This window comes from Paroedura picta, chromosome 10 (genome assembly GCF_049243985.1).
Source record: "Paroedura picta isolate Pp20150507F chromosome 10, Ppicta_v3.0, whole genome shotgun sequence".
NCBI classification, from domain to species: Eukaryota; Metazoa; Chordata; class Lepidosauria; order Squamata; family Gekkonidae; genus Paroedura; species Paroedura picta.
The window spans coordinates 51415612-51537507 of record NC_135378.1 but is presented as its reverse complement, the minus strand read 5'-3'; the positions used below and the strand labels follow the sequence as shown (position 1 = coordinate 51537507).

Genomic DNA, 121896 nt, shown 5'->3' with positions numbered 1-121896 from the left:
TGTGGAGCTCCACAGGAACATGATTCTCTCCCCAAGGTTGTTTAACATCTTTATACATCCTCTAGCCTAGCTAGTTTGGGGAAATGGACTTGGGTGTCATCCATATGCAGATGACACCCAGTTCCAAAGCTGCCTGAAGTTGAACCCTTTGAAGATGGAGGTCTCCTGGCTGGGAAAGAAAGAGCTGAGAAAGGCAGGGTTCACATTTGAGCTCAGGTCCTCTCAGTCTCAGTCCAGCACAGGAACAACAGCAGCTAGTGCAGACTGTTGTGAGGTAAACTTAAAGCAGAGAAGATGGAGATTTTTTTTTTAAAAAACAACCCTGCAAATAGTTCGCACAGTTACAGTATAACAGAGTCTGAGTCCATTGGCAACGTTAAGACCAATAAAGTCGTCACAGGACTCCAACTCTGTTCCGCTGCTTCAGACCAACGCGGCTACACACCTGAATCTAACCACAATTACAGTATCGCACTAGTCATGAGAGAATACTGCGCTAAGCGGCCGAATCGTGTTCAGAAACGGGCCGTAGCCCTGGGAACCACAGCCAGACTCTCCCTTGAGCTCATTGACGACGACCCGAGTCTCTTTAGGACCCAGCAACAGCCAGTGGTTGACCGAGTCACACACCGCATAACTATCAGTACACCCTGGTCGGGTTGCAGCAGCCGCCGCAGCAGGGCGCTCCTCCGGTTGGCTTTTCGGGAGGAAGCCTGATCCCTGCCCTCCTTTTCGGTTTTGTCTTTTTTAAACATCGCGGGAGCCTCCCCAGCCCTCTGAGAAGCCTTCGACCGCGGCGCTTTTAACAGTCTATTAACACAGGAAGGTCTGCACAGCTGCGGCCGCCGGTTGGAGCGTGTTTGCGCCTGCGCAGCCGGCCGCCTTGGCGAGATTTGGAGAGGTTGGGTTTCGCCTAGAGAATATGAGGCGGCTGGGAGAGAGCGGGCGGTGAATGCAGAAAGCGCACCAGGCGTGTCCTCCTCGGTGGGCGTGCAGTCTTAAGTCAATGGGGATTCTAGCTCGCCTCGGAAGGCTCTAGCGGTGGGTGGGGGCGCGCCGACGCGCCTTCTCCCCTCCCTGGCCTCGGCGGCTGTGGGCACAGAATGGAAGCGGCGCGGGGAAGGCTGTCCGCAGCATCCTCTGCGCACGGAGCGCGCGCCTAAGGTTGCATGGCCGCAGCCCGGAGGCTCCCTCAGCGGCGGCGGCGACGACCTTGGGTGGTGTGCCTCTAGCCGCAAGATGCTGAGCTAGGGCTCCGGCGGTTTACGTGTTCGTGACTCGAAGCGGGCCTCCTGATGGACCAGCAGCCGCCCCGGGCATAGGCAGTGGAGGCACGGGCTTGGAGGTCCCGAACCGCGGCGGGCCTGCAGTCCCCCGCCCTGCCTTTGGCGGGATGCTCGGCTAGCTTGCCGCTCCGGGGCGTCTGGTGGGTTGGTTGGGCGGTGCGGGGAGGCGGTTGGCAAGGAGGGGAGGCGACCCAGCGGCTCAATGGCCAGCCCGCGGAGGAGTATCGAGTTGGAGCATTTCGAAGAGCGGGACAAAAGGCAGCCGCGCTCGAGCGCCCGCCGGGGAGGGGGCAGTTCCACTTGCAGCAGCAGCTCCGGGCCCAAAGGCAACGGGCTCATCCCCAGCCCCGCGCACAGCGCCCACTGCAGCTTCTACCGCACGCGCACCCTGCAGGCCCTCAGCTCGGAGAAGAAGGCGAAGAAGGCGCGCTTCTACCGCAACGGGGACAAGTACTTCAAGGGCTTGGTCTACCCCATCTCCAGCGACCGCTTCCGATCCTTCGACGCCCTCCTCATCGAGCTCACCCGCTCCCTCTCGGACAATGTCAACCTGCCCCAGGGAGTCCGCGCCATCTACACCGTCGACGGCAGCCGGAGGCTCACCACCCTGGAGGAACTGGTGGATGGTAAGGGAGTCACCGGGGCCTGCTCGGGCCACCTTGGGGTGGGGATGGCTCTGGGGGCCTTTCCACAAGGGACTGCAACCTGCCCAGCCCACCCTCCCTGGGTGATGTCATCCACTCTAGCGGATTTCCCTGTTCCTCCCTGGGACTTCGCCTCCTTTAAATGCCTCCACATTTCACTCTGGTTAGTCCACTCTAGGTTAATGTTCCTCCTGTTTTCACAGTAATACTGCTCAGTGGGAGGCCTAATGGTGCACTCCGTAGAGGTGCTCACATTCATTAATTTGCATACTGATGGTAGAGGCATAGCTACAAGTCCACCATTCTATAGAACTCCTGCATGGTTTAAAAGTAGGATCACTGCACATTTGAACAGAATTTATAGATATGAGCATGGTTTAAAAAAAAAGTTTTGAGAATGAAATAAACCAACATTGTGACACATTTTAAGTCAGAAGTCAGAATCATGTTCAGCAGTCAGATTTCAGGGGTGTGACATGCACTTTATTGCAATGTTCATTTCCTCTTCATAATTTACCTTTTCTTTTTTAAAATGGTGCAACTGACCTTTAAAGGATTACAAACTACTCATGAAAGGTTGTTGAATGGCATGTTGCAAAGCTGAATATAAAAGGTTCTTAGGAGAATGAAAAATGGTGAAGTCACATATAACCAAGATTATATTGATAGAGCCATTCTCACTATGCTATATGTAGGCATTCATATTAATGTATGCACATGGCATCTTGACAATAGTTGGTGCAAGTATATGATTTGGAAAGTTGGTGTCCACTTGCATATTATTAGAATAATATTGATCTTGGTAACACACTTATGGAGGTTACCATTACAGCAGCATGAGCATTGACCATTACTGGGCAGAACGTTCAGGTATGCAAACTGTTGGGCCTCCTAAGATACTTTGTTTAACAGATGTGTTCAAGATGTACATAACATCTAGGGCAGGGGTAGTCAAACTGTGGCCCTCCAGAACACTGGCAGGGGCTCATGGGAATTGTAGTCCAGGGAGTTCTGGAGGGCTGCAGTTTGACTACCCCTGATCCAGTGCTTTGTATACCACCTTGTCATATAGATTTGCCATATAGATTTGTATACCACCTTGTCATAAGAAACTCGGTTATATTTCTTATCTTTTGCCTCTAATTCTCTGGGACCACTATTTATTTATTCATATTTGGCAATAACAGCATCTATAACTAAGCTTCATGGAACTGTTGTCTGTTATTGCGGATATTCCAGCTCCCTAGTGCTGTCATTTCAAATTTTACTTCATAGTAATTCGGGTTTACATTTTCAAGACTGCTAACTTTTACTAAACTAGTGTTCCCCACTCACAAGGTCACCAGGTAACATGAATCAAACACAATGATATAAGAGCATTGTCTGAAGTTCCTTTGCTCATCTTAAGTGCTTTAAAGCAGTGGTCAACCTTTTTATCATGGACGAGTGGTCAATGCTTGACAATTTTACTGAGGCCCGGGGGGGGGGGGTAGTCTTTTGCCGAAGGACATTGCTGCCGCCTGAGCCCCTGCTCCATTTGCTTTCCCACCAGCCTCCCTGACTTCCCACCACCCACTGGGGGGGGGTGCTGCCAGCAGCAGCTGCGCAGTGCCATGCCGAGGGGTAGCCCCAGCTATGGCGGCCGCCGGAAAGCACCAAAGGTGAGCTGGCAGCAGAGTGGCAGCACGGCCCCTGAGGCAGCAGACGAGGAGCCGCGGCCCAGTACCAACTGATCCATGGACTGGTCCTGTTCCTCAGACCGGCGGTTGAGGACCACTGCTTTAAAGGCATGGCTAGCCAGTCAACAGCCAGATTTCAGTAGCACAACGGAGACCATTTTCAAAGTAATTAATACTTTGATAGATGACTGCCAAGGAATTTCAGAGTTGACATTCAGAAGCATGCAACAGCAAACCACCTCTGAACATCTGTCTTAAAAATCCTAGAGAGTCACCATAGGTTGATGGCACTTTTCACCACCATCAAGTTTTCAAGAGTCAAAGCTTCCTTTGTCAGACAAACTAGTCTGAAACTAAACACAATCAGTTTTGTTTGGTTGTGCTGCTTCATACCAACACAGCTACCCACTTGAATCTAGTCTGAAACTGTTCTGCATTACCAAAGAAAATCAAAACCCAAGTTATTTTATTCACAGCATCATACTAAGTGAAGTTACATCATTCAGAGCCCATTTACTTCAAATAAATGTATTGTAAAGTACATTTATACTTCTTATTTTCCTAGAGCAGGGGTAGTCAAACTGCGGCCCTCCAGATGTCCCTCCAAACACTGGCAGGGGCTCATGGGAATTGTAGTCCATGGACATCTGGACGGCCGCAGTTTGAGTACCCCTGTCCTAGACCATAATCTTCCATGGTTTTTGGGATTTCCTGAAGCTGTTAGCTGGTAAGCAAATGCCAGGCATAACTGTTGAAGACAATTTTTGATGTCTTTTTCAGTACAAGACTTCAGTACAGTACAAGTGATAATCACATTAGGGTCATTTGAGCTAGGTGGTTTTCTTGTAGTACTCTCCATGACAGTGACAGCAGCTCTGACCACTGTCAGATTATTAAGAACTCTCTTTAGTACTTGTTTAATGAGCCTCTTGTGGCGCAGAGTGGTAAGGCAGCCTGAAAGCTTTGCCCATGAGGTTGGGAGTTCAATCCCAGCAGCCGGCTCAAGGTTGACTCAGCCTTCCATCCTTCTGAGGTCGGTAAAATGAGTACCCAGCTTGCTGGGGGGTAAACGGTAATGACTGGGGAAGGCACTGGCAAACCACCCCGTATTGAGTCTGCCATGAAAACGCTAGAGGGCGTCACCCCAAGGGTCAGACATGACTCGGTGCTTGCACAGGGGATACCTTTACCTTTACCTTAGTACTTGTTTAAGGCAGTTCTGATTCTTATAAGCCTTTTTGATGTTCATGGCTTTGTAGTAAAGTTGTCATATATATCTGAGTTAAGAAAAATAAGGGTTGATCATCCACAGCTCACAGTTTTATTTCTGATATATATGTCTTTGTGAACTACAAATGGGTTCAAGGGGTCTGATTGGCTGGTTTGGCAGGGAATTATCATGTGTGGATGCTGTGACACAGTTTACTAATGTAACAGGATTAACTTTTGCTTAGATATTCCTACTGTTATGATGGTCAGTTCTGAGGCTGACAAAGCTTGCACTCGAAAGCTCATGCCTTGAATAAATCTTTGTTAGTCTTAAAGGTGATACTGGACTCTGATTTTATTGTGCTACTTCAGACCAACATGGCTGCTCATTTGAATCTACTCTTAAGAAATGTTAATAGGTCTGGGTAGACACAATTGAAGGGTCTAGTCCCCCACTGTTTTCAAGCCGGGAACAGAGATTTAGAGGACTATAGACTAAAAGGCTCTAGCAGTAATCTCCAGGAAGAATATCCAGGAAAAGCTTTCTGACATGACCTGACCTAGCCAGTGGGACGGAAAAAAGAGAGGTGATAAAATTCGGGGGAGAAAGAAGGAAGGTCTCATTTGTGCTGAGTCTATCAGAGCAGACAGAAGTCTTTATTGATACCTGGAAGTGGCAGCCTTCAACCATAGCCTGAAGGAAGTTGCAAAATAATGGAAGTCCCGTAATGGATGTCCCAACATTTTTTTTATATGAAGAAGTTGGTTATTGTTATCAGTAAGATTATTGGTAATTCTCCTCCCCCACAGTTGATGGCATGGAAGGAAAAGGTTAAATGTTTACTCCCTTGTACCCCAACTTCGCCGGCTCAAGGTTGACTCAGCCTTCCATCCTTCCGAGGTCGGTAAAATGAGTACCCAGCTTGCTGGGGGGTAAACGGTCATGACTGGGGAAGGCACTGGCAAACCACCCCGTATTGAGTCTGCCATGAAAACGCTAGAGGGCGTCACCCCAAGGGTCAGACATGACTCGGTGCTTGCACAGGGGATACCGTTACCGTTACCGTTACCCCAACTTCAAGTAAAATCCAAAAGTATCTCCATGGCAAATACATGGGAAATCTGGCTCCAGTACTCCAATGTAATAGCTAATTCAGCTGCTGATGCTGTGTAGTGAGGGAGGTGTCCTATAGGGAGGTGGTGCAAATATAAATACCAAGGTCAAGATAACCCTGCTGTCATTTGTATTTCTCTTTTAATGGCTGCAATGGTGTGACAGTTGGAGTTACTAATTTCTACTTGTTGCAACTGGAGATATATGTTGTAATAGACTTACTAAAATAATTTTTCCTCTGTACCAGATACAATTGCTACTCTTTGTTTGGAGCTCCATTGACTCTACAACCTTTCTTTCTTGTGTTCCTTTTGAGGATAATTTCTGGAACAAGTAGTATATTGAATATTCTGAGTGAAAATGCTACTATCCTGCCTTTCCAAATAACCAGATATCTTTAGTACTTTAAAATTATGCTGCATGGGTTTCATGTATCAGCTTTTTATTCACCAGTAGTGTGAGACTTGCAGATACACTTGGCATCAAGCACATGGAACTAATGCTATTTAAACAGTCATATTGGGAAGCCATATGGAACATTTTCCTTTTGAAGAGAGGTAGCTGTATTATGAAGTATTTTCATCTATTGTGGAAAAAAGGGTTTCACTGATGCATATTAGTGAAGCTGAGGGAGGAACCAATTACATACTTAATTCCAAGACTGAAGAATCTGACCTATTATTGCTCATAGACTATTTATGCAGCATTAATTCATATTTAGATCAATGTACAGTAGTACTCTGCAGGTCACAAACATATGTTCCATTGCTGAAACAGTCAGATTGTCATGAGTACATCTTTACTTTTTACTGGAGAAAATACTTAACAATTCCCTTAAAAAGGTCAGGAGTTGGATTGTCTCCAAAACTTCAAAGAATGTGTACAGTTGTGACAGTAGCAACTATTATACATTGTAAACATGGATATAGTTTAAGGTTTCAAGTAGGACATTGTTTTGGAGTAACCAGAATAGGAAAACATATGACAACATTTCTGTAATGAGGTCTTGAGATGTCATTTAAATCTGGTGTTTTCCTTCTTGAGATACCAAAGATACCTGAAAGCATCTAGTGACAGAGGTAAATTTTTAAAAATCACAGTTGACTACAAATGTATTTCAAATGAAAATTGATTGCCAGACACAATAATTTGATCACCAGAGTTGCTTTTTCAAGTATACCAACTTTACATGTTAAATGTTTCAAATTTTCCAGTGATATTTTTCAGATACTGTGTAACTGGGTGCTCTGGAATATTTCCAGTCCAAGTTAATTATTCCTACACTGCAATCCTAAAAGCATTGTTTGAGAGTAAGCTCAACTAAACAGTAGGATTTTGAATAAACTTGATAATAAAGTGATTTATGACTACTTTAATAAAATGTTATTATTGGATTTTTATACTGCCTCTCTCCCATAATGATCTTGATGGTTTACAACAGTGGTCCCCAACCTTTCTGAGGCTGGGGACCGACAGGGCATCGGGCCATGCCCACGCATTGGGCCGCGCATTGCGCATGCGTGAATGCGCCATGCGTGGGCGCGGCCCGGCCCTGATTCCCTCTTCCCGCCCTCCCGCAGTAAGAAGCTTCCCGGGCCGCAAGCTTGTGGCCTGGGAAGTTTTTACTGCGGGGAGAGGGAGCCGCGGCCCGGCGCCATGGCCTTCGCGGCCCGCCACCGGGCAGCGGCCCGCAGGTTGGGGACCAGTGGTTTACAACATAGTTAAAAATACATAAACAGTTTAATTTATTTAAATTTAAAATTTAAAAAATTAACTGATTCACTAAATAATACTAAACTCTCTAACTTTCGCCATATCCCAGCCACCATTTGTCATTATATGTCTGTTGACTATGGCAGGTTACCTTTTTCAGTGGCACAGAAGGAAGAGGGGGGGATCTGAGAGGGATGATAGGTGTCTCATATTTATTAAATCTCTCTGGCTTCAATCATAGGCCTAGTAGAAAAGCATCATCTTATGGGCCTTGCATACCTGTGACAGTTCCATCATGGCCCTGGTTTCAGCTGGCTGCTCTATCCACCAATGCATTAAAAGGCCATGGTTCTGGTTGAGAACAGGAAGGGTATCTTTGGATCCAGGGACAGATTTGTTCCAGGTCAGGGGTAGTCAAACTGCGGCCGTCCAGATGTCCATAGACTACAATTCCCATGAGCCCCTGACAGTGTTTGCTGGCAGGAACTCATGGGAATTGTAGTCCATGGACATCTGGAGGGCCACAGTTTGACTATCCCTGTTCCAGATGAATGACCTGATCTTGGGGGGGGGCATATTAGGAGGAAGAAGAAGAGTTGGTTCTTATATGCCACTTTTCTCTACCCGAAGGAGTCTCAAAGCGGCTTACAGTCACCTTCCCTTTCCTTTCCCTGCAACAGACATCCTGTGAGGTCGGTGAGGCTGAGAGAGCCCTGATATTCCTGCTCAGTCAGAATAGCTTTGTCAGCGCTGTGGCGAGCCCAAGGTCACCCAGCTGGCAGCATGTGGGGGAACATATTAGTAAGTCAGAGGTATTTGACCTAGATGCATTCTAAATTGGTGAGCTTATATGCCATACAAAGTGAGTTGTATGTATAGAACCCAAGTTTAAACAAGATGCTGAGAGTATATAGTGTTGCATGACCAAGAACTTCTTGCCCACTGGTGTCATGATTAAATCAAGCAACACATTATCTTATGGCAGTGATTTAAAAGCTATTGATGACCCCTACATAAAGCACAGGGGGCTTGGGCTGACAAGATACCTGTGTTATTGCTTTGTATACTTGTTTCTGCTTGTTCTGCTGCATATTATAACCTAGTGGTAAACCTAATTGATAAGTGTGGTGTGGTGGTTAATCTGGCAAGATGAGCTTGGTTCCCCACTTCTCAGCAAGCTTAGTGACCGTAGGCTAGCCATAGTCCTGTTAGAAGCTTTTCTCACTGAGCAGTTTCTGTCAGTCTCACATATCACACAGAGTGTCTGTTATGGGGAGAGGAAGGGAAGACGATTGTAAGCTGCTTTGAGACTCCTTCTAAGCGATCAACATTCCTGACTAAATTTCTTCACTCTGTATGATTCTAGGCACTTGGGGATAAGAGAACAAAGCAAATAAAGATGGCATAATATTTAAGATTGATCTGTTTGTCAGCAAGAATATCTCTGTACAGAAAGATTATATTAACCAATAACTACTAGTTCAATTTTAAATATTTGGTACATATGGCTGCCATTTGGTACATATTAGGTTGCCAGCTTTTTCCATATTTCTGCCAACATGCTTTAGTAGCCTGGCAAAAATTCATGTGGAGTACACTGGATGTTTACACATGCCAGTAAGTAATATAATTTTGTGACTTTCATACCTTTTTTCCTCATAAGCTTTCAGTGATTTAATCTTTTATCACTAGTCAGTGTTCATGCTTATCCTTAAAGCCACATGATAGGGAAAGTTGGGAATTGATGGATTGATAATAGCAAGCATCCAACCATCCATAGATCTTGTTAATTAACATATTTATTAATGATCTAGATGAGGGGGTGGAGGGACTACTCATCAACTTTGCAGATGACACCAAATTGGGAGGACTGGCAAATACTCCAGAAGATAGAGACAGAGTTCAATGAGATCTGAACACAATGGAAAAATGGGCAAATGAGAACAAGATGCAATTTAATAAAGATAAGTGTAAAGTTCTGCATCTGGGTCAGAAAAATGAAAAGCATGCCTTCTGGATGGGGGATACGCTTCTAGGTAACACTGTGTGTGAACGAGACCTTGGGGTACTTGTGGATTGTAAACTAAACATGAGCAGGCAGTGTGATGCAGCGGTAAAAAAGGCAAATGCCATTTTGGGTTGTATCAACAGGGGCATCACATCAAAATCACAAGATGTCATAGTCCCATTGTATACGGCACTGGTCAGACCACACCTGGAGTACTGTGTGCAGTTCTGGAGGCCTCACTTCAAGAAGGACGTAGATAAAATTGAAAGGGTACAGAGGAGAGCGACGAAGATGATCTGGGGCCAAGGGACCAGGCCCTATGAAGATAGCTTGAGGGACTTGGGAATGTTCAGCCTGGAGAAAAGGAGGTTGAGAGGGGACATGATAGCCCTCTTTAAGTATCTGAAAGGTTGTCACTTGGAGGAGGGCAGGATGCTGTTTCCGTTGGCTGCAGAGGAAAGGACACGCAGTAATGGGTTTAAACTTCAAGTACAACGATATAGGCTAGATATCAGGAAAAAAATTTTTACAGTCAGAGTAGTTCAGCAGTGGAATAGGCTGCCTAAGGAGGTGGTGAGCTCACCCTCACTGGCAGTCTTCAAGCAAAGGTTGGATACACACTTTTCTTGGATGCTTTAGGATGCTTAGGGCTGATCCTGCATTGAGCACGGGGTTGGACTTGATGGCCTGTATGGCCCCTTCCAACTCTATGATTCTATGATTGTTGAATGGGACTTTTCATTTTCTCTCTCCTGCTATAAGTTCATTGATTCTCCACCACCAATTTTGTTCCTCAGGTACAGCACAAGGGTCAAAATGGTAAACTGTGGGGGGTGTGGCTGATAGAAATCAGCACTTTGTTCTGAAAATGGAAATGCTGTTATGTACATGCCTGTGTGTATCAATTGGTGGATTTTATTTTGACAGGAAATGCTATGTACTTTCCAAAAGGAAATTTTACATATGAAAATGTGGGCTGCTATTTGCTAACCTACTGTAAATTGATAATAGTGTTCCTAATCTAAAATTTTCTTAAGAATTTTTTTTGAAATAAAACGGCATGGTGAGCAAAACTGTGCTTATTCCAGAACAGTTTGCATATGTATGGAGAGAGTTTATTGGGGGTGCTGGATTTATATTAGGGTCCTTTAATCTCCTGATAGTCTGCAGCCTTTAAATATAAGCAGCTAAATTGTATGTCCTAGAGTTTGCCCTGCAAGCCATATTTCATAGCATCACTGAATTAAAAAAAATTCAATAGCAATAGCATGAATATTAACTATAACCCAAGAGATAAATTACTTCTGCAAATTGATGTTAGCTTTCTGAGGGGAATTAATAAGAGAAACATCAGATACTTTTGTTGAGTAAATGAAGATCCTTTGAGATTAAAATCATGTGTTTAAGAAACCACAGCATGTTTATTCAGACTACAGCAAACATTTTTATGTCTATTTCATATTAAACCATTGTGATTTCACTTTTTTCTATTTGTGCTGACATTGTTTTGTATTTTGTAACTGAACATCTTAGATGAAGGACTAAATTTACTTGTAGTAGAGTTACTTGTGAAAATACAAGTCTCCATCCCACCCCCCCCCACCTCTGAAAAGAGATACAGATCCTATCTCATGTTTGCTTGCATTTTGTTTCTTTTGCCTTGCCCTATGTAAATCTGATTTGCTAACTAGCTTAGTAAAGCAAATATGTAGTGAATGTTGTTCTGGAGCTGGAGTGACTACTTGTTCAAAGTTACCTCATTAGACTATACGAATCTGAGACTATTTAAAGCATCTATGAAATTTAAACAAATGCATGCATACATGTTTGAACAGATCCTATCAGAGTTTTCTATTTAATACTATTTGTTCTGTTGCTTTTATACACTATTTTAAGGCTTTAAGGCAGGGGTAGTCAACCTGTGGTCCTCCAGATGTTCAATGCTGGCAGGGGCACATGGGGATTGTAGTCCATGAACATCTAGAGGACCACAGGTTGACTACCCCTGCTTTAAGGTATATCAAGGTGGTTTCATATCAATAACTGGTTCATTGTACTATTGTAAAATCCAAACATTCTGGTTTATTTCATGAATAGTTGTTAAGAGATCTGTTACAATTAATTGCCACTTAAGTTCCTTAGCCAAAGAATTAGCTTCACATAAAAGATGCAACTTTCAGATGCTAGATTAAAGTAGGACCAACCTTATTTGTTGCTAAGAACTTGACACTTGTTAGTATGAGCATCTGTGTGGTCCCAGGTCCATCCAGGTTCATCCCAAGTTTGTCTTTTGTGTGTGCGTGCGTGCATGTGAGTGCTTGTGCATGTAAGGCTTGACATAAGCAATCAAAAAATAAACAGTATGACAAACTGGAAACATGTCAAGATGCTGGAGACTGGCTCTTATAGCAAATACCATCAACATTCAAGATACCAGTTTATAACAGCCTCCCACATTATATTTGAGGAGGTCAGGAGGGAATGGTACCCATTAGGGCCTTCAGTTGAGAAGATGATCTGGCCAGTCCCACAAAGGGGCATTTATAAAAAAACTAAGTCCTTCCATTTTCAAGATAAATGGTTGATTTTATAGCTCACCTCTCTCACTGGGAATCAAGGCAGATTACAGAATGTAAACCAATGCAGTCAGACACCATAAGACATTCAATGAACAGTGCAAAAGGAGTAGGATCACTGAATTCTATAACAATGCGAAACAAACTGTCTAAAGCAAAGTATACAATAGCAATGCAGAAAATGGAGTTGCAGATATAGATGCAGTAAAAAAAAAAGGATAAGCATTGAGGTAGAATAAACAAATTTCACTATAAAGGTTTCTTCCTGAACTATTCCACTCTACTATATTTGCATATAATAAAACATGTACTGTACTGGCTAATGACTCACCTCTTAAAACAGGCAGTTGGCACTGACTGGGGGAATATTCCACCAATAGAAAAAAGGCAGTCTGAGAGATTTGCCTAGCAACCGTTCATGAATGCAAATTGCCCTTTTCCTATTGGTAGAATATGTCTCACTCAGAGAGCAACTGCTTTCGCCTCACCTGGAATTCCTCCATCACCACAGCTGAGCGGGATGAGGAGATATGGCCAACACTGTTCCTGGCAAGGGTTTCTGGGTGGGGATACCCTGCCTGCTAGCGGCTGTTCAGACATGAGGGAGCCTTAGCGCCTTCATGCCTGTCTGACATATCTTCAGGAGTCACCAGTCCCAGAATGTGGCTTTGTTTTGATGGATCACCCTAGTCTTTCTGCCTTCCCATGTCCAGTCCACCTTGGCATCATATATACTTGCAAGTTGGAGGGGGGGGCTGGAGGCATGGCCAGCTGCCCCAATGGCTCCAAGAGCTGCTCATCTGTGCCCCCTTGCCAGGCAGACAGGCCTGGACATGGGTGGTGTGTCTGCATCATGAAGCCAAGCCAGGACTCCAGAGATACAGACTTCCCCTTGACCAAGCCTTGGCCAACGTGGGGGCACCCCCAGGACCAGGTGCCTCTGTATGTCTGTCTACTCCCATCCCTTCCGCCTACCAGCATCTCCATGGGGGTTACCCCAGCTTTCTAGAACCCATTATATTTCTCCCCAAAATGGACATTAGTAGTAGTAGTTCTATAAAAATCACCTCCTGAACATTTCGGCTTTGCAAGTTTCATAAAATGATAGAAATGTGGGGCCTTTGTGATCACAAGTTGGGAGCTACCACACATAATGCATATGAATAGGAAGTTTCTCATCATACCAGTTTGCAAGGTGGCACCTTCAGAAAGTGTTGTTTGGATGAGTAAAGCTGTGGTGGCAGAGCTTAGTAGTACGTGCACACAGTTATGTACATAGGGCCTTTGTAAGTGAAATTAACTTGGTAACAAGTGGACAGCAGAATCAATGTGAAAAGTTGATAGTAACCTGGCTATGGCATTGTAAACCAACAGAAGTTTCCAAGTTGACTTTAAGGGCAGTACAGACATTGCCCTTATGATGCCCAGCTTTGCTTTGCTTTTAGGCAGATTTGTCCTTTAGAATCTTGTTGTACTTTGGGACTGGATCTAGAAGGGCTGCTTAAAATTGTTATTTATAAAATTATGATTCAAAGACTGCTTTCTGTAAACGTCCAGGATGTTTGCAAAATCAATGAGTAATTCTGCACATTAGATCACATTCTCAGGCCAAACTTTCACTCACATTCTAACCTTTTTTTGTTCAAAGGGGTAGCCATGTCTGTCTGAAGTAGCACAACAAAATTTGAGTCCAAAGGCACCTTTAAGACCAACGAAGATTTATTCAAGGCTTGAGCTTTCGTGTGCATGCATGCTTTCTCATACACAATGGAATAAGGATCATGAGAGCACAGATATAAGGAGAGAGTAGATGTAAGTGACAACTGAACACAAAGGAAAGATTTTGTTATTTTAGCAAGGAACATCAATCTTCATCATCTTGCTGCATATTTGTTGTGACTCTGTTTACTAATTTCTTACTAATTTCTTTCCTTATATGTGTACTCTTATGATTTTTGTTACATTGTCTGAGGAAGTGTGCATGCACATGAAAGCTCACACCTTGAATAAATCTTTGTTGATCTTTTTGCATTGTGTTCCTAGAATCGACAAATAGATCTTGCCACTTAGCCTTTTTTTTTTGCAATATCAAAACAAAATATAAAGGCCAAAACAAAATATATAGGCCAAAACTAACTTGCCAACAAAGAAACTGGCTTTACAGTAATGAGTTTCTACTGTGGAAACTTAAAGTCAGAATTTATTAAAAGGAACACAAGATATTCTGCTTACATTATATGATGAGCCTCCGGGGAGGGCGGTATAAAAGTATGATAAAAGTATGATAAAAGTATGAAAAGTATGATAAATAAATGCTAAAAGCTACTGATTAGAGTACTATACTAAAGTAACAAAGCATCTACAAAGAGGAAGCTATTGTTCATGAATAGTAATCTATACAATGTATGCATGTTGCAGGTCCTATTAGTAGGATGTATGTGCAGATGATAACAAAGACCTCACAGCCTGAAATCAGATACCTACTTATTTATCATGAGAAAATTCCCTTTAAACATCACATTTTTGATAAGAATAATGGGCCTTACTCTAAATCTACTGGCAGATGCAGATATTTCTTTCCTTTCTTCCAGCACGTTTGAGAGACAAAAGGGCTTAATAGGCCATAATGAGAAGGGAAATTTGATACCACTCTGTAATAATTTTGAAAAAAAATTATTTCACAACTTAAATCTTTAGAAAAATCAGGAAGGAGTATGACTAACTGAGAACTTATTAATATATTTAACCAGTGATATCATTAAGACAGACTTAGATATGATAGAAAGTATATAAATGTATGGGGGAAAAACACTTGTGTAGCTTATGCATATTAATATCTGGTGCACACTGCAATTTGGTAGACTGTAGAATTGGTACCTCTTTCACTGACTGCTCCTGTATCTTGAATACCAAAGTGGTAGACATTATGTACTCCTAGGACCATTGGAATGTGAGTTGTTATTCCTGTTAGTAAGAAACCTTTTAACCTTCCTTAAGAAGATAAAAAGGATCCTAATGGATCAGACCAATATCCCATTTATTCCAGCATCCTGTCTCATTGTGACCGGTCAGTTCAAGAGCCAACAACAGGAAATAGACTGAGGCATTCCCCTGATGTTGCTTCCTGGCTCTGGGATTCAGCTTTGCTTTGTGCCTTTGAGTTCTAGTATGGTGGGTGAGGGAGAAGAATTTCTCAACTTTCTCTCCACCCCTTGTATAATTTTATAAACCTCTGTTATGCCCCCTCCCCAGTCATCTCTTCCTTAAACTGACTCTTGAGCCTTTTTTCATAAGTAAGGTGTTCTAATCGACTAATCATCTTGATTGCTGTCTTTTGTACTTTTTCTAGCTCTACAATGTCCTTTTGAAGATACAGTGATCAGAACTATGCACAGTATTATAAATGACACTGCCATAGATCTACATAGGAGCATTACAGTATTAGACATATTCTACTCAATCCCTTTCTTAATATTCCAAACATAAAGCTTGCCCTTTTCACCACTGCAGCACATTACTTGGACACTTTCCTTGAGCTATCCTCTATGACGCCAAGATCTTCCCCGTCTCAACAAGTTCTGATCCTATTAGCCTGTACTTGAAGTTGGGATTATTTTTTTTTTTGCCCCAATGTGCATCATTTTACATTTACCAACATTGAACTTCATTTGCCATTGTTGCCCATTCACCCAGTTTGTGAAGGTACTCTTGGAGCTCTTAAGTCAGCCTTGGATTTTACCATCCTGAATAATTTTGGATGCAAACTTGCCCGCTACACTACTCACCGCCTGTTCCAGATCATAATGAATAAATTGTACCAATACCTCAACAATTCTTGTGGAACCCCACAGCTTGTCCAAAGTCTAAATATGTTATGTCCATCTGGTCACCATTGTCTATGTACTTGTTTGCTCTCAAGGAAGAAAAAAAATTGTTTGTCTTGATGCTTTCACAATAGGCAAGGATATCACTGTGCAGTCAGAACCCCTGTTAGACCTTTTATGCACTGGAGGTTTCATGCCAGGCTGCAGGCTGGAGGTTTAGTCATGGCAGGTTGCCCCACCTCTTCTTGTCCCCACATGAGGGAGCATTTGGCCCAGTGCGCCTCATCTGCCCCCGATTTGTGCTCCTGCATGGGAGCTGGGGCAGTGAAGTTCCTAGTGCGTAAACGGTCTTACAGAATTCACACTATATTCCAAATGATCAAATCTACTACTGCAAGAAGCCCATTTTCCCTCAGCCCCTCACGGGTATCCATTGTATGAGAGGATATTGGTCTACCACATATCTAGTTATGAATTTATGTCAGGGTGCATTCAGAATTATGTAGCTTGTTTGAAGAGACAAAAGCTTGCTTGGTGTACTGACATTTTGTCCAAAGGACAGTGTGAATAAAGAAAATGGATAGAATTGGGAAATTAGGTCCTTCTGCTGATCCATAATAAATTCTATTCTGCCCCTTTCACAAGTAGTAGACTTGGATCCAAGTGAGGCACAAGAGAAAACATAAATGGATTAAGTGCACTTCTGTCTGTACAATATCTTGTGCCACACCAAGTACTGTGTATTATAGTGCCCACACCTGTGTATTATAGTGCCCAGAAATTGGTTGCACAACATTTTTTACAGGTGGGATACAGTAGGTTTTATATAGTGCAAGTGGTTACCATGTTTTTCCCCTTGTTTGTGAGAAGATAATGTAAAAGATTTTAAGCTAAGTATAGTCTTATATCTTGTCTTAAATAAAAACGACTGCCTTGTAAGAGGCTGCGTAGATGCTGAGCCAATATAAGGTTGCCTTTCCCTATTCTGGTCCCAGTGGCTATGGGGAGCCAAGTGCTCAGCAACTTTGGTCACGCCAATGGAGTCTGGGCTTCCTCACGGTCCACTGATTGTGAGGCGGCATGGGTTTCTCCCTGGGCTGCACCAACACTTCTTCTGGGGTATTAATCAAGCTGTGGCCATTTCTATGCCAATAAAGAGCTTGTTTGTGTGCATCTTCTTTGCTGGCCCATAACTGCCCAAATTGGGCCCATAACTGCCCAAAAACCCAAATTTTATTTTTGGAACTCAAGAAACTGGAAAATGTATTCTGTATACATAAAACAAAATGCAGTACTTGTTTCCAGAAACATTAATCTATCAAGGCTTATCCAGAAATGTAATGTCTGTTTTTTCATCTTTCTCCAGGTGAAAGTTATGTGTGTGCATCCAATGAACCATTTCGGAAAGTTGATTACACTAAGAATGTTAATCCAAACTGGTCAGTCAACATAAAATCTGGGTCATCTCGATCTCTCACATCTTTGACATCTTCAAGAAGTGAAGTAAAGGAGAGTAAAGACTTCATTAAGCCTAAATTAGTAACAGTTATACGGAGTGGAGTGAAGCCACGGAAAGCTGTGAGAATTTTACTGAATAAAAAGACTGCTCATTCCTTTGACCAAGTGTTGACTGATATAACAGAAGCTATTAAGTTAGATTCAGGAATTGTCAAGAGAATTTGCACACTGGATGGTAAACAGGTAAGAGAAATTAATTTTAATAATGGTTTATTCTGTGCTTTTGAATTTAGAAGAAAAAGAAGAGTTGGTTCTTATATGCTGCTTTTTTCTACTCAATGGAGTCTCAAAGTGGCTTACAGTAGCCTTCCCTTTCCTCTCCCCACAACAGACACCCTTGAAGTGGGTGAGGCTGAGAGAGCCCTGATATCACTGCTCAGTTAGAACAGCTTTATCAGCGTCCGGGGGGGGGGGCAAGGTCAGCTGGCTGCATATGGAGGAGTGCAGAATTGAACCCGGCTTGCCAGATTAGAAGTCCGCACTCCTAACCACTACACCAAATTGGCTCTTTACGTGAATAATGTGCAAAAACAATGTAACTATCCCTGCAAAGTGCACCCAGAACGCTGCTTTCATTTCTAGTGTAGATCAGGAGGGAAACAGGATCACTGTATCAGTATGTGGGCCAGTCTGACAGTTGGTAGTATCAAGTGTTCTTTAAATAACAGACTTTGGTGCATCTAGCAAGTTAATCGTGTGGCCAAAGACTGTGATTGCATCTGAAAAACCAGAGTGTGCAAAATTTTGTTACTATAAAAATTATAGTTATACGGCAACTAACATCTCTTTCTTTTTGCTGCAACGGATTAACACAGTTATTCTTGTCTTATTACAGTTTCTAGAGCAGTAACATCTACAAACTTTTACATGAACACCAGGGGTTTCTACCAGAGTAACTTAGAACTAACCCTTCCCACATTAGAGGTGTACCTCAAACTCATGTAGGCTTTTACTGTATTCAGCAATGCAATAGGTATCTTTTACTTTCTTTACTGCCTTTTTGAAGTAATATCCAGGCAAAAGCTCAGATAGTTGAGCTTATTTTCTTGTTCCCATTTGGTCTCCAATTACCAACGGATGGAAATTTTTTTCTGCCTTATTTTCCTAATGGGCTAAATTGTTCATGCCTCCTAATTTGCTTAAGAGGGCGATTTTGCTTGTGTCCCTGTGCTGTTGGCAGGGATTGAAATAATTGTGATAGGGAAAGCATTTTCTAAATGCTTTTTCTTTTAAAAAATCTAGATTTTACAGTTGGGAGAAAATCCTATATTGTTATGTCCTCTTTGTCCTTTAAACACATAATGCACAATTTAAAAAAAACTACACATTATCATGTTTTGTTGCAGTAATAATCATGCTGTTTCGAATGGCTTCTGATAATGAAACTTTTTTTTACTTTAAATAAAAATCTGTAGGAAAATCTTATAAATATTATATATATATATATGAAGTATCGTAGGCATATTTCAATGAAATGATTCTCCCAATATATATAAAAGGCTTATGCCTTTTTGTACATTGACAAATTCAAGTGTTTAGGACAGGATTATATATTTTTTAAATTTGATTTTTAGATACCACTCCATGGCATAGTATTATTGTTTGGTCTTTTGACACTTTTGGGGTGTGTGTGTAAAGGTTTTGTATGATGGTTAGCACAAATAGGTTTTAAAAGTTGTGATTTAATTAGTTAAGTCCTGCTTCCTAATGGTGCATATTTAATGAAATCAGCATACTACCTTGAGAAAGGAGGACTGAAATGATGGGCAGGCAGCCAACCGTTTTCTTTACTAATGTCATGCTATAAGATGGCTTGCTTAGCTTGTTTGTTTCAATGTCTTCCTTAATGGCATTTCCAACAATCTTTTTGTAACAGACGTTTTAGGTAATGATTTCACAGAATTGGAATAAACAGCAAATGAAAAGCCTTACCATCTGCCATTCCAGGATCAAATCACAGAACTTGGAATTTAAATCCTGCATAGATGTTGTATCCCACTGTGGTGGATAATTTACAGATAATTATTCTGGAAAAAGCTATTGAATATTTTCTTGCAGCTGTACTATGTCTGCTTAAGATTTGCATAACAAGTTTCTATTGGTTTGGTTCATTTCCTGCAGAATACTCTATAAATTGGTTAATATTGTCTCCTTAAGTTTAGACAGTGGGTCTAAGATTACAATGAACAGCTGCAGCTTTGTGGAGTGCTCCAAAGAAAACTCACTGCATAAATAAGTTATTGCTGGTGTTAATTTAAGATTTCAGAACAAGAATTAGAAAATATACTGCAGTGGTGCTTGACTTTTCAAAACTAGTTATTCCATCACTAGTTATTCCACTCCAAAATGTACTCATCTTTTTAAAAGTATGCTTCAGGGTGTCTTGATAGGGAATCTGTGACAACACCATTAGAGGACAAGCAAACATTTACTTGAACCTGCAAATTTCTCCATTTGCTATTTCAAGGTTCATCACTAAGCTTTTGCTGAGAACTTTTGTCTTAATAAAACCTGCCCCCTGTAATGTTTACGTTCTGTGGTATCTGATTTTCTACTTGGCATAGAATTTCCCCCCATAAAGATACGATCTTCCAGTCCATGTGAGGTTGGTAGTATGTTTTTATTTTATTTTAGAAAAGCTTTTATAATGAACATGATTTTTTCCATGTTGCATTTACCATTTTTCAGTAAAAAGTAACAAATAAAACATGCATTATTAAAATGAAATTAATACCTTAATACTTCAAATCAGTTGTTTTATTACAGTCCAAGATCAGCATACCAACACACCCAAAAGACAGCTGTCATTCACACAACAAATGATATAATCATATAAATCTATATAAACCACAATAAGCTTACTGGAAGTTAGTCAGTTTCTTCTGTCTTTTTAAGCAAGCCACTTACAAAGGGTCTAAATCTCCTGCCAGGCTTTATTTATGCTACAAAATGCTAATTGCTAGAGGAACAAGATTCTGCTAATTATTGATATTTAAGATACTTTGGCCTCTTTTTCTAATTATTAAGGCCTGCATGTATATGCACATGGACTTATCCTGTATTTCTGCCAAGGCAGTCTTAGTGATTCTGGGGCCCTAGGTAAAACTCAATGATGGGCTCCCAGAATCAGGCTATGTGGTGGCGAGAGAGATCAGCTGTAGAGCAGTGGAGACTCTCAGTCCTTACTGTTGAGAGACAGGTTTTGTTGGTCCATGCTCCTGTGTCTCCTTGTTCAGCTTCACAAAGCTGGTTTGGGAAGGGACACCTTAATCCTCCTACTGCTTCAGCCTTCTTCTTAGTTGGGTCAGGAACAAAGATCAGGCATGTCCTCATAAACCTGCTTCCTTCTTATTATAAAACTGTGAAGACTGCCTTGACTCCTTCTATGGGGCGGACCTCCCTCTTAGGTGTGGCTCAGCCCCCAGAGCCCTATTCCTGTTTGCTTCAAGGTTCTATCTTTCCATTATACTGCCTCAGACAGTAACTCCTGGAGATTTTGGGGTTGAGCCTGGAGAGGCCATAGAGGCCACTCCCCAAAGCATCCATTTTCTCCAAGGGAACTGATCTCTTTAGTCTAGAGATGAACTGTAAATCTGTAATAAAGAATGGGGGACAATCCTGGGCGCAACGGGCTTTGCCTCTAGTCCTTATCCATGGTTCCTATATATAATTGGGAAACTGCCCTGGGGGTGGAGCATATCCTGCAACAGGACAGTGTCAGGACTTGAATCCGGGCCAATCAGGGTGCCATGGATAAGGGCTAGAGGCAAAAGCTATTCCACTAAGGAATACAATAGGCACTAGCACATACACCTGTACTGTGACCTTCCTGAGTTCTGGACCTCTGCCCTCCCACACTCCCTGTTTGATCTTGAGATCCAGTGTGGTAAAGTGGTTAAAGAGTAGCAGACTCTAATCTAAAAAGCTGGGGATTCCTGACTTCCTGACTGGGAAGATGAAAGAGAGACAGCCAGGATGAGAGACAGAAATAAAGAGTGGCGAGGGAAAGAAGGCATCAGTTCTCCTAGAGAATACTGCTGCTTTGGAGGGGCACTGACCCTCATATCCTCACCCCATACAACTAGGTCTACACAGGTCACCACCTTCCTATCAAACCCCACATCTTGTCAGCTCACCTGAGCTAATGAAGCAATGCCAGCTATGTGCTGGAAGAGAGCACCAGTATAAAAGGCACCACACCACATTAGTAAGACAAGATGCTGACTGCAGAAGACTGAGTCTTCACAGAGTGAGGACTGAGAGGCTGCTAAAAGCCTATATTGACTTGAGGCTGGGAGGCTTTCTTCCAGCAGAGAGATGAAACCTCTCTCCAGTAGAGATGCCAACACAGACGGTGGAGGGTGGGAAGAGGCTGAGGATGGAGCAACTTACCAGTAGCAGAGCTTTACAGAGAAGGCAGCACCACTTCCATGCGGCAAACAGCAGGAAGAGGAAGAAGAGGCCAGATAAGCTCCATGATTGGCCTTCATTGAAAGAGTGCTCTCTCCCTATAGGCAGCACATCCCCAGGGAGATCCAATCAGGTTGGCAGATTGCAATTTGAAGTAATTGGCCTTCATTGGAAGAATGCAATTTTAACTGATTAGCTCTCATTGGAAGAGTGCACTTTGAACTGATTGGCCCTCATTGGTGGAGTGCTCTCTCCCTATTGGCAGCACATTCTTAGGGAGTGAGCTGTTTGCATGCAATTTGAACAGATTGGACCTCATTGGCAGAATAGAAGTTAAGCCGATTGGCCCTCATTGGGAAAGTGCAGTTTGATCTGATTGGCTCTCTTTGGCAGAGTACTGTCTTCCTATTTATGGCACAGCCCCAAGGAGGACCAGTCAGGTAGGGAGTAAGTTGGTTGCACTTCACCAGTTTTATAATGTAACTAGTAATATAGCCCGCTGTATGAGGAATACAGCGGGCGCTAGGAACTAACCTTTGTGCGTGTCCCCCGGCGGCGGTCCTCTGGGTCGGCTCTCTGGGGTGGTGGCTCTTTGAGGGGGCGGCCTGACAGTGGCGGCTCTATGAGGGGGCAGGGAGCCCCCGGCAGCTGCGCTTTGCGCGACTGCCGGGGGCTCCCTGGGGCCGCGGCCTGATGCGGCGAGAGGCGCGAAGCCGGGAGCAACTGCGCGCGGCTCGCAGTTGCTGGGGCTGGGAATCAGAGGGACTCCGATTGTCTGTCCAGAGGAAGGGTCCAATCCGGACCCTTCCTCATCACGGACACATCCCGCCCCAGAACCCCTTAGCGAATTATTTAGTCCGCGGCGCCACAGGCAGTGTTTAGATAAGCCTTGTTTATTTTTATTTATTTAAATAGTCTTAGATTAAGGCAAGAATAAAACACAAATATAGAATAATGAGCCTTGCAATACTTGTTCACAGATAGCCTCATTTTCCTCAAGACAATATATTGGAGTGACATTTCCAAACGTTCTTGGCATGTTGTGAAGGATTTTAGAGTTAAATGAAACACTTCTGTAACTTATTTTTTTAATGCTTCTTTCAGTTGTCAAAAATAATTTGAATAATTAGCATATTTCCCGTGTGGATAATATATAACTTCTGTTTTACAGGTAACTGATAATATCTTAAAGCTTTACTTATACATTTTAAAAAGTCAGGGGCACTAACTCTTCTGTTTTGTATGTGATAGTCTCTGCTGTGTGTGTGTCATAGTCCTCTGAATAAGCATAGTCAAACCATTTTTCACTGAAGCAAAGTGAAGGTTCAGTTTTGTTTAATTTGTTACTCATTTTAAATTCCTATAGAACATCAGGGTGATCTCCACCCTTCCCTATTGCTGTCTTTTATCATATTAGGTTCATTTTCAAATTGTACTTTACTAGGACATGATTTTTACTAGGACATGCATACTGGATGAGGGATTAAAGCCTGATATAAATAAATAAAACAAATGCTTGAGTATTTTATGTGTGTAAGATGGTAAAGAATCTGTCAACTCATACCTGGATTTGTGAACCTCAAAGTATCCAAGGAATAGCTGATTTATAGAACTAGCGTTAGAGTCTTTTTTTACAATTTAATGTTACACCCTGAGAAAATTGTGATGAAGTCTCATTTTTGCCTTACTTGTTTGGGGGCATTGTATTATTATAATATCTCTACCAAGTTGAAACTTGGAATAACTTATTTTCATTTGGAGCCTCTTCTGGATGATATTTTGGATTATAAGACTTGATTTTAAAGCCCATATACTTGGTAGTTCGAAATAAAGTGATTACAAATTCTTAAATGTATGGTACTCTTCATTTGCACAAAGCATTGAAATTAATCTGCTTATTGCATTTTAAAGTATTGTATTAACCTCCTAGCTTATAATCTGTTCCACTATATCATCTGTTCCACGGGTAAGGGCTTGTAGGAGGAGCGTATCTCTTGGCTTAAGTGCCACGCTTAACACCCGCTCAGGGCGGCTGTCCCGCCCCAAAGTGCCTTCTCCTCCTTCCCTCTGTGGCTTGGAGGCTGCAGATTCCTGCCATGTGAGAGCTGTTCCTGCGGGTGAATTCCCTGACAGCCGCCTGCAGCCTTTCCAGGTCCTGAGGGGAGGGGGAGGCCATCCATAGAGTTCTTCCACTCTGATGACGTGTGGCTGTGGGGATCAGCTCCACTGCCATATGGGTGCCGATCCAACCTTTTCCTGAATGCAATGAGCTTTGCCCCTAGTTTGTTAATATTTCAAAACACCCTGCTAACTCTGAAGTTTGACAACAAAGTGGGCTCACTTGTGGCAGAAGGGACTGGCAGTAGAGATTATATTTCTGAAATTCAATTCTCTAGACAAAGACAATGTTAGCTATTTTAAGCAAACACTTTCAGCTTCTTTATTGCTCAGTTTCATCTATAGAGCTTGTAGTGTCTCTTTTGACAAACATTAATAAAATGCACACTACCATTTCCTTCCTTGTCCAGGTTCTTTTTGTAAAGTTCACATTATTTGGGGAATAAGCAAAGTTGCTGTCTGAGCAAGCAGAGTCATTCAGCAGAGAAGGATATACATTTCCTTTTCACCCCCATCCTAGAGGATTTAGAGTTTTTAAAGGCATTTTAAAGTTCATGCCTGTGTTCATTGGTAGCCAATATAAAATGGGAAATGAGCTGCTGACCTATTTCTGCATTAGCACTATCTTTGCATTTTGCAGCTCTGAACTACAAACATGATGGTTGCATATGGGTCAGATGGAACTATACATGAATTTTAATAGGCATGTTGACATCATGATGTGTGTCTTCTTCAGAACACGGAGGATGGAGATCAGGAATACAACACATTTTGGATAAATAGACAATGGTTTTTGCATCTGCTTCAAAATAACTAAATATCAGTGAAAGAAAGAATGACTTCTACAGCAGAGCAACTACCACATGTTCTGCTCAGAGTGAAGCTGTCTTGTCCTGGAGGAAGGTTTGACACTTATCATATTGGAGTCAATAGATGGCTTTGTGTCTAAATCTAGCATGCTGTCCCCAGCAGGTTACTGATGATCTGTTTCAGTAGTGCATGCAGAGTGAACACTGCTTCACTCTGAGTGTTTCTGCTTGAACTGCTTGTCATTATCACTCAGCAGATCACATAAAGGCGAACACATTTCCAATTATTATCGAGTGTGCTGTACACCCAAATTTCCTCTCTTTTGTCCATTACAGTAAGCATTTCCTTTTTCAAAAAGCTAAGCTGTATCCTGTTTTCTTGAAGTTCATACTCATAAGGCCAGGCATTGCATGAGATCTTGTTATGGAGGAGAGTTTTGCTGTCTTCCCTGACATGGCGTTTGACTGTAGCTGAGGTCAGAAACTTCTCTTGTTTTCCTTGAAGCTTTCTTCCCCTTTTCAAGTGGAAATGCTATCCAGTATTTGTCGTCTAACAGCACAACTATATTTCTGTTTGCGGTAGAAGGAGCCAAATTCATGAATCTATTGCTCTGTGACTATACCTTGGAAGAAATGTAAGGTCATTTGGTTAAAGCAGGGGTAGTCAACCTGTGGTCCTCCAGATGCCCATGGACTACAATTCCCATGATCCAGGGGCTCATGGGAATTGTAGTCAATGAACATCTGGAGGACCACAGGTTGGCTACCCCTGGGTTAAAGTATTTAGAAGCAGCATGATTTGCAGATATAAAAATCTGGAGGGTTGTCTGCACATGGTTTGAGAGAGGCTTTCTACGAATCAGTTGACCTGTTTGGTACAGTGGTCCCCAACCTTTTTATCACCGGGGACCACTCAATGCCTTTTACTGAGGCCCGGTGGGGGGGGTAGTTTACTCCTCTACTCTCAACCACTGCCCTAACACTCTCTGATCGCTGTGTGGTAATGTTTAAACATCCCTTCAAAATAAGATTCAGACACACCACAACAATGAAGTGTGTTGTAAAGCAGCGGTCCCCAACCTTCATCTGGTCGGGGACCGCCTCCGGGGGTGGGGGAGAGCCAGCGGCCCGGCTGCTGCAGTTGCTCAAAAACGTGCATGCGCGGAATTGCCGTGCATGCGCGTTTTGGCCACCAGGGGGCGCAAACGCGCATGCGCAGCAGTTCCGCGCGTGTGCGTTAGCGCCGGCTTCTTTCCCCCCCTCTCGCAGGCATGAGGGGGAGGCAGGCGTGGCCGCTGGCGGCCCAGTACGATGGCCTTTGCGACCCCTGTTGTAAAGGGCTGGGGGGGATGAAGTAAAGGGCCGGGGGGGGAGAAGGCGTCCTTCGGGGCCCACCACCAATTAGTCGAAGGATCACATGTGGTCCGCAGCCCACAGGTTGGGGATCGCTAGTTTGGTACACTGTGATATGAGGGAGTCATGCATAAGGAAATCATGAATTGCAGTTGTTCCTATTCAGACACCAGTAATAATATTTATGTTCATATATCACTGTCAAACTTCCAGTCTTCGTATTGAAATTCTGCAATGGTTGTTCACTGAAGGCATTAAAATAATTTAGCCACACTGTTTTATGTGACTAGTAGTTGTATTGCAGGCTAAGTTTTAATGCTTGAATGCTAATCGTTTCACATCACAGTGAAGGGCAAGGCGTACTGCAGCTGAATGGAAAGCTAAAGTGGGTGGCATGAAATTATTAAAACTGATGATGAATGAACAGCTGAATGATGCAGATTCACTATGATGCACTATTCCAGGAGGTAATCTGGGTAGTGGTGGTAGTAGTAGAAGCAGAAAAGGAGGGACAGATGTAGGAAAACAGGAAAGATAATCCAGTATTCTCATATCTCAAGTTTTGTTAATTTCATGGAAAACTACTGTAGATAGATTTCATTTTGATTCATTGTAGTCTCCATAGTAATTATAGTAACATTTTAAACTGCAGTGTATTTGAACACTGTTTTAAACGCAGTATATAGACTACTACATTGGAGAAAATGTTCATTTGTAGCATTTTAAGTTTTAGGCAATGCTCATAAGTAACTATGGAAAATAATTTCTCCTCATTAGGTCCCCATATGCCTTGTATAATCAGTATTTTTAAAAGAAACAGATTTTAAAGTGATCATGTTGATTTATGCATGCTGCTTGAAAGATAAGAGTTTTTGAAAAAGAGGAAAATGAGAAAAGCTTTGACCAAAAAACCTTTGGTGGCTCAGGTTCAATAGTAGAACATCTGCTGGGCATGTAGAAGGTCCTGTATTTAGTCTGCAGTGTTTGGATATAATCCAGGCCAAAACTAAATCACACTGTAGTTGCTTTGGATTGACTCAGGGATCTCTAAAGTAACCCCAATAAAATTCTGGGAATAATGAAAATTTTCTGGGAGATGCAGGAATGAGGTGGGAGAAAAAGGAAGCAGTCTCAGCAAACAGCTGATAGTTTCCATATATATCCCTTTAAATATTAAAGGGACTGGAAGCAGCACCTAACAGCAGGAGAGGCCAAGTCTACTCATAGCAAATAATGGAGCCTTCCTGGTGCCCATATGTGAATGAAATGTCAGGCTGTGTTAAAAAAGCAGTGAATTATAAAGAAAATAATAATTTCTACTTTAGTATCAAGGAAGTGACTGTTTAAACAAGATATACTGACTTAAATCAAGGTGACCCTTTCCTACTGCAGTCACTGTGTCACATAGAATCATAGAGTTGGAAGGGGCCATACAGGCCATCTAATCCAACCCCCTGGTCAATGCAGGATCAGCCCTAAGCATCCTAAAGCATCCAAGAAAAGTGTGTATCCAACCTTTGCTTGAAGACAGTCAGTGAGGGGGAGCTCACCACCTCCTTAGGCAGCCTATTCCACTGCTGAACTACTCTGACTGTGAAAAATTACATTTTATGGTATTCTGTAGTATTTCTGAATCAAAAGACATGGTTTTACAAATCAGCAGGAGCTGTAAGAAGGGAGAAATGGGAAAACTCAGTTCATCAGTAAAGCCTGTTGTCTGTTGTGTATGCAGACAGTCTCCTTGAGAGCTGCAGTATACAAATAAAGGGTTCTAATGTGACCAATGAGTGATTTGTATTAGGATTATGTTACAGACCAATCAGAAGGCTCAGCCAATCAGGTTCCAGGCCAGCTCAAATGTATATAAGTTCCATGAGTTCCTATGTTTGGTGTTTGGTGTTGCTGTTGAGTAAAGAGCTGTTGGGAGTTGTCTTGCCAAACCCACAGACTTAATATGGCCCTTAACCTATCCTTACATACTTTTAGTTTCCGGTGTGTATTGCCTAATAGACCCAGTTTGGTGTAATGGTTCAGAAAAGTGGCCTCTAATCTGGAGAATCAGGGTTGATGACACAAAATGACAGAAGTTGCAGCATAAGGAATTGAACAATTGGTGGAAATGCCACTTCCCCCATGCCCATGGGAAATGCCTTTTTCTTCTTTGCTTCTGCAAGGCCTTTGAATTCAGTCCAAAGAATTCTTAACTAGTTGCTTTTTAAAAAATTCAACATGCAAGTTATATTCTTCAGGGAAAAATCAAAATAGGTAAAACAGAATTAAGACATACACACAAAATCAGAATGCATAAGAAATATTAAAACTTTACAGTTTCCTGCCCCTTTAAAATATTGTCACTTGAAAAAGCATTGTGTTTTATCAGCATTCTATTTTAAATGGTGTTGGTAGCATATCTAAATTAATTCATTTGGGGTGGGGGTTGTGCCTGCTCAAGTATTAAATGCAAACAATGTGTTTTTAGTCTCTTGCCCTTCTGTTTAGAAATTATTTGGAATAGTAGGGGATGAAATTTTCCAGCACTCTGAAATAACTGTATTTTTACTATGGCATCAACCAGAAATCTAATGGTCCCTAAAAACTAGTACAGTTTATTCCAGCACAAGCCTTTGTGAGCTCTGTTGCATAAAACATGCTGGAATAAGTAATACTTGCTTTTAGAGTGCTATTGAACTTTAGTTTTATTTTGGCAGAACACACTTCCCCTTTGGAATTATAAGTTCATGTAAACATCATTTTATGTTCCAAAGCTTATCATCAAGATCTTTTCATCAAGTAATATTTTTGTATTTTTTCTTAATTTGAAAAAATAATCACATCAATCTCCATTAAAAAAAACTATTCACATGTCAGCATAATTTATTTTTTATTGCCTTTCTGCTGTTGTCTTAAAATTCAGAATAATTGCCTGCACACAAATATAGAAAATGGGACAATAATCAGGGACAAACCTCCAAAAAATTCTGGAAAACAAGATAATTATATAGGCCTAACATAAATCTGTTAAACATGGATGGACATACAAAACAATAGTTTTCCTTCATAGGTAGATTGTTTCCTCTTATTGTGCTTTGTTGTGTTCTGTAGCTTTCCTTGTTTATTTTAAATTAAGCTATGTAACTTCTAAACTTGGATTTATGTGTCTTGTTCTGTGCTAAACAAAGGGGCCCACAATTTGTGTTCAATAAAAGAGCAGGCATTCAAAGAAGTTATGGTGCTTTAGAACTTTGTGTGTAAGGTTTTCCTTGGTGGTGTTTCAGTGTATGTTCTTTTTCTGGGTGCTATAAACAAAGAAAATGTTGAAAGCTCACTGCTGGTAACTTTATTTCTGTTTTCTGAAAAGTCAATCCCCGAAGAAGTTGTATGAATTTTGTAGAGTAGGTAGAATGGAGAGGATTTTACATAAGAGGTAATATATTCCTGTATGGAGAGGAGGTTTCCTGCTGATGGTGGGGGGAGGTCTAGAAAAGATTATAAATACGTGTTTTGTCATACTGTAGCTTAGTTGGAATTAATTTTGTCCTGAGAAGTAGTCTATGTAGACATTTATCATGAGCTCAGGCTAGCCGGATGCGGAGTGTTGAGAATGTTGTGTCATTGAGCTTGACAATAGAATCAAACAAATGCTCAATAATACATGTTACAGCCTACAAGACAGACTTACTGTAAGTTTAGCCTGCTTTTATCTCTGGTTTAGCTGCCATGACAACAGCACTGCTTTCAAATGCCTTGTACAAATGATCGCTAAGAGTGCTGAAAGTCATTGCTATTCTGAGTGTTTTTCTACTGCAGGCAGCAACAAGCTTATATTCAATCCAATGTTTACTACTGTCATGAACATAATTAATGCAAACTGTATTGTTGGACAGCTGTACTGATTCCTTATGAAGTCTTCCTGTCATCATAATGTATTTTACTTTTTCTTTCTTATCATGCCTTTCACTCTACTGCAATAAAAATGTATGAAATGTTTTTGTTTTTATTTATTGTACTGGGGGAAAATAAAATAGTTAAAATATTTGAAATTAAAATAATATTTTTAATTCTTATTTTTAGTAATAAATGGGTTTTGCTTTTTTTGTTCCAAATAATGCGCTTGCTCCCCTTCAATTGGCCATCTGCTGTTTGACATTAAGCTGTGCAAAGAGGGCCTATTGTGTAATCATGCAGTGAGATAAATTGTCACTTACAAATCTGTGCATTTGTGAAGGAGCTTCAGATTCAATCATGATAACAGCAAATTAAAATTAAAAAATCTCCCCTGGTATCACTTGCTGTGCAAGTGCCATTGCCTGGGCACAGCTAAGAGTTGATGCAGAAGTAATGGCCATTGGGTTTGGTGATCTTTTAACTGTGGTTGAGAATTGGCTGAATCATATCATTCTATTTCCTCTCTTCTCTCTCCTTTGATGTTAACCTTGACTGGCTTCCCCACTTAACTAACGTTTTAAATCATCTGGTTGTGGAAACCTGTTAGTCTTAAGCATGATTAAGATTGGTGCTGGTGTAGAAGTAAACAGCAGTTGGTAGATGAAGGGTGATGATGGAAATAACAAGGCAAGCACAGAGATGAAGAACTTTTTTTTACACAGCAAGTGATTAAAATGTGGGATTTGCTTCGACAGGAATTGCTTTAAAAGGGCTTTAGATTGATGGAGGAATCAGTGGCTACTAGCCTCATTGACTGTGGGGAACCTCCCCATTCAGAAGCACTAAACCTTTGAATCCCAGAATCAAGAGGAAACATGAGGGGCAGGTCTTGGCCACTATTCCCCATTGTTAGCCCTCCAGATAAAATGATTGACCACTGCATGAGGCAGGATGCTGGACTAGATGGACAGCTGGTCCGATCCAGCAGGACTCTTCTTATTTTCTTGAGGGATAGTGGGGTTCAGGACCTGCTATGTGGGAATGAGACATTAAAGCAAAATCCTGCTTTGGATGCTTGATAATCATGGCAACTGAAAAAAATGTTGGAGAAGAAGCTAAGCATATGCCCCTCCCTGATGTGGCAGGTAACGTAAAGCCATAGCTTGGCCAGTGGCATTACCTTTTTGTCCCTCAACACTTTAGCTTGCAAACTGTGACCCTGTGTGAGCTGTGTCGGTATAACCTACATTAGGTTCTTGAGCATCATTGTGTTCTTAAGTGAGCATTGGGAAGTGATTGGGATGTAATTTTTTTCTTTAAGTTTGTATAGTTTATTTGTATTTTATTTATGCTACTTTTGGTCCCTGGAGTGGTAGAAACAAGGATGAAAGTGTTAGAAATAAGCAATATAACTGCTGAACCTCAAGAGACCAAATCGTAGATATTTGCTATGAACTGAAGAGATGTATGGGAGATGTATTCAGTCATTTGAAGCATTCAGTACTCCTCCTTTGTTACCTTGTAAAGTGTATGATATCCTTCCATTTGCAGTTAGTGGAATAGATATATCTGTATCTGGAATGATGAAGCAGTTAAGAGACCTGTGAGGTTTTTTAGAAGATATATTTTAACAATAATTGTTATGCTAAGCTGTTTGTGCAAAATGTTTATAGTGCCAAGTATCCTTTTGCCACAGTGTATGTGTGTCAAGTGCTTTAAGATCACTTCCAATTTATTTAAGCAGTCGGTGCAAACTTAATTTAAGCAGTCGGTGCAAACTTAAATGGACTTTGGACTTTGAGGAATGGTAGAGGAAAGGAAGGCCTGGAGGATCATTGTCCATGGGGTTGCGATGGGTCGGACACGACTTCACAACAACCACCACAACAACAAATGCATTAAAGTCCTCCAAAACATCCTATCACTAACAGCCTTGCTCTTCACTTCTTTGATTGTGTCAGTCCATAATGTTGGGTCATCCTCTTTTCCTGATGCCTTCAACTTTTCCCAACATTACTGTCTTTTCTAGCTATTGTAGTGCGACAGCCTACGTTTAGCCATTTTAGCTTCTAGGGCAGTGGTTCTCAACCCTGGGGTCGCGACCCCATTTGGGGTCACCTGACCCCTTCTCTGGGGTCCCCAGGTTGGTTGCCGTGGTGGTGGCGGCCAGCGGTGGCCACAAACAGTGGGCGGTGGTAGGCAACAGCAGCAGGCGGCAGGCAGTGATGGCGGGTGGTGGCGGCGGCCGGAGAGGAGGAGCCATGACAGTGGCTGCTTCCACACCGTCCTGACTGTTATGCACCACGCACGCAGGTGCACAACAGTTGGGACGGTGTAGAGGCGGCCATTGCCTTGGCTCCCCCTCTGTTGGCCACTGCCTGCTGCCCGCTACTGCCTGCTACTGTCGGCTGCCGCCAACCACTGCTGCTTCCGGCCACCATCACCTCGGCATGGTGCGCCCCTAGTGAGCAGTTCATAGGTGCCAGGGCCCAGACAGGAGCTCATGCAGCCTAAGGGTACAGTTGTACAGGCTGGGCCCATCCCTCCCTTCTCCGCTCCTCCTTGGCTCCCAAATCGGATCCCGAATGTGCTTTCCAGCTTCCCCAAGGAGCGGGGTGATTTTGGGGGGAAGAGGCTTCTCCAGGAGGTCTCTCGGCCCCCAAAGCCCTGTGATTTCAGTCAGTTGGATCCCGACTGTTGTGCGTCTGTGCGTGCATTCACACACTGCATGTGCGCGTGCCAACCCCGCCGCCGCAGTTGGGGTCGCCAAGTTAGAGCGGTTGAGAACTGCTGTTCTAGGGAGGGTTCAGGTTGGACACAATACCTATAACAAAAGTCCCTACCTATATGCTTCGTGTTTTCACTACAGGAATTCAGAGTGATATAGCTGCATGTCATATACCTTGTCATCTTAGTAAAGTGACTGATTGCAGTTAGTTGAGCTTCTGGGTTTTGTCTTGACTGTAGAGACAGGTGAGGAGGAAACAGGGGCAGACATTTTGGGTTTTCTGTCAAATTAAATGGGAATTATAAAACTTTGTTGCAGGAGAAACTTTTCACGGTCACGCAGTAGGACCATGGTCTGATGATGATGATGATGATTGATTGATTGATTGATTTGAATGACCGCTGCTCTCAGAAATCGGCTTTTGTCAGTTCACAATATTTCAATACAAATACAGTACATTAAAACCCATTAAAATTCCTCATTAAAACCCCATTAAAACAATGACTCAGTCACGATGATGGCGATTAAGAAAAAAACTATTCCCATACAGGCCTACTGGATGAGCAGAAGGGAGCGGATGGATAATTGGGCATAGGGTGGAACATTCTGGAGAACCAGGCCAGTCTAATACTAGCCTCCCCCTCCTGGTGGTGCAGCTAAAGTATAGGATTATTTTTCTCAGTATGAAATATAGGTTTGAAATATAAATAGATGTGCTAAATATAAATACATTTGCTAATGCAAATGTGCTCATTATTTTACTTACCGGGTTTTTGGAATGCCTTAACGGTAAAATATTAAGCACAATAATTGTACTTGCAGCTTCATCTTTGGGCATCTCAGTTGTTTTTAAAAAATTGAGATAGCTGCACATATATATTTTATATCTGTTTTGCAGCCTTCAGTAATTTAAAATTAATGGTTCTAAAAGGTGATGCTTCTTTACTGGTCATCTGAAGGAAGCTTTTTAGAGACTTTCCAATGAAGTTGCTTAAGAAATGTTTCCCTTTTGCATGCATTTGTAAACTTTGAAGCCAATGAAGCAAACAATACCCTGTACAGGGATTTGTATAGTGTGATTCCACCCCACCCCTGAAAAACTAATATGCTTTGGAATCTTCTTCTTTTAGGTTACCTGTTTGCAAGATTTTTTTGGTGATGATGATGTATTCATTGCTTGTGGCCCTGAAAAATATCGTTATGCTCAAGATGATTTTGTTCTGGATCATAGTGGTAAGCATGTGCTTGTTATGTATTCTAAGATTCTGTTAGATTCATGTGTTACTGATACTGACTGAGCAACAGCGGTGCTGCTCTGGGTCTCTCGTGGTGCTGGCATGCTGCTTCGCCACTTCCTGTTTCCCCACAGGGCATCTATTTCTATGGTGCATACCGTCTGTCCCGGATTACTGCATCCCCACAATGCAGCTGGGATGGAAAGGTTACACCATGCGGGGAACCTTTATACAAATTAAAAAATACTCCATTCAGACCCAATGGTGCCGTGAAACGCCATGGAGCCGACTGGGGTATATTTTTTGTCTCCTGGGATGCCATAGGAGGGGAGTAGACTGCACCTGGATAGGCCCTGTGGCCCTGGTAGCAGACTGGGCAACACAGAAACATCTGTGTTCCCTTCCCGTGCAGCAACAGAGGGTCTAAAGTGGTGGTCCCCAACCACAGGGCCGTGAAGGCCCGGGAACCGGGCCGTGGCTCCCTCTCCCCGCCCTCCCCCCCGCAGTAAGAAACTTCCCAGGTCGCAAGCTTGCGGCCCAGCAAGCTTCTTTCTGTGGGAGGGGGGGAGAGGGAAGCAGAGCCACGCATGCACGGCAGAAGTGCCGCGCATGCACATTTTCGCCCGTGCATGCGCGGCCGGGCAATCGCCCTCCCTGCTGCCACCGGTCCACAGCCTGTAAAAGGTTGCAGACCACTGGTCTAAAGCATACCAGATACAAGACAGGGCCAGGATGGCACTGATGTCATGTGGCTGCGGGGATCAGCCCTGCTGCCATACAGGTGCCAATCCGACCTTTTCCACCCATGTGGAATCACAAATGTAATAAATAAATAAAATAAAGTAGCTTGCAAAGGCCTTGCAGCTGATAGTCAATTGGGTATTAGGACAGTAAGGGGTTGAATTACCCCCAAACAATTGTGCTGGGTGTGAGCTTGTGGATGCAATGGAAACTGCCTAGTAATCTTTCATAGCATTCATAGGCATTTCTAAGTGTCCTATATTCTTGAGACTTCGTTATGTCTTTCTACAAACTTGCTCTAGCTGTCTCAATTCCCATTTCTTTTTGCGTACCTCCCTCGTGTGGACAGGGATGGAGAGGGCATCAGGGAGCAGTCTTGTCAATGGCAGTTGATATTTGCCATTCATCAACCAAGTCATCCATTGAGTTGCTGGGAGACATCGGGTTCCTCAGAGCATTAAGGAAACCAATAGAATCAATGAGTCTCCATGGGTGGGCATAAATGTATCCTCTGCCTGTGCAGAGCCAGGTATTCAAGGCAAAGTGATCTGACCATGGTACAGAATTTGCTGCTATCAGATCAATGTCTAGCCCCGCAGGGTGGCCTACTTGATGAGTGGGACCAGTAACGAACTGCAAGAAGCCTTGTGTCACCATTGACAACACTTCCCCGAGACATCGCAGTGAGTGGTGGTATATAAAACGAAGAATAAATAAATAAAATAAATAAGTCTTGATTGGAGGCAGGGTAATCTGTGGGCATTGAAGTTCCCCAGGATAATAGTCCTGGAGTACTGCAACACCCAAGTCACCTTCAGCTGGCTCACAGAGTATTATACAACACTGGAGATCCCCGCCCACTTGAGACTCCCACTCCTGATTGTACCTCCAAAGTCACTAGGTTTTTCCCAACCCAGAGCTGGCAACCCTATTCTATCTACATGAAATTGGGGTGAAAGATCCATTGAACAAGCGATGCAGTCCGAGAAAATTTCATCCCAATTTGGTCAGACAATGGAAATACATTTCCCCTTTAAATCAATGGAAACCACTTTGCCATGCTACTGTCAGTCTTAATCCTGTTACTACACACGTATAGAACTAATGCATAACGTTTCAGGTAGCCATAGCTCCTAGTGAAAATAGAATACTTCCTGGGTTGTTGGACAGACTTGTTTGTTGATTTGAAGTATGTGTATCAAAATATGGAGCATTCTTTTTTCAATTTCCAGTTATTATAGCCTTGTTTCTCCCTGAAGGGACCCATTAAGACAAACAAATGTGCTAAATAATGTTGCTTCTAACTGCACAGTGAAACTCAGTCTGTGGCAGTGTTGAGTTGAATATTTCAGTGGGTCTTTCATTGCATATGCTAATTGTTTGGTATAAGGGAATATATACTATCTGAAGTCACCCCTCTCAACTTATGCCTAGCATCTGGCACACATGGGAATGCACTCTAGATATAGAGCTAGACAAAAGCTGAGAGGGGTGGCCTCAGATAGTATATATTTTAGAAGGTGAGCTCCAAATCAGCTACTTTTGAAAGGTGGAGCAACATGTAATAGATTTTTCTTTACCTTTAGATTTTGATCTTCTACAACAGTGCATTCCACACAATAATTTGACCACTGAGGAAGACCCCTTGAGGTCATAACGCATTTGGTCTACTCTGTCATGTACAGTTAGACATGTGTTTGTTTTTACTATGTTTTAAATATATTGAATCAGTGCACTTTGTTTAATACATATTTGTAAAGATTATTTTAATATTGTTGCAGCTCAACCTTTGGGTTCCTGAAAGCATTCAATATGCCAGCACATTTTACCATTTGTACCATAGCAACTTACTCTGCCAGTGAAGCTGAAGCATACAGAAAATGGTTTTCTTTCACTTTCATTTTACAGGTTAAGACTCTACATCTAGTTTTAAAAACCTTGTAAAATATTCTGTGTAGTTCAGCATTTGGCCGGCTTCTCATGAAATCAGTTATAAATCTGTGGTTCATTTGAACAAAGCTGTGTAAGCAATGACAATATTTGAGTGATAAATATATGCTATTGTAGGTGGTATTATTTGGAAGCAACGGTGCAGTGGTCATATTTCTTCTGCTGTGCCATCTGTTTGTTTACAGAATGTCGTGTTATGAAATCATCTTACTCCCGCTCATCAGGCACTCCAAGGTATTCTGGATTTAAAAGCCCTGGTCCTTCGCGCAGAAGCAAGTCACCTGCTTCAGGTACAACTTTTAAGAAAAGTTTGAAAATGAAATGTTATGGCTTGCAGTCTCAGTGTTGCCTGTTCTCAACTGATTTGCCCTTCTTTGAGCCCCTCCTTGTAAAAAATAGCAGCAGCAGTGGTTTATAGAAGTTCATAAGCAAAATGTTTAGGCCTTTGTCCCCAACAACTGTACAATCTAAAACTGTTAATGTGAAGTCAAATGAGAAGAGCAAAGATAGCAAGGCATAGTGTGAGCAAGTACAGGCCACAGTTGTAAGGACACATTCTTGAGAGTAAGACCTCTATAGTGTACTTGAATAGGGTTCTAATAGAAGGAGGGGAGACAGAAGACTCCCATAAATTAAAGGTTCCCTGGAAAGAACCCTGTAACACCTGCCACTGTTCAGGGTTTTGCCCTGAGAACATTTAGACTGACCCACTAAGAAGATTTCTTTCTTGCACAGCACTGGAGCAATAAAGAAAATAACTTTGGAGAATACTTTGTGTGTGTGTGTGTGTGTGTGTTTGTGTATGTGTGTATATATATGTAATCTGTACAGTCTTGCATACATGGAAGAAAATAAAAGAACAGAAGTAAAACCAGTTTTTATAAAAAGAAAATGTATTATAAAAAAGGAAGGAAGGTGGTTGGGATTTAACTGGGTCGAAAAAGGCAACAAAAAATTACAGGGAAGATATATAAAATAGTGCAGCACAGCAATAGGGTTTTCAAATAAAAGCTATTAATTCAGTCTCCTGGGAACCGGCTCATGGCAGGTTACAATATCAGTCCATAACAATAAAAATGCCAATAAAACACCATTAAAAACGTTAGCTACAAAGGACATAAAATAAAATATAACAGGGCCCACAGCTCTTCCAGGAGCTCATTCCACCAGGTGGGGGCCAGGACCAAAAAAGCTCTGCAGGAGGCATAGGGGGCATAGGGCGACAGGCAGTCCCTCAAGTATGTGGGTCCCAGACTGCGAAGGACCTTAAAGGTCAAAACCAAAATCTTGAACTGTATCCAGGCTGCAACTGGCAACCAATGTAGCTGCCTCAGCACAGGCTGGTAGCATATTCCTTAAAGCAGTGGTCCCCAACCTTTTTATCACCGGGGACCGGTCAACGCTTGACAATTTTACTGAGGCCGGGGGGGGGCTAGTCTTTTGCCAAGGGACGTAGCTGCCGCCTGAGCCCCTGCTCCACTTGCTTTCCTGCCGGCACCCCTGACTACCCGTTGTCCACTGGGGGGAGCTGCCAGCAGCAGCTGCGCAGTGCCATACTGAGGGGGAGCCCCAGCCATGGTGGCTGCTGGAGAGCACCAAAAGTGAGCCAGCGGCAGAGTGGCAGGGCAGCCCCCAAGGCAGCAGCTGGGGAGGAGGACAGGAAGGAGCCATGGCCTGGTACCGACTGATCGACGGACCGGGACCGGTCCCTGGACCGGGGATTTGGGACCACTGCCTTAAAGCTTATGTACTAACAAGATATTGAAGGAGGTCTTAACTTCTGCCTAACCTGCAGTTTCCACTGGAGAATGGTCAAAGGAAAATCCCAAATGTGCAGACATTTATGAGCAATATAATTTGACCGAAGCCAAATTCTTAAGACTGACTGGCTAATTTACACAATCCCATGCACCCATCTCTGGTGTCAGAAGTCAACATGAACAATTAAAAAATACTAAAATGATAGTCCCTCTTGCCACATAACTGTTAATGACTCTGAATTACCATGATATACAGCTGGTCCAATCTCAAACTGGTTCTTCTTTTCTCAAAACAAAAAAAAAAAAAAGGATTAACTTGACAAGGTAACCCAATGTGCAATGGTCATGGATGGGTTATTCTAATGTGAATCCCAAGGGTCCAAGATCCTTGATGCTCTAAATGAAAATCTTGAGCCAGACCGAAGGCTAATGAGAAGACCTGCTTAGTGTTGCTCCCAGGTTGTTCATACTAAAGCATAGCTAATTTATTGGGTATTCTTCTCTGATGCGACTACTTCCATACTACCATTTCTTTTCTTCTCTTTCCTTTTTATTCCCCTGTCCTTACCCTGGATATTCTTTTCCAGAATTTCTTGTGATACCCAGCTTGAGGCTGAATACTGCATCTGTTTGATAAAGTAGTCAAACTTTCCTTTAGTATTAAAAATGTTATTTTACAGCAAGCAGTTTCTTGGCAGCTACTGAAATCCTGGAAAGCACTGGCAATTTATTGATTGCTGGGTAACTTTTTGCGTCAGCAACATATCACCCACTCTACCTCTCACCTTACCATTTCTTCTAAAGATCCAGTTTTATCCTGGTTACAATATGGCACAATTTAAGAATAAGTTTTTATTCTTACAAAAAAGTAAATATTGGTTCATTCTACAGTTTGCTGGAAATCAAATTATGGTTGATTTTTCTTTCCCGTTTAGTTTGTGTTTGTTTATCTTTCTTCTTTTTATGTCTATGAATAACCTCTCCTATCTTTTTCCTTTGTGTCAATTGAATGAATACAGTAAAGAGGGGTGGCTACTACTCCAGTACTTACTCTTCAGCAAAATCCCCAGGTGAGCCATTGCTGCTATGGCTTTGTATCACCACCTTATTTCCTACTTTTTAATTTTATCCCTTCTAGTTCTGTGTATATATTACTTTGCATTGTGTATTTTATGATTTGCAGAACTAAGGCAAGATGTTATTGCCTTGTCTCTATATTCAGTATTAATATCAGAAAGTAATAGCAAATAGGATTGTTACTGTTAAATCAGCCCTCAGGAGCCGTTATAGTAAACTGTAATTTGACCAGCAAATAAGCAACATTGGGTTTATACATGTGTAAGGAGAAGGATTTGTTGATACATACTTGGTGAGAAAGAGAGTTTCTGAAACCTTATATGTAAATTCAGATTTTGAGGCAAAACCGTACAGGTCAATGTTGGAACTTAGCTAAGTGCTGGTGGACACAAGTGGCTATCAGTTCATTATGCTGCAACAACCATGTGGGAGACACAGTGGAGAATTACCAGCACAATAGAAATAAAACTATGTCTAAACCAGGACAATTTCAGATGCAATAAACAGACTTGCTTGCTACCTTTTCCTTAATTTTGTTTTGCTTGTAGTGACACACAAAATGATCATTTCTGCCAAATAGGTTTCATCAGTTATGGTCACAATATAGAAAACTTAATATGAATCAATAAGTACTAAAGAGTATTCAAGGCTGTAGTGTGTTCCAATTAAAGATTGTATCAGCAACCAAGCCTAGGAGAAGCATGGAGGAAATTATGGAGGTAGAACTTTGTAAGCGCAAAATGTGTTTACGAGTTCTACGATGGACCTTGCGCTGTTAGGACAGTTGTTGCTGGGTGCCGTACTTTGCTAGTATATCTCAGTCAGTCCATGGCTCTTAACCTCTACATTCACTTTGCTAGTATATCTCAGTCAGTCCATAGCTCTTAACCTCTACATTCAGCTGAACATGTAGGATGCTTTTACACCACTAAATAATGTACTTTCAATGACCTTTGCAACTGGATTTTACTGTGCGAAATGGCAAAATCAATTTTCAAATGATCGCTGAAATAGATTGAAACTGCACTATGTAGCATATATGAAAGTGTCTCAATAGTAGTCAGGATTCAGGGTAGTTGGCTAGAGATTCTTTCAGATGCTGGTGTCTGGAATGGTGTACAGTGAACTAGGAAAAGTGTCATTTTATATTCCTGGGGGCGGGGGAGGAACCTGTTCTTAAATTTCATCTGGTGTTACTTGTTGAAAGCTGCATTCTGAAAGCTGGTTGGCATTTCATATTTATTGTCTTACAATAGAGCCAATGAGGATGAACTTTGGGTTAGAGATTTGAACATAGTGACATGAATTAATAATTTAAAATGGAAAAATAAAAGCATTTTTTCCTGTATGTTGCTTTTAAAGCTTAGTTTTCAGCTTCCATTTCATTGTTCGGATACATAACTCCGAATTTTTCCTTTTGCCAGTAAATGCTATTTTCCAACAGGACAGTTTATAGTCAATTGGTTAAATCTTTGGGAAGTGATAGTGACTTCTTTGCAGTCATATTATCCGCTTGGGTCCCAACTGTAATAGAATTAGAAATAATAGAGTTGCTCATTGGAAAGACTTGGTTAGCCAGACAGGTTCAGCACTGCAGGCATTCACACAGCAAAAACAATGGTGCTTGTTAAGTGAATGTTCTGTTGCCTATTATAGATATTCTTTACAGAGCTGAAAACTTGTAGGTGGTAACTAACATTTCCATGGAAACCAAATGTCTTGCTGGCAGGCTCCTTTTTTCTTAAAGGAACAGCGCTTTATCAAAAAGTAGTTGAAAACAATCTTGCTCTTTGAAAAAACATTTTCCCTCATCTCACTAGGTATACAGGGACCCTTTTTTGTGAAGATGTGAGCAATCTATTTATCAGACAGCCTGGCAAATAAGCAAATGTGTTTTTCTTGGTAGCTTATTTTCTGGAAAATAAGAGCTCTGACTGAGCTCTGGATGCGGTGGACCGTAACAGCAATAAACTGAACTATAGGATACAGATAATGGATTGCATGCATTGCTGAATACATTGTTAGCTGAGGAAGAGGGAACACTGGCATGCATGCAGAATGGCATGTCAGATTATTTTGTTCAGTGTGGCAGCTCTAATCTGCCTCTAATGCAAGAGTGCAGTTGAGCAAAGATTAACTGGGATCACAAGTGGTAGACTGGAAGCCAGAAAGTTCCTGAAGAGGGTTTCCTTTCTATAGAACAGCAATTGATAAAAATTACAATTCATAGTATGAAAGTGCTGAAGAGAAAATGTTTAAGTGTTACTTTCTGTCTGGTGCCTTCCTTATCCTAGTATGTGCTTACAATGCCTAAAGCATTCTTGTTCTAGTCCTGTACCTCCTATACAATAAATATATAGTGTGTCTGGCCAGGTACAACCTTCCCCCTACCTTTGTCTGTCAGTTCACCAATATCTTCACAAAGACATTGCATGGAGGGGGGGGCACAATTGTAACTCTTCATAGGTAAGATGTTTTATTCATTCATTCATTTGTTTGTTTGTTTCTTATATTTATATACCATCCTCCCCTTGTGGCTCAGCACAATTTCACTAAGAACATTTTAAAATATTTCATGCTATTTCAGAGAAAGAATTATGTATGAAAGAAGAAATTTTACTTATGTGGAAAGTCAAGTTCAATTCCATCATCTAAACCTATTGTAGCAATTCATAAAATGAAGACATTAGCATCCACTGGCTGTGTTATGAGAAGTCTTTGAATCTTCATAACACTCTATCTTCTGAGAGAATGTTCCTGATATGATAAAATGTCATAGCTGTGGGAAATGAAAAGTCATTTGAGCTAACTCATGTGAAGTGTCTGCATAATTTGATTATTTTTTCCAGTATCAGATCATAGATAGAATATACACACATGCATGCTGACATTCTTCATTGTTTTAACAGAATGCATGGAAGATGACAACTGTAGATACAATTCTGCTTCCTACCTGGCATGCATTCACTGAGAAATTGTCTTCTGAAAATGACTATAGTGTGTTTAGAGGGCTGAACAATAGAGAAGAGAAAAGTTGATTGGAGAAGAGAAAGTGGGACTGAGCCAAAGGAAAGAACCGCAATTCTTGTACCTGCTTGTTTGTTGTGTTTAGGATAATTCTGTAGGGATGTGTGCCTCAGCTCGGCTGCCTTGGAGATCAATGGATCAGCAGAGATCTCAAAGGGGGCCAGCGCCATGGTGCAGCAATCAGGAGCAATACTAGTACTGGCAGAGCACCCAGTACTGTTGCCTGCTTTTGCCTCTGCCCCTGCTCGCCACACCATGGCACTGGCCCCCTCTGTGTGGCCTCGGAGATCTCTGTGGCTCCATTGATCTCCAAGACAGCTGAGGTGAGGCACACATCCCTAATTCCAAATTCATTGACATTGTCTCAATAATAAATATTGTACACATTCCTTTTATATGCACTGTTGATATCTAACAAGTTGAGTGAGTTATACATAATAGTACATTATCTTCTAACACAGTTTCTAGTTTTTTTTTCTATTTATAATAACACTTGCTTCTTTTCTTTGCCTTGGGTACTCCTGCTAGTCAATGGAACCCCCAGCAGCCAACTTTCTACTCCTAAATCTACAAAGTCTTCTAGCTCTTCACCAACAAGTCCTGGGAGTTTCCGAGGACTCAAGGTATGTGGTGGATAACTTGGTCTGTTGCCAGCAACATAATCACTTCTCCTTAGAGAAGTATTTCCACATATATTGTGTACCTCGTTATAATTTTGTTTTATTCACCATCTGGTGTTCAGAAATCAGGAATATAAATTGAAAGCCTATAGGGAGGTAAGCAATTTAAAATTTCCCAGCAGTACAGTATCGTAACATTACTGAACTCTGACCATAATTAAGTTACTTTTTGTTCATTTGTTCACGATCCTAAGCAATCTAATGGTATCTTGCATCTGCCATAATCATTGAGTAGAAGTCTTGAAATGTATTCCTCACTTCAAATTTCCTTCCATGTTCCAAAGTACTGTGAACTCTTTGAGGTTCTGAGTTCCTTGGGTGATGGTGCAATTAATTAGAACCAGAGAATCCTCTGATCTCATCCTTCACTGGGACTTTTAAAGCTTTAGTGGTGTCAGAGTATGTGAAAGCTTTTAGGATGCCAGAATGACAGGAATCAAAGTCAGGGTGTACGTGCCTTGCATTTTCTTCTCTTCCAGGATTCTACAAGCTATTACGAATTTCAAATGGCCAATTTATCCTCCCCATTCTGTGTTTCCTTCTTTTTCTTCTTCAACTATAGCTCAACTGCCCTTGATATTCCATAGTTTATGGATTGCTCATTGATCATTGGTTCTTAGTTAACACATTGATATTTTACTAAGTATCTAGAGTTAGGTACTCAGCTTTGAACAAGTTGGCCGAGAAGGGACTGACTACAGAGCAGCAACAATTAGTGCAGTGAGCGCTGGTGCTGAGTAACTTTTCTCATATAGTCCTGAATGTCAGCGGTCTTTGCTCAGTTCAAGGACAGGTGCAAAGGAAGCTTCTTATATGAATCTGAACCTTTTATAGTATGATGCATGGGGTGGCATGTTTTTCTTCTTCCTCTTTGTCCTTTATGGCCTTCTTTGAAGGATTTTCACCTCATTGTCATGCCTAGGCCATAATTTCACTCAAGTCCAACCTGTTCTAAGTTCTGTTCTCTTAAATGCATAGTCCTAAGTGAAGATGTAATTGATTAGACAAGGGGTAGCTTTTTTTCTTCAATTGTCTTTACCCCTAGACTCTTAGCTTAATAGTGGTTAGATCCCGTGAAATGTATAGCACCATGGACTGACTGATGTTGAAAATTATCATGGAAAGCTTCATGGTTTCTGGAATGTATTTTTGGCTCCTCATTCCCCTTTATGGATTCTGGCCAACTTCCTGCCCATGTTTTGTTTCATTGCTTCCTTTTAACTGATGCAATACACCTTGGCTCCTCATAGGCAATAATCCCCAGGAAGTCATTGGGGAAGGGAAATTAATGCACTATATTCCAGTGAAGATTCCTGAGATTACAGAAACCCCTATTCTGAGATTGTGAGTGGCAATGTTTTACTTTCCTAAACAGATGCAATAAATAATATATTGTGTTATTTTTATGTTATTTACTTCATTTGTACCCCATGTCTTCCCAGCGGGACTCAAGGTGGCTTACAATGTTCTTCCCTTCATTTTAACCTGCCATCTAGAGAACAGTTGTAATTCTTGGTGATCTCCAGATATTACCTGGAATTTGTCAATAGTAGTTCTTGTGGAGAAAATGGCTCATTTGGAGGGTGGAGTCTCTGGCACCCTCTCCATGCTCCAAACCTCAAATCTCTAGGCATTAATATGTAGTTGGTAGTTCCTTCACACCCAACACACAACAGCCAACTTTCCTTTATCTGCCCCTCTGTCTTCACCTTTCCAGCTCTGTTCTCCTCCCTTGCAGCCTATACCTAGGAAAATAGTCATTTCCCTCAGTGGGGACCAAAGAAGCTTATAGTATTCTCTATTCCTTTTTATCTGCAGAACAACCCTGTGGGATAGTTTAGGTGTGAAAATATTTGGCTGATCTAAAATCATCCAATCAGCTTCCACAGCAAGATGGGGTAGAGGCTGAGCTTGGGTCTCCCCAGACCATATTCTGTTGTGACACCACATTGTTTTTCATATAGGGTGACTGCTGCTGAGCAGTTGCAAGTACTCAGACCTAGTTGCACTTACCTATAACCATTGTTCATCAAGTGTCTTCTGTGCAGGCACACATTTCCTCCCTCCCACTTGCTTCACAGGTGTTCTTTGAGTTGTTTTTCTTCTAGTGCTCAAGGTGGCCCAGGTGGAATTGAGGTGAATAGGCTTCTCCTTAGACCGACAGTCTTTGGGCAGGAAAAGAGTGACTCACAATAGTGGGAGGGAGGAGGAGCACCCTATTGAGGACTTTGAAATAGACCTTTCCATGGCAGATTTGCTTGAAGGCAGTCCCAGTGTGTGCCGGCACAAAAGACACTCAATGAACAAAGGTTACAGGAAATAACAACCCCGTTTAACACTTGAAATATCTGATGAAGTTGGTAACAACTTTTCATTTCCGTGGGCTGATATAAGAATTAGTGTGTGCTGAAAATTGTGAACAAATAATAGTATGTGGCCATTTAGGTATGTATTCAAACTATATTTTGTTAATTTGGGCTCTGAGTAACACTTGCATATGTTTTGAATTAGAATAGATATTATTTCAGTACCTGAAATGTATTCCCAGCACTCTTGTTTTTGGGAAACTGTCCAACAAGCATTCATGTAATGTGCAAATTTAGCTTCCATAACTAGACCTATGACTGAACTCTCAGTTTATGTTGTATTCATGTTGATTTGTCACTGTGGAAGAAATAAACTTAGTTTTTCTAAGAGCCAAATAGCATTGGGATGAAGTAATAGTAGACTGGGAATGTTAACAAATTTTCTGGATTCCAAGCACAGTTTTTAAAACAGCGTAAGGTCTTTGTATTTTCTGTGCAGGGAGTGGTAGTACATTAGGCAAAAGACTTAGGTTTTGTCTGTCTTATCATATGCAGTTTGGTACAAACAAGCATGTGGGGGGGAATTGCATTTTACGGCTACAGTGCAGAAATTAGTTTTATCTACAACATCCATTGTAGCAGTGTTGACATATGTGTGAGTCTCTGTCTTACTAGCAATTTGTATTCCGTTCCTAGCAAAACATGACAGGGAGATCTGCCTTACTGTTCTTGCTCTCGATATACATCTTGCTTTACATACTAATATAAATTATTTTAATAAAGATATACATGAAGCTACCTTATACTGAATCTGCCATTGTTCTATCAGGGCCAGTATTGTATTTTCTGACTGACAGCAGCTCTCCAGAGTCTTGGTGTTTCACAACACCTGTTCCCTGTTCTTTTTAACTGAAGATGCCAGGGATTAAATCTGGGACCTTCTGTACACAAAGCAGATGCTCTGTTCCTGAATTGTGGTCTTTCTCCAGTAAATCTGGGTATTTTCCTTTAGCTTGTTGCATAACATAGATTGGCATAAACCTTACATGTTATACTTTTAAAGAAATTTCTTCTAAAATTTCAGCGCAAACATACTATATTTGTCTTTTTCAGAGCAGTATTGCTCATTGGGAAAGTATCACATCCCCACAATACATCTCTTCTTCCACTTCCCTTGATACTTAACTGGAATGCCTCCCAGGTTAAGGATTCTCTCACTATAATTTGTGGGGCTTCATTTTTGCTACTCAGCACAAATTGTCAGTAGCTGATTCATTCAGAAACCTGGCATTTACTCAACCATAATTGCAGCCAGAACAATGGAAAAGGACAATGTTCTTTTGACAGTTCTGAAAGCAGAAGATAGACAATTTAGAAACACTGCAAGATTTAAATAGATCCTGATTGACCCATATCTGAAATGCTTTATCCTTCCATCTATTGTTCTGTTTGGCTGGAATTAAAATCACAAGCAGCCCCTATAAACAGGACCATTATGGTGAGTGAGCTATCACATACTGCATTTTTCCAGAGTTTGCATTTCCCTAAAATTAGCATCTGCAGCCTAAAAATGATTATTTCTTTTCATCTCAATTTTTACTGTTCAATATAATCTGATATTGGACTCCATCTTCTTCTGAATTACAATGTTGATTTATTGTGCATCAAATATGTAAGTTTAGCCATTGTTCCGTACTCCATCAGCTTATTTAACCAGTCCATAATGTCTGGTGAGAATTCTTTTTTTCAACTTGATGCAGCTGTTACCATATATTTATCAATCTTATTATATATTTCAATATTATTTGGTACCATATTTCTTGGCTGTGGATGTCTTATAAGGATGAGCATGAACTGGGAAAAAGTGGTTTATGTCAGTTCATGGCTGAACCATGAATCAAACTACAAACCAGGAGATTTGCTTATGAAGGCAGTCCAAAAAACAGCTGAGTGGTGAGGAGACTCAGAACGGCTGCCCAAACTCCTCAAATCTACGGATCGCTACCCATTTGTGATGGTCCATGGGGGAACGAATGACATGTCCCTGAATACCATCGCTCCTAAAAAAAAGACTATCAAGATCTGGGGAGGAAGCTCAAGCAAATGGGGGCACAAGTGGTATTCTCTTCAATCTTGCCTGTCAAGGGAAGAGGAATGCGTCGGGAGAGGAAGATAATGGAGGTGAATCACTGGCTGCGTAGTTGGTGCCGGCAGGAGAGATTTAGTTTCTGGGACCATGGGATAGACTTTCTTGAGGAAGGCCTACTAGCACCTGATGAACTGCACTTATCGAAACTGGGTAAGAATGTGTTTGGCAGGAACCTGGGGAGATTCATCAGGAGAGCTTTAAACTAAAGCCACAAGGGGAAGGAGATGATCAACATAGGGAGTGTAAGGAAGGAGAACGATCAGGGGCAGCCCAACCGGCAAGGCCAGCTCATAGGGAACCAAAAGTAAAAGGATTCAGATGTCTTTATACTAACGCCCACAGCATGGGCAATAAAAAGGAAGGGCTGGAACTTCTCATGCTGATGGAAAGGTATGATCTAGTAGGCATCACAGAAACTTGGTGGAATGATTCTCATGACTGGAATGTATTGGTGGATGGATATGAACTGTTCAGAAAAAACAGAATAGATCGAAGAGGTGGAGGAGTGGCACTGTATGTGAGGAAAGGACTTACCTGTCAGGAAATTCTAGTGAAGGAGAGCATATCTACAGTGGAAAGCATCTGGGTGAAAATAAGCGAGGGGAAAACAAACAGTGTGGTGGTTGGAGTCTGCTACCGACCGCCTGACCAACAAGAGGATGTGGATGCTGCACTTTGTGAGCAGCTTGAGAAAATATCCAAGCGGCAGGACCTTGTTCATCATGGGTGACTTCAATTTCCCAGATGTGTGCTGGGAAACAAACTCTGCAAAGCATCCTCAGTCATGCAACTTTCTGACCTGTCTGGCTGACAATTTCATTTATCAAATGGTAGATGAACCCACAAGAGGTTCAGCCATACTGGACTTAATACTGACCAACAGGCAAGAGTTGGTGGATGAGGTGAAGGGGCTTACTTTAAGTATATATGTATAGACTTAAGCTGTCCACTTGTAATTAAATATTACTATAGGGTCTAGCAGGAATTGAGTATTTCAGCCATGCTTTGTTGTTAGGGGCGAAGTCGTGTCCAACCCATTGCGACCATGATCCTCCATGCTAGTAAAATCATATTTAGTTTTAACTGTTGACGTTGTAAAATATTAAGAAGGCCACTAAATAGATCTTGTTTGTATGCCAGTGTGATAGTTCAGTGATATATTCAATTACTACAGAATTAACTCATTATATCTCCTCAGATTCCACCACATTGTGAGTCTTCTAATGTTAATGGTATGCCTGAACTATCTCCTTGCCTGAGTCCTGAAGGTAGGATCCAATAAAATGTGTAAATATTTTCACATTGCTTTGTCAGTGTCCATGCTGGAGATATTGTAGTTTTAAAATGTTGAGTAACCTTATTCAGGCTGGCTTCTAGTCCTATGTATTTTCACAGTTCCAAATGCACAAAAACAAGGAGTGACTTTATTAGTGCAGAAGCAAAACAATTCTGTTTTGGACCGTAAGTGAAACTTCCAGTTCTTAAGCTACACTGCACGCACCCCTACATTTGAAGAAGTAAACAGTGACTCTTACCCTGCCACAAATTTTGCTAGGCTTTAAGATCCTATTGTACTCTTATTCTTTTCTGCACCTACATTTGTGTTACCCTGTATATGTTCTATGAAGCAAAAATATGAGAGGGTGGTACCACCTGTATATCAGTGCCATAGTGCAGGGTGTAGTCTGCACAGGGTTTTTTACCCAGTCCCAGATCGACTGCAGGCTACAATGAATTCGATTTTCATTTTGATTTTGAGCGCTTTAAATTTTCCCTCTGCAACAAACATAATTAATTCATGGTGACCCTACCTTCCACCCATAATATCCTCAAGTGGATATAAGCCTCAATATTTCAAAAACCGCCAAGAGTAAATGTGCATATCTGTGATATTTGCGAAATAACTCTGCCTCGTGCCTCAAATGCTGTAGTAAGGAAGTGTTCCCTGATTGGACAGGGCATCAGCTCAAAGTCTTCCCAGTTGCAAAGTTTCCCTTAAAGTGACTGCGCTCCAGAAGTACTAACTTCTCTCAGCAAAGATTTGTCTCTTGATTTTTCCCCCTCCTCTGCTGTCCCCAATCCTCTGTCCCCACTCCCATTCAAGAAAAGAAACAAGCTCCTGCTGCACTTTTCTCCCCCCCCCCCCCCCCCGTTCTTAGCTTCCACAATCGAGTTCAGAATACTTTCTGTTTCCATGGGGAGGGGGGGGATAGAGAAAGACCCGAGTTCAAATTTATCTGAATTCAGCAGGATCCACACCGGAATAAATAAAGTAAATGCAGAATCAGCCCAGGATTGTTGTTAGCTGGAGTGATTGTTTGAACCCTCTGAACTTAGATACTATATCAATATTGATATATATATATCAATGTAGAAGAAAAATATAGAAAATTATTTTTGTTCTTCAAAGTATCTGCAAATAGGAGTTCTCCTGCCAGGCATTTGGTTGAGGCCAGGCACAAGCAACAACATCTGCGGGGCCTGCCCCCTCCCCACCTCCCCAGAAATCCATCAAGTCATTCTGCTCCTGGACCTGTTTGCATTATTACTATTTAATGTTGTTCTGTTACCCTGTTATCAGCTAGTAATATTTATGTTATAGTTACTTATATGTATGGTTCTTTATATAGTTCTCAGTTCCATGTTAACCGCCCTGAGCCTTCGGGGAGGGCAGTATATAAATGTGAAAAATAAATAAATAAAACACAACTCATTTTTGTTCAGTGGTCATATGCACCATATATTAGCCTCTATTTACATAAATGCAGCTTTATAACTTGACACCTACAGTAAGAATTCCTTCCATGAGATTTAGATTATTCTAGAAACAGGTTGTATAATAGAGGTGGGTCTTAGATGGTTATAATTAAATTTGCCCTAACATGAGACTGTAGAAAAAGACACGAAAGCCTTGAACAAGATGATGCAGGCAAAGACTTATGGAGATAAGGAAAATCCCATTCTTTCCCCCACTTCTGTATCCTGCTCCATCTTTGTTTACCCACCCCTCCTGCCTCTATTTGCTCTCCATTTCCTCTCCCCATGCTCTATTATTCTCCTCCCTGCTTCCTCCCATTTGCACTCTTGTTCTATCCCCAACATACCTTTCTCTGTCTCTCTTTTTGCTTCAGTAGTTGGGCACCAAAGTGCCACTCCATCTTTTGAAGGATTGATCATTTTTTCTGTTCCCCCACAAGTAACCCCTCCCCCTACAACCTTTTATATATTTCTGCAAACTTGGAGTTTTCCCAATAGGAAATGTTTTCTTATCTCCTGGTACCACCTTATCCCTACTGTGTTGATTTTTGTATTCGCACAGGAAATGGGGCATATGTGATTATCAGAAGGTGTATAGATTAATTGCCAACTCTCAGCAGGTGCAGGTGGCCAGAGAGCATAATATCATGTAGATTGCAAGATGGTTACTGTTGCTGTTATTTGATAATGGTATAGCTGGCCTTCAGTCTTCCACTCCATCACTTAGGTCTTTCTGGTTCACGATTAGTATGCTTTTGGGCAGACCACGCTGGCTTACCATCAACAGTTTTTCTGAAATGCTGAAATGTATTCTAGTATGATCAAACCATATATAAATTTAAAACATTAACACTCACTGTTGAGCCTTGACCAGACAAAGTGCCTCAGCCTAAATTATATCACAGTTGATGAGATGAAAAAGATCCTTCCAGGTGTGCATGGTGGAATAAAAAATAAATTAGAAGATTATGGCACTTCAAATTTAGGTAAGCATGCCCTATTAATAATATTCCCACATATGTTTTAAAGTGCCACATACCTGGAATTTTAATATATTAGAAGGCTATATCCCTTAGTTCAATCTATTACAACAACCAAATGCCAATGGAATGAGGAAAAAAACATTTAGCATTATCAGACAAGGAAGGGCCACCAGACAAAGGAAAATACACACAATCAACCCAGCAACTCCACAGCATCAAACTTAACACAGGTGATGAACCATAAAGATGTTGTTAAACTGAGAGGTAAGGGCCAAGCACAAGCTTTAAGTTACCTGCAAAAATGGGAGGGGCAGATGGATTCCTGCTAGCCATCTCAGGAGCTAGACTAGCATGGGATCATAAACAACACCAGACACCACTGAGAAATCCAAAAGAATCACACACTCCTGTTTCTCTCCCAATGAAGATCATTCATCACAGGGACAAATACAGTTAAATCTAAGGACAAATGTAGTTAAATCCTAAAAAGAATTATTCAATTCTAAATCAGTGGGATTAGAAAGGTGTAACCCTGCTTTGGATTGTACTGTAAATTATGTACAATGATCATTAAATGGAATTTCTGCTGACTTGGGAATGTTAAACTCAGTATGAAAGCTGTTTTGATGTCTATCCTTTGTCATAGTGCTGCAAGGTTATGCAGCTTGATTTAAGCTTTGCTTTTTTTGTTTCTCCTGTTCTTAAGCATGAATTTGAAATGACACATTGTACTTAAACAAATGAGCTATTTTTAAATCCCTACATTATAGCTAAGAATATATTCATATAATGAGGGACAGTCTAGATTACTTAACTCACTGTTCATCTTCCTCTATGTCCTTTCCTTTCTGCAGGTGTGAATGGAAACAAATGCTCAGGGACATCAACCATTCTTGAGAAATACAAAGTGGGAAAGGTGATTGGTGATGGCAATTTTGCTGTGGTTAAGGAATGCATAGAAAGGTGAGGAAGGAAACCACATAGTTATTCATTTTTTAAAGCAACTACAAGCAACTACAACTGTACATTGAACGTACAGAAGAAAATTATTATGATTTCAAAGACATGCCATATTTTTATCTTCCTTTTTGTCATTTATTGGGGGGAGTATTTGCAGTTTTAATGACTGAGAAGGCTTAATTTCATATTTTAATGTTTTTAATAGGTAAATATTAAAATAATCAGTTGTCATTAGAGAATGATCAGGCCAGCATGATGTAGTGGTTAAGAGTGATGGCTTATGATGTGGAGAACTGGATTTGATCCCCCTCTCTTCCACATGCAGTGAACTGGGTGACCTTGAGACAATTATCAGAGCACTCTCAGCCCCAAATACCTGTTGCAAGGAGAGGAAGGCAAGGTGATTGTAAGCCACTTTGAGACTCCTTTGGGTAGTGAAAAGTAGGGTATAAAAACCAACTCTTCCTATTCATTCTTCATTATGAAAAACAATAGCATGTTTCCAAGAATCTTGTAAAATAACTTCCCCCTAGGCAAAATGTCCAGGTTATTATTAACTGGGATAATAATTGTACACAGTATGCAAGTCAATGGAGTACTCACCATTCCTTGTCTGCTTTATCCTCCTAACTATTGCACTAATATACATTCAAAACTTGGAAGAACTGCTGTACCATGAAGCACACTGCTTTATACAGCTTTCTTTTAGACACCTGAGAAGAATTCTCTTGAGGTGGAAGAAGGGGGGAGAGCCAAAACTATGCTGTGAGGGGATGAAGGGCTACTGCCTCCCCACAAGCTGTGAGAGGGGGAAGATTTTCCCAGTTTTGCTGATCCATGTGCGAATGATATAAAGGAGCAATGCTGCACTGCTCAGTAGCTACAAGGTGATAATAGGATTGTAATATTAATGCATATCCTAGGCTTCCAGTCTGATATTAAAATTAAGGGATAAATGCTAGAAGCTTCAGTTAAATTTTTCTCAACACAGTGTCAGTAAAGTGAACTGATTAACTGCAGTGCTTTAAGTTTAACATAATACTGCAGTATTTATTTTTTCCTACGTTAGAACATCTAACTACCGTATGAGCACTGTGGAAAGTTAGCATAGAAATATTGCTGAGAAATGAAAGTAATAGTTGTGCACTGATCCTCCTACAGCCATATTTTGTGCTATTGAAATTTGCAGGAATCCACCTTCAAAATCCTTTCAAAATGATTGACATTTTATGTAATCTCAAAACTGGTGTGTGCTGTGAATTAACAATAATCGGTACGGTCCAAAACATGTTCAGATCTTGGGGTGTGAGGGATTCCAGTGGGAAGGTGAAGCTGTAGCTGTTTCTAACTGTGAGGTTTTTAGTATGTTTTATACATTACTTGTAGTATTGTGTTCAAGTTATTTCTGACAGTGATAGCAGCTGAAAAATGCTGAAGGTGATTTGATTCTTTTAGCTCAGGTATATTAATTCAGCTGTTCAATAATTTAATATATAACATGGCACATCTGAGAAGCGTTCAGATTTTAAGCATGGTAGCTTTAAAAGTATAGTGCTTGGTTCTCAAATGACATCGAGGTGCTATTTTTTCTTCTGTTCACAGTTCAGTTTAACTGTAACTATGACAACCTAGCAGACACAGCTGTGCTTTCACACCAGTGATGTTATTCTGCCTCACCATGCTATTCCATAATAGGCATGGTTAATGCATGCTATTCTGGCACTACACTTGTACAGCATGAATTGATTAGCAATAACAGATTCAAAATAGATATACAATTATCACTGTTTTCACTGTTTATACCAAAGTGGGCACTGTTCAATCATTTGCAGTGGGCGGGGACTACTGCTAAACACTGTCCTTCAAATTCAAGCAGTGTTGACAAGCCCCATAGAAATGAACAAAGGATGTATAACTACATATTCATGACCATTCCAACATAATGCATAGTAAAAAACTAAATTTGTGACCAAGTAGTGGCAAAATCTGAAACTCTTTTCTCTTTTTCTTTCTTCCAAAAGCTATAAAACAGTTTTGAAAGTGCAATGTAGTATATTTGGGGAATGTAGCATTTAAAACAAAGGAAGTGACAGGGCTATGGGTTTTGCTGTCACTGCCCGGTAAATTCATGCAATTGGAAGGGGGTGGTTAAGGACTCTTAAGGAAGACGGTGGGTTATGTAGGGGAAGATCTGACTGGGGGGTTGGTCTGTTGGTCTGTATAGTGCAAACCCCCAATACATTTACCGATTCCTCATGGAGGCACAAAACTCACACTGCCTCCTGCTTGCAAACACGCAGTTGTAAGCCACACATTTGCAAACTTCCTGACAGGAGACCCCTCCCATGTTTTCTTACTGCTTCATTGTGGATTTTTGCCTCCCAGTGAGGTGGCAAGGGAAGATAAGTCGAACTTCTCCCCCGCCTCTGCTCCTTGGTTTGTCAATCACAGGAAGCCACCAATCACATCACAGTGGTTGTCTCAGGGACTCAAACTTCCACCCCCCAACACTCAAAATTATTGTGTTTTTTTAAGTGCACTTCTGCATTAGTATGTGGTAACGTGACAACGTTAAAGCATTTTAAATAAAAAATTAACACTTCCATGTTGCTATGGAGAAATGCTACAATGATAAAGCATCCCCCCCTTTAGGGGGGGATTTGTGTTTTGGTCTCTTTTTATGTTCTGGTATATTTCTGAGAGTCTGGACATGGTAACTGGACCCCAAAGAATGATTGTGTGTTAACAGTAAGGCTTAAAACAAAGAGCATGGAAGCCTAGCTGATTGAAAGAGGGCTGCTTCATCACGAGCGCTCCCCCTTTCCTCATTCATTCCCCATAGCCAGAAAACACAAACGGGACTGTGTTTTGCCTGCCCAATCCCAAAAAGACTGTGGACACTTAAGGGAACATTTTATTTTAACATAGGCAAAGTAGCTTTGCAGTCCTGCAGAACACGGATCGTGACATTTTTATAAAGCTTAAGCAGGAAATGGAGAAGAGAGGGTGGGAGCAAGGGCGGGTAAAACACTGCAGGGAATGTTGCATGTTTCTCACTCCACACAGGCTTGCCCCTGGTTGCTGCCTGATGCGAAGCATCCAGTTTTGCCAATTTCCCTCATCTCGAGAAGGCTTATTTATTTAGTAAGAGTATTTCTATCCCACCCTTCCTCCATGTTCCGCTCTCCATAATGTTGTCCTTGCAACAACCTTGTGAGGTACCTTAGGCTAAGAGCAAGAGAGTGGGTGTCCTAAGGTCATGCAGTAAATTTCACAGTGAATGGAAACTGGAACCCAGATCTCCTACATTCTAGTCCCTTTAGCTTGCTATTTCACATTGTCTTACAGTGTGTATTTTGAAGGCTGTTTATTCACATGAATAAAAATCAGTTTTTTAGTTGTGGGTAGTGGACCTGTGTCATCTAGCAGTTATCAGAGTATCAGATCAGGATCTGGGATGCCAGGGTTAAATCCCCACTCTGCCATACACTTTTTCTTGGGGGTGATGGACCGTCATACCACAAGATTATTGTGAGGATAAAAAGGGGATGAAAGAACCACAAATTCCATCTTGAGCTCCTTGGAGGCAGGGCAGGATAAGAATGAATTAGATGGATAGATAAAAATACCTGCTCCCTCCCCACAAATGAAAATAACTCCACATAGTTGGATTGGTTTCCTGGTGACTGTTTAGGTTTACTAGCTGTCTTCTTAGTGCAGCATTACTATAGATGCATGTAATGGCCACAGAATATTTTTAATATACAAATTGCCTGTAACAGAATATTCATGTTTGTTAGTTCTAAAGATAAAGGTAACTGGTATAGTACATTTTAAAATAAATATATCCTTTAAAAAAATCATTGAGAAACCTCTAAACTGTGTCATGTGACTGCAAGGCACCAGTTAAGCAGAACTAGGTGGAAGATATAGAGCTAGTTTAGCATGTGACACACTAAAGCAGGGGCAGAATGTGAAGCATTAGGTCACACTCGAGTAAATGATTGCAGTAAGCATGGTACTGGTAGTCAAGGCAACAACACATATGGCTTGCAGAGAAGCAAATACATATCCTACCATCATTTTTTCATTTGTTCCCATTGATGAAAGCAGTTTTATCACACTGTATAATAAAAAATGAAAAGCAAATGCACAATTCAGGCAGAAATGCAAGAATTTATTTAGTATTTTTGTTTGTTTGTAGGACAACTGGAAAGGAGTTTGCTTTGAAGATTATAGACAAAGGAAAATGCTGTGGAAAGGTATGGAGAGAATATAAAATAATTTCATTTTATCTAGGAAGATGCTGGAAGATTCAGAAGTCTGGCAGTTCAATTCCCAATTTGGCATTTAATGCCCTGAGTGAACAAGATTCACTGTTCTGGGAAATTTGTCCCATGACTAAATTACTGCTAAGTTTCATTTTCTGATAAAAACATTTACAACTGTTTATTCATCATCGGTGTTGTATATTTCTGGATGCTGGAAAATTGCACCTGCTTTCACAAGTTTGTAGTTAGCAGAATTATGCTCTCTAGATAGCATTGTTATTAGTTGTAAATTGTGTTTGTAAATTATTGAGTAAATCAACAGAAAATCTATCCCATCTGTTTCATTAATCGAACAAAGAAAATGCAATGGCATCCAATATCCTTGTGATGGCACAAGAAGACATAATAGCTTTGTTTCATTGTAGCAAATGTTAAAAACAGAAGTATCTCTCAAACAGTAGTGCCCTTAATTACTTTATTATTACAGTTCAGCAAACAACACCTGCCCTTTGTATCCGAATTAAATTATTTTGCCCATAAACAATTTACTCTTCATTGATTCTAATAACATCATCAGGACGTCAAAGTAAATTTCTGGAGTACTAGAATGATAGACAAACATCATTTCAATAATCGTTTGCATGATTCTAAATGGCTTTGTAGTTTTTATATAATAGAAATTGTGGGTGGGTGTATGTCTATATACACACATACAACACATATTCATATATATATTACTTCAGGATATTGAGGGTAAATGTAAGGAGAGGGGTGGAGGTAAAAACATTTCCAGATTTTATCATTAGAAATGCAGAAAGGCTTTTTTCAAATTCGAGCCTGGCCTTTCTCTTTAGTTTTCTTAACCTTGGTTAATGTAATGTGAGTTATATTATTGAACTTTCTGGACACTTTAGGTTGCAAGTCTGGGGTTCCATGTTTGAATGCTTTCCCATGAAAAGCTTCTCAGGCCGTAAATATTTTTAATTTCAGGTAGAAGCATGTTTAAGTTAATTTTTCTGTAGGCAAAGAGAAGGCATGAAGGAAGAATAACTGCAGGGAGAATATCCATTCATATGAATATTTATTGTATGGAATGGATGATATACTTTTCTTGATAATACTACAGTTGAGTATCCAATTAAGTAGATGGAGACACTACTTTACTCAATGATAACTGAACTTGCTGTCAGTGATGGCCACAAGATTTTGATGGGGGATTAGACAGATTGGTGGCAGATAGGTCCATCAATAGCTACCAGCCATATTAATTCAAGGGAGCCTTCAAATTCAAAGACAATAGACCTCTGACTACTAGCACAGTAAATAATGCAGAGAAGAATAGTGTTGGAAAGTACCATTCTCTATAGGAAGCTCAGTTGTCTCCTAAATCATATTTGGAAAAGTTGTTAAAGAAGATTGCTTTTCTTTTCTTCCTGACCACCCTAACAATGAACAGGAACATTTGATTGAAAATGAAGTATCAATACTGCGCCGAGTGAAACACCCCAATATCATTATGCTAATAGAGGAGATGGATACCACAACCGAGCTTTATCTGGTGATGGAATTGGTCAAGGTGGGAAGTTTATTGTTATTGAATATGAAGTAATAGAAGATTTTATGACTATGTCGATGTATCTTTTTAGAGTCTCCTTCAGCCCACAGTAATTCAACTCTCTAACAATACAGTCCTGTGTAAATTCACACGTTGGAATTAATTGATTTCAGTAGGATTGCACTCAGTAGCCATGCACAAGATTTACTGTAAATTATGGCCAAATATATCCAGTTCTGCTTCTTACAGACCATTTATTGTTGCTTTTGAGATACGCAGTAGTGCACAGAATCAATACGTGGAAATTGCATTTGTATGCTGTCATGAAAATGAAAATGTAGAAATAGCTTTCAGGAATAACTCTGTGGCTAGAAAATATGTTAATTTGGTCTCATATATGTTGTACATGCTGTATAAATCATGTTTCTGTTAAGAATGCTAACTTTTAATGGATTGAACCCATTATGATGTTTTTTTGCCAGCCTAATAGAAACATTTATAGAAATCTTTGATACAGTTCTAACTAAGCTATTATAACTAATTCAGCTTAAGGCATTCTTACATGAATTTTTTGATATACGAATGTATTTTTGATATATTGATATATTATGCAAGCTAAATGTCATCTTCTCAACAGTGAGAAAAGTTGATGAAATGTACTGGGTTTTTTGGTCTCTTACAGGGAGGAGACCTTTTTGATGCTATCACTTCCTCCACAAAATACACAGAGCGTGATGGAAGTGCAATGGTCTACAATCTAGCCAGTGCATTGAAATACCTCCATGGTCTCAATATTGTACACAGAGATATCAAGCCAGAGAATCTTCTAGTATGTTATCCCACTTCTCTTCTACATTAATGTAAATGCATGCATGTGTTAGGAAGCAATGCTGGGTTTTGAGGTGCATGAATTTAATAATTGTGTGCTTGAAGTTAATCACTTTTCATGAAACATTAATAGCTTTTGGTCACATGATCTGCCTCTTTGACAGTACCCAAGTTCTATCCCTATTTACATTTTGATTGCTGATTGTGTCTTGGGTAAGCAGGATTTCATTCCTAGTTAGCATCAAAGACTTCAAATGCAAAATAAATTAAGTTCTTTGGAAGAGCCAACTGGAATTAACAAATGCTTCTGAATTGTTCAAAAATATTGCTATTTAGTCTCATTGAATGGTTATATTGTCTGTGAAGGAAATTATTTTTGGAGCCTGTCAAGAAAACAAGCTTTTTAATACCTATTAATAGTAAGGTATAAGGAGATGCCTTAAAGTTGTTTGCTGCATGAAGCTCCCAGTAACCAGTAAGGTGTAGTTTGAGCACAAGCAACACATACTACTTCTAGATTATCTTAGTTATACTCAGGTGGTTTGAGTTTAGAAAACTGTGAAGTTACTGGAGTATTAGCAAATTCCCTAAACTACTAACATCATACTTCTGATCTCTTAATCTAGAAGGCTGGCTTTTTGTACAGCTGTCTGTAAACCAAGCTGATTTTCTGTGTAGTTAGAGAGTCCTCCCACAAAGTATGCAAAGTCTTCCATCTACTCAGTTGATGTCCATGTTTCAGTGTTTTAAGCTAAGCATGAAGCTATCAAGGTCACTATTAGAAGCAGTGTGTCTATAGGCAGCGTGATAAACTTGTAAAAATATTTGTTGTTATTAATGACCTGACTGTTTATTGACCACAAGAAGGGGGTAACTCAGGGGGCATCTAGATAGTTGGAAGTATATTTCCACCTCTATATAATAAATATGAAGGTTGATTTGTCTTTAGTGTTAAAAGTCTCTTGCTTCTATCCGCTACAACAGACTTAACATGGTTGCTAGTTTAATTTGGATGGGGAGATGGCAGGAGGGATATAATGAGAAATCTGGAAAAATACTGTTTTCTTACAAACTGGTTTCCATATCTGCAAGTAACACTGACTGCAGATGTTGTGACCATTTCAGAAATTCTTGGCAATGTTTCTGTTAGTGAAAAAGAATCACTATGGGGAAACAGTAGATTTTGATTGTTCACTGGTGGAGGCAAAATATTTTAGAAGCAAAATATGTCTTTAAATCAGTAATAGTGAGATCAGGAACTTAGTAAATGGGACCTCTTAGGGTAATCTGACACCTTAATCTCTCATTAGTAATCAGGTATATAAATAGGGACATATGTTCTTTTTACTAAAGAGATTAAATGGTAGACAAGTCTTTATCCATGATTGCAGTAGACTTTTACTTTGTTAGATGACAGAAGTAGCTCATAATGTAAATGATTTCTTATCCTAGCAATACATTTAGTTGGTTAATCATCCAGCTGTCTGATTTGCTTTTGCTAGTTCTTCATTACTATGTGAAAATAATACAAGGGATAAGAGGTATGTGCTGTTTTGTGAGTAATAGACATTAAAGGTGATATTCAGAATATTCAGTAATAAAATTCAAATAAAGTCAATTAAAATAAATTGCCAACAGAAATAGAAACCAATATTCAGAAAACCATAAACCTTTTTAAAACCAGAACATTTAAAAATCAGCATCACAGGTTCATTTGCTGTTGACATTAAGATATTGCCCTTCCTTGAAGGGGCTGATGAATTAACTAGTGATGCTGCTTTTTAGTTTTTTTTTTTATGTTTGCTTTTCACAATAATCCTGTGAGATTGGTTAAAACAAGACATGTAAAACATTTCCTGATTTGCATCAGAACTAAGTACTGGCGCCTTTTTCAGGGCCCTTCAATGTCTCGAGGGGGCAATTGGTAGCAATTGGCACATTCTCATATAAGTTCTAGCACCACTTCTTTTGAACAACAAAAAACACTAAAAAGATTGTCTCATTCATGGTCACTTAGTGAATTTCTTGTCCTAAGCAGGAAGTTGAATATAGGGCAGCTAACTCAACTACTTGCTGTAATTTAGTGTGATTTCCAAGTACCTGGGAATAAAGGCTGGATCTATTCACCTGATAGACAGGTTAGTATGGCAGCAATTCAAGAATCCTGTTCTCAAACAATTTAGGAGTTTAAATATTAAAAACAGTACGTTAAATTGTGCTAGAAAATGAATAAGCAGCTAAGACGGTTCTCCTAAGATTTATGTGATATCTTCTCAGATTCACACCAGCCAGTAATCCGGCTGGTTCATTGTAGACCAGTTGACGTTTCTGACATTCTTCAAAGGTAGTCACATGTAAAGAATCTGGATTATCTAATATAAAAATGTGCATATTTTTGAGGGTATAGGTATAGGTAGTACCCATCTTGTTCAGCAAACACCTCCCTGCACACACTACTCTCATGATTTGATCCTTTGTTACAAAATGGATGACTGTTAACACAATTACATGCTGTTTTCTCACATGGTTTACAAATTCCTTTTTGAATCTTATGTGATAGATTTGGGTTTCTGAATGCCACTCTCAGCAGAATCAATTAATTGTATGTTTCATTTTTCTGTTAACATGCCCTGCATTAAAGAGAGGATATGTTTCTAGGTCTGTTTGTGGTTCATGCTTTTCAGACTGAAGGATCTAGAATTCATAGACATATTTGTCTCATATCAGTTTATGGGCTCACATTTTTCTGCAAATGAGGGTGGGTTTATGGTCATATTGTACTTGCTCACTCTTTACTGAAGCCTTTATCATCACTCTTCATTTTCTACTAATATATTGCCAACTTTGTTATAACATTTTCACCTTCCCTGTTAAGTCTTTGATTCTGTTCACTGCTTAGCATCATTGGTAACATGTTCATACACTCAACATTTCTTTTAGATGGGGTGATATTACTGTAAAGTATTTATTTGCACCATGAAATTCACAGACTTTATGGCAGTAATCTTACAGCAATATAGTAATATACCAGTATTGCCACATCTATATTTCCATATATAAATTATTAAACCAACTTTATTTTCATCCTACCTCTCCAGGTCTGTGAGTATTCGGATGGAACTAAGTCATTGAAGTTGGGCGACTTTGGACTAGCCACAGTGGTTGAAGGACCACTGTATACAGTCTGTGGCACACCAACTTACGTGGCTCCAGAAATTATTGCAGAGACTGGGTGAGAATATGTATTTAAAATGGATTATATTTGGCTGGTAGAAGGCCAGTTCTGTTTGAAAGAAATATGCGACTCAAATATTCTTGGCTTATAAATAGCTACAGCTTTATTCAAAACTCCTCCCCACTGGAGGGTTGGCATAGCATAGGTATGAGCCTGACTTGTGCAGCCCACTGATTGCAACCCACAGTCCACACCCCAAAGGAGTACATCATTGTTCCCCACCGGGAATATGCAAATTCCTTATTTGGATTTCACTAAGATGGGAGACGACCCAGGCTGGGGGCCAAAGGGTGCAAACCTCTCTTTGTAATGAATGAGCTACATTGACTTACCCTGCTGGGTAGGCTCCTTGCTTGTTACTACCACCTTAAGGAGGCCCCAAACCTAGCAGGGAGGTTAATTGCACACCGGCTTCCTACAAAACAGGCTCATTTCTATATGCATAACCTGCTGTGACAACAATACATGGCATATGTTTTCATATAAAAACAGGGAGGGTTGGTGGTTCACTTGCCTGCTGGCCAACAAAGAGACAGGGAACAGACTACAGCGTCCTGAGTGGACACCAAGCCCCACCTCCCACACAGCTTGTGCTGCCACCCACCTGCAGCACAAGCTAGCATCATGCTGCCTGGCAGCCAGAACCACACCTGTCCTGCCCCACCCTTCACCCGCCAAATGGCGGCTTGGGTAATTCCCTCCACTTATCGTCACTGGAGTTAACATCATTCTTGGTATGGTCAGAATGCAACATAATTAGGTATGAATACTTGATATGCAGATAATTAACATTTTACTATATTCTGTATAATACATTGCCTAATTGGATTCACTCCACAAGATACATCAGGCTTTGCAGAAAATCTGTCATTGGCTAAATACTTACAACTTAAAAAAAATCATATACATTTTCATTCCTGTAAATCTGAAATTTTAATAAGAAATATCTTGCAGCATATGTAAAAGACATTACACATTCACTTCTTCTTTTTTACAGTTATGGCTTAAAGGTGGACATTTGGGCTGCGGGGGTCATTACTTATATATTGCTATGTGGGTTTCCACCATTTCGTAGGTAAGATTGTAAAAAAGTATTGTTTTTCCCTACCCACAACATTCCTGTATTTTTATTATAAATATATCTCCATTCTTTTTCCTATTTCAGCTGGCTTCGTTCCATCTTCATTCCTTCCTCACGTTCAGATAATCCCAATGCTTTTAGTTCATCTGCCATCAGTATATTCAGGAAAAAAGCAATATGTTTATAGGAAGAGTTGAGTAGATTATATTATTTTAACAGAGGTAGGCATAATTTCCAACACAAAACTGATTTGTCCATTTTTATAGTCTTCTTGAATGTCATGCTTCAGTACCTAGCTTTATTGTATTAAGCATGCAGAGCTTGCCCTCTAGCGGTGTGAGTTGGACTAGCACATTTTGTAATCCATATACTGAATATCCATATGACCTCAGAAGGTCAATACATTGTAAACTGTATTTAAGACATTTAATTTTAGTAACTGTAAATTTTTGGTTGGTTAAGTGGCTAGAACCAAATGTACTTAATTTAGCTTAGTTAAGACATGCCTGTCATGCAAATTATTCATGATTCTGCAAGTGAATGTGTGAAATATAACCATGTATTTATTGTAAATAAACACATATCCTACAAATTTGAGGGACAGATATTGCATCATATTCTGTAAGCTATGGAAACTAGCACTAATTTTACTGTACCATTTCCAATAGCAAGGTAGTTTCTATAAAGACATCTATGAACACACAACTCTGAAAGGTGGAAGGAATCGATCAACAACTCCTCTTCTGGCATTATTAGCTTTTTGTAGCTATTCCTGCTTGCATTGTAAAGGAAAATAATTTTGTTTTCCCAAAACTTGCCTCAGTTTGCAGATAGAAATTATTTGTATACCCTCTCACCTGTTTGTTGGTGGAAAGTGCTGTCAGGTCATAGTGGACTTAAGGGCAACCATGCAGGGTTTTTCAAGGAAAGAGGTGCTTGCCATAGTCTCCCTCTGCATAGCAACCATGGACTTCCTTGGTGGTATCCTATCCAAGTACTAACCAGAGCTGATCCTGCTTAGCTTCCAAGATTTGATGAGACTAGTTTGGACTATCCAGGGCAGACATTCCACTATTTAGTCACAAACTGGGACACAACCCACATTTTCCCAGGAAAGTACCCTGGTTTATGTCCCTCAAATATTACCTGGAACTGTGACCAGTTTGGTTCAAGGGTATTGCTTGGTTGGCATTTCAGACTGACAGCAGACAGATGTGCCCACCCTGTTGTCACGCTAAACTGACCGGAAGCCATTTCAACAATTGATTTAGTTCTTTCCCACTTAGAAACAGGAAACAGGGCGTCTGCTGTCAGCCTGAAATGGCTGTCAGCTATTTTAGGAGTCTCTTTTTCTTCCCTTTGTTTGAAAGGGAGGGGGGAACAAGTTGCCAGTTTGTTTCGGGGCTTTGGGCTAGGTTCAGTTTGCATATTTAGTTCAAGAACACTCCAAACCAAACTTGGATTTTCTGGTTTATGCCCATCCTTAGTCAGGGATAAATACAAAATATTCACAATGGTGAATATTACGTAGCCAAAGTCTGCAAGTTCAAGGATTCATGGCTCTGTTTCGGTGTGTGTGTGCATGCATACTCATACTCATACAGATATGTATGTCCATGGACACCGATTATAGAAAATAACTGTCAGATCTTTTATCATACCCTTCCCTGCATGGTTATTCCATCTTTTATTTTATACTCATATGAATTAGGTTAGACTGGGACTGGCTGGCCCAAGATCAACCACTGAGATCCATGGATATATGCATACTTGAGCCTGTGGCCAGCATGCTAACCACTGCATCAAACTGGATTAGTGAAGATCTTTATGTACTAATATGGTGTTCATACGTACCCTATTTGGATTTGAAGCAGCTAGAAAAAATCCTCTTCTGTCCAGTTGTTCTCTTCACATACATTTCAGCTACTTTAAGTCCAATGTGAAAAAGTGAAAACTAAGGGCAAATTTCTGTGATCTGATTAATAATTTTTCAAAGTTTAAGTATGTTATTTTTAACTGGTATGCTGAATTGTTATTGCCTTGATCCACAGTGAGAACAATGTTCAAGAAGATCTGTTTGATCAGATCCTTGTTGGAAAGCTAGAATTTCCTTCTCCATACTGGGATAACATCACTGACTCTGCCAAGGTATTGGGTTGTATTAATGATGATGGGGCTTGAATTTATGCAACCATTTTTTATTTTAAAATTTATTGACTGCCACTCTGGAACCACACCGGTTAGTGGCAATTTACAGCAAATCTGATAAAAACAACAGTAAAATTACAATCTCTAAGCAACTTAATCCAATATATTCCCTCCCAGCTCACCAGTCCACTCCCAGTACACACCACCCACCAAACTTAGGGGAGGCATCCCATGCCCTAGATGGACAGGGCATCTGAAGGGCCCCTGGAGGAGGGACCTAGATCTTCCATGGCCTGGCCTCAACCAAATGCCTGGAAGAACTATGTCTTGCAGGCCCTGCAGAACTGTGATAGCTTCATCAGGGCCCTCAGCTCTTCCAGGAGCTCATTCCACCAGGTTGGGATCAGGACTGAAAAGGCCCTGTCCCTGGTTGAGGCCAGGCATGCCTCCTATGAGCCAGGGAACACCAGCAGATTCAAGCTTGCAGAGCAAAGAGCCCTGCGAGGGGGGCATAAGGAGACAAGTACTCCTTCAGATATGCAGGCTCCAGACCGTGGTAAGTACCAAAACCTTGAACTTGACCTGGGTACACAATTGACAACCAATGTAGCTGCTCAGCACTGGCTGGATATGGGTCCTCCACGATGATCTAGTGATCTAGCAGCCACATTTTGCACCAACTGTAATTTCTAGATCAAAGACAAGGAAAGGCCTGTGTAGAGCAAGTGACAAAAGTCTAGTCTGGAAGTGACTGTTGCATGGATCACTGTGGCCTTGTGCTCCATGGACAGGTAGGGCACTAGTAGTCTGGCTTGGAACACTACCTGGGCTACTCTGGTGATCTGCATCTCCATAGACAAGGAGCCATCGAAGATCACCACCAAATTCCTAGTGGTAATCACAGCTACGAGCTGCACCCTATCCAAGGAGGGGAGGCGCACTTCCTGTCCCCTTCTGCCCAGCCACAGGACCTCCATCTTGGAGCCATCCAGACAACATTTCCAAACATCCGGCAAATGTTTCCAGGAGAGAGTCCAGTCAGCCGTGCATCAAGAGCTGGAGCTGGGTGTCATCCATATATTGGTGACAGCCCAGTCCCAAACTCTGGACCAGCTGTGCCAGAGGGTGCATATAGATGTTGAAGACCATGGAGGAGAGTATTACTCCCTGTGGCACTCCACAAGGAAGTGCAAAGGGGCATGGCAACTCTTCCTCCACAGCTACTCTCTGTGCCTGGTTCTGGAGAAAGAAGATCAGCCCTATAAGACTGTCCCCCAAATTCCCATGCCGGTAAAGTGGTGGGCTAACAGCTCATGGTTGACCATGTCAAACATGGCCAACAGATCCAAAAACAGGGTAGCCAAGCCACCCTGATCCAACTGGAGGTCATCCATCAAGGCAACCAGCACAGTCTCCACCCTATGGCCAGGAAAGAAGCCCGACTGATATGGATCCAGGGCTGAAGCTTCCTCCCAGAATGCCAGGAGCTGGTCCATGGCAGCCCTCTCAATGACCTTCCCCAGAATTGCAAGATGCGAGACCAGGCAGAGGTTGGTGGGGTCCTGCAGATCCAGCAATGGTTTTTTCAGTAGGGGGCAAACTATTGCCTCCCGGATGTCAGGGAGAGATTTATGATATCCCTCAGGAGGCCTCCTGTCCTCTACAGTTCGAGGTTCCTATCCTTTACAGTTAGGCTTACTCTTCTGGGTTCCTGAATTAATGTTGTTGGTACAGTATTTTGCATTAATTAAAATTTCAGGTAATTGTCTAACTTCTAATTCTCAATATAATTTTCTGAGCCTCCAAGGAAAATATAGAGAACCAGAGAGGCAGTGTTCTGGGAACAAGAAGCAATTGATTTGTAGCTCTCCCATTATTACTGCTATCTTTAGTTTTAATAATTCAGAAAAACTTCACCAAGATTTAGTGCCTACTTAACATGCCTGTCTTTGTGTGTTGTCATCTGATCTATGAGGATGTCCCTCTTAACAGCTTAAATGGTTATGTCCTTATTTAGCCAGAATGATATTTCTATGGTGAGACCTTTCTAGAAGAAGAAGAAGAAGAAGAAGAGTTGGTTCTTATATGCCGCTTTTCCCTACCCGAAGGAGGCTCAAAGCGGCTTACAGTCGCCTTCCCATTCCTCTCCCCACAACAGACACCCTGTGAGGTGGGTGAGGCTGAGAGAGCCCTAATATCACTGCCCGGTCAGAACAGTTTTATCAGTGCCGTGGTGAGCCCAAGGTCACCCAGCTGGTTGCATGTGGGGGAGCGCAGAATTGAACCCGGCATGCCAGATTAGAAGTCCACACTCCTAACCACTACACCAAACTGGCTCTCAACTGGTTCTAGAGTACATATTGCCCCCCATGTTCTTAACATCTTTATGAAATCTCTGGAAAATATCAACTGGGAATTTGGAGTGAGGTGCTGCTAAGGTGCTGCTGCTTCTACCGAACAACTGATTTGGATCGGGGCGTGAAAGTCCTTCACACATAGCTGCAAAAATAATGGGATTTGAGGTGCTGTTAATGAAGCTACATAAGCATTGAGGAATCACCTTGTTCTGATTGCACTTTTTCAAAGGAGCAGGGACAACTGTTTGGGAGAATTTCAGGGGTAGCCTGGTCTGAAGTAGCACAACAAAATCAGAGTTCAGTATCACCTTTAAGACCAACAAATATTTATTCAAGGCATGAGCTTTTGAGTGCATGCAGTCTTCTACATAGACAGTTTTCTTTCTCATATGTTTTTGTGAATTATAACTGAATTCAAGGGGATTGATCGGCAGTTTTAGCAAAGAATGATCATATGGCTGAATTTAGACGTGACACAGTTTACTAATTTAATAGAATGAACATTTGCTTTATATTCCCACTGTTACGATGGTAGTTCATAGTCTTAGGAAGAGTGCTTGCACTCGAAAGCTCACACCTTGAATAAATCCTTGTTGGTTTTAAAGGTGTTACTGGACTCTGATTTTGTTTGGGAGAATGTCAATTTGGAGTATAGGAGAAATGAAATTAGAAGAAAACAAGTGGAAGCCCACTAGGATTTGCAGGAGGTATCTCCTTCCCTGCTGAATGCTATTTTCTCTTTTCCTTTCCTGAAAGACCCCATAGTCTCTCCCTTGTCTCTCCATCTTCCCCTTTTAGTGTTGCCAACCTTCAGGTGAGGGTTGATCTCCTGGAATCACAACAGGTTTCCGAGCTACAGAACCCCCCCCCCCCAGGATTGTCAGCACCAACTTGGGAAGTTCCTAATTGTTTGGGGGTGGGGCCTTGGACAGGCGAGGTTTAAGGAAGGGAGCAACTACAGCAGGGTAAAGGGCGCACCCTCCAAAGCAACCATTTACTACAGGGGAACTCCTCTTTGTCAGCTGGAAAGCAGTTAAAATTCCAGGTGATCTCCAGGCAAAATTTGGCAGACTTCACTATTAGAATATAAGATTTACTGCAAAAGCAGCTTCTCATAGGCCCATTATGCATGGCTGCCGAAACAGCAATTTCAGGTCACATGGAAAACATGGAGGGGGAAGAAGCGAAGCAAACCTCTTATGCACGGGACGGGACGCAACAGCGGCAAAACCCAGAGTAACCGATTATGCATGCGGCGACCCTGGCGCCGCTTCTGGTTGCGCCCCGGTCACCCGGAAGCTGCGCTTTCTTCCGCATTTCGCTAACGCGGCTTTTTCGGCGGCATGCACTGAATCTGTGGCTGGTTGCAGCCGGGACCGTGCGTTATCGGTGATTTTAGTCGCCGCCATTCCACCCCAAATGTGCACTATTCCCCCCGTGCATAATGGGCCATATTAATATTCAGGCTTAAAGCTCTTATTAAATTAACAGTATCATTAAGGGAAAGGAATATCAGTGGTGTTCATTTTCTCTCTCTTTTTCCTCAGGAGTTAATTAGCCTGATGTTACAAGTAAATGTGGAAGCACGATATACAGCATCTCAAATCTTAAACCATCCCTGGGTGTCGGTTAGTAACTGACTTTCTTAACACTACACTTTTAGACAGTTAATTCTAAAGAAGTTCACACTGAGTTTAAAGCCCTTCTCTTCTGGACTACAGCTAATGGTGAAACCCTAACTATATGTCATGACTCAACATGCTGCGATTTACCAGCATTCTCTCTTCTACAGTGTATGTTTTAAAATGGAAATAGATCCAGATGGGTAGCCATGTTAGTCTTTAAGGTGCTACTAGACTCTTGCTCTTTGTGACAGTATGAGTTTGTGTGAGACACTACTCATGGGAGCTCTATGCCCTACCCCAAATTAGGCATTAAGGAAGGTGCTGTTTTAAAGTGGTTCACAAGGATTGATCCTAATAGAAAAATTGCATGTGTTGTATTCACTGAGTGCAGAAGAGGCAAAGATGACTGGTGGTTCGCCTGTATCATCTGGAGTTGTTCACAGTGAGACAGCAATAATGTCGAGTCTTCCAGCTGGTGGCATTGAATACTTTCTTGGTTCATCAACAATTATGATCAGTCAGTCCTTCTAGCATTGCAAGTGATTTGCTGGATAGGAAGAGAACTTAAAGTTCAATTGTCCACAATGGTTGATAAGTATGGAATAGCTGGGCATTTGGAGTGGCATCTAACTAGATAAAGGCAGCTTTTCACTGACTGAGTATTCCTCTGACAGATTAAACGTTTCCTCCTTTGGAGGAAGATTTTCATTTAGTTGAAGTGCAAGACAGGTGGGCCATAGATTTTTCTGTCCTGAAGCCCGTTTTTCTGCATGGGACCCCTGGAGGGTTTGGGGTGATCATCTACACATTTTAGGGAGTCCTTTTTGTATAGTGTGCTGAACTGAATTAGTCAGTTAAAAGAGGCACAAGTGTCTGGGGAATCAGTTTGGCATATAAACACTTTTTCTTTTGTTCATTAGCATGTTGGAGCAAAAGACCTGTATCATAGCAAAGATGTCAGTAATGACAGTAGCATTACTAATTTAAGCCTTGGTATTCCAACAATTTCATCTGTATTGACTTTTAGAATTTTCCTCAAACTGAACAGGCTGCTAAGTCACAGAGGAATAGAAATCTCTGTCCAGGCTAGCTATTCATCCCACTCCACAATAAAAGAAATGGCTGTATTAAAATGTCTGTTGCTGTTGTTTTTCCCACCCACCTCCTTTAACTAGGATGATGCCTCCCAGGAGAATAATATGCAAGCTGAAGTAACAGGTAAATTAAAGCAGCACTTTAACAACTCACTACCCAAACAGAATAACCCAACTGCAGGGGTTTCTGTCATCATGGTAAGCAAATACATCTTTGTTATTAATTCTTCACTAACCTATCAGCCATTTAATCCTCAAAAACAGAATTGCGTTAAATCCCTCCAATGAAAAAATTAACAGTGCACATTCATCATTGTGTCTGTATTCTTCTCACATTGAATGTATGGGCATGCGCATGCATTTTTAAGAACAGTACTTGGAAAGGAATTATAATGACTTTTCATATTCAGATTATTCTGAATAATTACAAGTTATGACTCTCAGCAAACAATTCTATCTCTATTGTTGTTCAGCCCGGCCATGGTTGACTTTCAACTGTTATCGCTGTGACTGTAATGAATTTTTGTATCAAAAAATACAGCCTTTTGGCACTGAAGTTCTTAAAGATGATGCTTAAGTTAGTGGTCAGTTTCTATTTGCATTGCTTCCCTAACATGCAGCACAATGGTCCATGACGTGCCAATAGGACTTGTGAAATCCTATTTTAGATTGGAAAACTCTGGATATGTGGAAAGATTATATTGCCTAGTTTCAGGATGTAGACCTGTTTGTGTGGCTGTGTTTGTGATGCATGATAGCTTTAAATATAGTGTTGGGTTTTTAAAAATAAATTAGAACCAAATATAAGCAGGGGGTTGGACTAGGTGACCTTGGAGAACCTTCCAACTCTATGATTCTAAGAGCAGAAAGGGCAAACTATTTTAGGCTGATACTGTTGCTTGCATTTTGTTTGACAGTTTGACTTGACAGTCTGAGGAACCTCAAAGCTTCATACTTTGTATTGTTGAGACTATGGATAAACCTGAAGCAGAAACCTGGTATCAAATACATTATTAAATAGAGTGATTTGAATTCTAACTCTTAGCTGCTCTCCAGTTTGCACGTCCTTTTAAGCTTCAGAATAATGTAGCTTATGGTTTTTTTATTGGTGTGGAGTTTTCTCAATCTCTGGCCTGCTCATATTACTTCCAGTCAATGAAGCATCCCCCATACACTTGTTTAACATCCCATTTTCTCTGCCTTATCTCCTTCCTTGTTAAAAAATCTTAGGCATGCTTACTGGAAGCTAAGACACATTGAACTCTGAGAAAATATACAGAGAACAGTCTGTTTGGGATCTGTTTTTTTTTTTTGTCATTAGTTGCATTTATTAGATGGGAATCAAAAGAGGATAATTTCCAAAGGGGCCTAACAAATACATTTCATTTTTGTTACAAAACCCATGACATGTTAGGGAAATCAGGAAATAAATGTTTAAGAGGAGGACATGGACTACACAAGATAGCACAGTTATTTTATTTTATTTTATTTATTTATACTTAGTTACAAACACAGTTTCAGTTCTGCGGTAAGCATCCAGTTTCAGCTTCCAACCCATAAAGATTAATATCTTCACTAAATTCTAAGTCTTATGGTGCAAAAAAAAATCAGAAAACTATTTTTCTACTGAAAAATTTGAGCTAAGGCAGATGAAGCCCTCGTGTGGTCGAAGAATGAAATTACATTTAAAGGATGGTTTGCTGCTCTTCCTTGTGATTTTAAAATTGTACAATGAAATGATTCTAGTGCTGCTTTTTTTCAGAATGTGGTTCGTTGTTTTTTTTAAATGTTGCAAAGCTATTGGTTCTGCTTCAAGTAAGTCTAGTGTCTGTCCCTTGCTTCCTCTTTTGCTTCCTTTCCCAATGCCTGCATTGCTTTCCTCTGAGTAGGTCCAAGGCAATGGTATGTACTAACTATGCTGCTTTTTTGCCACATTAAAACATTGGAGTCTGACAGAAAAGGAGAAGTAACCTGATTGCAGTCTGAGGTGGGGATGTGTGTCTTATGCAGATGCAGCATAGGACATTCTTTCATTGCATTTATCTGTCCATATCATTTCACCCTGTGTTTGGTGTCGTGTATTTGAACATGTACTCAAACCTCTCTTGTATAGCGTCAGGCTATTGTTCTGTCTGGCAGGCACTAGCTTCCCAAGGCTTAAGGCAAGAAAAAACAGGCTTTCCTAATACTTGTGTTCTCCCTGGGGCTGAACCTGTGACAAAAGCCTCTTCCTACCATTCTTTGGAAGTAGATTCCTTTTAAAATGGAGCAGCTTTTTAGGTTTCTGGAGACAGAGACATAAAGAGCACCTTTATGAAGTCTGCTCCTGCTCATAGCAATCTCTGCTGCCATTGCCAACGTTTCTCATAAATGAGTGTTTCAATATCTTTTCCTAGCTCTCCTGGTAGTCATATTCTCAAATGGAGGATGATCCTCCGTATTCCAGCTCCATCAGTCCAACTAAATCTGCAGCACATCCTCTATTCACAGAAAAGCCCTTCTCACTTAAAATACTGCTCTGGCCGGAGGTTAGACACAGCCAAGCCATGTGTATTTCTTCTTTGCAACTCTCTGCCAATTTGAGGCCACTGCACAGCGTTATTCTGCAGACTAAACTGGGTGCTGTTCTTTTGTCTTCTGTTTCATCTGCACAACAACCCTGTGCAATAGGCCTCAAGTCTTTCAGTTCAACAACAACCTGTGGGGGAGGCCTTAAAAGTTTCTTCTCTACCACAACCCTGTCCAAAGTAGCCCTTTCTGCCCAGGGAACAGATCTTTATACTGCAGATGAGCTGTAATCCCAGGAAAAAAAAGACCCTGTAGAGGTTATAGTCTTATTGGCAGGCAAGGGGGCACCTTTGGTAAAGAAGACGAGACTCCACTTTTCATTGGCATTTAAAATGGCCACAGCTTTATTCAAGACCCTGTAGAGGTTATAGTCTTATTAACTGTGACTCTAGATGGAAATTGCAGAGATCACTTTATCAGTAACTGTAAGCCTGAGTTCAGTGTAGTTGTAATGAAGTGGTCACTCAATGATGTACCTTCCTTCCAGGGTATAGATCAATATCAAATATAGTATGGAGCCAATATCATATGTTGTATGCAGAAGAAAGCACTACATTTATAGCATTAGGCTGCATTGTTATATTTCTTCAACCTCTTTGCTACTTGATACAATTCACTCAAGCCCAGCAATAGCTTTAATGTGATTCATCGAGGCGATTCTCTGTGGTTCAACTTGTGCTAGGTTTGTTGGCAGCTACTGCACAACTCACCTTGCAATTTGCACGACTTACCTGGACATTGTTGTAATTGATTTGCATTACTTGCCTGGGCTCAACCACTGCACAGCTTAGCCAGGATACTTGATTTCACACAACTTGCACATGTTTCCCTGGTGACTCACCTGGGGCTGGTGGCAGCTACCAAATTGGTCACGAGCTACTTGCTACCATCTAATTTTGCAGTTTGCTCATACTTTGTCCATGGACCATAATGGTTAGCTCCCACTCAGGATAGGGGGATGAAGGTAAAATGTGGAAGGGAGAGAAGGACATGGGGAATGAGGATATAAGAAAGAGGTTGAAAGTAGCAAGAAGATTAAGAAGTTAGGTAGATAGAAAAGAAGGGGAAAGGCTGTAAGGGGAGATGAGGGAAAACTGAAGGCAGAGGGCAGACAAAGGTTGGTCGGTCTATGGGTGGGAAGGCAAGAAGGAAGCATGAAAAAGGGCTATGGGAGGAAGTAAAGTAGGAGGAGGGTACAGGGGAAAATGAGATGCCTTTTCCCACCCCCTCCCACAGTCCTTGTAATTCTTATGAGTGATTGTAATTAATGCACACACATCTTTATATTGCATCCACATCATGTCTAAAGTGGTGATAATTCCAGTGACATTGTCTCAATAAGCTATTTTGTATATTAATTCTGACTTTTCTGCCATTTAACTGTATTGCAGTAGGAATTTCACTACTATAGGATAGTATAGTAATAAATGCAGTACTGTGACCTTCAGAAAGTGGCAGCAATTACAGTGTAAGCACTGAGATATAACAATCTGGCCAGGATTAAAAAATAGCATTTATAGTAATAGACACCAGAATCCCAGGCAAAGTTTTAATAATCTCTTAGCACAATTAGGAGTGGCATTTAATAAAAAGCCTATAGTTAACATTCCTTTTACGAGGATGGTGACTTAAAAAAGCTATGGGTAAACATTTTATCTTGGAATCTGGATGCTTCATTTCCATTTCAAGTCACATTAATGAGCTAGTGCCTGTCATTTTATGTCATTCTGTATCATGGTCCTTGTGATTATAATGTTTTGACAATAAAATATGTTAAATGGGTTTGGGTTTGATAATGAATCTAGCAATGAATCATGAGCAGAACTGCATTCCTGCAGGTCCAATGAAGCCAGTGAGCTTGGAAGAATGTAACTCCACTTAGGATGACATATGTGTACCTGCAAATGTAATTTGGCAGTACATATCTATGTTCTCTTTTCCTACTATAATTTAGTATGCATTTATGGAATTAAGACTCATCTATTTAAGTATTCATAAACACCCCAGATTTTCATACAGAGAAGCTATATCTTGGACAAACACTGGCATAGCCAGCAGCATTCTTGATGTCATGTTAAATCAGTATGATGTCATGAACAGCTAACCCAGAAAGTGACCCTATTGTGTGTCAACTAAACCATAAGAACACTTTTTGCTACTTCATTGTTTTTTGCTAATCACAGTGTGTTAATTTTTCTAGACAGTGGCTAGAAATGCCAGCAATGCACAAATGGAAACCTAAATGGACTTTGCACAGTTCTGCTTGTACAAGATTTTGTGCAACACCAGCACTTCCCTCTCAGTATATTATATTTTCACACCAGTACTTCCACAGTATTCTACACATTCACAGTCCTTCTCTTGTATTTTCACTTGTGTAAGCAGAAATCTTATGCTGGATCCAGTCCTATATTGTTACTTAATAGTTGATACTCTGATCCTGCAAGAAAGATCTATGTTTGATGTCAGTGTGATCCTGCCTGCACAACCTCATTGGTATTGTCGTGCTTTCTGAGTTGTGTGTATCTTAATCCACATCTGGGGCAATCCACATCTAGATGAGGAGCTAAGAATTGAAGAAGTGCTGTGTCCATTTTATTAATAGTGCACGGTCGCTTTTGCCTCACCAGACTTGCAGATGAGACATTGCCTTTTTGTTAAAGCAGCTCATTAAAATTGATTCCACTGACACTGTAATAGCATGTTTTCATGTTGTTTGTTGCTAATGCTTTGCATGCAAAAAGCTAGCCCACAAAATCCACAGAACCCACAACTTTGGCAAAGATGTTCAATGTTACTTCTCCTTTTCTTCAGCCTGGTGCATGTGTCAAAGGATGTGTATCTGTGTGTGTGTGTGTTTGCTGTTCTGTGTGAAAGTAATAACCCTAAGTGAAGTAAATGTTTCTTTGCATTATAGAGCACAGCTCTAGATAAAGAAAGGCAGATCCTTTGCAACAAGCGCTGTCAAGAATCTGGGAAAGCTGCTGGGGAGCAAAACACCATGAGAAATGCTGCCACACACAAATCCTCTGTGGTTGGGCTCAAGGCACTTTGTCCTTCTGCTTCTGAGCCACTTAAACTCTCCACACGCCTCATCTCAGCATGTCATGATGATACTGCAGGATTCATGTAAACAAAGTCAACTGCAAAGTTGGAAATCTACCCTCCAGTACCGGTTTCTCATCCTGTCCTACCATAGATTGTCCACAGCTGTTTGAAAGGGCATGCAGGTAGTATATGCAGTAGTTTTTAGCACTCTACTGGCAGTTCAGTTTGGAAATACTTAATCTTTTGAAAAATTAATCTATAACTATAATTTCAAATAACATTGGAACCATTAATGAATCTACTGTGCTGGAAATCTTGTATTGAGAGACAGACTATTCTTAAGACTCACCCAGCACGCTTTCTGCAAGGGGCCCAGCAGAAGAGGAAGTGCTAATTATTCTTCTACACAACTTTGAAATTTAGTTCTTGACTTGCTCTTGAAAGGCAACTTCATCTACAGACTGGACCTAGTGGAAGAACTCTGTGCAGGGTGTGTGTGAAAGTTAGCGTGTGTGAAAAGTGTGGGGGGTTATTGCTAAGTTCTTTTTGTCAAATTGCAGTTTAGATCACATGACTTCAAACCATGTGGAATTTGGATGCAAGAGTAATATAATAAAGGGAAATTTGTCACATGTATGAAAATTGCAGTTGCATAAGCCTTTTCCAACATTGCTTGCTCTACACAAATTGCCCCTCTCCTGCGCCTCCTATCCCTTGCCAATAATGATTATGAGCAACAAGAATTGTTAGGAAAAGAAAGTGTGCTGCATGTTGCATAACATACAAGAGAGTACATATTTAGCCAACTAAAGTGATGAACTACAGGTCACCAACACAGAATGCTTCTGCTATTTCGTTTTTCCATTAGTCCCTGCTTTTAGTTCAAAAAGAGCCGAAATAATAGAGAGCAGTGATGCTACATGTGCAGTCAAGGGTTAGATGGAGTTGTATCTTTTCTCTTAATGCTTGTTTCATATATTGTATGTAATCTGCCTATTTGTTTCCTTTTACTCCTTTTTAACAACTCTGTCATTTTCTATTACCCTTTATTTCATATTAGAACTAATATTGAGATCTGCAATAAACATTCTTCTTGAAAATAATTGTTTTTTTTCTTTTTTAAGGATTTAGTCTCAGGTAATTGTTATATTTAATTTCTTTTGTCCCAACATTGCTGTTGTCTTGAATTGATCTGCTTCCCACATACCCTCGAGTCAAAGTCTAGTGTCAAACTCCAGACATAAGCAGTATTGCTAAAATATTTGGGGGGGGGCTATTACAAATTGTTTCCACTATGCCAATAAAGGTATTTGATTTGTTTTTTATTTGAAATTGTTTCCAGTTTGGCTAAAATGTGAGCTAGCAGAGCAGACAATTCTTTAAATTTGTTTTAAAACTTCTAGCCATCTTTAGAATGAGCTGGCAGAATGTACTGTGAGCGATATGAAACTAAAGATGGAAACACGATAGAAATAGTCTGCGTTTGAGAAGATTAACAAGAACTTCTGTTAGGTAGTTGTAAAGATAGTTCTGAAACCTAATGGATGGATGTCAGGTATCTGTAGCAGGAGACTGGCAATCTATGACTGTTTATTTTAGTAAGACTTCACAGAAGTGGGACTCCTTAAAATTGCACCCAAAATTTCAGGGCAGAAAATTTAAATTTGACATTCCTACTACATAAGTATAGCGTAACTGGGGAGTGACCTAAGTGTCAGTTACTAGTTAATTGTTCCAAGAACATAAGTAAACTTGTGTAAACAGATCCCATTTCAGTACTAAATCTTCAGACTCTTAAATCACCTGTAATCAGTTTTCAGGAAACCTGTAAACAAAATCAGGAAGACCACCACAGGGTAAGCCAATTCTTCTGTAACACGGCCAGGTATTAATAACACAATCGGTGTTGCTTAACTGTGTTTGATTTGGATGGAAGGGGCCAAACTGTATACTAGCACATTTAGTATGTAGATTTTCTAATGCCGAGTTCGTTGCACTTTAAAGACCTACACGATTTTGAGGTATAAGCTTTTGAGAGTCAAAGCTCTATTTGTCAGATACAGATTGTTTAGACTGTCAAAAGCTTACATCCCAGAAATCTTGTTCTCTGAAATGCTGCTGAACTTTTATTGCTCCCCTTTTTTTCCTTTCTGACTTCCCAGTTCTTGAAAAGGTGATATTTCTAGAACTGCTAGACACAGCATTGGGGCTATGTGATAACAGGAGCTAAAATGAAATGAATTTTTTTAGAGTTGAAAAAAAATCTTGGATGCAAATGAAGCTGATTTTAGCTTCTTTGCACATATTGCAAAGAAAGCTGCTACATAACTGCTCCAGTTTCTTGCTTTTAAAAAAGAACCTGCTCTCATTGCATGGTATACATTAACCCAAACTGAGTTAATCTGATGTTTGGAATGCTGTTAGGTAGATGCACACTGTGCTTTGAATGGGGAGTCAGATCTCTGAATATTTGACTATTTATTTTTTCTGTGGGAGGAAAGGGGAGATTATTATAAATTAATTCAGAGTAAAACAATACCCTCATACACGAGATGGATGCTTAGTAAAGTAAAGGAAACATTTTATACTAATTATTCCACTATATCTTCATGGTTTTAGAATAAAGGAATTCTTTTATAATTTGAAATGTGATTGGCTTAAGAGTTTTAACTCCTTTCAACAATGCCAATGCAAGCAATTTTAATTAAAATCAATACTCCTTGAGCTATTGAAGAGATACTGTGACATTTTGCAAAACATACATGGTATTTTTTATAAAGTACATGTGAATTAGACATTGAGTTCCTTGAATAGCTCCCAAGACTTGCCTGTAGCTGCTGGTAGTAATCAAGTCTAAAACAAAGGTCAATACTGTAGGGCAACAGGATCAACTTTTTTTTTTAAGGTGTTAAATACTGTCGACACTGAAGTCAATATTTTCAAATATAGGGGATATTCTGAATTTTATATAGTTCCTGTTCAGCAATAAAATTCCATTGCAGTGAAAGATGCATTAAATTACAAATGACTTATTTATTTATTTATTTCAAATTGAGTTGTCCTTTTTGGATCTTTACTGAAAGAGAAGGTAGTTGAATGCTAGAAAAAATGGAAACTTTCTGAAGTAGGCAGCTGAAGAAAATTATATACCAGTATAGATATAGATATGGAATGTTTCAAACCTTAATAGAGCACAACATACAAAGTAGTTATTTATGCAATACGGACCTACAAAACAATACAATTCTTTTCACAAATATCTTCACAGAGTTCTGAATGGCAATCTTGTAGAAAAAGTAGAATTTATGCAACACCAAAATAACATTGTTCCTTCGGTATAAATTCTTTTCATTTTCCTAAGAGCTAAAAGATAGGGTATTCTGTATTGTCAACATGATTGAATGAGGATCAGTAAAGAACATGCTCAGATCATACAACTGTGCTGGCTGTTACACACACTCTCGCAAGCTATGCCATAATGGAAATAAAACTTTTGATTCTATAGCCAACTTTGTAATTCTTTTTTCTTTCTTTCTTTTTTGCTGCTTGCCTAAAAATATCAGGCTCTAGGCAGAAGTGTGCTTTGAATCCGCATATGATTTAATGGAAAAATATGGAAGAAAGTAATTCTTAAAGTTGGGTTTATGGAACAATGCACATTTAATTATGCCAGATAAATCAGGAAAAAGTCATAAAGACTCACAATTGGTGTATCAACTCTGTTCCTAATTTCCTCTTCATTAATTGCACAACAAAAAGAAACCTAAAACTAAAAACCCTAATCATCTAGGCTTAGAAGCATGCTTGATCACTATGTTGATGAAAAGAGAAGTTACATCTATCTCATAATTTAAGTATTCTTATTGATTTCCCAGAAAAGTCAGTGCCAAAGAAGTACAATCATCGTAAAGATACCAGACAAAAACATGGTATGGGTAAACCCAGTTTAAAACCCCATTATTATAGCCAACTTCCATTGTTAAAATTGAATAATCCTCAAGATTATAAAGATTTACATGAGAAACATGTTTCATAATATAGCTAGTACAAGAATTTTAGCCATCTTATGTAGGTCTTTCCCCATACATGAATCAAAATAGACTTACTATGACTAAAAAATATAGATATTCTTTTTAAACTACAGACCCCAGCAGCCATTTTCTGCTTCTTTTCCCTTCCCCCCAAAAGTCAAGCAAGTTCTACAAAAATAGCAATTAACTTTTAAAAATAGCTTCTTCCAGCAATTTTAAGTTACATTCAGATGTTATATTTACTATTTATAAGCACTGAGGATCTGGCCAGACTGAAGAGAGACTTGCTATGCTTCGAGTTCCCATCTGCCAGCTGCAGTTGCATGTTGTGGCTTCAGTATCTGGTTTGGTATTCATGGTGCCACCTGTTGAAATCATTGTAGAAAAGCACTATGCTGCCAGAAGCCATGCCTGTCATTATACACCTATGAAGAGGAAGGAAAAAACTAATTCAGGGAATCCTCATCATCTTTATGTAAGGTGACCAGATTTTAACATTGGTAAAGCGGGACACCATTGACCGGGGGTCTTGATTAAAAATTTGGTCTTTATGGAGCAACAAAAAGTTTCATAGAATGCAAAAATAGTATTGTAATATATATTTTTTAATTTCAACATAAGTACAATTTGCCAGGTACCCCCAGATGTCCCTCCAAAAGTGGGACAATCTGGTCACCTTATCTTTATGTTAAGGTTGCATTTCGCAAAGCATATGCTTTACCACCAATGTCAAAAAATCTAATGGTACAGGTTTCCACTGAGTTCAGTCATCTTTAGATCTTGCTTCTGCCACCACCACAATAGTGTTAGGGGTGTTAAAACAACTGGGATAGATGAAAGAAAGTATCAATTAAAAAAACACTGCTTTGAGATATGTTTAAATATTAATAAAGCCAGTACAAGATTGTATTGTAAACTAAGGATATCAAACTGACTGACTCTCACCTTTGGTCATATGAAAGAGCCATGGATCGAATTCCAGCATCACAACCAGGATAGGCAAAAAGCTGCTTGAGGTCACATACTTGCCATACCATAACAACTCCATTGTCTCCTCCTGTAAGGAGGTATTGACCATCACGGCTCAGCTGAATTGCCTAAAGAATTCAAAGTAAAACTTCTATTAATGCTTGCCATTTTATTATTATACTAAAACTTAATTACCAGTTAAGGAGAGATCAGAAGCCCTATTAAACCATTTAGGTAAAAATATTTAAATAAAAAAGCAAGTTGCAAGAAATAAATTAATAAATTACACTTTGATAACAAAACATTTGTGACACTATTGTTCTGATTATTGTTACTTAATTTAGGAAGCAGGGAATTAGTCATCTTCAAAGATGCAGACCATTGTGACATTTATGTTTTTAAGAGCCTAAATGGCAAATAAAAACAGTACTTGTCAAAATAAAATTCTCACAAAGAGAAAAAATCTGTCAGAATAAGACATCTGCTTGCTTCTCCTCATTCCTGTCCACCGACTTATGCTTTCCTGCCCCCTGTCTTTTGCTTTCCCTCCTGATTGCCTTTCTCTGAGAAAACTGTATGATGCTGTCCACTGGGCAGGCCTTATGCTGTAGGGAACCTTCAAGAACATTTCAGGGGTACCTGATTTCCCCCGTATCTTCTTCTTCATGCTATTTGCTCTTGCCAAACCTCATCTCCTCACCTTTCCCCCTGCTTCTTCCTCTCCCTTCTTCCCACTAACCAACCTTGTAACTGCCCCCATCCTCAACTATATTATTTAGCTGTTTTGTACTCCACCTTTATCCACACTGGATATATAAAGCAACGGCTTGCTGGGAGCAGGGGTATATAAATCTAATAAATAAATAAATAAATAAATAAATTCTCTTATCCTCCATTTTATCCTTTCAACAATCCTGTGAGGTAGATTAGTTTGAGAATCTGCAAATAATCCAGGGTTCCCGGAAACTAGTCTGAAACACTGGCTTTTGTGGGACGGCTATTGTTGAACAATAGCAACCTGCCAGATTTGTTGTGAATCATGCAAGTCCTATAGTTGCAAGCCACTTGATTGTTGTTGCCAAGCCTGACACCGATGATCAGTTCTCCTCAAGGGCCAAAACATCCCCAGAAAAGGCCCCGCCCCTGCCTTTTAACATCAGAAACCAAACTCCTCTTGTGGTTGCTTAGCAACTGCCACAATGGCCACTGATTTCTTTAAAATCTATATATGCTGCTTTTATCATGGGGGTGGGGTGTCAACCATGGGGTTTTTTTAGATATAAGATACAGCTGCAAACCTAAGATTTATCTCAAATTTATAGAACAGTCTGTCTTATTTGTTTATAGCTTCAGTTTCCAGATTTAAGTTACTATAGATGGCCATGATAAGAATTTGATGTATCAATAATAATTAATTACATGGAGAGAAGAATTCATGATAAATTATATTCTTCATCTCACATCCAGCTATTTTCCAGTTATCTCCATTTCTTTTCTAAAAATTGACTTATATATTCTTTTTAACATTGATTTATATACAATTTGCAGACTTAAATCTCAGAACCTGTATGGCAGCTAATTAAAAAAAAGTTTTTTTTCAAATTGTATTTGATTAGTCTTTCCTGTGTGAAAGGTTTTAACAATTTAAGTTTAACTATGTTTATTTATAACAGTTTACTCAGCTCCTCATTGGGGGGGGGGCTGTCATCCTAGGTTATTACAGTCCGTGAATTTTACTTATTGTTTTACTCATACAGAATAATTAATATCATTTCAATAAAATTATGTTTTAAATTCATTTATTTATTTAGGGTTGTTTTTACATGCTTCCTCCCTAGAGACGTGCTTGAGACAGCTTATTATTTGTTTTAAAAGTTAAGGTCAGCCCCAAATAACTTTATAACTAGTTCCCCAAAGTATGTTTGGACTTATGCTTTCAAACTATGTCCTATATTAACCTGCAAGCAGTTTTTGAGATGGAGGAGTTATTTAGAAGCAGTTTGTGATACAGCATGAAAGTCTGCTGTATCTTCATTTGGAGATAAATGCACATGGCTTGCCTAAAGTAACTTTTTGGATTCCAGCCATAAAGGGTGAAACTCACACTTTAGTTAGCAATACCGTGTCAGTGCCCAGAAATGTTTGTATTTTCCCTTTGTCAATCAGAACCTCTATTAATTTCTTGGATGAAATGGTTTCAAGTCTCTAATTTATTACACCTGCTTATGCAAACCTATTTGCCCACAGTGAGCAAATGGTTATACAGTACCTTGCATTTATTATTGTAAGCGCTGAGGAAGAAAAGCTGGTAACAATTTTTAAAAGAGAAGAGTGGTTTACAATTACTATGCTGTACCATGGATTCTGTAATGTCTTTTAACGCATCTGCATTAAATATGAGATAATCAAAATCAGTCATTCAATACAACTGAATTTTGCTTTAAAATGTAGTTACATCCAAAGTTTTATATTACTGGTTTCTGAAATAAGAAACAGTAATAACAAAGATGTAACCAGACATATCCCCTGTAACAGAAGAAGGATATTTGCTACACAGATGTGCTTAAAACATAAACACATCAGTCTTAGTGCATTATAAATGAATAGATGACAATACAGACAACAGGAAAGATGATGAATCTAAGGCAGTGAATTGTTTAAAAGAAAATGCTAGACTCATGATATCTACCAAACCAAATACAATTACTAAAAAGATTATTCATTATAAACAAAATCAATACCAATTTTTCCTCATTTCACAAATGGCAGTTTCCTAAGGGTATTTTCGAAACTGCAGTGAAGGGTGTGACAAATAATTATTTGCTACAGTTATAAAATTCATCTGAAGAAAATCCATTAACCTTATGGTTATGGTTCACTTGAATATTATACTGGAGGCTTTTTATCAGAGAAATGCTATATTAAAAGATAAATTAAAGCCATTAATCTTTAACTCTTCTACCACCAATGTATTCAGTGGATTTTTGTGGTCTTGATTAAATAAAAAATAAGATTTTGAGTTTTACCCACAGCAGCAGCATGTTAGGGAGTCACCTAGAAGTGGATGAGGGGAAAAAATAACTTTGAGCCTGTCAAGATTTCAGTTTCATAACATGCCCTCAGGATTTAGTATGGGATATACTTGCTTCATAGAAATTGTCTACAGAAATATCAATCAATTTGATGTTTCCTTGCTGTAAAAGTTATTCTGAATTCTTCAAGTGGTATAACATTTAATTTTTCTACTAACGTAGTTCTGATGCACAAACATATCAAAGCCCAAAAATTTAAAGTTGTTCCGTTTTCTTCTGTCTCTAACTTGTACTTTCTTAAAGAGTCTTGACACTCAGATTCTTGAGAGGCCATGTTTTTTAAAAAAAGCAGACCTGTCACTATGACAACTTTGGCATACAATACTGAGAGCTTGTTAGATGCTTTGCTTTTCAAAACAGAGCAAAGAAAGAAAAATAAATTGGTTCCTTTGGGTGGAACAGTCAAACTGGCTTTGTTAAGGATAAAATAACGTTATATTTCTGAACTGCCTGCCTATTTAGATTTAAGTTACTCATTAAAATATCTAAACATAGCTAGGCAGATTTGCTGTGATCTGCTGTTAGCCTACTGAGCAATACAAGTTTTAAAACAAAAACAGGTGGAAAGTGTTGATTAGGCCCTGAGTATCTCCAGACTGCCTAAGCATTCTCTTGGTAGCATTTTTTCTTACTTCTGTACAAGATAGTAAATTAGAAGATTACACTATCTGCCTATAACAGCCAAAAGGACCTACTTCCTTATCCAGGAGAGCAAGCTCGCAGTGATAATAGAAGGTATACAAAACAGTTTGAATGAAAAACTGAGTTTCTGGGCCCTACATATATACCATCTCTTACTAACAAGTCTGAAATTGATAAATTCCAGGGCCCATGAACAGAGGCATTTAAACACTCTTGTTTTAATAATCTCATTGTGATTTGCGTTATAGTATGATAATGTACAGAAGCTCTGGGGAAAGGGCTATGGATTATTCAAGAATAAATCCCAACAGGAACTGCTGGGAGAAAATAATGATTTGTTTGTGTGTATTGTTGGGTTTAGAGAGGCCAGAATTCCCATGATGTTAAGCAACATTCCCCAAATCTTAACAGTACTGATATTGTTTTAGCCAACTGCCAAACAAGGAACCTGGCCAGGATTTCTCTTGCCTTAGAACGGATAAAAAACTGAAATGTACAAGGCTTATCTGTCCTCTTAAAGCAATTTAATTCCAATACTGGAACTCAGATTAACAGCAAAACTATTTAAAATGCAACACTAAAACAGTCAATTTAAGTACGGATGAGCAAGAACCAATTCATTACCCCAAATTCCTCAGAATTTCCTGCACCTTTTGTCTGGCTGGGTTAGACCTTCTGGCTTGTTTGGGTTCAGGTATTTGGTTTGGGAACATCCTGAATCCCAAACCAGAATTTCCCAAGTAGTGCCCATCCCTAGTAGTAAGATGTCTCTTAATTGTTAGTATTGAATTTATACAGAATAAGGGAATATGTTAACACACTTTAATATTTTAAATTCTTTAAGTTACTGCTGAAAATACCATTGGATCGGCATTTTATGTAAATAGTGGCTTCTAATATCAAGAGGTAAGGTAAAAGCCAGGCAGGGGCTGTTTTTCCTTTAATTCTGACCTTTAACCATACCCCCACATACACAAAATCTGGAAACATAGCAAAATAGAATGGTTTACATTTAGAAGGGGCAGGTTTGAATTTCCAGTATTGCCATTCTGCTTTTCTTTTGATGTAGTAACTTGATACATAAGCATTAAAAGATAAGACTTCTATTACAAAATATGGCGTTAGTTATACTGTTCGCTTTCACTCACTCTTATATTATCATCTGTTTCCATAGTGGCCTGCAGTTTCCCATTCACACTAAACACACAGAAATGACCATTGTCATAGTATATGACACAGTGACCCTCTCTTGATGCCCGGATAAGTTTTGCTTTCAGACAGTTTTCAGGTGCTTCTAATGTCCTCAGTAGATCTCCATTCATAGAATGTATGAGACACGGTCCATCTGATGAAAGAAAAGGGGGAGAGGGAACAAAACTATCAAGGTTTTACAGGAATATCTGGGATATAATATCCTAACCTACACTCGCAAGACTTTCTATTATTATAGGATGTGAACGTGAACAAACTAATACACTTTATTCCATCATCACTCCACCCACTCACTAGATGGAAAGCAGATTTAAAAGCAAAGATATGGTAGACAATAATTGGGTAATTACTGACAGATATTTAATTAGCTTAATAAAGGAATTACACAGGAGAGAACATTTTTGTGATTCCACAGGTGAGTGTGGATGAGTGAAGGAAATAGAAAATGAATATTTTGGGTCCTGAATATTAACTCCTTCCTATTGGTTGTTTCAGCACCCTTTTGTGCCCTGTCAAGAAAAGCTATAACAGGCTCTGTGACCAAGTCAGATACAGCTCTCTGACCAATATCATCCAGCCTTTCCATTTGCTACTTACAAAGTTCAGTGACTAAGCTCCTTGGTCTTCTGCCCCATGTCTTCTAATGCCTACTACTAAGTCTGTTCACAAAGTGGCAATCCAGCAAAATTAAATCCTGATTACCAGACTTTTAGCATTAAATTCCTGCATATGCTGGTAAAGCTATCAGTGCAACCATTAATATATCCATACTTGAACAAATAACTTTTGTCTAAACCTTGTCCAGTCTTACATAGTCCTTTGGAAATACTTGATGTGAGTGATTATACTTGCTCTCAAGAGCTGACAAACCAATATTCTAACAAGGACATGGGAAACACTTTCACCTTACAACTAGAATGGGCGTTCTAGACACAGAAGTATGGTGACTGCCTAGTGGATCAAGACTTAAACCACAATTAATTTGCACTGCAATACCGCCAGCCTCCATGATCTCACCTTTTCAAAACTGCTGCAAAAGGACTTATTTTTTTAGTAATTATATAATGTACCTTAAAGATATCAAAACTTCACAATTAAAAAATGGTTTCTAAAAAATAAAAAGTTTATAAAAGTTTGCAGCAAAACTTACCTTTAGAACCACTTATTACCAGGCCAAGTTCAGCACAAATTGCAGCACAGACAATTTCATAGTCATGCCCAGTCAAGATAGCCCGAGGCGATGCAAATTCACCTTTAAGAAGGAAAAAAGAAACAAAAACAAATTGTTTCAGATTATGATTTTTGCAGTATTTGATATATAACCATTATATTGGAAAAAGTAACTTTTTGTAGCATTAATTCAAATTACATATTACTGAACTCTGCAAAGATTATACTACATATCTCTAAAGGCTAAGCAGTAAAAATAAAGCATGTAAAATGAAATATTCTGAATGCAAGAGTTAACTTTGGTCATAATACCAAGTAATGGCTTGAAATATTTATTTATTTATTTATTTAGATTTCTATACCGCCCATTTCTTTGCAGCTCTGGGTGGTTTACACAGAACTGGTTTGAGCTTTCAAGTATGCAGTGAAATACTATTTGGAGCATCCAGACATTGTGCCAAACAGAACTCTGGTTTAGAAGCCTACATAAAACTTGAGTTTAAAATTCTGGTTTGTCAGTTCAGATGTTATTCCTAATCAGAATTATGTTTTGGGATGATGCCTATGTTGAACCAGGATGCCCTGACCAAAAATGAAATTAAGAAAAGAATTAACTGACTGCATATCATTCCAATTGAAATCTTAGTCACAAGCCAGAAACAAGTAGCTTATCACAAATTCTGCATGTTTTCTGTTTTTTTCAATGCAATTTCATCCTTTGTCAGATTCACAAATCCAGTCTTCATTGCAAAAATACATTTTAAAAATTAGCATCTTGCAGGACTTTCCTATTCCAATCACAGAAGTAATGTCAAGGTTCTATTGAAGTTACAATTTCTTTTTCATGGTTACAAATACGTCAGAATTATGGATATAAAGAACATATTTTGACAAGCTTACTCCTTTTGTGCTTCTTAAAGTTGTGTCAACCACTGTTTGATTATTGTTGTACTAGAAGATAAGCCCGCTGTAGGCGAAATACAGCAGGCGCTAGCAGTCTCCCCCCCAGCCCCCGGGGGGCAGTGTTCCCGGGCTTACCTATTGGACCGCAGGAGAAAGAGAAGGAGGCCTGCAGGGAGGAGGAGGAGGTGCAGAAGCAGAAGGCTTGCATGGGGGGGGGGCGGCAAAAAAAGCAGAAGGCTCGCATGGGGGCTGCGTCCGAGGCTGCGGGGAAGGCAAAGGAGCACAGGCGGTGTGCTCCCTCGGAATTGCTGAAGGCTTTCAGGCGCGGGAGACCTCTGGGTGCGTCTCAAGCTTCAGAAAAGTCAAAGGAGCACGGGCAGCACATCCCTTTGGGCCTAGGGAAGTGGTTGGACCTCGGCTGGCTCACAGCCGTGGCGAAGACAAAGCAGTATGGTTGCGGTGTGGCAGTGATTCACGAGGGGGGGTAGGCTTCCCCCCCGGCTCCCTCGTCATTGTGGGGCTGGGCCAGGCCAGGCAAAGGGGCAGTCCCTTTGGCTGGGGCGAGGGCTCCCGAAGCGGGCGGCAGTCGGCGGCCTGCAGCTACGGCAAGTGTAAGGGGGGGTATGGGTGGGTCACCTCACATGCTGTGGAAGAAGCCACACCCCTCCCCAGCTGCCAGCGTCCCAGGGCATTCTGCAGCCCCCCCAGGCAACCGGGCATGTCGCTTGGCCTGCTTCTGGAGGCGGGAGAAGGGCATGCCCCCCCACCAGGAGCCCCCCCCACCAGCGCCCCCCAGCAGTGTAGGCCTGGGTGAGGGGAGGAGAACCTGGGCCGGAGGACTCACCGTGCGGCGTGGCTGGTCTGTCTGCGCGGCGAGTCCCCGACCAGGCCAAGCAGCCAATGGGCAGCTTGGGCCAGGATGGACACTTGAATGCCCAATCAGGAACTGCTTCACGGCTCCTGATTGGGCCCTCCAAGTTTTTATCCCAGACAGGGCCCGCCCTAACTCCTCCCTAACAGCCCTTACCCTTTTATTTAATCCGCTCCGCAGGAGCGGTTAAAGAATTGACTATGTTATGTTAGGTTGTTCCTAGAGTTCAAAACTTATCATTGAAAGCATTCTTTAAAAAAATTATATACACACACAATTCTGGTCCAAAGAACTGCAAAACCATTTGCACTCCCATTCCCATGTCAACTTCTATATCCATTCCATTCCCATATCAACTTGACTTCAAATACCTCCTTATGACAACTGCTTCTGAAACTGAAGGGAGTTTAAAAAGCAGTTTATGAGCAGAGGGGAATTCGTTGTTCAAAGAAAAGGGATCAAAACTGCCCTGATGTGGAGAGCCTGTGCGAATCTTTGGACATTGCAAGCCTGTGCAGTTACTCCAATCTAAGTCCAGTGACTTCAAAGGATTTAGAGTGGAGTAACTCTGTACCAGATTGCACTACAATTCTCATTCTTATAGAAAAAGGTTTAAAAAAAAACATTTTACAGCAACTCAAAAGTTAAACTATTTTCCAATAGTAGTCATAAATTTTACAAAGCTTTTGTTTCATGCAAGATTTGGCAAAACACATTCAAATCCAGGAAGCATGGCAGACAGTTCAGAGTGGCGGGGGGGGGGGAGTCAAATGAAAACCATAAGAGCAGGAACCTTACATCTTCTTACGTTTATGAGGTGGCGTTTAGGTGAGTGTGAACTCTTACTATGCTTTTAGAGACAAGCTGTTCTACTGAACTTTCCATCTCATATAGGAGAGACCTTGAGGTAGGTTTTTTTAATTTTAAAAATGTAAATAATACAATGTATTAGTATACATGCTTTGACTGAAAAGAATCCTTTAATCCAGTGTTTTTCAACCTTTTGTCCTCTGCACCCTCTCAAATTCATAATGTTATCACTGAATGCCCCTCTTTATTAAAATAATTGTATTTCACCTTTGCCACTGACCACAGCAACTCAAAAGAGCTTACAGCCTCCCCCCACAGGTAACACACAGTGATTAAAGAACAACAGAAAATAAAAACACAGACAACTTTTCCCACAGAATAATACCTTTCTAATGAAAAACTACAATATGTCCACCTAAAAAAGAACTGCCTTATATTTCTTACTAAAAGCAGGAAACATAAGGGTCCCTCTGCACCAATTGGGGGAGGATATTCTGTAAAGCTGGAATTGAAACCATTCTGTGGCTGAGCAGGAAACCTGAAGAGAACTTACTCAGGAGGGAGGGTAGGATCCTCCTGGGAGGATCTGCAGAAGCAAAAAGCTTCATAACAAGCGAAATTTTGAATTACGTAAACAGCACTCCACATAAGACAATTGTATATAAGAAGATACATGCATATCATTCATAGATCTCAGGTATACACTTCTGAATCCCCCCTCCCCTGATTTGAAGATTGCCTCCGGGATGGTGGTCAAATAGTGATTTAGAACCTCAGTTTTAATTTGTAATGATATAATTCTCGCAAAAACCTTTTTGCTGTTTTTCCAAGATGATGATTTGGGTTTTATTTTGTGTTTTATCTCTCACTGTTTCCAGCAATGTAGTCACAGAGGAGTTGGATCCAGACTAAAATTTTCCAGTGCCAGAATGAAATGCTCCTGCCTCCCTCCTCTCATCCCAATTTCCAAAAAATACTGGTCTTGGCAGACATAAGACTCTGAAGAAAGACATGATGGGGTCAAAAGCAGGAAAGAGGAATTTGCAGAAATTGCCAGTTTATTCTGGATTCTGTGTGTGTGTGCCATTGTCACACGTGACTTATGGTGATCTCATAGGGTTTTCAAAGCAAGAGAAGTTTGGAGGTAGTTCGGCCTCTTTGTCATGACCCTTGTATTCCGTGGAGGTCTCCCACCCAAATAGCTGCTTATCTTCCAAGATCTGATAAATTCAGATTAGCCTGGGCTATCCAGGTTATGGGATTCTGGGTGCTACCCAAGAAGAATTTTCAACTTTACATAGCAATAATAAGACTCCTGGTCTGACTGCATATATATCTTCTATAAGACAAAATGTTCACACCCAGTGCGTTCTGTACACTGTAATCTAGACTGGCTCCAGATTAAAGCACTCCCTGGGACTCTAAGAAAGCAAATGGTTTGCTGTCCAGCAGTGTTAATGTTCTCTCTACACATGAACAATCCAGAAGAATTCTGAGTTTGTATGCCTTATCCTTTCTGGTTTAAGCTTGGTCAAGGATCTGCAAAATCCTGGAGTCAGCATTAGCTGGTATGAAATTACATTTAGGCTTCATAAATAGTAATATATTCTGAGAGCATTTAGGACTCATATTACAAAGCACAGTGAGCAACATGTATTCATTATGGGTGAAGCAATAATGGGACCATCCAGAGAAATATAAATGTATACATAACATGGGCAATATGAAAGGAAGGACAGGGACATTTGCTGCATGTAAGGGATGCTGGGTGTGTTTGGATGACCAATGTTAAAAACTGCTGTAATATCAAAATATTCAAATGAAAAAATCTTCAAACAAAATAAATAAAAAATAAGTTAAAAATTCAGAACATTGGGCACAATCCCAAACGCTGTGCACATCACTAAGTTTCCGGATTAATGCCAATTTTCCTTTTTCCTGGAGGATCCATTTCTATACATGGAACATGTTCTTGAATTGCTGCCACTGTCTTAAATATTTATGTTTTAACTTAGTAATTTTACATAATAAAAATGTATAATAGTTGACTCAAAAGCACAGTACAAAAACTGCTTCAAAATTTAACACTGGAGAATTTTTTATGAAATTAATTTTGGATATTTTAATTAATGCAGCATTGGCTAACCACCTTCTATGTATTGCGGCTTCATTCACTGAAATTTCTCCTCTTCACCACTGTAGTCTTGCAGAACATGAATCCTTAGGAAAGTCAGACTGGTCCCTTTGATAAAAATGTTAAGCATTTAGAGGTCTTCATGCTTCTGGTTTTTCCAAATAATGGGGTCAGCTTAGTGGCTGATTGCAGACCAAAAGAGATTTCTTTAAAAGCTTTTAAATTCTTACTGCTTTCAGAAGATTGTCATGGTTTTCAATACAGCAAAGGGAAAATTTTACTTTGCTGCTGGTTTAAGGGGCACTACTTCAAGCTTTTTCTAAACTGGTTTAAGGGAACTGGCTTTTAGCTCTTCTTTGAAATCCTGGGGAAGTGACTTCAAAGAAAAGGCAAGGCTTTGTCCCTTAATCAGGTTTATGACCACAGATCGAAGCTTTAACTAAGGCTTGAAAAGAATATTGAGTACATATTTATGGAGATCCTTATTGAAAGATGAACAAGTCAAATGGGATTAAAGATAGTCCAAACGCTGTACTAGTACCCAAACCACAACAATTCAGATTATGCATTCCCCAAAACTATATTTAATAATGCCCCAATTGATTGTTCAAGTGTTACTAAAAGATCTTAAGCTAAAAGGCAAAAGCTTGAGAAAACTGGATGATATATTTTTAAAAATTCAATCCATACAGGAAATACTTATGAGCAATGTATTCTGTCCAGATTTGCTCTGCACATGAAAGGTTGCTTCCTTTAGCAAGTAACCTTCCTTAAAAGAAACATGACTGGCTTCCATCTATATTTAAAACTGAAAAGTTAAATCCCGAAAAAGACTGATTTATAAATAAAAAATCTTCATTATTGTTCTGCAGTAGTAGAGGTCACATATTGATGCAATACTTCCAAATCAATTGTACAAATTTATCTCAGTATAAAGCTGTGATTCAATAAAGTATCAGTTAACCTTCCTATAGCTTTTATAACAGTTGTAATAATTTCTTACAAGGATAGACCAAACAAAAAATTGAATCCAAGAGCAGTAACCATCTCCTAAATTTTTTATAATGCAAGATGGTATCAAATAACCAAAGAGAAACTGTATTTAAAAAATGCAAGTAATTCAGGATCTGGGAAGGGATAAGTGGCAAGTTCTTCAAGATCTCCTGGGGTACCATCAGTTCTCTTAGGCTTGAAACAGATCAACTTTCTCATCTCTCTGTTTTCCTTCTGCCCCAGCTGTTTTCAACATTAATAATCATACTTAATCCTCATCATCTTGCTTTTGGCTTTTGTTTTTTCAAAAAGCTAAAACTTGATCCCACCCCCATGCTTAGGGAAATGCCTGAGTCTGTACACACAAATCTTGTCTGTAAGCATGCCCCTATTCCTGCCTTCTTTAAAAAATGCTGCTGCTGTTAGAAGGAATGAGCCTTACATCATACCCTTTACCACATAGGCACAATACCAGTACATTGAAAGATCCCATTGGCTGGCCTTTTTCAACTTTTTTACCATTGAGAAACCCCTGAAACATTCTTCAGGCTTTCAGAAACCCCAGAAGTGATATCAGCAGACCACACCTTCTGGTTAGGTCCCCAGGAGTCATGTGTTCCCAGAAGTGACATCACCAGGCAGCTCCCAGAGAACAGGAAGTGACAGCAGAGAAATATTTTCAGATGATTTGTGAACAGGACCATACCTCCACTTTGCTCTTTACCAAAGGGAGCCTGCAGTGGAAGTTTGCAGAACTATACCACTCCAGAACTATACCACTCCATCGCCCCACCCCCTTATGTTAAAATGAGAGTGCTTACTGTTCTGGACTCTAGTCGACACTGTGATCCATTATCCATAGCAGCAACTAGCTCTGTCAACTGTTCGGCGCAATGGCCCTGAGCACGCAATGCAGGGCCGGAAGCGCCGGGAGCATAGGTAAGCAGCAGCAGTGTCTGGGTGGAGATTGGGGGCAGGGGTCCCCCACTGCAGGATGGTGGGGAGCAGCATGCTGCTTTCCCACCATGGTGGGGGCAGGGGAGTCACCTCTGTCAGCTCCACGGAGTCGGCAGAGATGAGAGGCATCCCTGCAGGGACACTGTAAGTTGTCGCATTATGCACGGGGCTCTGTTGGGCTGGCCCTTACCTGTGCCCTCGGGAGTCCCAGGACTCCAGAAGAACCCATGTTCTGTTGACGCGGGTCTTCCAAGGGCCTGGGCCGGGACACACCTGCGCTGGCAGCGGTGTTGTGAATACTCAGAGATTTTCCAGCCCGTGCATAATGGGTCCATGTGAGACAAGACAGCAAGGATTTCTCAACCCCTTTCTCAGCCTACCCTTTCTCAACTCCTTAAGGCACATCATTGGCCATTCTGGAGGGGTGGGTCAATATAACCATATATGGTCATAGCACCCTTAAAATTTAAATATATTGAGAAAGCCTGCCATAGGTTAAAATAGAACCCATGGCACAAGACATCTTACGGAAATGGGAAGTCTCTCATATCAGTGTCCAGTCAACAAATGTGAGCTCCAAAGAAGGCTAGACCAGGGTTCATATACCCTATGAAAATCATTCCACCTGTGGGCACTGGGTTGTGTCCTCATGTTGTGAGATTATGCTCTAAGTATTCAGCAAAAGTTGAATAATCACAAAAATGTTATGTTACAAGAACTAAAATGTGCATGAAGAAAAGGAACTTTCAAATGTATATAACTATTTCAAGGGCATTATATTTGACAGTATATTTCTATTATTATATTTTATAATATGTATAAATAAAATTATACTTGTAAAACATCATAGGCATAGTAATCTATAAAGTTAATAGCCATTTAAAAAACCTTTCTGGTCAAAAATCGTATCAATCAAATTAATAAAGCCAAGATTGAGGATAACCTAACTCAGATTTATATGGAACAGTCTTCACTATTCCATTATGATTTTAGCTCTTGACATACTAACATCGGCAAAATTAATTGGGGAAATACTTTGAAGTTTACTAACTTTGCACATTGAAAGAAGACCATGGCCAAATAATTTTTAGGCAATGAAAGTGCTTTATGACAGTAATGGAGGAAATGCTCCAAGTTGTTCTTTATTGTTATTCCATCCCCTTAATTAAGTGGGAAAATGCTAGCTTAAATGGAATACCAAATATGGTAAAATAAATGTGATTATATTAAACATACTACATCAATATTATGCATATGGTACAGATTACACTTTTATTAATTTACCATATGATTATTATTACTTAAACAATATCTACCATTGGCTCCAAGCAATAAATAGAGCTTTGTTTTGCCTGGAAAATGAAAGTCTGCATTACATTGTACAGCATTAAAGCATCCTGGTCTTTCTGGAGAATTTCATTTGTACAATTTTAATTACACCTGAACTTAAAGACAGTTAATACAGTGAAAAACTTCTCTCCATATCCCAATTTAAAATATAACTAGTGTGTTAGTTCTATACTGAGACGGTCACAATTATTTTATTTATTTATTTATTATTTATTTATTAGATTTTTATACCGCCCTTCCATACTTCTCAGGGCAGTTTACTTATATCGTCACAGGGGGATATCTGGAACGACCTAACATATAACATAGTTAAATACATCAACAATAATTCAATAATGATTCTGAACAACACAATTTCAATGGTCTTAAACAACAACAATATAACAGGAACAATAACTTGGCTAAGGCCCCCAGAAAGGTCAGACTGGTTCAGGCCATGAAGGGGATGTCTGTGGGGGACCTATGGATGTTATTTGGGTTTGGTCAGTCTCAGGCAAATGCCTGGTGGAGGAGCTCCCTTTTGCAGGCCCTGCGGAATTGTGGGAGTTCAGGCAGGGCCCTGATCTCTTCAGGGAGCTTGTTCCACCAGGTAGAGGCCAGGACAGAAAACGCTCTGGCCCTTTTTGAGGACTGAGATGCTTGTTTGGGGCCAGTGATCACCAGCCAGTTAGCAGTGGCAAAGCATAATACACTTTTGGGGATATAGGCAGAAAGATGGTCTCTCAGGTACATTAGAAGAAATAAAGTAGCCAGCAAAAAGAGTGAAGTAAATAAACAGGCCATTAGGATACCAAGCATCCTGGTTTCTGGCACCCCAAAATAACATACAAGGTGCTGGGGAAAGAGATTCTTCCCTCTTCTATTACAACCCTGTTTTTGCTGCTGGGAAGAAACAGCAGCAACCCTTGCAATGCGGTTGGAAGTAAAAAAATGGAGGAGGAAGAAGTGGAAAAAGTAATCCATCCTTTGTCTTAGATTATAAAAGACAGATAAAAACAGGGTCACAATGCTTGCCAAGTTGCAGTAAAGGATTATGAACAGCCAAAATTTATATTCTTAGCCCAGGGAAGATGAATTTCAGGAGAACCACTATTTTTAAATCTCAAGCTGTTTTAGGTTCTCTTACCTAGGCCCTGGTCACCTGCATAATTCTGCCAATTGGTTGGGAAGACTTCCCCATCTATTGGTTGAAGAAATGTGGAGAAATCATCAAATTTATAGACTGAAAATATATCTCTGTACCCACAGATCAGATACCTTGTATGAGAGACATCTTAGGCCTCAACAAACATTTCTTAGAAGCACACAGCTTGAGTAAAACTCGGTGAGAAATATGCAATGGTGTGGGTGGGAGATCGAATCACACAACTAGCAGAACCAATGCATTGCAGACAGAACTGTGTTCACATAACAGTTTCCTGCTCCCCTATTAAAACCCTCCCTTCTGAGCATGAATTCCTAAGGAATTAGATGAGATGTGGTAAGGAAGCTGCAATTGAGGAAATGGTCAGAAACAAAGGAATCCTTCCATGAGCAGAAGGGCAGAAATGCTTTCCATTTGGAAACAGCCCTTTTAGATCCAAGTCATAACAACCAGACAACCATGGCAGTTAAGACAACCAGGTTCCTTCTTTACTATATGACAGGCACAGAAATTGGTGTTTGTTTTCTTGTTCTCTTTTCTTTCTCCCAAGCAGAGTTTTACAAAACTCTACAGTGTTGTAAAATTGTGTACTGCATTTTCTTACCTTATGCAAAGTAAAAAAATTCAATACACAATTTCACGCCACTGCAGAATTTCATAAAGGTTTTAATTTTGTTCTCCCAAACAGCTGTCTGTTTCATGTATTGTTGATTAGTTCAATGTAAACCGCCCTGAGCCTTCGGGGAGGGCGGTATATAAATCTAAATAAATAAATAAAATTAAAACAGAAAAACAAACACCAGTCTCTGTGCTTGTCATTTGGCAAAGAAGGAATCCGGTTGTCCTTGTCTGTTAACTGATTTTGTTCATTGTTACTGACACAGCAGAGCCTCAGATGAGCACGTAAAAAGGTCTGTATATATGTTCCTGTATGCTATGAGAAATTAAGGACTGCCTGAATGCTAACCAAGAAAAGCCATCAAGACCTTTCTTAAAATAAATGTGGGAGGAGCATTCCATTGCAAGCAAGCATGCCAGATGTTATAAAATATTTCAGAGGAACAGCCTGTCCTAGGAGATGTTCCCATTCTGGGATACAATGGAAGCCATGGGTCTGAAGCAGGAACCTAGGACTTTCATCTTTACGGCCTATTATGCACGGCCACTGAAACAGCGGTATGGAGAACATGGAGGAGGAAGAAGCGAAGCAAACTGCTTATGCACGGGACGGAACGCAACGCCGGCAAAACCCAGAGTATCCAATTATGCACGCGGCTAATCCGGAGCCGCTTCTGGTTGTGCCCTGGTCCCAGGAAGCTCCACTTTCTTCCGCATCTCGCTAATGTGGTGTGTTCGGCAGCATACGTTGACTCTGCGCCCGGTTGCCACCTGCAGCGTGCATAATTGGTGATTTTAGACGCCTCCATTCCACCCCTAATTCAGACCTTCCACTCCGTGCATAATGGGCCTAGAAGAGGAACGTTCAGTGACTTTTCTAAGAACTATAATACAGAGTTTTAAAATGCCACCAGTAGATGTCACTCTAGGATGCTTGATGATAGAAAGTGAATACATTTTTAAAAGACAATGTTAGATTAAACAAAGGTGGCAATGTATTTTTAACCATACAATATTCATGCAATTAATTTGAAGGACAGTATCCTTAGTGGGTAGCTCATTTTGCATGTTCCAGTTGTTCATCCTTAGCATTACACATGTTTAAAAAAATCACTGCCATTTATTCACAACACTAGTTTGACTTTCTGAATGCAAAATTTGTCTAAGTCTTTCCTGACTTAGTGTAATCTATTCTGCTTTTATGTATTTTACCAATTCCTATGAGTTTCATGTGTTTCACTCAGAATGCCCCTAAATCTGGATTTAGTTACATGAATCTTCTTTTTCTCTGTCCAATCAAATGCAAAATGTTTTTGAAAAGAGACTTCTGAGACCATGATCCCATCAAATAATTCTAAAACAATATTTTAAGATGTCATGTTTATTATGTTTGGATTATATTTACATCACAGCTAACTGCTAAAGGGCAACAAAAACATGTATCACTTTTGTCCTGAGCTGTGTTGCTCTGCCATCAGTTTAATAAAATTAACAGCTTTGTATTTCACTTAAAAGATATTGGGATCAAATAGACCCAAGTTAAATAGGAAAAGTAGAGTTTAGGGAGGGGAGTCGCTATAAGATTAGGTTTTTGGGATGAAAAGTACCATACTCATATAACATTATAATATCTAGTTGAGATACTATTTCTAGAATTATTAAGTTACGTTTTCACTTTTTCATGTGCCTAATTACAGCGATAAGGTAGCTCCTAGAAGGATTATCACCTCTACCACAGAGTAGCTAACAAGAATGTATTTATTTAGGAAACATCTATGCTGCCTCTCCTGGGAACCAGAAGTATATGAACATATTTATTTCATCTGTAACTGTAACTGCTGGGCTTTCCCTGCAAACTATATTTTCGTGGGTGCATTCGCTAGTATCGTTATGCAGTCATTTGTGTATATATGTATATACATTATCTCAGACACACTCAAACAGTCAATGAAACACATCTCCTCCTCTCTCTTGTCACACCTCTTGGGCAAAGGGAAAGAAGGAGTCAACTGCCTTCCTTTGACCTCTGTGGCCTATTGGAAAGGGTGACTCTGGATTTTGAATGGAAGAGCATCCTGTGTTATTTTGGTTTTATGGCTTATGTTTGGTTTTCAGAAATGTTTAAAAGTGGGTCCAGGATAAAATCGGAACATACATAATAATTCAGATTTTATTTTGTCCTGCTCTAAAGGCTGTTCAAATAAAGTAATTGAGATTTCTCTTATTTGTTAGCTGTATGGAATTTTGATTTTAATCTATGATCCATGGAAGCAGGTTATTCACTGAGGTAATCACTTGGCACCAGTTCTGTAACTAGACTCGGGAAACAGGAACAGAAGCAGCAAGCTAAGAAACTATCCCTGACATCGCAAGCCCACATCTCTGGTCTCATACTGCTTGTATACTCTAGAGCAGGGGTAGTCAACCTGTGGTCCTCCAGATGTTCATGGACTAGAATTCCCATGAGACCCTGCCAGCAAATGCCCCTGCTCTAGACAGCAAATACCCCTGCTCTAGACAGTGACCTGGTGCTTACATAACAATGAGTAACACAGGCCTATCTTACCACTTGGGTTGTCACCAATGCAATTCATTTTGCCATTCCAGTACCACAGCAGGAGTGTTGCATCACGAGACCCTGAGAGAATGTAACAATTTCCTCCGATGTAGGACTCAGAACGGACAAGGCAGGTGACAACATCCCAGTGTCCAAATACTACTTGTATCAGTTTCCCTAGAATACATAAAATAGATATCAGTTTAGGTGAAAATAGTCCATCTCATAGTCAGGTGTTGCTCACTCCAAAGGTCTCACACAGAGGTATTTTGCAGCTGTGCTACCCAAAATTATCAAATTAGAAATACTTAGAAGATCTATCTATGCACAGCATTTGCTAAGTACCATTCCCCACTGACTTTATACTTTCCATGTTTATATTTTTGGAACCCTAGGATTCTACTTAATTTTAATCTACTAGCCAGCATAAAATCTAATGGGATCGATCCACTGATAATTCATAATGCTTAAAGATTTAGAGGAAGTATTCTTCCCTCAGAATGCCCCCCTCATTACTACTTGGCACATTATCATGTATAAAAAGCAACTGTGTGTGCATTTGTCCAGTAAAAAGCCTGTCAATGTGATAAATATATTGCACGAAATCTGAAGTGTGCATGGGAGAGGCATTCACATGGCCACAGTTTGAGCTCTGCACATGGAATTACCTGTTACAATGGCTATGGAGGCCAGCAAAATAACTAAGTATAAGATTGTCATTCAAAAACTGCAGTCCTGCCCAAGGGGCTTTACAGACACAGTGAGGAATTAAAGGCACTTGCAACATGGCACAATGAAATTTTAAAAAGCTGTAGCATAAAATATCTGCTGGGCACACAAGTCTCATCTGATGCATGAAAAGTACTAGATCCTTCCAATTAAATGTATTTATGTAATTTTACAGATTCAAAGAGTGCAGCCAGTTTCTCAAACACCCAGCTATTATGCCTTCATGTGTATTCTCTTAGTAAGTATGAATCTATAAGGATATTATCCAAATGAGTCTCTGTGTTTTGATTTGATCCAATATTCTCCAGAGTCCAGCATTGTCAAATGCTTGCACTAACATGTTAATTTTACCTGATTAACGTGATGTGAAATAGAAGCATCTTTTGATCTCGTTTAGCTCAGCTTACTTTTCCTTAAATGACTTCTTGATAATCTCTTAAAAGTGCCACAGTGTGCACATTAATACTAGAACTGCTATTTACACCATAATATCAATTGGCACTACATGCACTGGGATGTTTATATTTCTGACAGAACAAACATTCTAGTTAATATCTTATTTGACAGATGTACTACACATTCTTAAAAAATCACAGACAAATCTTTGCACTATGGAATCTAAAAAGCTGTCTGTAAATAATATCCAACATTGTAAGATGGTTTTATTGTGAGACTGCTCTTCTAGCTAAATCCAGAAAGCATGATTTATGTTCTATTTCCTGTTACAACTCCCCTTCCAGAAATCTAATAAGAAAAAGGTTCTTTTTTGAGTAAGTGCTAAAGTATAATTGAATTCAACACTTGTGATTGCTTGCCATTACCTATTACTGATCACATCGTCTTCTCCTGCTCACTTGCCCACCCTTAACCACTCTGGAAAATTATTTATACTTTTTTGATGATCTGTAAAACTGTAACCAAATATTCTTTTCATATTCAAACCAAATAAGAAAATAGGAAAAGGTTTTTTTTAAGAATATCTGTTATCTTAATTTTATTCATCCAGAAAATTTGAGTCCAATGGCACCTTTAAGACCAACAAAGCTACTCAAAGAGCTTTCATGTGCGATGCATACTTCTTCAGACAAAGTTTTCGTGCATGAACGTGAAAGCTCACACCTTGAATAAATTTTTGTTGGTCTTAAAGGTGCTCAGATTTTGTTGTGCTACTTCAGATCAACACAGCTACCCTCTTGAATTTATCTTTATTTATCCATGTCTGTTGACGTGCTTTACCGGTAGTAAAATATTTTTCTATGAGAAATTCAGTGAGACAAAGCTAACTTTTATCATTAGGATACCTCAATTGAAGTATCATCTGATATTGTTACTTTTTTCCACAACAGGAAATAATGGCAGATCAGTTATTTTTATGGCATCTACATAAATTCCCAATTGTGTATAATTTCTTCTAGTACTTTTTCCTAATCATTGGCAAAAATACAGTAAAGGGCCAGCATTTGTTTTGTTTACCGTTTTGCAGTCAGACAACATTTGGTAAGGGCTAGGCTGAATTCCCTTAAATGTGATAGCAAAAAGGTTGAAAAATATACTTTTTTCTTGAATACATTCTTAACAATTGATCCATATGAAAATTGATTCAGCTTTACATTCTACTTATGTGGTGTACAGAATATTAGAATATGCATATATTGGCCATGAAGACACATTTAATAGCAACATGTTTACTTTCCAATTCCTCCTTTCCAATATACTCCTGCACGTATGTGTGGGTAGAAATGGGAGAAATCCCAGAATTGGAAGTTGCAGAGAACAGCAAATCACTGTGCATTCTCTACCTTGAATGCAACTCCCCAGAGATCTATGAAAACTGGTTGGATGCAATAACCATAAAACTGGGGATACACAATGAATCCATTCTGACTTAGAAGATTGGCTTTATTCTATCAATTTTATTGCAATATGGAGCCCAGTCAGAAAAGCACCAAAATGAAGAACTGTGTACATTTCAGAGAGGCCACAAAGTTGCAAAGCAAGCAAGGGAGTTGGATGAGGCAGGCTGGGATTTAGGAAACTGAAGGTGAATTTGGTTTTATAATGAGATCCGCATGAAGGAGGCAGAACTAGTCCATGCTAGGTGACCATCATAGAAGGCTTGGGTGACTGTGAATTAGCCAACAGTTTCCTTGTACAAGAATACAGAAAGCCCAGTTTACTCAACTTTTGGTTAAGGAGGATAAAAAATAACATTTAGATTTTAAACAATACAAAAACAAATACAGTCAGCATGCTCTTTCCAAACGCTTTAGAAAAGAAAGCCATATTCCACTGAAGTAGGGACATACCTGTATCAGTAGAGTACACCCGGAAACTTTTGTCCCAAAATCCACAAACCAGTATATAGCGATTGTCAGAGGTGATGACAAAACACTGAGAGTGGACCTGAATACTTTGATCTAGAAGATCTGTAATTTGCCTCCTGTGCATACCTGTATTACTGGCTAAAAGGAGGACAAAGCAAAAGATGAAACAAGAATTTTAATATATATACACACCAAGTACAATTTTTTATAAAACTGATGCACATATACTGAGATTGGTGAGTAAATGCTGTGTTACTTTAGTCCTGTCTATATTCTTCACCATTGCTTTTTTTAACCACAGAATTCTAAACACCCAAATACCTCCAGTGGTATTTTCAAATTCATGGATACTGCATGTCTTTCCAGTGAGAGAGAACATGAGTATCACCCTTCATATACAACTAGTTATAATCAGATGCACTAATTACCAGGTAGAGGTGACATCCATGATTTTAAATTATGTAAGAGACATGTGCTCTGATCCTTTGTATACCCCAGTATTCAAGTATATGATTCCAATTAATAAAGAAGATCAAAGTTATTATACTAGTATTGTACATTTTAAAACAACCATGTAATAAGCCCTTCCTGTATATATACAAGGATCTATTAATGGCTCTTTTTTAAACTCTATTCCAGTGATTAATTCCACTGGTCTTTTTGTTCACTTCCAGTTTTCCTTGGTTGCCTTAAAGGTACCCTGCAGAAATCTAGTGAAAAAGTGCTCGAATAAGAAATAGCATTCACATGCAAAAAGGGCTAATTTTGTTGGCTAAATTTCTAAGTAGTTCCTTAAAGAAATTATTAAGACCCTAAAGTTACGATTCAAATCTCACTGATTATGAAATCATGTTCAGATCCATATGCTTTTTACAAAAAATCCCACATACTATGCTGCCCTGTGTACATCCCTGCAATTATCCTTATCCATGGTTCCTCTATATATTTGTGAAACAGCCTGGGGGGTGGAACGTGTCCAGCTGACCAAGTTGGAATAGGGCCCTGTCCCTGCCCCTGCAGCTCCCACCGTCTGTCCCTGGACCTTAGCCTCTTTGCTCTCAGGAGCACCTCAAAGCCTGGAGCCAGCAGCAGGTAAGGAAAGGGGGTCCTGGGCAAACAGTTGTGGTGGAGAGCCTGCTAAGCAGGGCCTGCTAATGAGGGCTGCCCGGCCTGCTAACGAGGGCCTCGTGGCCTGGCCTCCTGGCCTGATGACTGCCTACTAAGGAGCTCTGTCCCAAGCCTGCTAACGAGCTGGCCAGCCCCCGCCCGCCACACTTGATTTGGCTGCGAGCTGCAGCCCAAAGCCACCTTAAGCTGCCTGGCCAGGGAAGGGGACCCTTTCAAGGCCTGTTCTTAGGAACAGGCTTTAAAGCTAGTACTTGTTAATAATTCAAGGCAGGCTCTGCTGAGAATGTAGGAATTCAGTGAAGGATGAAGTCCTTGTATATTATGCACTAGGTGGACTTAGGGAAGGCACTTTGCCTATATCTCAGGAAAACCAACCAGCCATAAAAAGCTTTCTGAACTTGCTGCTTCTTTGTCAATTAGAGGTATAATGCTTCTGAACATGGAAGCTAATTTAGTTTCTGTGACTATTAGATTTAGCCTTCATTGATACTGTTTTTAAAGGACATCTATATTACTAGTTATCACCTGTTTCCACAGTGAATACAGTTAAGTATTTGCTGTAGGCAGGTTTTGTTTGAAGTGAACTTACTGCCAGAAAACATTATTAGATGCCACCAAATGTTTTGGTTACAGAAGAGAGAAGAGTTTACTTCTATTAATTTCTATATGCTATAATTATATACACCTTTGAAGCAGTTATGGCACAATTACTTAAGCGTATATAAAACAGGGAGTCTCTGGTCCAAATGTTACTGCAGCCAACAATTCACTAGGTGAGCTTAGGGAAGACACTGTTCTGTCTGCCTCAGGCCCCTTTAGCAATATCACTGTATTTAATACTAAAGTGGATTGGCTCTGTGCCCATTACAAAAGCAGCAAAACCAGGCCACCCAAAGACACACACACACACACACACACACACACCTCTACAATCCCTATATATATCATAGGACTCCCCAAGCATGCAGAAAAATATGACTTTATAAATTAATCAAAATAACTTGATGGAGATTTAATATACTTCAGAAGTATGGAATAAAGAGAGCAGCTGAGTGTCGTTTAAAGGGGGAAAGTGCAGGGAAAGTGCTAAAGAATACTGAAGACAGAGATTTGGGGAAGCAGTGGAGTTTCAGCTTTGTTTTCCCCACTAACAAAATGCCTTGAAAGCTAATAATGAGTAACCTATGATAGTTTCTGTAAGCATTCTTTAGATTCTTGAATACTCATGGCATACTCATAAAATAATAATAGTAACCACAAGCAGGGCACCTGCAAGGGCCTACAGAAGGCACCTCATCTTTCCCCTGTATCCCATTTCCCCTTTTTGCTCCCCAGAAGACCCCATAGCCTCTCCCCTTTTCCTAGTTCCTCCTCTGCTTCCCACCCTACCTTTATCTTCTACCCTACATCTTCCCCTACTTTCTTTCGCTGGCAACCTTCTTCTGGGAAAGACTGACCAAGTTGCACAATGACTGCTACTGAGTTATGTGGTGGCTACCCTGCCAAGCCTAGCCACATTGCATGAGTTTCTGGTGACTGACACTGGGTCTGTCATTGGTAAGAATCCCTACCATTCATCAAGAGACAAGATAGGGGATGGGATGCAACCTTTTCCAGGTCTGTTTTGGTTTCCCAGTACATACTTGCATTGCTTTACAGAAACCAAGGTTTGGAAGGCTTAGCAATATTGTTGTGGTTACCTAGCAATCCACTAAATGGTCACTGAGTTCTCAGAAAATAGTCTCAATGGGCATTGTTTTTTTTTTTGAAGCACCAGGTATTGTTTCAATTATTTGAGGACAAGTTGAATTCCTTGGTTTTGTTTGTTTTTAGATTTCAGATTTTTTTCTACCAACCTGGGGCTTCCTTTATTATTATTATTATTATTATTATTATTATTATTATTATTATTATTATTATTATTATTATTATTATTATTATTATTATTATTATTATTATTATTATTATATTTATTTTCCACCACTCCCTACAGGCTCATGGTGGGTAACAATAGTCTTAAAATCCCCCAATTTCAATGGCTATTATGGAAGTTGCTATGCAACCAAAACAATACTGTCATCTTTCAAACCTTGCAAGTTGGCCATATTTTTTCCAAAGAGAGGCTGCTGGAGAGAGAACCAGGTTCAAATCCCCATTCTGTCATTAAACTTTGAATCAGGAATTTTATTTATTTGTTTGTTTATTATATTTGTTGACTGCCACTCAGTCTAGCTAGTCTGTGGCGGTTTACATCAGGTTTAAAATACAACCCCACAATACCCGCTAACTCAAAGCCACCCAACCCTCTTCTCCCCTACTGAACTTAACAGACCCCACCATGCCACAGGAGATGGGTGTTCAGAGGAGGAACGCAACAGATGTGCCTCTTCCTGGCCTTAACCAGATGCCCGATAGAAGAACTCCAATTTGATTCTGTATCAGCTCTTCTTGCATGTAAATTTATATGTTGCTATACATCACTTCCAGACTCCATTTATATATTACTACCTAGTTCCACAAATCCTCTTCTTTAAGTAGAACATCTAGGCCCATACCGCACATCTGCCAATGTTGCTGGATGTCCGCGGCAGCCCAAGCCGCTACAATTTGTAGTGGAATTTTGACATTTCACACAGTGCAAATTGTAGCACAATATTCATACACCCATAGTGCTTTTTTTGTAATGCACATGTTTCCAGTCTTGCAGGAATTGCATACAAAGAGCTCTAAATTTGTAGCGCTTCTGCCCATCAATCAAACTGAAGAGCCAATCAAACGGATCGCCCTCATGGCTCCAAATGCCCCTTTTCCTTTAAATTTTATTTTTTAAAAATCTGAAAACACACGTGGCAATGAATATGTGTTATTTCATTATTTCTTTGCTTCACACGGAACTGTATTTTATTGTAATTTCCCCCCCAAAATGGCTTTTTACAAAAGACTAAACCAGGTGGAGGGTATTCATTAGAGATGGAAAAAATATAATATTCAGAGGGGTTAGAGAACTTACATTTTCATTCAGCAATATACAGTCCAGGTAGTTGGTCCTAAAAATATTATGAGCTGCCTTACATAATTTTCCAGCACAACTAAAACATGTCTTGCTCAAGAGATAGAGGAATAAATAAATATTTTAGCAGGACTAGTAGATGACAAGGAGAACAAACTGTGTGCATGAATGTGCTTTTCTGCATCAAAATTCTGATGAAAATGCACATAGAATAATCTTGGGTTGGTCACTAGCTCTCAGGGCCATATGAAAGACAAGAAAATACTAGAACTGACATGTATAAGTAGCTAGCAGGCAACATCAGGGGAAGGCCCCAGCCTCTATGCTCTGCTGTTGGTCATGTAGAGGAACTGTGTGAGATAGGATCCTGGACTATCTGGACCATTGTTCTGACCCAACAGGGTTCTTCTTATGTTCTTATGTTACATTTTTATTTTTATGACAGATGTATGATTATACAGACAAACACATACTAAAAATTAGTTAATGATTTGATACAGTGGCTTTCTCTTTAGCCACAGTATCTACACTCAAATTTATATATGCCATGGCCAACATAAAATAATTGGACAAGCTGTGATAGTGTTATAGTATCTTTGTTTTTCATAGTAATTGGTAAAATATGTGCCCTTTTAAGGGAAAAAAAATCTTTGCTCTGTTTGTATTTCCCATTGAGGTTCTATAGACAAAAGAAATGACATGAGAAAAAAGAAAATTCTACATTTTTAATTTGGTGAAAAATGTCTTCCAAGACGTGCCAGTGTATAAGTTGTATTGCATTATGATGGTCAAACATTCAGGCTTCTAAAAATAAAGATTTACAAACAGGTTCATCTTTCTCCATGGCTTGTTACAGCATCACCCTAATAAGCCACACTCACAGAGAATGCATTATAAAGATTCATTTAACTGAAAAACAATCTCTATGCTTTCCTGATTGTGATCCTGAAGTCTGCCATACCCTAGAAAAAATGAATACTAATATCTCAACACTAAAAATGGCTGAGCAATATATTTCAACTTTGGAAATGCTCTGCAATTACACATTAATTCCCGCAGCCCGAACAGCAGGCCTGTGAAGAAAGGATTGATCTCCCTTAATGACAAAATTCTGGCACCATAGTTTTATTTTTCACAACATGGTGCTGTTAAGAACCCCACTGTTGTTATGAAAATTTCTTCAGCAAAGGAGCTCCATCGCATTACTGGTGCACCAATTCATCATAACGTGCCTCGCTCTTGCTCATCAACAAGTCTGAGTGATGAAAAGACCCAATATTATCCTGACAGTACTTCATGCGCATTCTCAATCACACATTATTACAGCATCCATATTAATTTTCACTGACACACGTCCTAGGCCTGTTCAAATTAGGCAAACCAATGAGGGGGAGTTGATGAAATACCAGCATAGCCACAGCTCATTGCATTCCAATTTGCATGCAAATGGTTTATCAGGAAAATTCCATTCCCAGCAACCAGCAAGTGAAAAACAACCGTAATCTACACTTCAGGGCCACCATACAGAGCTTAATGAATCGCAAAGAGAGAAGGAAGTGACAGACCTATGAGAGGATCGATTTCCACTGGCAGCTGGTATGGCTGGTCCTGCACAGCACCTTGATGAGCTAGAATGCAGGAGAGAAGATTTAAAAACGGTGTTATTTTCAGGCATTAAAACCACTGAAAATCCTATACATCAAAGGCTATGCGCCATTGTCTCATTATGGAAGTGTCTTCCATTTACTGAACACCATCAACAACAATATTAAAAAAATCCAGGTGCCTTTAAGGGCTGCTTATTACGTTTATTTTAGATTATTGCTATTCTCAATGTGTGCCATCATCAGAGGCTGCAGCTCTGGGCCATAAGCTATAGCAGATGCTTGACCGGCAGCCTCTCATGTTGCAGCAAAACAAAATTAAGTAGTAAAGAGCACTTGAAACAAAATGTGACAACCATCTGCTGACTGTGGCAAATATTGTTTTCCTTTTTTCTTTTGTTAAGATACTTTGAACAGTATGGCACAAAGGATTTTTTCTCTTTATTTTTTATGATGATAAAGAGAAATAATTTTCTAGAGCTCTCGATATTAAATGTTTAATGCATGATCTCAAAGTTGCACATATGCATAAAAGCTTCCAGAATCATTTCAGGGATGCAGTGTTTTATGTAACTTTATGAAACATTTTTGTTTTTCTGAAACTAAACATATTACTTTTATCATACAATCTCAGTTCAAAATATCAATGAAAGCTTCCGGAAATAGAAGCTAACATAATAAAAATCATATGTACAATCTCTCACATTTTCACATGTACCTTGTAAAGCATATGCTTAGTATAAACCAGCATCACTGGAATGCTTACATAGTTTTTACGGAATTCAGAAGTCCTGCTTCAGTAAAATTTAACTAAATAGCACCATAATGCAAGTTTCCAGGTTTATATATTGTATGGAAAAGATAAATGTTCAAGATAACGAAGCAGCCAAAATAAACTAGGTACACAATTGTATGTATTTACCAGAATAAAGTATCATGTTAATGTTCCCCTAAAAGATGTGTGCTGCTGCAAAAAAAGCTGTTGAAAAAGCTTGTTCCAGAGGCAAGAATGGCAGAAGACAGGAAGAAGAAAAATTGGAGAGGGGAAGGGGATTTGATGGCAGAAAAAAACATCCACCAAGTAGGGAAGTATAATAGGGAAAATAAGAACAGTTAAGAGCCCAAGCTAGGTTGATATTATAAGCTCTCCAGAGCTAAACATAGTTAGGACTGTAGGGAGACCAAGGAGTCAAGAATTGCGATGCAGATGCAGGAAATGGCTAACCACTTCTGAATGTATCTTGCTTTGAACTATGGGGATACCATAAGTTGACTGCAGCTTGACAATGCTTTACACATACAGGCGCAAGATGAATACAGAGAACCATTTATTTCATTAATTTATTTAAAACTTTCCTATGCCACCTTCCCACCCAAACAGGATTCCCAAAGCAGCAAGAATCAAAACATTAAATGCTTAAAATACTAAAACTGCCTTTAAAATTTATATGTGCAATATTTAACAATATGATAAAAATATGTGGACATACAAACACAAACCAGTTCTAACTTTAAGAAGTAACAACTTTCTCCAGCCTAAATGCAGCTGTTAAACAAGGGATATCTAACATTCTGTCTACATCTGCCATTCTGCCAAATGGCAATCAGAACTGCACCATTCCCCATGTTCTCCAAAATGTTCTCACCACTTAGAAGGCCATTACAGCCGAGAAATGGTTGTGTACACTAAATTATTCCCTGTAGTAGACTTTGACATAAGTCAGAGAAACACAAAGGCATATTGAAATTACATGAAGATGGGAAGAGACTTCAAGAGGTTTTCTCTACATATAAAAGGTTATGTTGATAAAGGAGGTGGCACGTGACAGTTGTGCCACTTCTCTGAATTTTAATTATCCTCATTTTAAACTCAAAGATGCAAATCTCATCTTTACGGCTTTCTTTCATTTTTCCTGCATGGCCAAGGCTGTCTCAAGTTCTAGGCAGCTAAGCTTCATATCTGAAAGGCCAGTTTATGGTATGTATTTTGTATATAAACAGGTTTTGAGTGTGTGTGCATGTACTCCTTGCATGTACTCCTTGCCAACATTGCCAGAATCATCATTTCACTATTTCCAATACAATATTTCCAAAAATGTGATAGGCTAAAAGAACATGTCAATAATTCATATAGTTAGAAATGGAGATGTTTATAGGCATTGTCAATATCACCATATTATGGACAAACAAGTAAACACAATCTATAGCCAACTGCACCCTCCCCACTGTCAAAATCCCTGAACATCTTCCAATATACTGGTTGTATTTGCAACTATCTCTAACTTACCAGGAAGACTGTGCCACTTGTTTACAGCAAATAGTCTGTTAGCAGTGACTGTGATCACTGCAGGATTGGCCAAACCAGGCTGGGTGTTGGCTGCTACGTGTGTCACAGGAGAGTTGGATGGAAATTTTAGGACCATGATGACATCCTGTTGGGCTTGGTCTGTGAACATCAACGGGCTCTGCAGGAGGAGATACTGTTGAGTGGGCACAACAAGATCCCAACCACATGGAAATGAAAAGGCAAAGGGGGAGGTAGGAAAGAAAGGACAGGACAAGAGAAGGAGAACCCAATTAAAACAAGCAATAACCAACAGCAGCTGCAAATGAAAGCCAACGCAGTCATTTTTGACAGGCCTCTGGAAACTAACATTTCAGTGCACACCTTGATATTTTCTCTTAATGGTTTATAGAAATTGAAAAGATGAAGCCACCATGTGCTGCAGACCACCGCTAGCCACATTGAAAGTTTCCAGTTGCCTGTATTATGCAAATGATTTTAGTTTTCACATGACTAAGAATGGGTAGTGTGCCAAGAAAAGTAATTACCAATAAAGGGGAGGGGGAGAAAAGAAAAGAGATCAAAGAATTTCCGCCTTCCAGAGAATCTAAAAACTCAAATGAAGCATTTAAGCATAAAGGATTTATTGTAAAGGATAAGGTCCTTTGCAAATGTGAAACAGAAAACATACAAAAGCATAGTATATATTTTAATAAGCAATAATCACACCTCAAATTAAACTAATTGGCTTTGAGCAAAGCTACAAAGAATATATTTGCAATATAGAGATTGCAAATACATATGCCTTCAGAATGTGATCTATATATAGCGGTATGCTGTCATAATGGGGTTGTAAGTAAGTATGTATTTTTTGACATCATTTTGCAAATATTGTACCCGTGCGAATAATGAATCTACTATTCTATCTACATTTTTTAAAATGTGTATATAGTGGGAAGGTTGCATTCAGGACTCCACAGTGGACTACAAATGATAAAAACAAAATAAGAGCATAACAAAATGGCTTGGAAACACAAAAGAATCGTTCAATTATCATCACATGGGACTGTACTGGAATCAGGATTTATTAAAATAGGATTCAAGATAACCAATCATAGGAAATTATCAGTTTGATCTTCATAGTGTTGCTATTGACCAACCATAATTTGCATATAGTAATAGGTATGATTTGAAGTAGAAGATCATGAGCTGTATTCTACCATTAGCAAACAGAAATTGTCCACAACGGCAGATCTCCCTCTTTACCAAGCAGCCCTCTTATAGACCATGGCTATTGTTGTTCAGGGACTACTCCTGAACAACATGCCAGTCAGCATTTGGGGTTGCAAGAAACAGAGGAAACTGGGAAAAATCAGTCCATCACTCATGTATGAGCAGAGCAAGCTTCAAATGCAAGTTTTGCCCAATTCATCTTTCTGCCACTCCATGCTGGTTGTCTGTTTGTTCATGAGAGTTTCCCTCAACAGAGAGGGTTTTTTTCCAGTTCATGAAGGGCATTGCTGGAAGAAAGAGAAGATCCTCTTCCTTTCATAGATATTAAGATCCAACCCACAATTTACATCATTATTCTAAGCCTGTATGATAGAATTCTCAGCTTAAGGTTATAGTAGCAAAGCCAGTCATCCTACTTTGTGATGTTTTAGAGATATCACTTTTGAATAATGATAATGCAATCTTACAACTCAGTTGTCAATGAGCTTGGCTTCAACTGAAGACATTTGCTGAGTGAATGAATATTCATATAGATTTTTACTACACTGCTTCTCTTAGACATATTTGCAGATAACACTGAGAAAGGATTTCTTCATAATTAATTAGTATCTTTATAGAATTTGAATACACTGGTAATGGCCTTTGGTTGTTTATCATCAGCATTGCTGCAGTAAACGTGTGCATATGTAAATGCATATAAAGGATGCACATTTAACATATTTTTATACAGAACTAATAATAAAATTAGAAGATTTGCATTTTTATTATCACTCCTTTTTAAAAAGTTATTAAGAGTACTTAGAAAAACATATTGCATTATGTTCCTGTTTACAGTCTTTGTATAAAGGTGTAAATAAAAACAACTAATAAGCTACCCAGACACACTTTTGAGCAAGTGGCTAAAAGCCAATCAATATTATGAGTTAATCCTCCCTGGATGCTCATTCAATTAAAGGTGTCAGTAATGCCTCATCTGATGTGGCCTCAATTAAATCCAGCTATCTGATGGTGTGAAAACACAAGGGGATACAGCAACAGCAGCCAAACCAGACAAATAGTCAGCCTTCATGTGACTGCTAATTACTACACCTGGTGCATATTATGGCTTGTGCACTTAACACAGCCCACGGTGCCTTTAATGTCTTCACTGCACATCCCCCCTCCCCCCCCAGAAAAACACACTGAAACTTTTAGTGATTAACCCCATCATTATACCGGTAAAACAGTTTATTTTGTGATGGGAAAAGGCGATGCCTTTGGAAAGATGCGTCTTTGCCAAGAAAAATGCAGCAGCACTTATCATTTGCTTGTGGGGTTATGAAACAAGAACAGTGAGCGGTGCAGAAGCATGAGCCTCACTGTAAAACTGATCTGCACACAGGACTTCCAAGACATTTGCAGAGTCAGAAGTAACTTGCACACCTGCCTACCTGGAAGGAAAAAAGCAATAAAGTGCAAAGCTGCAACAAAGAAGCCGCTCTCACACACCTGCTTCCAAAGGGAGCTGTGCAGTCTGGAAATAACCTCAGAAACGCAAGGTTTGAATCAGATTGCAGTCTTTTAAAACTTTGTTTTATTTTATTTATTTATGGGATTTATAGTGCACCCTATCTTTGGGAATTTTGGGGAAATGGGTAAATTTTATTTTCACGTTACAAATCCCATGTACAGTCACACACAAATTTGGAGCTGCAGGAGAAGGAATATGAGTAACCCTGAAACCAATGGATAAGACGATCAACAGTAACAAAATGGGATTTCTGTGATATGTCTGGTAACTTTCTGCTCTTTTTCATTTTACAATATTTCTTGGATGCTGAAAGAGCCACTTTGGCTTAGTACTGAAAAGAGTGAACCAAATATTCATGAACATTGACATATATTAACAGCTGGCAAGGAACATATATCTTTAGTGATCTATTTTTATTTCTACCTACATATGTTTATGAAACAATGAGAACCACAGATCTGAATATGCACACTCAGTATGCAACTAAAGACTTAAAAGTGTGCAAGAATCATACAGTGGGTTCAAGCCACACACACGCACCACCCAATGGGCCCCAAATTTTAGAAATTTTAGAAACTTTTTTCTAGCAGATGTGATAAAGCTCAAGTGATAAAACTTTAAAGATGCTAAATTCACTAAGATGCTCAATGTCACTTATTCACTATAAGGTTTCTGGATCTTTTGTTACGTTTTAGTCCTGAATATAGCGATTCAGCTCTGTACTTCAGAACTCACTATAACAAAACTATTCTATATTATTTGAAATGCACTGTACTGGGAGGTGAATGTTCACTTGTGAAATTAAGGCACTTGGTTCTCAGAGAATTAAGCTGGCACTCCACTTACCACCTGCATAGCAGAGCTTCGTGGAGGATGTGGCTCTATGAGTAGTTGTGAAGGAGTCTGTCCAAAACTTCGGATTTGAGCTTCAACAGCCTGGAAAAAACATAGGCAGGTTTGCATGTTAAGAGGTGCTAATTACAGGCAATAGAACCATAACTGTCACCTGAAAATGTCATTCCACACTTCTGTTTTTTTTTTTTTCATCTAGAAAATCAAGCCCGTGTGTTCACAGTGGGGCTAAGTGCTTGGCACTGGTATTAAGAATGAGGTAATCTTTTCAGTACTCTAGATGCTATTTCCATGAGAAACTGCAAAACTTCATTCTGCTCTGTGATATTAAACAGAAACCAGCTATTACAATCAGAAAGTTTCCTTATGGGCTCTATTTTTCTTTGCTTGCAGTGGCATATCCTGCTTGCATCATATACAGGCAACAAAAGCTAATATTTTACACATACTAAGGAAAATGCAAGATATTTAATTAAAGAGCATTGCCCTTAAATGGAAAAAGAGAACTAAGAATGTCAACCAATATCGCTGGTGTAAAATGGAGGACACTTCCATTCAGACAAAAGAGATCAGCATCTTCTACAGAGGCTTCTTATTGGTATAGGAAGCTATAGCAGCAAGGAGCGCAGAAAGATCAGTTCTTAGGACCTCATTTCAAAGAAAAAATAATAATGTTGATCAAAATGGATTCTATTTAAATGGAGATTAATGGATTCTGTTTAAATGGAGATTCTTCAAAAATGCATGATACATAATTAACATCAATATTTTGAAATACAGATACAAAAAGTCCTGATTTTCTTGACTCTCTGATAAATAGTCTGAGATTGTAATCCTAGATACATTTAGGATGGTTAGAACTCATGGATTTAAATGGATTCCATAGTCTAATTCTCCACAGGATTGCATCTTAAAATACTTATGCACTGTTTAGTCATAAACCGAAAAACAGAAATGCCAAGCTTTTAAATTGTAGATATCAATTCCACTGAATAATTTCAATTCAAAAGCCTGGTTATTCATTTTATATTGGCATCCTTTAAATAAATTAAATAGTTGCACTGAAGAATATTCTCGTAGGCTTCAGCATAATGTGTGAACACAGCCTTATTACATTAACAGTGCAATCCTAAGAATACTTTCTGGGAGAGAGCCCAACAGTTTAGGTCTGTGTAGGATCCTGATTAGACAGATGTAGAATTGCTTTCCAAAACTCTTATTTTGGTATTTTTAAGCCTATCCAAAGACTGAACTTTGGAACTAAGAAGCGCTTCTGTTGGAAGAATAAAGGCAGTTGCATGGTATAAACCGGTGTTCCCCAACCACCGGGCCGTGGCCCGATACCAGACCATGAAGGCCTCGGTACCAGGCCATGGCGGGGGAGAAGGAGGCACGGGTGCGCCTCCCTCCCCCCCCCCACGGCGCATGCTTGCTGTGCCGGGAGCGATCGCCGCCTCCTAGTGCAGCAAGTGCTATACTGCAGGGGAGGGGGGGAATGCGGATTTGCCATGCCAGTGCGTTTGCAGGCACCAACACCTGTTCCTCTCCCCCGCAGAGCAGCGCTCGGGGCGCCGGGAGGCGGTTGATCACTCCCGGTTCAGCGAGCACTGCATTGTGGGGTGGGGAGGAAGACGCACCTGCTGGTTTGCGGATGCCGGCATGCCAGTGCCCATGCCTCCCTTTCCCTCCCAGTCCCCGGTCCCCAGCCGTAAAAAGGTTGGGGACCACTGGTATAAACAATAAGTTCAAGTTCTTTTCTCCCTCTCTGTCAACACTTAGTTCAGCTTACTCCAAATGTACACCCAATGTTGAACATCCTCCTGCCCACAGCAGCAAATTATGTGGGAAGCAAAAATGGGAAACACACACATCACAATGGTATATAAACTGAACTAGCCTTTAAGGTGAGGAGGGAGGAAATTAACAAAGGATTAACTTTTTGTCGGCAACCACATATTCAGTTCTGCTCTGTAGTCCCTTAGAACCTGTAGCTCTCAATTAACCTCAATGGTTCTTTAAAAAAAAAAACACCTTGTATTAACTTTGCTTTGCTGCAGCTGAACTGTCTGTGGAATTGTTTAGAGATTGCTGTGCTATATAAGCTTTTTCTGGTTGTTGTAAAGTTTTCCCACACCGTCATGAAACTGAAAAACACCATTAAAATGGTACACCCTTAGAAAGTTACATTTTTATTTCTTGGTTTTTCTTCAACTACAATCAGTATAAAATATCATGATCCAATGTTTTAGTTCAGTGCTTCTAAAAGATTTCAATAAAAAGCCCTCTTCCTGCTAGTCTTCTATAGCAACAGATCTTTGGTACTCCCCAAATTGCTCTGTAAAATGTAGCTATAAAGCAAGACAAGTTACAGGACTCCTTTACAATACTTTGTTACATTTTAAAGTGTACATTGCATATAGCATTTTCCACTTGTTAAGCTGGGGGGGGGGACATTAACAAGTGATAAACAGTTACCAGTGTTCAGTCTTTTGGGCTGGTCATATTATATACAGATATAGATATAGATACACACACACAATGATTACATCTGGTTACTGTGCCTGGAAAGATCCCTCTGCTTTCTCCTTTCTCTTTGGCAATAATGAAGAGGGAACAGAAAAGTGGATTTTCCTTGGCAGCAATTTTGTTTTTACTCAATTTATAGTTCCAATCCCTGAATACATTCCATAATACAGTATTTAATTTCTAAGAAAGGATCTATGAGTTTGACCCAGTCCTATCTGGACTTCCGTTCCACTGTTTTGGCTCCATGGTGCTGAGAATAAACATTCTGCACATGCTCAGAAGCAATATTTAAAATTCCTTTATATATTTCAGAACTTGGTCGTGACATTAAACACAATTACTATGGCTGAGTCCTGTTGAGCACTGGCACAAATTAAACTCTGTTCTGTTTTTTACTGTGAAAAAAAGTTAATTCAATCGTATGCAGTGCCCACCAAATAGGGTTGTAAATTTCTCCAGGAGACGGGTATTAGAGAATTTGAACATATGGATGCAGTTAAGGCAAAAACAGATGTTTGTTACTTTTCTTTGCAGCACCACTCAGAAATGAAATCAAAATTGCTTCCCCTCTATGTTTATGTCTGAAAGAACTATAAAACAGAATGGGAAGGAGGTAAAGGGAAATGTGAAAGGCAAAATGAGAGAAGGAATGGTAGTGTCCAGAGTTCTAAGAGAAAATAAAAACTATTACAGTATCTCAGATATAATCATCGAAAGCACTACATGGATTCAGGCAGAACTGGTTTTACTATTCATCAGCAGAAAGGTATTTTTTTTAATCAGCCATTAGCAAAAACATATTGCCAATTGTATTTTGAATTGCTTACCTACAAAAATCCAACCCAGGAGACAAACTGAGTTATTTGTATTGTTCCTGTTCGATGTAAACCACCCTGAGCCTTCAGGAAGGGCAGTATATACATATAATAAATAAATAATAAATAAATGAGTCTATTCAATACTAACACACCAGTTTTCTATGTAAAGTTATGGGTTTCACTACTCTTGCCTTTAAACTGATGGACAAGCAAACTACAGGTAAATTTTCAAAAATATGCTGCTGCCAACTCAAGTATTATTACTTTCTATTTATGTCCTTGCTCTTCAACTTCCCAAGAACATGCTATATTATATCCTTATACATTTTATCCTCATAACCATCACTATAAGATATAGAGGAGGTACAGCAATGGATCAAATAGGGATGCCAGTCTCCAGGTAGGACCTGGGAATCCCCCAGAATTGCAGCTCTTCTCCAGAATAAAGTGACCAGACTCCCTGGAGAAAATGGATGCTTTGGAGGGTGGACTCTATGACAATGTATCCCACTGGGGTCCCTGGCTTCCCCAAGCTCCATCCCCAAATCCCCAGGAGAATATGATCTGTCAAAGGAAGAAAAGGACCAAAGAAGAAGCCATTCTCATCTCTAGTCTTCTGATGTTTCCCATTCACTCCTTTTTTGGTAAGAGAAAACTGAAGAAGAAGGCAGAGGCTGGGAGCAGGAACAACCATAAACGTCTCTCTCTTTTTGAGGATAAAGGGCTGAAGTGGAACTATACATTGCTTTTCTGGTTTAACTGTCAATTTCAAATTTCATCCAACACAATTCCCTTCCCAAGTACATTTAAAAGATTTGGGACTGCATGTGAAGAAAAAGCAATATTAGTAAATATTCAACTAAAAGACCAGTTACTCTAAACACCCCTCCGGGGGGGGGGTAGAAATCATGATCTTTTGTTTGTTCGTTCGTTCACCAAAGAGCTCAACAATGCTACCTAGAAATCAACTTCTAACCCCTCCCTCCCAAAAAAAACCCAGAGAGCAAATTATAAGATAAAAAGGAAACCAAGCTATAAAACTATTAAGAAATCAACTGGAGGGGAAAGCATGGGCCGTGCTGAGAATTCATGCTAGAAAAGAGCCCAGCTGAGCAACGAAGCCCATTCTTAGTCTGGCTGGCCTTCCTCTCCAAATCACTTAATAGACATTTCAGGACAGCAGTTCATAAGGGGAAACAGCAGCGATCTGCAAGGAAGACTGGCTGGGAGAGAAGAGGCAAGCAATGGAGGCCTCTGTGTGAATGGGAGGAATATGGGACAATATCAGTTCCGATAAACAAGCATTCACCAACTATTCTAGACACAGCCTACTGCCTCCTTCCAGCCAGATGTAATTAGCCAAGAGGGGCAGGGTTCAAGTGTGATCCCAGGACCCCACTGCATGTTGAATCAACACACTGTCACATGCATATGAAAGGAGCTATTGTATAAAGTCGTAGATATGCTATCAATTTCCTGCCCTGCAGCAATATCCCCCTAACCTAGAACCATCTCTTTCATATATAATATCGAAATCAATTTGAACAGAAAAAATATTATGAACTTGGGGGGGGAAATATGCACTCAAAGTTTTAATTGTAAACATTAATACTATGCATTGTTTTTTAAAAGGACAATGAGTTAATTGCATTAAAATAAGCATTTGTTTTCCATCATACTAACATGAAATATATTTATAAACCAATCATATTTGGTTTATATTTATAAACTAATTGTAAATTCCTTTATCCAAAATACAATAGGTATTTGTCCCCTGTCATTGTATCTTGGAAAGCAAATAAGATAATGAGACCAAAAAGCACTTTGCCAGCATGCCCAGCAACCAGGATGGTAGTCAAGATAATAGGGGATGTAACATCATTCTGAAACTTTCCCTCCATGGGCCAAATTAGGTGTATGATATCACTAGTATATATCCATTTATGTGTTACTGAAAATGTCGGAGACTACGAGGGCAAATAAGCACACTTCAAATATTTAATGCTCATGGCTACTAGAAATACATTTTTATTTATTTTATTTATTTATTATCTATCATACTTCTATACCGCCCTTCCCGGAGGCTCAGTTTCTTTTGACATCCCAGAACCCTGATATAATTGAACCAGTAGCAAAGTTTTTACATCTTACCATGAGAAATCATGAATGTATTATGTCTAAAGCATGATCTTTGCATTTCTTCTCACTAGCAGTGGATCCTTTTGCACTTTCCCTTCTTATATTGTACTTTTATATGCTATTAAAGGCTTGTTGTTGGTGTTGAGCATCTAAATGATTTGAGAACACATACAAAAGTGAACACATTCTAAACTGAATGGAAAATTATTTTAGAGATATTGCATTTCAAGAGAGCATCCTTTTCCCAAAGGCTGCCTTTGGATGGAGACACACACTCTCTCTTTCTGTATGTGTGTGTGCATAGGGCAAGAATTTAAGAAGGCTGAAATGGCTGAAAGCTGAATCTGAAGCTTATTCGTGTATTCAGTAGAACACCATCATAACTTCAAAAGTAAACTTCAAGTGGGGGGGGGGGAATGGTTCCTGAAAACGTAATTTTTTGTCCAGACTAATTATGAGACTGGCTGCTGCATGTAATTACATCGCAGTCAGTGAGTTAAAACAGAAAGTAATTACAGTTTGTGAAAACAAGGATTTATTTCCCTCTTCAGAGCCTTGCAACTTGCTCTAATCTGAGTCTGTGCATTCCAGGCATATTAAACTGAGACCTAGTATAGCTTCAGTGCAATCTCCAATTCAAGCAAACTGTCCATCTACTACATGGTAATCCCAGCTGCCAATCTGAAATAAACCAGTTAGTCAAAGCAGACACAACCTACAGAAACAAATGTCACTCAATAATGTTCAGAGGCATTGGGTTCATGGATAATTTCAAACAGTATCTCTGGCTGGAACATTGATGTGCTCACTGAGAACACCTAAATCTCTGGCTACTGGAAATAAACCGATAAAGTGGAACAAGAAAAATGGGCCTGTGAATACCTTAACGAGTCTAAGAGAAAATGCCAAAAGAAGTCAACATATACTTAAAACAAGAATGACTGGATGTGATGTGTGCATGATCGCAAATACTTTGAGGATGGAATGGAATGAATTATAGGAATTGCTACTTTTATTTTTACATTGTGTAAAGATACGATTCAGGCCATGCTGCCTCATTTCTCGATTAACTTCTTTTCAGTTTTCCCACCGCCTGTTAAACCCAGAAAGCCTACACTTCTGGGGCTGATGCAGACAACATTACAAACTGCACCTTGGATCAAACCAGAGAATCATGACAGGAATTAAGTGCAATAAAATGCCATTTCACTATGAAACAGTTTATGTTCATAAATTATGGGCTTGCCATGATTCTAAGTTTACCCCTCACACATATCAGAATCAGTCTTTACATTCCACTCAAGAAGCATCTCTCACAATGCAGGCTTGTCCAGTAAACTAGTCATTAGTATGCCTCTTGCACTAATTAAGGCAACAGGAAAACCTTATTTCCCACACTGGCAGAAAGAGTGCGACTGTAGGGTATAAAAGGACCTCAGTTTAGTCCAGCATTTTAGGTTCAATTTCACCGTAGAACTATTCCTCAACCTCTATAATTCTTAACAAAGTTCACAGTACAGGATCAAGGAATTTATGAACCTGTTTCTCTTTTTTCCTATCTCCTCATCTGCCCGGTCAGCCGAAAGCCCCTATCCACCTTTCTTCTCTTTAGGGATAATGTAGATATGTTCATAGATGGGTTCCACTTGGATTAGCGGTAAGTGTTCATGCCTAATGTAACATGACTGTTTTTATTAGGATTTGTTTGGTTATTTTCCATTGCATTTCTAGATTAGTGCTGTTTTAATCACTCTATATTTTGGAAAACGGCCTCTCTACCCCACTTAGAAGAGCCTCTTGTGGTGCAGAGTGGTAAGCGGCAGAAATGCTGTCTGAAGCTGTCTATCCATGAGGTTGGGAGTTCGATTCCAGCAACCGGCTCAAGGTTGACGGCCTTCCATCCTTCTGAGGTCGGTAAAATGAGTACCCAGCTTCCTGCTGGGGGGTAAAATGGATCTTTGGATTCAATCCTATAGA

General features: G+C 39.9%; 2 protein-coding genes across 10 annotated transcripts in view; one reads left to right on the top strand and one right to left on the bottom strand.

Moving 5' to 3' along the window:
• Positions 1-644: 644 nt before the first annotated feature.
• Positions 645-77412, top strand: DCLK2 (doublecortin like kinase 2). 5 transcript variants are annotated; one of them, XR_013224742.1, is made up of 18 exons: positions 645-1912; positions 17420-17754; positions 34005-34107; positions 36986-37090; positions 39580-39630; positions 43193-43287; positions 48998-49067; positions 52394-52502; positions 56704-56761; positions 58227-58346; positions 59008-59154; positions 62252-62385; positions 63386-63463; positions 65521-65617; positions 69522-69602; positions 70775-70891; positions 71611-71691; positions 76179-76328. XR_013224742.1 is itself a non-coding variant. In XM_077300126.1 (17 exons), exons 1-17 carry the CDS (start codon positions 1489-1491, stop codon positions 76193-76195), a joined length of 2067 nt encoding a protein of 688 aa, XP_077156241.1. In that variant the 5' UTR covers positions 645-1488; the 3' UTR covers positions 76196-77412. The 5 variants fall into 5 exon arrangements, 3 of the variants coding, with proteins under 3 accessions (XP_077156241.1, XP_077156239.1, XP_077156240.1); XR_013224743.1 differs by lacking the exon at positions 39580-39630; XM_077300126.1 differs by lacking the exon at positions 71611-71691 and having other exon boundaries at positions 70775-70817; positions 76179-77412.
• A 1910-nt stretch (positions 77413-79322) lies between these two features.
• Positions 79323-121896, bottom strand: part of LRBA (LPS responsive beige-like anchor protein) — a 414817-nt gene continuing 372243 nt past the window's right edge. For 3 of the 5 annotated variants that reach the window (XM_077300118.1, XM_077300119.1, XM_077300121.1), the window contains 9 exons: positions 114431-114520; positions 110845-111037; positions 108519-108581; positions 102798-102953; positions 99772-99939; positions 87406-87507; positions 86192-86388; positions 81286-81437; positions 79323-80765 (listed from right to left, as the gene is read on the bottom strand). In XM_077300118.1, the coding sequence (XP_077156233.1) occupies positions 80675-80765; positions 81286-81437; positions 86192-86388; positions 87406-87507; positions 99772-99939; positions 102798-102953; positions 108519-108581; positions 110845-111037; positions 114431-114520 (1212 nt within the window). In that variant the 3' untranslated portion in view covers positions 79323-80674. The remainder of the gene's footprint in view (positions 80766-81285; positions 81438-86191; positions 86389-87405; positions 87508-99771; positions 99940-102797; positions 102954-108518; positions 108582-110844; positions 111038-114430; positions 114521-121896) is intronic. The other 2 variants (XM_077300120.1, XM_077300122.1) reach the window with 1 other exon arrangement.

Coding starts and splice junctions, on each gene's coding strand:
- DCLK2 (XM_077300124.1), top strand. CDS start 1,489: ATGGCCAGCCCGCGGAGGAGTATCGAGTTGGAGCATTTCGAAGAGCGG. Junction 37,091..39,579: donor AAGCAAGTCACCTGCTTCAG/GTACAACTTTTA, acceptor GAATGAATACAG/TAAAGAGGGGTGGCTACTAC. Junction 56,762..58,226: donor AAGGAAAATGCTGTGGAAAG/GTATGGAGAGAA, acceptor AACAATGAACAG/GAACATTTGATTGAAAATGA.